The sequence below is a fragment of the Chiroxiphia lanceolata genome, chromosome 1, assembly GCF_009829145.1.
Source record: "Chiroxiphia lanceolata isolate bChiLan1 chromosome 1, bChiLan1.pri, whole genome shotgun sequence".
Taxonomy (NCBI): domain Eukaryota; kingdom Metazoa; phylum Chordata; class Aves; order Passeriformes; family Pipridae; genus Chiroxiphia; species Chiroxiphia lanceolata.
In genome coordinates this window covers 48,569,949-48,676,243 of record NC_045637.1, presented here as the reverse complement: position 1 = coordinate 48,676,243, position 106,295 = coordinate 48,569,949, and the positions used below count along the sequence as shown (strand labels likewise).

General features: G+C 43.1%; 1 protein-coding gene across 1 annotated transcript; it reads left to right on the top strand.

Annotated features, from left to right (window-relative positions):
* The first annotated feature begins 32,257 nt into the window (after window positions 1-32,257).
* CABLES1 (Cdk5 and Abl enzyme substrate 1) lies at window positions 32,258-105,611 on the top strand. The gene is given in 12 exon segments (XM_032680258.1): window positions 32,258-32,778; window positions 67,943-68,014; window positions 70,304-70,396; window positions 77,212-77,289; window positions 88,020-88,119; window positions 89,619-89,775; window positions 90,567-90,670; window positions 100,044-100,150; window positions 101,059-101,153; window positions 101,156-101,265; window positions 102,851-102,950; window positions 102,953-105,611. Coding segments are annotated over 12 exon segments (1,629 nt in total). The 3' UTR covers window positions 103,045-105,611.
* Window positions 105,612-106,295: the final 684 nt, after the last annotated feature.

Sequence of the window (106,295 nt, the reverse complement as noted above, 5' to 3'; positions counted from 1 at the left end):
GGGAGGCAGTGGTCCTTCATCCTGGAGACATGCCCTGCCCAGCGCAGCTGTGTTCTCAGCAGCATGGCCTCAATACTTGTGATTGCTGCTTGTTCTAGAACAGATGTATTAAGTCACATAATCTGACCAGTGGATGTTTAGGATTGTACGGAGACAGCGTTGATGGAAGTGTTCTAGGAGTCGCAGGTGGTGGTGGTAGATGACCCATGATTCGGATCCATATAAAAGAGTAGAGTAGACAGCACTATGGCTCTGTAAACACTGATCTTAGTACTTTTCTTCAGGTGTTTATCTCACCAAACTCTTTTATAAAGCCTTCTGAAGGCACTATATGCCTTTGCCAACCTGTTGTCTATCTCTCAGTCAATCTTACCGTCCAAGGAGATGAGGCTACCTAGGTAATTAAACTGCTGGACTGATTTGAGCTCTGATTGGCCAATGGTGATATAGGGAGGATGGAAGACTTCCTGAGGTGCAGGTTGATAGAGAACTTCTGTCTTCTTTAAGCTGACTTCCAGCCCAAAAAGCTCAGCAGCGTCTGGCAAAGCAGGATGTTAAACACTGCAGAGCTGCTTCTGTGTGGGTGACGAGGGCGGCGTCATCAGCATAAAGCAGCTCCCGGACAAGATGGTTTAAGGTCTTAGTGTGGGCCTTCAGTCGCCTTAGGTTGACCAGGCTTCCATCAGTATGATATAGGGCATAGGCCTAAAAAAAAAAAAAAAACTAAAAAAAAATGTGATCAATTTAACTGTAACACTAAGTAATGCAAAATCCTCTTAGGTTGAAATCACAAACCTTGCAGAAAGACAGAAGAAGATATAACAGTAGGCACTGTCCCCATCCTACCTGCTTAGTTGATATATTTGCTTTAGCCTTTCACAGGGGTATATCCTAAGGCATACCAAAGGCATAAAGCGAAATAACAATTAAAATCTTTGGTCATTCCCATATATTATAACACATGCTGACAATAAATGTTTACACGCTGTAGAAGTTCATTTCTTGGAGCAGGCAGTCAAAGAACCCTTGCCAAGGTAAGTCTAGTTTCCTGAAAAAACTTTGAACAAAATTAATGGGTGTTGCCAAAAAGTGGAATTCTTGCAGATATCTTGAAAATTGTTAAGACAACTGTTAAATGCTCTGAATAAATATTTATCCATAAAAAAGAAGTTTTTAACACGAAAAGAAGGGTAGGAGACTGCTTTCAACTAGGGTGAATCTTTACAAAGTAGAAGTTGTGTCCACGATAAGAAAAGTTGGAGGCACATTGTAACTCATCAAATGTAAAATTTGCTATGAAATAGGCTGTTTGAGAACATTTCTGAAAGAATTAATTATAAATCCTATTTTAAAGAACTATGAGAAAGAACAAACTTCACAGTAAGTTTGTAAAGTAAAAGATCAAACAATAATTAGAACAGTTAAAGGTAAGATGAGAAAAGTGGGATTTTTACAGCTGTGTTCGTTATGGAAGTGCGTAAGAACCTTCTTTTGTAGGGTGGGTGAGCAGAGCTGTTGTAAACTGAAATGGCAGAGAAAGTCAATGGCAGCCAGGACTGGAGCCCACTCCCATGGATTGGAAAGTGAGAGAAGAAACTACTAAATCCCTCACTGCAGCATGGAACCTGGCATTCATAGAATCATAGAATCATAGAATCAGACGGGTTGGAAAGGACCTCTGAGATCATCAAGTCCAACCCTTGATCCACTACCCCCACAGTTGCTAGACCATGGCACTAAGTGCCACGTCCAGCCTCATCTTAAAAACCTCCAGGGACAGAGAATCCACCACATCCCTGGGCAGCCCATTCCAATGCCTGATTACCTTCTCTGTAAAGAATTTCTTTCTAATGTCTAACCTAAACCTCCCCTGGTGCAGCTTAAGGCCATGCCCTCTTGTCCTACTGCTGATTGCCTGGGAGAAGAGACCAACCCCCACCTGCCTACAACCTCCTCTCAGGTAGTTGTAGAGAGCGATGAGGTCTCCCCTGAGCCTCCTCTTCTCAAGGCCAAACAACCCCAGCTCCCTCAGCCTCTCCTCATAGGACTTGTGTTCAAGTCCCTTCACCAGCCTTGTTGCTCTTCTCTGGACCTGTTCCAGCACCTCAATATCTTTCCTGAACTGAGGGGCCCAGAATTGGACACAGTACTCGAGGTGAGGCCTCACCAGTGCTGAGTACAGGGGCAGAATCACTTCCCTGGTCCTGTTGGCCACACTGTTCCTGATCCAGGCCAGGATGCCATTGGCCTTCTTGGCCACCTGGGCACACCAGAGCAGCTTTGGTGGTTAAGAAGAACAAAGTGACAATTCTGCCACCAGGCTTTAAAAAAGACTTGAAGGAGATCAGTGATACTGCAGCCTGAAGAGTTTTATAGAGTACTGGAAAATGGACTAATTGGTAAGAGTATAACAAACAAGATTTTCAGACCTATGGATAAGAATGATGTGAAAAGATGACACTTTTTAAAGGTGCCATTCTGATGGTCTTTTGGACTCTGAAGGTGTCAAAGCATGATTCATCTGACAGCTCACAGGAGAACTAAGTCATGGCACAAAATGAGGAGTTCTTTCCTAGATATTAACTGTTTAAAGGTACATAAATCATCACAGCAGGAGGAAATTACGGTGGGGTTCTGCTAGGTCCCATTTCATTCAGCCTTTTTATGTTTTGAGAAAGGGTGGAGGGCAAAGTAGAAAGTTGGTTAAATTATTCACTGTGCAAGTCGAACTGGGATATAGAAGAGGGGGGAATTTGCAGAGCAGAACCCCTTCACACACAAGAAGGACTGTGAGAGATGCCAATTAAGTCATGAAGTGTAGAAGCAGTAAACAGGAAGAGTTGCTTACCAAGGGGCAGCAGGTTTAGTTACAAGCAGAAAGGAGCAGATATTGTCTGTGAGGATATTACTACTCCACTAGAGGACAGTAAGGAACTGCTTTTGTGTTTCAAGCAGTGCAAGAGCTACCCTTTCCCTTTTAGTTAGCCAATTTTTTTAAGACTTCAGTTGCTTTTAAAATTGTAGATTTAAAAACTGTAGATCTCTTGACGAGCTCTTCTAATGACAGAAAAAGTGTTTCATCTTCACAAGTAAGAGATCACTTTAAAAAATGTCTAGAAACAAGAACAGAAGCAGACTGATTTCCCTTCCAAAAAGTAAGAGAAAATACTAAAGAAATATCAGTAGTCTCAGGAACGTTCGGGTACCAAAAAGATGAGTGAAATTTGTAAATTTTAGAAGTTCAGTTAAAGATTATTATATGCAGTCGCTTCTAATTACAGTTTAGCTGCTTTTTTAGCAAACTCTTGCAATAGCATGTCTTTAGCCCAGAGGAACTGAAGGAAAAAGGGAGCCAGTCAAGAAAGTCTGCTAAAAAAAAAACTTTAAATATTGTTACATTTATAATTAACATTGGCTGTCTCTATCCTCTTCATGGCATGGCAGCACATTGTGATTGCACTCAGCTGCGCTGTCAGAGGAGTGGACTGTGGTTTTGAGGTGGTTTTTTCCACATCTATAAGCACTGAAAAAGAAAGGAAATTTGGGATAAAAGCTGTAGCCTGAAGTAGGCCTGTCTCTTTAGAGGGGATTGGGACAATTGCCTGCTGTCGTACATGAAGCCAATATTCAGAATTTGAGAGAGTGGGAGAAATTTCTTCAGGTGTGAGTATGCAAAGGAGAATCTCTGAATAGCAGCACCTGTTGGGTCTGGATGCCTTTCCCCACCCACGACGTGGGGTGGCCCAGTTCTAGTTCCGTTTCCATCTGAAGAACCATTCCGACGTCTTGAAGGATGGGGAAAGGGAACTCCAGAGGTTTTCTCAGGGGTTTCTTCTGTCCCTGAGGCTGGAGGGGAGAGGTGCCCTCCCCTCCCCCCACGCACATGGTCCCATGGCAGGCACAGAGACAGCACACCGGCGTGGAGGGGAGGCAAGAGAGAGTTTATTGTTGGGGATGTTACATTTATAGGGTTTAGGAGGATTCACAGGGTAACCAATTAGAAGTCTCAAGGGGCTTAGAGGAACACCCAATCACAGGAAGGGGTTAACAAAGGCCAATGGGAAACACCTCAGGACACCTTCCCAGGACATTCCTGCATGGATAACATTACCGTGGGGGGTGTTGGGAAGAAGAAGCATGTGTTTGCAAAGACCACCAAAAGCCATTTTAAGACACATTTAAACAACAGATTTCCCATATAATGCAGATTTACTGCCACAGTTGGGTCATGCATCCATCATCTGGTAGAACAGCCCGGACAGCTGCAGATGTCTTCTAGGTTCCTCTTCTTGTCTGTGTCTTAGGATTCATGGTGCCTCTTCTCATTTTATGAGATAAGGGGAAAATTAGCGTAATTGATGCTAGGATTTGTGCCTCTTGTAGATATGTAGATAAATAATAATATGACATTAGCCATGATTGGAAGAGCTTGAAGACTTGACATTCATGTAGTAAGAACCCTCAAAGAAACAGTAATACCTAAGAACACATCCATTTGACATCAAAAACAATCATCACTGGAAGGGGCTGAAGTGGCTTCTGAAAGTCTGTTTTCCAAACTCGGATCAAGGTAATGCTCAGGGGTTCCAGCAGAGCTCCTTCTGGACTACTGGAGTACCGTGCATCCATTGCCCCTGGATTCCTAGTGATTATTAGCATATATTAAAACCTGTGATGTTCAGACACTGGTATGGGCCCAACAATTGTACAACTTTCAAGTCAGTGGCTTAGTGTCATTCCCAAAAACATAAAGATGGCAAGGTGATGGCTTTAGCACTTCCAGAGTGTTATCTGCGGGGTCTGCAAAGGGATCTCAGCCTGAGAAGCAAGCCTTTGTTTAAAAGCCATTTTGGGAGCTGCTTGGAGCACAGAAGTCATACAGATTGTTGGTAAAATGTCCACAGGCAAACTGCATTTCCCGCAGTGCCTTCGAGGCCAACTTGATCATTAGTTGCTTTTAATTAGTTGTGCTTTTGAACTTTGCCTTTCTCATGCAGAAAGGATGAATGCCTTGTCCCTAATGAAGCAGGAGGAAAACAATATCTGTTTGCTGATAATTAGAAACTCCTGTCAAAAGAAAAAGGAAAAACAATAGAAGAGGACAAAATCATAGGCAGGGGAAGAACAGAGGAGGGAGCAGAAGGGAGTGACAAGGTGCTTGTTGATGGTATCATCATGGTATGGGGTATCAGTGGACTCTTGTTTTTAGAAATAATAAACATTGGCCCCAATCCTCAGAGAAAGGGATTTGCTGTATTCGAATCAATCAGTTGTGAAAAATTTGGAAGGAGCTGATGATTCCTGTGTCTTTTGTGTCTTAGTGCAGAAAGACTGCTCGATCTGAACAGAGTTGGTCTTTGCTTTGTTCCTGCCCAGAGTGAGCATAAAATTTCCAGGAGTATTCTCTGTGTGCAAGTATGAACACCTAACTACCAAGGGAGGGAGTGAGACAGTGCAGAAATAAGCCCAAAATTTACCTCAATGGAAGGTGGACCATGCTTGCTTTAGGTCCATGTAGTTTCTTTGGATAAAAACAAATGTAAAGCATTTTCTTCAGAATTCCTCTTGCTTCTTTAGTCTGTGCTTTGCAGTCTGTGTTCCTGTCAGCACATGGAAAAACTATGTTCTGTAGATGATATAAACAGTGTTATCTTCTGTGAATTATTTTACAGGCTACAAAGTGATGGGTCAGCACAGGTTGGGTTGCTGTGTCTTAGGACAGGGATGTGTTATAGCAATACAAAATGCATTTTGATCATCAAGTTTGAATTTATGAGTCCTGTAAATATAGATAAATCTCCCCTCGATGGTCATATTGATAGGAGATTTTTTTCTGGGTTACAGTTGTCTTCCATCTCCCATTCTTTCGAAATCTGCTTGTCCTCTTCAGAATATTTTTAGGATGTGTGTGTGGCTAGACATTTGGCATCCTGGGCAGTGCTTGAGGTGCAAGCATCATCATAGCAGAGCCACATGGACATCCAGGTGGCTGGGAGGAATTACTGTATCATCTTCATTGTGAAGAGAGGCACTAGGAGCCTCCAGTCAAGGGCAGCGACACATGTCTCCCACACTTGGCAATGGTGGGAGATAACCCTGCCCAGCAGGAACTTTGAGAAGGACATTTGAAGACCGCTTGTCCTTGGGTGGCTTTTGTCTGCATTCCAGCTGCAGCCATGAACAAGGCTTATCAGTTTCATTTATAGCCAAGGCTCCTTTTTAGTCACTTATTAGAAAAATTAGTTGGAGCTTCAGGTCAACATGGGAGAAGGGTTTTTCATTACAGAGGGGAAAGCTGATTTAGGCTGAAAGCATGTATTTGTTAGGAAGGCATCTTCAAACCAAATCAGAACAGCACCATTTGGTACGTACTTTCTATGCCAGTAAGTGACTACACTTGGAACCAGCCAATGCACCAGCAAAGTTTTAAATACAATCTGATGACATACATGATATATTCAGACAAGAAAAGTGAGGAAAACATCCCCAGAAATAATGGTAGGAAAACTTCCCCATCTGCCTCTATTCCACCAATTTCTTCCACGAAGATTCCATGTGGTGATGACACATATTAATATATTTCAGCTACTGTACCAGAATAAATATAATATTAACCATAATTTGGAAATACAGAAGATCCCCTTTTTTCTCCCTTCTTATTTCTGAGTGGTTTACATTCTTACCTAGGATTTTAAACTTCAAAGTAGAGATCAGTTAGGTCTTTGGGTTTGGGTTTTTTTCATTTTCGATAGTCACCAACTTTAATAACTGTTTTGAATGAATTCGTTTTCACTTAATACCTTACCGGACATGGTTTCTACTTAGACAACAGTTTTGTGTGGAGAAGGCTTTAAGAAAAAAGCATAGTCATAGAAAGGACAAAACTTTCTTTACATGCCTGTACTCCAAAGCCAGTAGGAATAGACAGGAGACTGTGCTATGGATCGGATACACATGAAACAAGAAGCAGAAGAGAAAAAATTCAGATCCAGTCATCAGCTCAAATCCATGTGGTGATAAAAGCTGCTCAATTCCCTCCCAGTCAAAATTACCAACTTGATGAGTCTTTTTAGAGCAATTTTAAATAAAGTGAGAATAAAATAAGGCTAGATAAGAAAGAAATAACGATTTAGGGACCTTTAGGAATATGTTTCATGTGCTTTACTTGTGCCCTTGGGTAAATCAGTTGTGGGAAAAGATAAAGAGATTAAATACAGTCTTTGAAATTACATTCCTAATGACTCACCATTTCAGAGAGCTTGGGAATTTAAGCAGCAACTGAAAAGAAGCATAAAATGAGAAAAAAAGCTAACATTATCTTGGATAATGTGTATCAGATAATGAGTTGATACTCTTTTAATGTTGAACAGATGTCCTAGAAGAGGCAATTATTTTAATTCAAATTTTCTTTTACTTAAGCTAGTTTGCAAAAATACAGGTACTCTCTCACACAAATATAGGGATGAATATAATGAGAACCAAGACACTAATAGTTGCAAATCAGAAAAGCTAATTTCTTATTTCTATTACATGGAAATATCCAGCATCTTAAGTCACAGTAGTGTTCCACTTCGGAACAAAAAGGCAAAATTTTCCATGAAATTAAATCTAAAATAATTGGATTTGAAATATTAGACTTCTTGAAGTATTTCACTCTGTCCTAATGAAATTCAGTTTATATTATTACTGTCAAATTAATAGAGGCTGGCAAGAAACTCAAATTCATCATGACAACCCTCTCTGAAATCACTGTGCTCTTTATACGCATTTCTAAAATGTTTTGCTTGCTAGGTATCAACTGAATACTTTACAGGTTGTTTGCCTGCCAAGCACACTCTATTAATTGCTAATAAATCGTTAAATGCTTGGAAAATAATTCAGAGACACCAATGGGACTTTTGAAGTTTAATCCTAATACTTTGACACTTAAGCAAGGAAAAAAGGAAATGTAAAAAGTTACAAAGAGTATTTTTTTAGCCATACTTCCCTCTACTTCTCCTTTGGTCTATAATAGAGAAGCACATGAAATCATTGGAAATACGATTCTCTTTTTCTCAAGCCTGTGTTGAAAGAGTTAACTGGTGGTGAGGTCTGTCAAAAAACCCTTTTTATTGCTCAACCTCTGAATATTGAGTATTTTCTTAGTGATTACTCTTGAAAAGTATTATGCATTCCTGAGACAGGAACTGCATATATGTCTCATCTGCTCCATCTTCTACTTTAGTTAAAGGATAGCACTGAGCCAGGGGAGTCAGGTTAGTGGTGCTTACTGGTAAGCCCCTCCACAACTGCACTCATCAAGAGTTAGGCTCTTTGTTAAGGCTCTTCTCCACCCTAAGGATAAACAAAGGAGGCTTTTCTGAAATTTTTGTCAAGACATCAGGTGACCAAACTGTTCTACCATAGCATTATGGAAATATATGGAAATACCTGTCTTATTTTTAAGTCATTAAATGTGATCAATATTTTTTTTAAAAGACAGGTATGTGCTGTGGAGACTGGTGGTCTCCAGGCTGTGCCAGCTGTTTAAAAGTTACTGCATACATGATCTCCTCACAGAATAGGGTTCATTTATAAAGGCATTTATGTTAAAGCAAATGTGAGCTGCCACTGAAACAATTGTTTGAAAAGTATATTTCCCTTTGTGATGTAAACAAAATTCCCATTCAGTATAAATAAAAATAAATCTCATGGGATTTCTCAGAAGAAAACTTCTGCAGAATCTGTTTATCTCAGGACTGAACTGGGAAGGACATGAGAACAGGAACACTAAGACTTAAGGCATTTATAAATTACCCAGAGAGACTACAAATGATTATTCCAAATGGGTCTGTAAACTCGACATGACCTGATCTAGGGGCTCTCACCCATGTCCCCATAACTCGTGGCAGCTCTTTACACCCGGCAAAGACACCCACTAGCTGTAGTAAGCACTGAGTCATTCTCCTAGAGGGAACTGCCTTCCACATACAGTGATGAGACTCACAGGAGTCTCCCAAAAGCAAACATTTCTTCTGCTGCTCTAATTTGCTACCTAGAGGCAGCACCCCTCTTTAATCTGCTCAACTCTTCCATGTCCTAGATGTACATACCTTACCAGGAACAAAACTGATGCTTGCCTGCCAAGGGCCATCACCTGCATTCCTGGTGGTAAAATATTTTCCGTAGCACTTTCCCATCTCTCTCACAATTCTGGATTCAGGCTTTTGGTTCAGACTAACTTGAAAGGTTTTCAAAAGGGGATCTTGTTTCAAAGGGCAAGAGACTCAAGACACACTAAAACATGATGGAGTTCAGCAATTAGAAAGCTGTAATTTTCATCCCAGTGCAGAAAGCTCAGCTGTAGGTTGGGGCACTGGCAAAGGCAACCCATGTGTGGGGAGTTTTGTGTGAAATTACTCCATTTCCCCAGAGAAGCATGGTAAGGATTGCCCAAGACCATCTTGTCAGGTCCTGGCCTATTCTACATCCACTTTCAAAACACATATCTGTATTAACCTACTCTGGTGGCTTTCCTTGTACTATTATACAACTGGTGGCTGTTGAATCAGATATTTCAAATTGGCTTAGTGTATTTTAAATCTTAGTTGCCTCTTTTTCTGTATATTTTTACCACTCAGACAAAGGGCACTGCATCTTTTTAATAGATTTCAGCTACATACTAGCCAAGAATAAATCATGCAAGTGGGAAAATATCAGAAACGGAGCGTAGAAAAATAATGTGATTATGTGTGTGGCTGCTGTCTCTGCAGTTCTCAAGCAGCATATCTGCTCCTATGCACATCTCATTTTTTTGAAGGTAAAAGAAAGCTACAACATAAAAGACCTGATACTCCTTGGCCATGGTTGATGCCGAAAGGAAGAATTTTTCAAGGAGGATTTCCGAGCTGCCCACTCACTAACCTATTCAGCTTTTTTAAGGCTTTGGGATAATATAGACTCGTTTATTGCTCAGAAGTGGCCTGCATGTAACTTTATATCAAGGACGTTTGATGAATTTTCAACATGTGAAATTCCAGAGTTTTCCTGGCCTACTGACAGCCCTTCTGCACTCTTTCTCTTTTACTATTTATGTGTGTGCATTTAGGTATTTTGGTTGTGATTTCAGACCATTCCACTTTCCCAAATTCATTGCTGCATTGCTTTTGGGGTCATGGCCAAGCCCACAGTTGTTGTATCAACAAAGCTGCAGCCCCTAAAATCAAAAGATTGTATAAATTTATGCTTTTATTTAAGCAACGCTTTCAAAGTAACCTGAGACGGCAAAAAGTTTTCCATGTGTCAGACCTCGTGTTGTTATGTGACAAAAGGTTCACCACCCCCTAAGAGGAGCACAGAGGGAGGACAGCAGGTGGGGAGTCCCTATAACCTCACTGGGAACATAAGTCCCTCCCTGCCCTTTGCAGGGCTGTCCTGGGGGAACCTCAGCCCCACGGGCCAAGGGTGACATCCATCAGGGTGTCACCTCAGGAGAGGCTCTCCTGAGGGGTTTGGCACATTGTGAGATGCGGGGAACAGCACCTTGGGATGGAACAAACTTACAGGATGTTATGGGGAAGAATCAAAAGTGGCAAAAGGGAGGGATCATGGTAGTTTGGAGAATAACAAGTGGGGGAGAATTATGGGATATAAGAGACTAGTGCATGCTAACTGTGGCTGGTCACTATACTCATCTGGCTCGCCCTGCACCTCATTGCTGCCATCTGTCCTGTCTGCTCATTAAACTCTGTTTCCAACTATTTCCCTGGGTAGAGGGTCCCTACTGTTGCTGGCAGGCAAGTGAAGTAGGTGGCTTGGGAGCCAAGTATCAAAGCAGAGATAGCCCGGGCCAGATGTTTGTCTGTCCCTGCCTGTGAGACAGCTGGAGGTATTGGCTACTGGCAGGGGCATGGGTTCCAGACCAAGCGTGGGGGAGAGTGTGGGGTCTGGGGTTCACTCCGAGATCTGGCTAAGGGGTGTGCACAAAGGGAGATGAGAGCATCCAGGGACAGCCAGGTAGGCTGTGTGTCCATGACTGGTTGCTGGAGGGGTCCATAGCTCTGTGTGCGTGTGTGTGTGTGTGTGTGTGTTTATAAATACAAAGGAAGTTTGTGTGCCTGCAGCTGAGTGGGCTGGAGCCCTCGGGGTGGTCCTGTGCCCCCCAGGTGCCAGCAGCTACCAGACAGATTGGATATGTGAGGACAGTTACTGCCTACGTGGTGTGTATGTATGTATTTCCCACACATGGACCTTCACGCTGATCAGACACAGAGGACGGCAGGACTAAAACTGTGCTGCTTGTGCAAGTGCTCTGTTTTCTGGGTGTGCTGGTTTTGACTGGAATAGAGTTGATTTTTTCAATGTAGCTGGTGCGGGGCTGTGTTTTGGATTTATGTTGAGAACAGTGTTGATAACACAGGGATGTTTTTGTTATTCCTGAGCAGTGCTTACACAGTGTCAAGGCCTTTTGTGCTTCTCATTGCACCCTGCCAGCGAGGAGGCTGGGATTGCACAAGGAGCTGGGAGGGGTCAGCTGACCACAACTGACCAAGGGTATATTCCATACCATATGGCATCATGCTCAGCATATAGAGCTGGAGGAAGAAGAAGGAAGGTGGGGACATTCAGAATGATGCCATCTGCCTTCCCAAGTCACTGTTAGGTGTGATGGAGCCTAGTTTTCCTGGAGGTGATTGAACACCTGCTTGCCAGTGGGAAGTGGTGAATGAATTCTTTGTGGTGCTTTGGTCCTTTGTGACTTTTGCTTTTCCTATTAAACTGTCTTTATCTCAACCTATAAGTCTTCTCACTTTTAGCCTTCTGATTCTCTCCCCCATCACATCAGATAGGAGTGAGTGAGCATCTTAGCTGGCATCTGGGGTTAAACCACAACACTGGCTTGTGCTGTTTGGCCACATGTGTACAGGTTTTGTGTGTGTGCCAATTTGGAATTCATGCTAAACCTGGCTAAAGACTATTTTTACCTGCTGGGCTGCTGGAACCAGCAACCCCCAACCCCACATGTCTGGGGCTCTGCCCTGCTGAATGCAGTAGGAATGAATAAGTGACCTAAAGTCTGATATTAAATGAGTTTTAGACTATTTTAGACTATTGAGGTTTTTAAATGAAGGATTTTGTCTTATACAGGGAAGGCTTACAGACACAGGGTCCAGCCAGTCTCTGAGAGTGGCTGCTCAGGATCTATCTGTACAGGGGAAAGTAATTTCTGACTGCTGCACTGGCACCTCTAACTCAGCCCCTATGCAAAAATAAGAGAAATAAACTATGCAGGGAGAAACTTTGAGGTGCCACTAGTGCAGAGGCTGCAGTTTCTCCCATCAGATTTAACTAGTGCAAGGCCATTCCTCCTGGATGGCTGTGCTTGTGGGTTTCATTGTCTCATGCTGTGAGGGATTGCACAGCTTCCAGCACATACTCATAAGCTACATGACCTGGGGCTGCAGTTCCCTCCCGATATCCAGTTACTAGGAATTTTCCAGTAAGTAAGACACCATAAGAAGGTGTCAGTGATAAAAGCCAACCTGAGAAGAACCCTCTCAGTGTCTGAGCGCACTAATAAATCATTTAGCCCAGTACCTTCTAAATACCAACCCCAAAGCAGCAATATTTACATAAGTTTCTCCAGCTCATGCACAGATGGTCTCTCACCACTTACACTCTGAGAGACCTCTCAGCATGAGCAAGAAGTGCTCTGGATAGGGGACTGGCTCGGGCTATTCACAGGGACGATTTGCATGCTTAGCTTTGAGTACTGAACAGTGCAAAATAAAACAGAGAGTATTTCCTATGAGTCTGGGAAGTCTGACCTATTTCTAAACAAACATCTGTTTGCTCCAAGCATCAGAACCATAAGCAAGCACAGTAAAAACCTTCTTGTGAAAGCAGAGTGATGGAAAGCTTTCAAATCCTTTAAAATTCCTGAGAACCTTTAGAATTCCCAAGAACCTTTAAAATTCCCTTTTAAATTCCTGAGTCATGGTCAAGTGGAAACATCACCTCAGCACTTGCTAGGATGACTGGCTGTGACTCTGCTTGGAACAACTGACCGACTGCCCGACTGAGACAGCAAACTGCACAGATGCCTTGTGTCCTTCCACCAGGATAACAAAAGACACAGTGGAAGCAGGTCATCCTTATCCCCTTGTCTGTCTTTTGCTCCCAAGTGAGACAGTTTCACTTTGCAAGCATTGCTAAGTGTGAGTAGTTGGTCCACACTCTCCCTTTCCCATGCAAAGCGGGTTTTTTAAGAATCCAGTTTTAAGCCATGCATTGATACAAGGCATTTCTATTGCAGAAGACGCAAGCACGGCTGGGGCTCTGACATGATCCTGTGCTGGAGGCTTCAGCTGCAGCCCTAAGTTGAAAAAAAGGGGTAAAAAAAATAAAGAAAGGAGGCAATAAACATGTCAGTTCCAGAGAGCTGTTTTGGAAGTGTCCCTGGGGACAAGCTTGGGTTTACCTGGTGATGTTTGCAAGCTGGGCATACAACATCATTTGGCCTCCTCTTTTTCTCTGTATTGGCATCTCCCGTTATCTTCTGTCCAAGCTGTGCTCCTGCAGGTGCTTTGACAGGCAGAAAGCTCACTCGGTCAGAGTCCTATCTGTGACAGACATCTGTCCCCATCTGCATCACACTATACTGACATCCACCACCCATGGACTACAACAAAGCAGGAACATCCTCTGCCTCCAAAAGCTGTACCATCAGAAGTGTGGAGCGTGTCTCAACATGATGGTCCCTCAGCAGGGACTTAGCCTTCTTAGCCCCCACTGACATTTTCAGCTCCCAGATGGATGTGAGCTAGGATTTAATTCCACCCAACAGCCTCATGATAAGAAAAAGATTAAAACTTGGAGAGGCATACTAATTTAAAAGTCATAACACAGGAAAGGAGGATAATGCACCAGCTCCATGGAGTAAAGTACAGAAGCATTCCTAGCCCAGAAAAATACTCCAAGGGCCAATACCACTGTGTGACTTGCAAGACATCAGTCCTATTCTACAGCACTTTGCACACTTCGGACTTATCCTCCTTTTTTTCCAAGGCACCCCTTTCCCTGGCTTGTGCCTGTATCCCCAATCTCCTCTCTGAAGCAAGAGCATTTCTACCTTGCATGAACTCTCTTTCCTGGGACTGAGGGAAGGGAAAAGACCTATGGTCCCTCATGTCTCCCTATGCTTAGATATGCAGTTCCCTCTTCTTAGGTTAGTTCCTTGAGACAGCAGAGCAGCCGTGAATGTGGGGTCAGTGAATCACAGAAGACAGTGGAGGGAAGGGAGGAAGGTGCTGTTCAGCAGCAGATGGGCACATGTAGCTTCCAAGAAGACCAACATACGAGATAGTGCACAGGACCCCTGCTACCCCTTCTATCCCGCAGCCTCCTCCATTGGGTAAAGTTGCAATGCCCAGAAGAATTAGATCAGTGGGAAAATCAGAGTTAAAAATGCAGGCATACCAGCCCTAAACCACTGATTCTTTGTCCCAAAGTTGAACAGCACTGAAAACCTGACAGCATGTGGCAACAAGCATCCCCACTGTCACAATAAGAGTCCTTAAAGAAAAGAGAAGACACGGAGGAGCAGCTGGTTTTAGTAGTGGTGCAAAAAGTGCACATTTTGGTAATGGTGAGTGGGCTCAGAGAGGCACAATTGGCTTAACCCTCAGTTTAAAGGAGGCTGAAATGGGATTTCAAATTCAGGTCTGTAGGAGAAGGAGGACTGATTCATCATCTCACCAGTTCCATGCTGTGTGGGAAAGAAACTCCAAAGGGACTAAAGCAGCTGAGTGAGGGCACATGTCGTCTATGTGTGTGTGCCATCTATGCTTGAGCTGAAAAACTCTCTGTATTGAGTTTGCATGGCAAGGTTTTGGTAGTGAGGAGTCTTCAGGGGTGCAGAAGTTTCCCCTATGTCCAAGAGAGCCAATGTCAGCTGGCTCCAAGATGGACCTGCCACTGGCCAATGCTGAGCCCAACAGCGACCATGGTAGTACCTTAGGGATAACAAAGTTAAGAAGGGAGGAAAAGTTACTGTGCAAGAGTAATTGCAGCCAGAGAAGAGTGAGAATGTGAGAGAGCAACAACTCTGCAGACACCAAGGTCAGTGAAGAAGGAGAGGGAGGAGGTGCTTCAGGCGCCAGAGCAGAGATTCCCCTGCAGCTTGTGGTGCAGACCACAGTGAAGCAAGCTGTGCCCCTGCAGCCCATGGAGGCCCATGGTGGAGCAGAGATCCACCTGCAGCCCATGGAGGAACCCACACTGGAGCAGGGGGATGCTCAAAAGAGTCTGTGATGCCATACAGATCCTGAACGTAGCTCAGTTGGTTAGAACATGGTGCTACTTACGTCAAGGTTGTGGGTTTGATCCCCGTGTGGGCTATCCACTTAGGAGTTGGACTTGATGATCCTTGTGGGTGCCTTCCAACTCAGAATATTATGTGATTCTGTGGTAACCCCACATTGGAGCAGGCTCCTGGCAGGACTTATATCCCTGTGGAAAGAGGAACCCATCTGCTGGAGCTGTTTTGCTAGCATGACTTGTGATACCATGGGGGACCTGTGCTAGAGCAGTCTGTTTCTGAAGGACTGCATCCCCCTGGGAGGGACCTATGCTGGATCAGGGGAAGAGTGTGAGGAGTCCTCCCCCACAGGAGGAAGTAGCAGCACAGACAATGTGTGATGAACTGACTGCAGCCTCCTTTCTCCATCCCTCTGTGCCACCTGGGGGAAAGAGGGAGATAAATTGGGAGTGAAGTTAAGTCCAGAAAGAAGGGAGGGATGGGACAAAGGTGGTTTAAGATTTGGATTTTATTTCTCACTACACTACTCTGAATTGATTGATAATAAATTAAGTCAATTTCCTGAAATCAAGTCCGTTTTGCCTGTGACAGTAGTTGGTGAGTGATTTCTCCCTGTCCTTATCTCAACCCACAAGCTTTTCAATGTATTTTGTTATATTTTCTCACCCCTGTCCAGCTGAGGAAGGGAGTGATAGAGCATCTTTGGTGGGCACCAGGTGTTGAGCCAGGGTCAATCCCCCACAGCCTCTGCCCGTGCATGTCTTAAGAAAAGGAACAAGGACCTCTCTAACCTCCACATAATATTCAGTCTGCTTCCTCAGCAGGTAGACATTTCTGGAGCAGGGATTTCTAAAGCACATACCAGGGAAATGAACAGTGAAACATGCGGGTCAAAGTAAACAGTCAATACAGTGACCCAAATGCAAATTGGTCTGGCACAGCCTGTTCCACGTCAGTGCACTGAGCATCCATGCAGGCTGTGCGGACAGTCCTCCTCACTGAGAGCCAGATCCTGATGAATCTCCCCTTCCACCCATATTGCAATTTTAAATCTGAAAGGTAACTTCAGAGTTTAGTCCATGTGTTTAAAGATAGCTGTTGGAAGAGTAGCTCATCTAATAGGAGCAGAGGTCCACTAAACCACTGCTGTGACATAAAGAGTCTAGAAAAGACACGGGTAAAGTATAGCAAGCTTCCTGCAGCACAGCATTCCCGCAGTTTGGAGATTTCCTGCACCTGGAGGTTACATGTGGACCATCATCTGAATATACAGCTTACTCTCACTCTCCATGGAGGAGGGAGGCTTGTTTTCATGTGAAATAAGCAGGCACCCCAGTGGAAGTACTAATGAACAAAACATCTCCATGGGACTGCACCATCTTAAATGCCCTGACACCAAGATTTGGAGCATCCTGCCATCCTGACAAATGGTCCAGCTTGGAGCCAGCTAAAGCTACAAGTCAATAACAGCATCCCTGTGCTGGGCATTAAAGGAAATATTTCCATATTTTCTCTTCAGATTGTGTTGGGACTGCCTCTATCCTGTAGGGCTGCCTTAGCAATACTTGCTCACGGTAGGAAAAATCCAGATCTCAGGTGATGTCAAGTCCCTCCTAGGTCTTGCTTTAGATCTTGTCTCCCTCAGGCAGAGGAGATGAGCTGTAGGCTCAGCAGCAACTTGAAGCCAGGGAGGAGGAGCGGGCCAGCCAGCAGAAGCTCACAGTGTTACAATGACTTGTGATCCACCTGGAGGTCCCAGGAGGATCTCAGGAAGCATGATGTTCAGCCGTAGAGAGGTGCTTTTCTCCCTGCCGACTACAATGCCAGCTTGGGGCACTGCTGCTTTCCACCGGCTGAGCTAATGTTAAAAGCACAGACTGCTTCCTTGAAAAATCCTCAGGGAAAGCAATCTCCTGCCATTATGCTGAGGAGGAGGAGAAGGATGCAATCCCCAAAGAAGCTTTTGGGGATTCCTCCCCTCCTCGCAGGGGAGGAAATGGGCTTCCTACAGCCCTTCATCTGCTTGGTTTGGCACATGCATAGCTTCAGACACAGGCTTGGATGTAGAAAAGCTGAGATTTGGCTTTAATCATGTTTAAGAGAATATAACAAAAAGATGTGAGCATATTTGTTGGGGTATGAATACCTAATGGAGCAAATACCAACCAAAACTTAAACCACTGTAATTAATCACTGTGTAACAGAGACTTACGTTCATCATCAGGGTACTTTTAAAGTAGGGAGTTATCTGCATGTAAATCATGAGTATTTTTTAGAAAGAGAGTAAACCTAAAACAACTTGAGGAACACATTCTGGAAGTCAAATTTCTATTTATTTATAGACAACTAAAATGAAAATATTATGTCTATTTTCATGAGGCAGGCTTAGAAAAAGTCACAGAAAAGGCATTTGTGATGGAAATTTACTGTCCTCTCACTGGGACTGCTCAGACTGTGAGAAGACAAGGGGAGGAAAGGGATATATATGTGCATGTGTGTATATATACGTATATATTTATTGATCTATGTTTAGTGTGTGTTTATTTATATATATTTATATAGAGAAGTAAGAATCATAATAAGGAGAAACCAATATGAATATTTTAGTTAACATGAGAATAAGTAAAACTGTTTCTTAGGCTAGAAGGGAGCAACGTGTGCTCCACAAATGTGTACCTTCTTGGCAGGAGCTGGAGGCTTATGCACTAAAAGTTTTTGTGATGGCATGAATGAAAGACAAATAAATCAAGGCCCCAGTTCCCACCACCATAGTTACTAGCATATGTCCTGAAGACATGGAGAGCAACTGGGTATGGAGGACCATGAGCAGAGGCCCCATGAGAAGCCTTCAGGAAAGCTATATGCTCTATAAAAACCTTATACACTGCACTCTGTGTATGTGAAAAGTGATTATAAGGCCAGTTATAGTATTTGTCTCCTTTCCCTGTAGTAAAGAACATCCCTGAGAGAGAGAGCGAGAGAGCATCTTATTCAAACTCCTTTGTTCTGCTGCACCCTGTATTTCCCCAGCTTTGGCTGATCTGTCCCAACAAACACCAGCCCCGACCCCCTCTTCCCTCTCCATCTGCCCCAGGGGCTCAGTGCCTCTGTAAGGAAAGCCGCTGTTGCCTTGCATCCCAAAAAGTCAGCATGTCAAAACATCAGCTGGTGCTTTTTTACTTAAAAAGAGAGGCCCATCAGAGACTGGGTGGATTCTCGGTGCCCACGCATGTGCATGTACCCCGTGCCACCTGCCTGCGCGGAATGGCAGCGGGCAGCGAGGCAAACCTCACGTGCAGTGATGCTGGCTGACTTGTGGAGAACAAAACCCTCCACCAGCTCTTCCAGAAAAGAAAACAAAAGCCTTGAACAAACCATCCCCGGGCCATTTCAGCCAGCAACAAAGCTAACAAGCAAATCAAACAGAGAAATATCCCAGCAGACCTCAACTGGCTGAACAAACAAACGGAGAAACTCAGGTTCCAAAGAGCAGGGGAGCTGCATTATGAAACAAGATTTTTGATACAAAAGGAAGCTTACAGCTATCGCTGGTGATTAGGCACGGAAGAGAAAGGTCACTCTGGGCGTTAGACCACACTTCACACACACACAGAGGTTATTCAATCAATATTTGTCCTGGAATCACATGCGGCGGAAAAAATTTCAAGTGAATGGTCAGCAGAATTTAATGCTCGTATTCATTCATGTTGTGCTCTTGGATGAACATGTGTTTTTATATCTAGCACAACCTAAGCTTTAGAATCCAGTAGGTTTTTAATCAAAATACAGGAAAATCTTGGAATTAAACACTGCGTTTGTGTATGCCTTTCAATTACATTTTCAGCAGGATGGGGACCTATGATTTGAGAAAGGAATCTGTGGTAGGAGGGAGATTACTCGCATCTCCAAGTTCTGGACCTAATGGGAAAAATAAATCAGTTAAGGTTCCAGAAAGACAACAGAAAACTGGCCGTCCACAGAAATCTCCCCAAAGCAGAAGGGAGGGATTTATTCCTGCCATCACTGTTCTCTGGCCATGCTGCTGCGCTGACATTAGAGGTTTTATTTAGGGTCACAGCAGTAACAGCGGGAAGATATAATCCTCTGATGAACAGGCAGCTGTTACCCCCCACCATTGTAAAAACGATGATCTCAGGTTGAGGATATTGCTGCCTTGAATCATCATATTTTTTTATCCCCCTTCCCCGGTGAGTTTGCCACAACAGATTGTTTGCTTATATTCAGATCATAAGGCCATGGCTCTATTTTCTCCCCTCAACAAAAGTTAAAGGAAATTTGACCGTAGGTACTGCAACCACGGACTTTAGAATTTGGGTGCAAATAGTGATGATTAAAACACAAACGAAACGAAACAAAACCAGACAAAACTCAACCCTCTTGCCTAGTAACTTAATGACAAAATATGCGTGAGGCACAGAACAACATCCAGTTCACTTTAGGTTGTTATACACATGATGGGTGGCATTCAGATAACTATCGCAGGGGCAGGATGCCTCTCAGTCCTTAAGATTATATCTTTTTGTGAATAAAGTCGGATATTAGTGCTCTCTAGGATTGCATAGAGATTAATTTTAGTTGCATAGGGGATTGCCTGGGTGAGGAGAGTCCCATTCAACATCACAGAGAGTTATAGAACAAAGGTTGCTTCAAGGCAAAAGCTTTCAGGGAGAAGTTTATTTTAACAGTCTAGCTGGAAATTCACTGGAAAAACAGCTCTATCAGTCCTGGTCAGGAAGAGTGAGGGAACAGAACATGTTCCTCTGGCAGTCTGTCCTGAAGAAGAACCCGTGCTCCAGCACAAGACAAAGTGTTGCCATGTCCCACATCCAATGGATGTGCTGTCATCCTCACACAGATAATGGAAAAGAAAAATAAGCTTTAAGTTGGTCACACCATGTTAAAGATCACTTTGATGGACTTCAAACAGCCTACTGAAATCATCTGCTGTGCTTGAAGCGCCGCTCTGCTTCCAGAGGAGATGCTGCAGGAAGGCAGAGGGATGAGTGAGGAGCACTGCACAGGTCAGGTACCCCATTCATGAACATGGGAAAGGCACTTTGTTCACATGGCGGTGGAAAACCGGTCAACCCCATGCCAAGGGGGTTTGTCATAGCACCATCCCAATGCATTCACAGGAAAAATCAGTCCTATTTCTCTTGCAAACCATTTTCCTTCACCTGCACAACTCCTCCCCTTTGAAAACACTTATCCTCAGGGCAGTGCTTATGAACCACTTGCTGTTCTTTGGGGATATGAAACTCCCTATTCAAAGTGGGGCACTCTGGGACAAAACAGGGTTTATCCTGAAAATGGGCTGGCAGGTTTCACACGAGGACTTGCTCTTTCTAGGTTTCACCCCCACAAAGCTATTGCAATTATATTTCATAACACTTGTAAAGGAATATTCAAAGCAGAGAGGGAAAAGAAAGATCCCCCATGAATGTGATTTGCTACTTTCAGGGCTTTGGCTCTCAGTCTCTTTGGCACTGAGCACTACAGTGTCCTGTCTCACTGCCTGCTGTCCTCTGGCTCTGAACTGGGGCAAAACTGTACAGATTCAGGCACAATTAAAATGATGTTTCATAGGAGTCACTTTTAATGCTCTGTAATGTATTTCCTTAGAGAGCCACAGATTTGGACTAAAATTACTTGGCTTTAGAAATGTCCACTTCAAAAACAATTGCATACTGAATTTGAGCATTTGAAGTTCTGGGACAAATGACCCTACCTGCATTTGTCTTCCTCTTACCTTAATGGGCCATCATCCTCCTGCTTCTCCCTGCAGTCCAGGTATGCTTTGTACAGAGCAATAAAAACAACATATCCCTCACCTATCTTGTTCTCTTTGGCAAGGAAATACTAAAGACTCATGACCAGCAGATAGCTATTCAAACAAATTCATGACTTAGCAAGCCTACAAAGGATTAACACACCCATGTTTTCACTGTGTGGCTCTCCTGTGAGCTGTAAGTGTTGTTCTAAAGACAGAAACTGCAAATTGTTGTTTCCAAGGGCACAGCATACTTCATGGTGTAGTATTAGATATTATATTTGGTCCACCAAAATGCTGATAATGTATCAGCTAGTTTAACATTCCTGTACCTTATTAAGAACAAAAATAGGCAGAGGAGACAACACATCACTGCTGTTTAGAGCAGCATGAAATTTAAACCAGGTAATTTCTTGATATTAGAAAGAGGAATTTCAACAGTAATTGAAATTCTGCAATTTTTAAACATTTCTCTATAGCCTGTTCCTCTTCACTTCCTTTTCTCACAAACATGCTTTCTACCCCCAAAAATAAACAATTACTTGGGTGAAACTGTACAGGGAGGTGAGACCACATGACCCCTTTTGAGTTGCTAAGGTGGCCCAAAATACCAGTACCACACAAATCAGTGAAGGCAGCAGATCTCTCCTGAAATGTGCTTCAAGTTTCTCAACACCAAGTGTCAATCTTATCATATTGTGACCAAAACCTTTCCTTGGAGGTTTTTACTAGTGCCTTAAATGAAAAGGTTTCTTAGGTACCTTTAGGAGTTCTTCTTAGGGCTACCTCAACCCCATCTGCCCTAAGGCTGACAGGGGAAATGGCATTCACAAATGGTCCCCACGCCTTTAGCATGCTGATGGCTCACCCTGGCCACTCTCTGCACCTCAAGTGAGATGCAAGAGAATTTGTACTGATGTCAGAGCAGCAGTAAGGGAAACCAGCTCCTCACACGGCTTCCCCTCTTGGCTCTTCACCATCTTCGTTGCCCTCCTTTGGACACTCTCTAATAGCTTCATATGTTTCTTACATTGTGGTGCCCAGGACTGCACACAATATCCAAGGTACCAGTGCAGCGCAGGGCAGGACAATCGCCTCCCTCCACCAGCTGCTGATGCTTTGCCTGGTTTTTCCCCAGGACACAGCTGGCCCTCCTGGCTGCCAGGGCACTGCTGACTCATATTCAGCTTGCCATCGATCAGGAACCCCAGGTCCCTTTCTGTGTGCTGTTCTCCAGCCTCTTGTTCCCCACTCTGTATGTACATCCGGGGTTGCGCCATCCCAGGTGCAGAATCTGACACTTGTCTTTGTTAAACTTCATATGGTTGGTGATTGCCCAGTCCTCTGATTTGTCCAGGCCTCTCTGCAGGGCCTCCCTGCCTCTGAGGCAGTCAACAGCTCCTTCCCATTTAGTATCATCAGCAAACTTACTTAGTATTCCTCCAAGTTCTGCGTCCGAGTCGTTTACAAAGATATTGAAGAGAATTGTCCCTAAAATGGAGACCTGCAGAGCCCCACTAGTGACCAGTAACCCTACCCACTTTGTGCCCAACCCGTGAGGCAGTTGCTCACCCGCTGTGTGATGTGTTTATCATATTCAAGAGAGCTTTGGAGTTTTCTTCTGTAAGCATTGCTCCTGCTGCAAGTCAACATTAAGGCAACAAAAAACTCTTCAATATACAACACACGACTTTGTTCTTCAGAAGACATCTGCATTTAAGGCAAACATTAACATAAAGCCAGACTCCAGAATGCTCCCTCACACAGAATAGTGCTTTGATAAGTAGTACTTAGTAGTACTTTAATCAGTAGTCCCATTAAAGCCTATGGGATTACTCCTGCAGTATGGTGCTTTTCAAAAGGGGCAGCATCATCAGAGTGCAGCTCTGAGAAGTAACACTGTGGTTGCAAGGAGGATGTGAACAAGCTTTTAGTACCTGGGATGTCCTAATTAGTCCTAATGATGGTTTGACTGTAACTGATTGCATCTTGCCTCATTGGCAGAGCAGAAAAGAACTCTTTCAATTAGTTTTGAAAGTGAGTGAATTTAATCCGAATATTGCAGAATACTTGATATTTACAGAATATTTAGTTTTTTGCTAAACACCAAGTTTTTAGCCAGGACTCATTTGCTCTTGCTACAGAACCCTTTTGCTTTGAGGCAGCCTGTTCTCATAGGAACACAGTCACACTGGCATCATGGAGACCATTTCCAATATCAGCCAGTAGAATAATTCTGCTATGTATTCCTTCTGCTGCTCTAGTTGGAGAGTGTATATTATGTCCTGTTATATCTAGTTGGAATTACATCCCCACAGGGCAAAGTTAAATATACATACACATACATACACATATGTACACACACACGTTCCTACACAGATAGAGACCCAAAATCTCGTTAATTCTTTCTGGTGTGTATTTGACCTATTTCCTTCTTTTTTTTTTTTTTTTTCCCTGAGGGACTGGACCAAACACCAGCCATCTCCAAAGACGTAGCAGTAAAGTAGAACTAAACCACTCATTTTTACTTTGGAAGAAGGAATCGCCAGTCTGTCAAACATTTCAACAGAGACACTTGCAGATGCACCAAGTACGTAACAATTAGCATACTAGGAGAGCCGTACCCTCCTGCTACATGGCCATTTCTTTCAGTTTGCTTTCTGCCCCCTAAGAAAGTTTTATTTTGTCATAAGTTTTAGAATGGATCTGACATACTCTTTCCAGTTCTTATTTCTTCACAACTTAATGGATTTACCCTTTCCTTGGGGGTCAAGGAGGCTTGAATTTTAGTCTTTCAATATGAATGCCATTTCTCTTCCCTTATTTTCTTCTACACTTGAATGCTTCATTTATTTAACGGCCTCATTGATCTCAACAGGAAGATTATTACACCAAAGTGCTAGTCAGTTTGAGCAGAGACAGCAGAAGACTTTGGATTTGTCTTGCCAGGGGACTGCCTTTCTATTTATGTCATTTTCATTTGTGGCTCAAAAATCTTTCCTGCCAAAACATTCAGCGGAAAAATGTATCCTGTTTAGACCAATTTTTAGCAGCTTTAATTGCTATCAGATTATGTAAAACTTGCATGTGGCAAGTTGTGATTATTTGGGGTAGGGCTGAGCTGCTGTTTTCCCCTGCAGTGGGAGCAAGCCTTCCCCACCCCACAGGTAGACTGTCCTGGTAGACCCCAGTGAGGGATTTGGGCACCTGTGGTCATTTCTCTGCCGGTAAATTTGCCGTTCCTCAAGTGGGTAGCTGGACTCCCTCCTCTTGCAACGTGAAGGCAAGCAGGAGTATTTGGGAAGCGCAGGCAGTGGCCCTCCAAGAGCACCACAGTGGCAGCCCAGGGCCGCAGGGAGCAGTGAAAGACCTCCAGAGGGCTACGGTGGGAAGGCTGCGACTTGACCTAGCCATGATGAGAACACCGCCCAGGCACATGCCGGCATCGGAGGTGCACAGTCTTTGGCATCTCAGAGGTTCTGGAGGAGAGAAGCTGCCCATCATTCTCCTCCCACCCAGCCAGCAGCTGAGGCTGACCCCATATCACCCCACCACCAAGGTCACTGCTAATTCACGTTCCTTCTCAGGAGCCCAGTCACTTGTGCCAGCTTTTCTGGTCACCCTGGGACATAGGCAGAGCTGACCTGACTGAGTTTTATCATGTTGGAAATTTGCCAGTGATGTTCGGTGGTCACAGACCTCTCCCACTTTCCCACTGCTGTATATGAACTTGGGTTTATGTTAACTTGGCAAATATTTATCTGGGAGTATTGCTCAGGGGACGCAGGCAGGACCCATGCCCCATCCTGGGGGCAAAGTAAAGTGGTTGAAGCTCCCTTGAACTCCTGTGCAGGTGGCCCAAGGTGACAGGACACAGGGATGCAGGCACAAGTTTTATTTCCCCCTTACGGTTGCCGACCTTCCACACCAGCCTGCAACGAGCACTACTCACTGAGGATCTCCCTAGTTAAAATGGCTCTGAAACCTTCCCTGAAATTTTGGAGCAAACCAAGTGTAGTGCTTACAGGATATCATGTTGCACAGAGATCAGAAAATGCCATTTTGCTGAATGCAAAAACCCAGCTCCTGCCACCAGTTTTCCATTTACTTCCTTCGTCCGCCTTGGAGCCACACTCCCTGAATTTAATATTTTCAAGAGGAAAAAGTATCCTTTGAAAATTTTTTTTTCTTGGATATTAAACATTTCCAGTCAAGCTGAACTCGTAGGAGAGTCTCTGAAACACTCCACCAGCACGTCCCTCTGGGAACTTCAGATTCTATTTATTTAATGTTTTTACTCATTGAAGACTGTGTCTGAGTAGGTGTCAACAGCATTTACTTTCTCATCCAGCTCGCTGGTCTCACTGTCCTGTGAACTGCAGGGTTTTCTAACCCTCAACAGCCAGCAAACGGAAGGACTTGCCTACATGAATGTTCCAGAAACCTGCAGCCTGTTTTAAAATTATCCCGAGGCGATTAAAAATTAACAGACATTGTGACGAAGACAGATGTTCTTCCAGGCTTCCCTCTGAAATCTTAATGTCCAGTGGTTCTGTACTTGATTACAAACTGCCTCAAAATGGTAAAGAATAGGATAAATCATAGCTGTCATTTAATGAAAAACCTTAAACCAGCTCTTTTTAGCAACCAGTCATTCTGTTCTATTGCAGTTACAAGTTCCTTTTTATTTACACCACTGCCTAAAGAGATTTCCAGGTAGACAGGACATTTGCCGATTCCTCGTTTCAATAAAGATGACTCCATTTTGAACCTCACCCCTATATTAATTTATTATGACACTAAAAAAAAAAAACAACAAACAAACTCTGATTTCAAAGAAGAAAACTACAGCAAGACAAGGACAAACAGAGGCAGGAGTTGTTTTCTGTACAAGTGCCCACAGTTTTTGTTTTTTAAGGGAGGGAGGAGCTATGTGGCCCTGTTCCCATTTAATCACTCCAGTAAGAGCCAGCAACAGCCACATTCCAGTTGCAGTTCTGACATGGCCACCTTCCTTGTTTTGTCTACTTATCCTGCAAGCTCACTGAGGCATGCAAGACCATATTAGCAGCACCCAGTAAAATGTAGCTCCTGGTTTAGTAGGGGTCTTTAAGGGATCCAATAGTATACAGAGTGAAAAAAGTCAGCTGAAGTTGAATAAGGAACATTAAAAATTCAAGCATGCAAAAAAAGTGAGGAGGAACTTATGCTGGATGTGCAAGCCCTCAGCCCCCACACCGTGTGTATGCATTTGACCCGAGAACGGTATTTTTTCCTCCTGCAATTCCTCCCTCCTCCACTCTGCTTGTCTGGTCTGCACCCACAGTCCAGGAGCTGCCTCCCGCATGCCACAGAGCAGCTGGGAACATCCCTCTCAGTGATCCTGTAGGTCTGGGGACTCTACCCAGCCCATTCAGCAAAGGTGGAAGCCTGAAGTTTGCTCCCTGAAGGTGTATCCTCACTGTCAGTTTGAGCTGCTAGGCAGAAATAAGTCCCTAACTAGCATATGCAAGCTATGATTCAAAAGGCTTAAAACTGGACAAAGGTGGGTGGATTTTGACAAGAAGGGCACCCCCTCCTCCTTCCCCAGCCCCACTTCAGAGACAGAAGCCCATCTCCTGAATTCTTATCTCAGTGCAGGGTTGCTCAGGTATTTCAAAGGAGAGGCAACAAGAATTTCTAATGTGGGCGAGGTGATGTGTTTTTCTTGGTCTTGCCCTTGGAGCTCGCATATCCATTTTGACCAAAGTTTTCCAAGAAATCCTTGGCCTGAATCGGATCTTGCATGGATCTAGCAATGGAAAATGTTAAGTATTCTTAATAAAGGTACAATAAGTTGGAGTAATGATACAGAGGCCAGTTTTGACTTAACTAGACCACCCTAAATTCTTCAAGAGACAAACAACTATTAAATTGTCTCTACCACCCATATGTGCACTACTAGCTTACTGATGATCTCAGGAACCCTTCAATGCAAACACAAACACCACACATGCCGCACCTCTGGCAATCCAAAATAATTGGCAGGTTGGGTGCCCTGACCATCCACACCTCAGCTGATTTGCAGAGACACTGTTTCATCTTTACTGAGGGGCACCTGCTTCTGCAGGTCCTGCCCCGCAGTCACACACACTACTCCAGCCACGATGTTCGGTGGTCACAGACCTCTCCCACTTTCCCACTGCTGTATATGAACTTGGGTTTATGTTAACTTGGCAATGTTCACACCTGGCACTCTGAAACGATGCAAGCAAAGTTAGGTTCTTCGTAGAGAGGCAAGTGTGGATCTACACCTATCCAGGGAATGCTACTTTTCCGACAAGGTGACACTCTTCTTAGTGTCAAACTTTTACATTTCAAGGCTCATGAAAAATCGCCAATGGGAAGCACAAGTACTTAGCATTTCTGAGAATCTGTCTAAATTTACAACAGACTGAAGGTTTGGGCCTGGCACCGAAACAGGCCTTGCTATCCAGATGCAGTATTAGTCTTTTGTAAAGAATTTGTACTGTCTTTATCCAATTTCCATTCTTAACTATAGCTTTCAGTGAAATATGTTCAAACTCCCCCAACTCTTTTTCTGCCAGACACTCCTTCTAAGCAGGATTTTTAAATTCATATTCCAAATCTTTCTCCAATTTTACATCTGCTTTCCTCTTTTGAAGTGCAATTTTTTTCTGCAACAGAAATAAAAACAGTGTTTATACAGATTGCACATTTCTTGTTTCTCTGAAGTCTTGCACAGCAAAAGTAGAGTGCTCACAGGCTATGGGAACTCTGCATGACTGTGGGGACCTGATAGCGATATCCAAGACCACCAGTAATACTGAACTCTGTTCTCACCTACAGGAGCACAGAAGCATTATCTCCACCCTACATCTTTGCTGAGCTTTGCATAACAGTGTTCCCTGACTGATCATGACAGTCAGAAAACAAGCTTGCCAAAATTACAAGAAACAATTGCATTTACTTTTTCTTCCCCTAGCTGCCTCGGTCCTGCAGCTCTAATAAGTACCAGTGACAATAAGAAACCAAAAGCAGACATACATGTCACCAAAGCAGACATACACTGTGCTGAGGCCACTCAAGAACTAGCCTGGTGACTCACGCTGGTGACTCAGGACCAGTTATTCCCACAGAGTTAACTCTTGGTATAACACAAATCTCAACTCTTAACTCAAATACCGGGTGAAGTTTTCAATTCACCTGAAAAGATATTTTTAAGCTTGACTTGACAAGCCACTCAGGAGCCCAGCTTTAGCTCAAGGCCTGTGGCCTTTGGGGCTGGCTCTTCATGTCTTGCTGGCTGCATGCTTGCCTTGCAGCAGGACTGCCCTCACACTAGCTAAAGTAAACCCAAGACAACACAAGAATTCCACACTTGGGTTAACCTTCCTCTGAAGGCAGGTATGCAGAGGCATCACTTCTCCAATCCCATTCCTGAGACTGCTAAATTGCTGAGCTTTCATTTTCGTCCAAACTCCCTCCACCCTCTTCAATCTCCTTGAAGACAGCCTTTCCATCACCTGTGTTAACAGGTCCCCCCAAATTCCATGCTGCCTCTGAACACCCACAACTGACAAGCCTCTCTTGCAGCTCTTGGTGTACTGGGTGAAAAAGCCATCATGCTCTATCACTCCCATTACCACTTGTCATCCAACCGCTTACATAAGCCTGTGGCCTCTGAAATAAAAACATTTGCTTGCACTTGAGTAGAACTGGTTGGTTGGAAGAGAACCTGGGGAGAGAAATGATTGGAAAAACAGTCATAGAAGCAAACTTCCAGAATGTGGCATTTTCGTTTTCCTTTCAACTTTGCTATTTCCTTTAGTCAACCACCGCTTCCCCATCAAACAAAAAAGTTTCAACCAGCAAAGTCAATTTGTTTAACATTTCCACATATCTTCCAGCAGACAGGACTACCACAGCACATTGTAATCACCTATAGTTTTGCTAAGTACACATCAAGACAACATAATTAACTGGAAAAAAATTCACCCTATGTTGTGCACATTCATTTAAATTTGCTAATAAATGCATAAATAGGTTTCTAACATGCCAATTATCTTTGTACTGTGGTACTCCACTTATCAAAAATAGCTTCACTTTAGACTGAAAAAGTCTTCTTGTATGTGGCTTTCTCAAATGGGTTTATTCTCATGTGCAGTAGAAGGGATATTTTAGCTAACCTTCAGTGTGATTTTTGGAAAAGACAGTTTGTGCACATGCACAGTACTGCCAGAGGCAGTTAGACCATGGGCATCAGTTTGGGCCCATGGAAGTATTTAGGTTGGTGAGCACAGACAAACACCTGGCAAAGTGCCAAAGTGACCCCACCTGAGTGAGTCAGGCCAGGAAAGACCTACAATTTATTCCTACCAACCTAATTTTGATGTGACGAGGTTGATAGGCTCAACCATTCACATAAGCGTTCCCGATGTCAGAGACTGTAAAAAACAGTTTTGTGTGCCAAAAAATCAGGTGCCAAAAAGCATTTGGATGCACATGTGGACAAGGGAGGGGATAACATTTCCCTCTGGGACAGCTCTAGAGGAGCTCTAGAACAGAGGCTGTGGCTCCATTTAAAATAATGCTTCCAACAGAGAGTGATTTATCCCACCACAAGAGTAATTTTGTGAAGGAAGTGCACACTTCTGCACTCATAAAAATTGTCCCAAGTTAAACCAACCTCTGGAACCCCACCTGCCATTTTTGCGGTGGTTCTCTTTCCCAGACCTGTATTTTGTGAGCAGTTAAATCTATAAAACACACTCCAGCACTCAGTTGCCATATAAAGTTCTTGAGCTGCAGAGAAAAATACACACTGTTGCTGCTTCCCTTCAGAAATGCAAGAGGAAAAAATATCCCAGCGTATACCTTACGCGACTGTAACAAGGGAGGCCTGAGTTTCACGACCTATTTATTTACCTTCTGGAAGTAGTCCTGGGACCAGAGGAGAGCATTCAGTGAATGTACCAATTATCAGGCTACAAAGCTGTGACCTTTTTCAGTGGCCCAGCAGTCCTGCTCCAAAAAGTCATGAACTCTTTTAAAAGCGGTACTATCTTGAAAGGAGCATGAACTCATTCGTGCGACGTCAAGTGCATCGTTGCCCTGACATCTTGCCCTGACAGGTTGCCCCTGCAGGGTGAAGGCCTCTGGTCAGAAACAGGCGTTGCCTGCCCCATGCCTGAAATTCCTCAACCTTCCTCTCCAAAACAGAAGTTTGAAGGAACCACTTGGAAACCACAGGAAGAGCATCCTTCTAGCAGATGGGAAATATCAGTTGGGCTTTTCTCTGGGAAGGAGAGTTTAGTAATCTGACCTTCCCACTTCCCATCCAAATGATTCATCCTTGAAATGCCACAGGGACAGGTACAACAGCGCCTTCTATTAAGAAAGACAGCACCAGTGTAAACCTCAAGAGATCTGACTGGTGAGAATGTTCATCTCAAAACAGCAATTACCTCTCTAAGAAGGTGTGATCTGGAAAACGTTTCTTTCCTCCATCATTTCCCCTTCCCTTCCTCACTGCTTCCTGCTCAGGATGCTGCCCATCCAGTACCCTTACCACGCAAGTAGCACATCCCAGGGACTGGGCCTCTAAATTTGGGGGTTGTGGTACTTAGTGTCAGTAGAGACCGAAGGTTCAGAGATCAATCCAAACCACAGAGCTCAGTTCTAAAGTCTTTGAACGCTCAAAAGGTCAGTTTTGAGAAGAACACAAATCTGGGTCCATAGCTTCCTCCAACAATAGGATTAGGTTCTCCTTTCTGATCAATCTTTTTTTTTTTTTTTAAACATCAAAATAGCAAGGTTTTGATAAAATTGTAGAGGATATTGCCATATTTTGTGACAGTTTGGGATGGCTTTTAAATCATCTACCAACTGTAAATGGAATGTAATAAAAGTCACTGTAACGCTTTATGAAGAAAGGGCGTGCTGTTATCTTGCAACAACCATATGTTCTGCTGTTTTTATGTATCTGTTATCCAACCCTTACATAAGCCGTTGATGGAATTATCATCACAGGACAAGCACACTCCTAGCACGGTTGAGTTGATCAAAATAAAGTAATGAAGAAATGAAGCGTTTTGCTGAGGTGAGACTGGCCACTCACCTTCCCAAAGCCGCAGCTGCAGAAGGAGACAGCGTGCAGACCTGTAGTCAGCTGCACATCAGCCATCACTTTGGAGATGTCAGGGAAGACAAAGATTTGGGGCTTGGGCTATATAGGAGAAGGTAAAATAAATACCTGCGCTTTCCCTGGTGTAGGGGAGCGGGAAGGGTAGGGGAAGGGGCTGAGGGAAAGGTGGGGAGGGGGTCTGCTTTACTGGCTTAGGGAACCCGTGAGATGTTACTTGCACATGCAGAGGCACTCGCACGCCTCAGACTGCAGCAGGGGCAGCTCAGGCTTGCTGCACCGTGGGACGCGCAGTCGGCAGCCAAGAGCATCCCCCATCCCCGCCTCTCCTCCCTGCCGCCCGGGCACCTACGGCCAGCGCCTGCCCCGGGCACCAGCCCCTACCCGGGAAAACCAGCAGGCAGCGCCCGGGCCGCCTGTCACGGCACGGATGCATCCCAGTGCAGCTCCCGGTGCCGCGGGTGGGCCGGGCCGGGCCGAGCCGCAGCTCTGGGTCCTGTGCGGCCGGTGCGGGGCTCCGAGAGCCATGTGCCGTGTACTACGGGCACAGACTCCACCTTCCTCGGCTCCCGCCCGCCCCCACGCATCCAGGAAGGGAAAAAGAGGGGGAGGAGGAGGAGGAGGGAAGGGGGTGAAAGGGAATTAAAAAAAAAAAAAAAAAAAAAAAGAGAGAGAGAGGTTGAAAGGAGGGAGCTCGCCGAGACCCACCCTTCTCCCTCCTCCTCCTCCTCCTCCGGGCTGCTGGCCGGGCTTTTGTTTTCCTCCAGCGCCCCGTTTCCCACACGTGATTGCCGTGTTATTGCACAGGGCGCTCGGCGGTGCGGCTGCTGCACCTATAAATACGGAGCGGGCGGGCGGCGGGGGCCCGGGGCAGCGCGGCGCGGCCGGGCGGAGCGCACCCCCCGCCACCCCCATGCACCCCGCCGGCACCGCGGCGCCCCTGCCCCGCCGCCCGCCCGCCTGACGGGCCGGCAGCGAGAGGCAGCGCCCGGCCAGCGCCGAGGGGAGGGGGAGCCGGCCGACAATGGCGGCGGCCGCCACCGCCGCCAGCCCCGGCAGTCCCGCCGCCGGGCCCCTGCCGCCGGCGGAGCCCTGCCCCAGGAAAGCGCCGCAGCCGCCGCCGCAGCCGCCGCCGCCGGCGCGCAGCGACCCCCGACGCAGGCAGGCCGCGCTCTCCTTCCTCACCAGCATCTCCCTCGACGGGCGGCCCCCGCCGCCGGGCAACGACGGCCCCGCCGCCCGACCCCGCCAGGCGCCGCTGCTTCCGCCGCCGCCGCGGCTGGGCAGCCCCCCGGCGGCGCCCGCAGAGCCCCCGGAGGAGGAGGAAGACGAGGAGGAGGAGGAGGACGCCTTCGCCGCCGTGCAGGTGCCGCCCGCCGCCTTCCTGGGAGCCGCGGCGGCGGGCAGCCGCGGCCGCCTCAACTCCTTCACGGCGGGGGTGCTGCCGGCATCCTTCGGCCGCACCAGCCCCCAGGGCATCGCCGGCGGCAGCGGAGAGCTAGGACAGCCCGGCCCCGCCGCCGCCTTCGAGCTGCAGCGATCCCGGTAAGCCGCGCCGCGGGGATGAGGGATGCGCGGGATGCGAGGATGAGGGATGCGCGGGATGCGAGGATGAGGGATGCGCGGGATGCGGGGATGAGGGATGCGCGGGATGCGGGGATGAGGGATGCGCGGGATGCGGGGATGAGGGATGCGCGGGATGCGGGGATGAGGGATGCGCGGGATGCGGGGATGAGGGATGCGCGGGATGCGGGGATAAGGGATGCGCGGGATGGCGATGGGCTCGCCGCTCAGGAAGGACGGGCACGGCCGCCGGGGGAAGCCTTGGGGAGGGAGGCCCGATAGCCGCCGAGCGGGAGCCTCGCTCCGCGGAGCCGACGGAGCAGCGGCAGCGGCGGTGATCTGCGAGAGTGCAGGGAAGGGTCGGCGGAGGTGCCTGAGCCTCCCGGGTCGCACCAGCCGGTCAGTCAGTCGTTCCCGGCTGGGCGCAAGTGGTTGGAAGTTTCTCTCTTGCTCAGCAGTGCGGGCGTGAGGCTGCACAGCCACCGTGCCCCGCTGCAGCCCAGCCCAGCTGCGGAGCGGTTGTCACCGTGTTCTCATGGCTGGTGGCGGATTCAGCCCGCCGTGCTACCTGTCTTATAGGCAGCAGGCTGGGAACCAGCCCTGAGCCAAGTGCGCTGCAGTCAGGTCTGTAGCCCACCCGGGGAAAGGAAATCTTTGCGTCGACATCCACGGATTACGGTGCGAGCGCATGGTTTAAGCGGCGTCTCGCTACCACCCCTAATAAGCTCTATCTGCAAGCACTTCATGTTTCTCTGGCTTGTTTATTGCCGCTGGGTACTCTTTTGCCGTTTAATTTCGAAAGGAATAACCTCACCTGCTTGAAAAGCTGAGATTTTTGGCTAAGAAGGTGCAATCATGTAAAAATGTGCAAATGCATGTGGATTAATTGCTCCACGGCTACAAAATCACCTTCCTTCACTTCCTCAACAGCATACTCAGATATCAAAGACAGGGGAAGGGGGGGGGAGAAGCAGAGAAGAAGCTGGAGGAAATGACTGTGCTCCCTAAGCCCACATCGGTTGCCACTCCCACATTCCCCATTTGCCACACTCCCTTCTTGTTCCTCCCTTGGACAAATAGGTAAACTTTGAGTCACATGTTATTGCAAGGGTTTATAAGGGTAATTGAGCATAGATCGCTGTAGAAAAGTCCCTTTGAAAACTAACCAGCTTGGAGAAATTGGAGGTATTCCAGGAGAAAGTTGTCTTAGCTGCATGCCCCACTGTTGGTTGGGTTTTGCCCCTCCTGTTTGGATTTTATTGGTGGCTTTTCAGGTGCTGTGCTAGGGAGTCCCACATTCCCAAGTAAAATGCCTGATGGTGGGCTACCACCCTTCTTCTAGTCACATGTCTCTCAAAACATTTTCTGCAGTGACAACCCTCTAGTTGTGCTGTGGATCAACAGCACAGCAATGTGACACACACACGCTCGTGCATTTTAGTCTCTGACGTGGTTCTGCCCTCAACCTTGTGAGTGAAAAGTGATCTACAGACCATGATTTGGGGATTGATTTTCTGCTCTTGAACTTTTTACTTCTTGGTGATACTGCACGTGGCAGTACCCTCTTAGTGTTCAAGAGGCTGTATTCTGCCTGGCCTTCTAGTTAGTGAGTTTATTATTGATGCAGGATTCCTGCAGGTTACCTTTCTAGATTCCCAAGGATCGTCTTTGGTTTTTTGTGCTTGCAAGCTTTGATCCTGTGCTCAGCTCTAGGAGCGATCCTCAGATCTTAGCCCTTCCTCTTCAGGTCATTATTTTCCCTTACCCCTGTTTGCCTCTCTGAATGTTTTCTTCCACAAGTGATACTTACTTTTTTTTTTTTTTCTGTTACATGAGAACAAGTTGGAGTTTAAGAGGGAAAGGTAATTACTGTTCATGTTTACAGCCTAGAAGTCCAACATTTTACAAATTCAGCTGTGCTGCTCACATGCAAACAGACTGAATGGATAGCCCAAGTCCATGGCAAGGGAAATCACCTAAAGAAAGCTTGTCAGGATGCTCCTCCAGTCCTATAGCGGCCGTTGTTTGTGCTGTATATTTTATTGTGATGTAGGATATAAGGAAAGTGCTTGTTTTCTCATGCTCTTTTCTTTTCTTGAGAGCTAGATTCAGTTGTGGCGGAGACTTTGCATTATTCCACTGACAAGTGTGAGGCTCTCCATTGTAGCACTTGCTTACAGCTAACACTGGTGCAGGAGGGCTCTGGCTAATGTCCCTGCTTTTACTGGCAGTTGTGGCCCTGCATGTGTGCAGCCCAGGGCAGGCTTTTGCCTGCCTTCAATAGATTTCTTTCTGTTCTGGAAAAGGTATATATTTTTAAACATCGGGATGGACAGCTGCAGACCATGGAGGTTGTACGGAGTGTTAGCTCCTCATCATCTTAATGAAAAGATGTGGTAGAGGCTCCAGTTGCTGGGTTCACTCTTGGCTGCACAGAAGATAAATCACAGGCATGCACTGGGCTGGTGCAAGCCCAGGAACAGAGGGTTCGAGCAGACCTTCTGCTGCTCTCTTAATGGAGAGGAAGGAGCCAAATCCCCAGCACACTGCCAGCCCTTCTCAGGGTAACAAGGTGGAAGTCACAGCAACTGCCCAGAGACAAGTATCAGCTCACCTGAAGGATGATGTGGAGAGAAAAATCAGAAATTTTTTTTTTTGGTAGTTTGTTTGTGCACCTGCTGCCTTTCCTGATACCCTTCTGCTCTCCTTGCAGTGAGCTTGAAATTGAATATGTGGTTTGACAGACTAGTCCTCTATGTTGAGGCAGGTAGGTTACAATGTGAAACCTTTTTCTGTTACAGTATCAGGCAAGACAGGCTGCCTTATGTTGTTATTTTCATTTAGTTTTCAGAAACTATCGTGAACATATAATCAGAGTTTCCTGGCTTTTTTGTTTGTGTTAGCAGTTTGTATAATTGCATACTAGTTTATATTTAACAAGGTTATCATTAATGTGGTTTGGGTTTGTGCTCTATGTGTATTCATAAGAAACAAACCATACAAAAAAAGAACATGGAGCTTCTAGCTGCTCAGAGGCTAGAGTGTAATTATATGTAAATGGCAAAAAAAAGGTTTGTTCAGAAGTCAGCCTGTTGGTGCCAAAGGCTCCTGTCTTGTGCAGAAGGAGTTTGTTTTAGTTTGTGGTGAATGGGTGGATGAGGACATGAGGTTACTAGAAACTAGGGCCAGGTTCTGCCAGGGTTTCTTTCATGTCAAATTATGATTCTTCATAGCTTCATCTTAAATTAACAAGGGACTCTGTGAAGCAGGGTTTCAGCAACACCAGTTTAAAATCATTTCACATTCTCTGATGTGATGGTCCCAGGTACTTGTTTTTGTGTATGCCTAGAATTTTCTTCTTTGGGGAAAGTACTGCTGTTTCTGTATGTGAAGTTTCCTTTTCCAGCAGGCCAGGTGGTTAGAAACAAGCACATGCTTTTTTTGAGTTGTTTGTTTTGGTTTTGTCATTTTGGTTTTTGGTTGGGTTTTTTTTTCTGTTTTGCTAAGGAAGCAAATTGGTGATTGGATTTGGAGTCTAAACATTGCTTACAGTTGCATTGTCTGTGTCACTGTGTTAGGTTTGAATGCAAATGGGCAGGAGAATTCCTTCTGGGAGCAGCAGTTGCTGGGAGGGAAGGAGAGAATATCTGCTGAGTAATTGCTGGGGAGAGGTCCACTCAAAAGGACACTGAAGTTATCAGAGTCAAGTAGATTTTTCTTCAGAATTTATTGACTTACAATAAATCTCATTTCCTGAGTAATTCTAAAATAGTTTTATGATTAGTAAAGCTTGTGAAGATTCAATTTATTTCTACCTATTGGAAAAGACAGAGCTGCATATGGCCTCAGTGTTTATGTTCTGGAAATATGTAATGAAGGGGGATGCTGGAATAGTTCACTTGCCTGGTTTTTGTAGGGCTTGCAAAGTTCCATGAGTTGTTAGTGCTGGAGGAAACCTTCAGGAGTTGAATCCTACCATTTAGGATTTGTATTGGAGGACTGAGAGGTCAAAACTCTGTTCTCCATGGCCTTGGGCAGGCAAGCAGTGCAGTCTCAGACCACCACAGAAGATGCCTCCAAAATGAACACGCCAGAGACAAAAGAAAAGTCTCTCAGAAACAAGTGTCTTACAGGCAGAGTCCTGAAAGGGAAGCAGAACAAAGAGCTGGGGGCACCCTCCACGCCATGGGGTCATCCCAGTATCAGGAGTTGGTTTGTGAGCTACTGGAAGCACAGGATCTTTTGTGTGTGATGGACACTCTTCATTCACTGAACATAAAGCCCTTCAGGCAGCCTGAATTTCAGAATGATGTATACAAGCATAGCATGAAAACAGCGATTTAATGGTCCGAGAAGTGAATGAGAAGTGCACATACTGAACTAAGTCTTTTCATAGGTGTGTGACCCTGTGTACCACTGATAGCTGCTGCCTCTAAAGCAGGGGATGCTTATTTACTTCGGCTGTCGCTTCGGGAGGCTAAATGACCATCCTGTGCCAGCCTGAAGGGGAATGTTCAACAACAGGGTTAAGACTCAGGTAATAAGGGCTGTTCCAGTAGTAGCACACAGTGTACAAGTTCCTCCATGAGCCCTGTAAGGGGCACTGAGCACACCCACATCCTTTAGCATGAGCACACTGAGAGGCTGGATCTTCATGGTCACTTAGAGCTGTGCAGGAGCGGTCTCTGACTACTGGTGGGTTTTCTGAGCTGTGTGCGTGCTGAGCATGGCCAGCCCCATATTGCATGGACTGGCATCCACCACCATTGTCTCTGCCAGCCTTTTTGCTTGTTCAGGGCACAGCCTTGTGCCTCCCTCTGTTGCTTCCTTTGAAACTTGTGGAAATAGAGTCATCTTCTAGATATTAGCTGATGTTGACCGGTGGTTCAGAAGTCACTGGTGTATGATGAACAGCATAGATACATCGGCCTTGTTCCCTTACTACCCAGAGCTTTTAAAAACAGATCCCACAGAAATTTGCTCTGGCATATTTTAGGCTCTTATTGTATTATTTAGCAAGCATCTCTGTCAGATAAAAAGGTAATATTCATCAAACTAGGAAAAAAACCCCTTGCTGTCAATTCTGAACAGTAGAACAGTGGGACAGAACATGGTGTTCATGAGGACTAGGGAACTAATTAGACACCTTCACAGAGGGACAGATCCTACGAGGGAGCTGTGTCTGCCAAAACCTCAGGACTCTGCAGGTTTCAGAGTGAGACAGCATTGGAGCTGGATGGGTGAGAGGAGTCTGCCTGAGGGAGTGCACATTAACCCCTGTGAGAAAACCTGAGCTGATAACACATGAAAAGTCCTGTTTGTGTTGGCTGCATTTGCTGGCCACCAATTCAAACCTTGCTAGGTCCAACTCTGCTGTGGAAGTCCTGTGGTTTATATACCATGCTGGTGCTTGGCTGGTGTGCTGTGACCCCTCATTAGTTGTCGGGAGAGTCTTGATCTTTGCTCTTTTCTTTACTAGCAAAGCTCCTGTGCAGGCAGCCAGACTGGCCCTTTTCCTTAGGGGTCTGCTACACAGCTTTCCTCTTCATGATAATACTCTTGCAAGCAGCTTGAAATGCTGAAGATTGGTAGCAACCATGTGAGTCACCAGCTCTACAGACCATCACAAAAACGTAGTTTGATGGTAGATAGATAGGATAATGACAGATCATAGTTTGATGACAGCTTTTGGATAGGAAGTATGCTTTCATCTGTAGCTATTATGACTTCAAGAACTCTTCTGACAGAGGATAGAGCTTGGTTTGGCACAGTTCAAAACACCTAAAACACAAATATGAGTTTCCCAAGTGTGCTCCCTGAAAGGAAAAAAAAACAACCCAGCCCTCTAGTAGTTCTGTGGCTTCCTCATTTCAAAGAAGTAGATACCAGGTGGGCTGTATGGAGGCTCCATAGAGCAGTGAGTAAGATGGAAGGTCAAGATGAGAAGCAGGGCCAAATCTTTATTTTTTTTTTTTTAAAAATTCTCCCTCTGTTTTCAGTTACTTGTAGTCTCTCAGGCAAGTTTTCCACTACACGAACATGAAGACTCATCTTCATAATTTAACCTAAAAATGCAGAAGTTTGGCTTTATATGTTGGGACTTCAGTACACTGTAGGCACCAGCTTGTCCCATGAGAAGTGTGGGAAATTAGATTCTCTTTGCAAATAGGAAAAGCTGGTGTGTACAGAAATCTATATGCAAATATCCACAGAATTCACCCCTGAACATTTGCTAGTACCTCTGAGGATGTACAAATGACAAACTCTCTTTTCTGGACCCAGAATTGCTATGGACAACTGGGGGGCTCCCACCAGATACCAGGCTTAGCAACACAGCAGGTGCAGCAAGACACAGAGCTGGCTCTTTCATAACCCAACTGAAAAAAACCTTTACCAGTTTGCTGTGAGAAGTGTTCGTTCCAGAAAATGAAAATGACATAATTTGGCATATGGAGAGTATCTGTTTGCTGGCCTGTCATTTGCAAGTAACATGCTGAGAAATTTAAGGAATGGTATTTGTTTTCATAAGAAGGGCTTAGCAGAAGTTTGCTGCAAGGGTAGAGTAGAGAGCTCAACGGAGCATTTAGGAGAAGAAAACTTCACTTGTGGTTGGAGAAAACATGATGTGCCAGTGGGAGACTTTTAGGACGCTAAGCATTTGTTTTTCAGGCTGCAATATGCAGATTTAGAGGGGCACATATTTAAGGAACAGGAAGGTTCCTTTACAGGGGCTACTGTGTTGTGTTCGTAGCAACTGCTTTCCTGTCATCAATGCTAAATATCTTTTCTGTTCTCATTATGTATTTCAAAGCCAACACTGCTCTTAGAAGCTGCATTTCAGAGTGTTTGCCTAAGGAAGGTTTTCTATTGTGGAAAATTGACATAAGAATGAAAAGTGAAGCAGAGGCTATCTTCTTTTCTAGTAGAAGTGTGTTTTAAAAAAATAGCCTTTCCTCTCGTATATGAATATAAAGGACAAATACATCTTCTTAGCAAACAGTTGTGTTTCCCCTCTGTTGTTACAGATCAGGCTAACAATTTTGTGAAATTGAGGTTTGAGGAAAGATTCACTCACCACAACCAAAATGTGTTTTACCTTGTTTGTCTTGGATAGCAGAGGAAGGTATATCCTTTCTTACACAGGATCCTGCAAAGCCTGAACTGTATATTTAGATACATATAAAATTGCTCAGTTAAATCAAGCATCAGTGTATAAAGTTATGCTAATAAGTAAATTTTTGCAATATCAGAGATTTTACTGTATAGTATTGGTGGGATTAAAAAATAGAAAGCTAGATAAGTTTATCATAATTTTTCAGTCAACAATGCATTTTGGTGCTCTAGAGATAATCATATTACCAAGGTAAATATGATTAGGTTTTCAAATCCTCATGCTGTCAAGGCAAATCAGACATAGGCACATCAGTTTATGGGTAAAGGCATTTAAAAGAAGCATAAATTTTCTCCCAAATTAAAAAAAAAACACCTGATTTTGTGTAAAAGGAAAAATGTATCAGGGGACATGATGATGACTTCTTTCTGCTCCACATCATGTAGCTGGAACTTAGCTGCATGAAACAAACAGGGATGAAGCTCTTGAGTGTGATTTTTCTCTTTCTCTGGGCTTTGGGCAGGATGCTGAGCACCAAGAATTCAGCAGTGCCATTCAGTTTACAGCAGCCTGCTTGCAGTAAACTGGTTTTTTCCAACCGTCCATGTGCTGTCTGCTGTTTGTGGCTTCACCATGACCTTGCAGGTCATACCTGCAGATTTTTTTGTGTACATAAGGGACAGAGAAGTGATACTGGGATGTGGTGGTGATGCCAGTGCGGCCTCAACAGGTACCAACCACAGGTGCTGTTGCTGTCCTTGGAGTTGAGCTTGTGTCTTTTGCAGAGTGGGAAGGCTGGTGATGGGTTTCCCTCTATCTTCTGTCTTCTGTGGGGCATTGTTTCCTTTCGCATTGCAGGATTGAGGAAGAACCACTGCAGGTACAGGGTCAGTAATTCCCAGCAAGGAAAGTGGATGGGGGAACATGTGAGAGGCTCCAATATTCCCAACATCATTGTTTGTGGTGGATCTGCCGTGGGTGGAAGTGCAGGGTGAGGACTCAGCCCTCCAACAGGGTTGGATCACGCAAAGGTTAGTGTACCAGAAAGGGGAGAGAAGGAGGTGAGAGACCCGGAACTAAGCTGTCTCTCTTTTCGACAGGAGGTGTAGATGCTGGCATATTGGCACAGATTTTAATTCTGTTGCAATTAAAGGGTCAGATATTATTACCATTGCTTTTTACAGAAATAATTCACAGCACTGGGGCAGCCTGTTGCCCACTGCAGCTGCTAGCAGAGGAGTGGATTATATCCCCAGCCAGGTGGGTGCAAGCAGCACAGCTTTGCCAGTCTACTTCAGAGGGAGGCCTGCTGAGTTTGAAGTTTTTTGGGTTCATGATGCTGGAGGAGAGGAGAGCAGAGCCTCACTGCCCCAAGGAGATAGGATGTGTTTGGCACTCAGGGAGAACGGTTTTGTCACCTAGAGGAATGTCTGTTTTCATCCAGTACCTCCAGCATATGTAGAGATGGAGAAAGAGGAGCCAGGAGATGAATGTCACATAAGGCCCTTTGTATTCAGGCCTGCTTGGATCACATACATACTTTTGTGTATATGCAGATGCAGTCCATACCTACAGTTCAAGAAGCTGTCATTATTCCTTGTTGACACTGGCATGTGCTATGAACCTGCACTTCCCACCCCACAATACTCAGCCTGTCTGAAGGATGTAGCATAAAGCAGAAGCTAGATGTCAGCTGTGGTCTGAGATGTGTCTTGAAAATAACTTACTTTTTTTTAACTCACCAACTTTATTCCTTGTGTTTTGTCAGTCATAGGCAAAACTTTTATTTTCCTGTTGCTTCTGCACTTGTGTTAGTACCTACAGATCCAACAGGAAAGGAGATTTATTTCCTCATTTTTCAGTCAAGCTTGCAGTCATCTACACCCGGACAAATGCAAGATGACAGAAGGATTGCCCACGTGTCCATGGGGTGTGGTGGATGCACACAATGGGGAGTGGAGTCCTCGTTAGGTGACAGATAGCTACCTGAAAATGAAGACTCCCATCTTGATGGCTGGGGTGTGAGTACAGTTGAGCAGGCCTGGTAGTTACAAGCAAACTTCATAGTTCTCTGAATTTACTTAAATGAATTATATTATTTCCTAATGTAGGACATGGAGTTTTTTTGGATAATAGGAAGAGAGGAAAAACAGCTTTCAGATACTACAGTGCAAAGTACGGTTTAATCGCTGAAGTAGGTGAGTTGTGCAGGTGCTGCTTCATGTTATGTAAAAAGGTGAGGAAAGCTCTCTGTCTGCTATAAATACTCTTGGAAGCTTGGTCTGTAAAGCACAAGGGGTTATGTTTGTGTTTTTGAAAACGGAGTTCACATAACCTCCTGTCTTCAACGCATTGTGTATCTTAGGAACCTCCTTAATCTTATGAGGCTGTTTCTTTAAAGCAAAACTAGGTTTGATTTTTAATTGGTGATGTTCACTGCTTTGTAAAATCCCATCTTTTAGCATAGCCTAATTCAGAAGAAGTGGCAGCTCAGAGGTGGTTTCTTAAATAGGCAAAATTATTTACAGCAGAACACAAAGTGCCACTGTCAAGTACCTCCATCGTGACCTTTGAGATTTATTTGAAAAATCCATATTTTTCCGTGTGCATGACTCGCCTCAAGACAGAATGCTCTTCTATTTTAAAAGGCACTCCAGGTACTGCAGAACTCAAGAGCAGCCTTGCAAATAGCAAGTATCTGCACACATTTGTTTTAAGGAACAGACTTCATTGTACGAGGTTTTTTTGCTTCTGTTTGTTTTAAAGAAATTATTATAAATATTGGTTTCTTGTTTGTTAATTAGTTTCCTTATTGATGTAGGGCTATTCAAGTCAAAGGTAGTGCTAGGGTGTAACAGGGAGAAGAGTTTGAGCATTTAAAAATATGAAGTGCACATTGTATGAATTTGCCAGCACCCTTAAATAGGCACTTTCAAGGCAGTGTTTTCTGTTGCTATCCTTGTACTCTGTGGGAAGATTGAATGGATGATGTGAATGAAATGTGTATTTTCTCACAGTGTGTTTGCGAGCTTGCAGGCTCCCTTCTCCTGAGGACGTAGCCTTGCAGCAGGAGTGAGGATTTTTTTTTTACGGTGCAGTACCGATGCTGTGCTCAGTGCTGTATAAAATGCCATTACTCCTCCATATCCCTTAGGACCTAAGCCCCAAACCCATGACCTGTTTTGTGCAATAGGGCACTGAAGAAGGGTGTAGGTTGTAGCTGGAATTCACTCCGTTGAGGAGGATGGGGAGGGGAGCAAAGGGGCTGACTTGAAAAAGCTCTTGTGAGCCACTGCGTGTTTGCAAAGATCAGAAGCATCTAAAAACAAATGGGTTCTGAATTAATTGTAGGGTTGCTCAGGTAAAAATGAGAACAGGATTAGGCCTGTCTTTTCTATTTTAAGTGCAGAGGTAATATTTCCAACCTGTCAAGTGATTGCATATCTCACATATCTTACTGGATAAATGAATGTGATATCAAGAGCTGAGGGTGGCACGATCTTTTGTGTAACTGGCAGCTATCTTGCAGTTGTTGCAGTTCTCTGTTTTCTATGAATCTGCAGGAATATTTCAACATGGTCTTGTTTGAAGTGGGATTTTTTTCCTGTATGTGTCATTTACATATATTAGAAGAAATGCAACTTTTGAGAGGCTCTTGACCCTTGCATCCACTTTTCTAAGATGTTGGGTTATGGTGATGAAGACTTGACTTCACTTCCGCAGTGTTTGTTCTGAATTAGGTGTCTGTCTTGTGTTATTCCAGCAGAAGAGAGTGGAGCAGTAGAGCAATTCAAGCTGGGATTTTTGAAGGAGCCTCTGAAGCATGAATTTTGATGAACTCTATGAGCTTCTTTGAAAATCCCACTTTGAAAAGACAGCATTTGCTTTTTCTTTGTGAGTTTTTGCAGATTTTGCTTACCTCACTGTGCAGACCTGCTCCCATTTGTATGCTTATCCTCCCTGGTGTTTTTCTGGGGAGTGGATGGTGGTGTTGTGGACCGCAGTTGTGGTTCTGCTTTTACTGAAGTTAACAGCACACCTCTGGTTTAATTACTGGGTCAGACCTTCAGACCAGGTCTCACCTGGACCTGTGGACTGAACACTCAGCAGTAGTTGAAAGACAGGTGCTGTGCCCCTGCAGCGTGTCACCTGGTTTTCTGCTGTTGGAGGGGAAGCCTTCCTGCTCCAGGGCTGCTCCATGCTGCAGAGAGCAGCATGTTGTAAGCAGACATGGTCAGGAGACTTGCTTCAAAAGCATGCTTTTGAGCCAGCATCAAACACAGTGGAGTTATGCCTGCAGAGTCTCAGTTCCCTACTCTGGAATAAAGGGATTCATAGAAGTATAGCATAATTTAGGTTGGACAAGACCTCTAAGATCATCAAGTCCAACTGTTAACCCAGCACTGCCAAGTCCACTACTAAGCTGTGTCCCTAAGCACCACATCTACACACCTTTAACTCCAGGGAATGCCCCTTCAGGGAATTCATATTGAGCTAACTCAAATGTCTCACAGCCTTCCTTCACACTTGGGTTAGTACATATTTTGTTTGACCCTATGAATTCAGAAATTACTTTCCCCTAGTCATTTCCATTGGAAATTACTGACTTCCCTCTTGCCACTGGAGGTTTTAAAAAGATTTTGTAGGAAAAACATCTTTATTACTTGTTGAATCAGAGCACTGGGATCTGTTTTCTTTTTACTGGTCAGTTGCAGCCTTTCTAAGTTTTCGTTTTGTAATGTGGTAAATTCTACAAAAATGGATTTTTTTGTTATTCACATTAACAGACATCTTTCCGGTCTGTTTAGTGGAAAAGGTGAAACAGGAAAACCAAAATTTCAAAATTTTGTGTCACATGTTGATGGCAGTTTGTGATCTTGGTCAGCATAGAGGTCTAATGTCATACCCAGCATGGTTTTACCCTTGTCCTGGGCTGTTTTTAGACACGAACATGCAGTGACTGAGGAAGTAGTGGTTTCTGTTCGTGTAGTCTGGGGAGGAGAGTTCATTTGTTTAATCAAAGAGAGAAAAAAGCACCTCTTTTATACAAAGTATAGCTGATTTCACTTTCAGGGGAAGCAATAAGGCGAACTTTTGCCTGTGACTTCTATGTAACTAACTACCAAATGAGCTTTCATGTTGAATCCTTCCTGAGATTTGCCAGAGGGAACCACACCAAAGTTTTGCACAGAGCCGGAGGGTTGTGCTCTTCCTCTGCCCCCATTGTCTGCAGTTTCTCACCGTTGTGCTTCTTCCCTTTCCCAGCCCAACACAGACAGCTTTTGGCGAGCATATTTATTCATCTGTCTGCTCTGACCCATCCTAGCACAAAGCCATTCCCCTCTTTCCTCCATGTTAGACAAGCTCATTATTGTTCAGGTCTGAGGCGGCAAAGGATGACAGAAGCAAAACAGTACAAGTTTTGTATAATTTGGTTTTTATCTGCTGCTGTGGGGGCCATGGCCCTCGTATAGCGGCACTTTGTTCAGCCTTCTTCCTTTGCAGAGACTTGCAGGGAGGAGGGAAAATGCTGCGGGTGCCTGGGCACTTGGAGAGACAGCAACAGAAGTGCATTTTTGGTTCCTTTGCTGGACAGACTCTTAAGGTCCTGCTGCTTCTAAAGCAAAAATAAAGACATATAAATCTGCTGTTTTCCAAATAGCAGTTAGCAGATCCTGCCCAAGAGAGGAAATATTCACAGTTCTCATTGTCACTCTGGTAACTGAATGCTGCTATTTTAGCACTTGCATCCCGCATTTTACTTGTTGAATTTGTAGAGATAGTTTCCTGCTGTCGGGATCGAGTATATCCAAATTACCACTGATGGGAGCGCTACTCACTGCCCCAAGGTAGCGTCTGTGGGAGAACCTCAGCATTGCCTGCAAATCCCTGGTCTGCTCCCCTCCTCACCGCTGCTGCCTTCTGACACCTTCTTGATGTGGAAAGCTACACCACAGGCACATGGGTTACATGGCCATCCCTTTGCTTGCTGATACTGTCCTTGCAGTCTGTGAGGCTGTGCAGGGCCTGTTGGAGCGTGGCAGAGTGGCTGGAGCTGTCACTGTGAAGGCTTTTGATGTGCTTTACTTCAAACAATAGCTGTGTGTCTGCATTATATTTTCCTTATTATTACAATCAAGGATGTTTATTCTGTATTCATAGCTGTATTTATTCTTTATGAAGTGCAGGAATAAGTTTTTCCAGTTGCTAAAACACAGTTTTTCCTGTCTAGAACCGCAGCCATTTTACTCCCAAATTTGGGTTTTAATTTTTTTTTCTTTTTCTTAAAAAGCTTCAAAGCATGTATACTTACTATAGTTAGGTGCAAAGTTCATATATTAAAAAAGGGAAGGAATTGGGAAGGAGAAATACTCAGTCCTAGGACCTCTTTCTCTATACCCATTCTGTCTAATATGAATACAGAAATTCTTTTGTATGCAAACAAGTTCTAAAGCATGCTAAACAGTTTGTCTTCATTGTTATGTTTGTCTTCATATGTTCTTGTGTTGTTATAATGTCATCAGGATACTGTTGTCTATGTATTACTTACCCAGATACTACATTATATATAATTTGAAAGCTCTAAGTTACTAAAAATATGCTACAAAAGTGTATGCTTCATGAGCTCCTACTTAAAGCCAAAAGAGAGAGATTTACAGATGTAAATTTAAAGATGAGAAATTGTATTTTTTGGGGGAGGATGATTGCTTCTTTAATTGCCTGTCTGATATCCTCCTTGGAAGATAAATGTTTTTGATAGCAGCTTTATGGTCTGTACCCTCTTAGCTTAATATCTGTCATAAAATTATGTAGCTGTTATTGGTGCAGGTAAAATTGAGCTTGCATTCAACTCCCCGGGAGGGTGTTGTGAATGGGAAACTGTTGTGTATACATAATCCCATTAGTCAATATTGTTGTTCAAAATCCTTTTTTTTTCTCTCTCCTCTCACAACAAAGCTCTTAGGTCTGCGGTGAAGTGTTTTGTGACACATTTTTGAATGGGCCTTTTGCCCTGCTTTCAGTTCTTTAGTGCAAGAAGCTTTACCAGGAAACAAAAATTTCTTTCTTCTCTGTCTGTGTTTTTTCAGCTTGGGGCTGTGATGCTGAATATGCAGACAGACACAGGAGTCAGATGATCTAAGATGTGTGATATTATGAGGTTATCCATTTCACATGATTAGTATCTGTATTGGAGTTTCGGTCTGCATTTCATGTCTGTGGCATCTAAATATGCCTTGATCCTTTTAAAAAGATAGATTTTTGTGTGTTTTCACACCCCCACAAGGCTGTTATAAAGTAAAGCTTCCTTGCGTTATATTAGTTTGAAAGAAGTATTTCTAAATTAGATTTTATCATTGATAAAAGGCTGTATAAAAATAAAGTCTGATCCTGCAAACACTTGCAAATATGTTCAGTCTTACTTTCCCAGTAGTTTGCTGCCTTTGGCTCATAAAGACATTGCCTAACACAGTCAAAATGAGCAGTTTTGTAGTTTCATTTGAGCATGAGCCCCATCAGCTGAGGTTTCTGCAGAAGTGCATAATTAATCTTGCAGTTAGTGCCTTTGTTAAGATTGCTGAAGTGCGTGAGTTTTTACACAATCAGTTCAATTTATTGGTATAAGTGACTTTTTTACATCTATTAGTCTGGTATATTTTAAAATCTCAGAGAGAATGTGCTTTCAGTGGTCACCTTTGAGATGTTTTTGTAAATGAATGTATGCATTTAGTTCTTCTAATACTGAAAGCCGCATATTACCTTGGAGAGTACTGGACACAAAATCAGTGAAATCTGTGACAAAAAATTATTTTTATCCAAAGTGGTGGCAAAACTGAGCCTTTTTTCAAGGCATTTCATGCTTTATGTTCTCCTTCATATACTTTGTCTTCTAAGGAGGCATGATGAGCTGCTGTCAAAATTTTCTCCATCTGGTTTTCGGTTTTTTTTGTTGTCTGCCTGGTGCTGCTTATAGAGCAAAGGTTTTTCTGGCTGGAGGTGCCTCCAGGTGATTTGGGGCAATTAAAGGGGTTACTGGCCCCAAAGGAGAGGCTGGCTGAAGCAAATATGGTCACAATTCCAAGATTTTATTTCACAACCCGAAGTATCACCTTAAACTGAAATAGCTGCTGGTTTAAGCTAGCACACAGGTCTGCTTCTGCTCTCGTATTTATTACCTCATGTTTGGGTTTTTCAGCTTTCAGAAATACATGGCTTTTTTGATTGTATGGAGTTGGAGGGCCAGATCCATTTTATCTGTTTTCAGGGACTCAAACATATTTTCTTTTGTTTCTACATATGCACCTGCCTTCAGCAGAACTCAGTAATGATGTTTGAAAGGTAGCATATGCATGCACATCACACTCCTGGCTTGGGGAAATAGAAGAGCAAACAACAGATACTGTGAGCCATGGCATAGCATTTTTTAAGATTTTTAGTATGTGTTTTCATGACAGTTGAAAGCACTAGCAACCTTTCTCAATCACGTGATCTCCTCTTCATCTTTGTTGCTGAGGAAATTATTCCAGTATCGCCAGCTTCAAAGTCTTGCAATATATGATAGAGGCTTTTTAAGGTTCACGGGCTGTTGGGATGAGGTGGAGATGCTTAATCTAATCTCCTTGTATTCTGTCTTTTTTGACAAAGTTCCTAACTTTCAAGATCAAAAAAGGATTTAAAAAGATGTAGTCCTAAAGAGCTGCATTCCAGAAGGCAAAAATAAGACTCTTTAAGGATTCATAGAAATTCATGAATTTTTAATACGCTTTAACTTTGTGTTTGTTGTTTAAACAGGTAATACAGAGTCACAGGGCTCTCATGCCTTCTGCTTTCAGAGAATCAGCAGTGAGTACTGAGCTCAGCATATGCACATGCAGAGTCCTGGTGTATCCCATGAGGCTCTCTGAAAAATGCCGAATACCACCATGGAAGTACCTGTTGCCATGTTGCTTTTAGCATCTGCCGTGGTCCTGCTGGTCCTGGGAAGATGCAGCTTCTGAGGCAGATGTGGATACAGTGCAGCTGGGCTGGGGCAGCTCGGTCACCTTGGTACCTAAGCATGTCCCAGGAGCAGGACTGTGTGGAAAACAAGCTAACACACCCTGATGATCAGAAGTGTGCTTCCTGAGTTTAAAGGAGGAGTGTAGAGAAATGCAAGGGGAACCATACATCCTTCTGGCTGCTTAACTTTGTTCTCACATCTTCCACCCCTCCAGTAGTATTTGTGGTAAGGGTCTGGGTTTGTGGACCTCCTTTGTCCTCTTCTCCCAGAAACTTGTGATACTGAACTCAGTCAGGAGGGACTTCTGACTTTTTTTTAAATTATTATTACTTTTCTTTTTCAGCAAGGCAATTGCCTCCTCTTTCAAAATTGCCTTTCTTCAGTGGATGTGTCCTGGGGGCACCACTGCCTGTCTCAACAACACCAGCCAGCTGCTCTGGGGTGTGCTAAATCCCTGACAGGTGGTTAACCTGTCATGAGATGGGGTGTCATCTCCTGCTGGATTGAGACGTTCAAATCCAGCTCGGAGCTTTTTCAAAATTAGCTGGTTTGCAGGAGTACAGGTTTCGTAACAGTGTTTTATGGTCACACCGGCAGCAGTGCCTGCGAGTAGCTCATCACCGATTCTTGCTGAAACTCGTCCCAACAACAGCTGCTTGCTTGGGTTGTGATGGCTGTGGGGCTGACAGCTGCCCACAGCCCTGGCTCTGGGGTATGACGCCAACTGTTCAGTGTCTGATTAAAATCCCTGGGTTTGGTTGACTTAACAGTTTTTGACAATAACAGATTTCCTGACACTAGTAAAAGTACCTTGAAAACCAAGGAGTGGTACTGCAGAATTGTCACAGCACATAATGTTGGGATGGGACAGAGAGCTGCCCCTTGTACCTGTGAGCCTTATTTTTAAGAATTTCTCTCCAGTTGTTGCTCTAGTCTGTGAATTGAAATAAGGTTGTATCTCCTCCCAAATATTCATGAAATTAGGCAATTCCATGGCCAGCTTCCCAGTCGCTGAGTTATCGGCTGTAGTAGCTTGGGAGATTGGTATTACTGAATTTCCTTTCAGTTTCTGATTTTTTATGTATGTATGCTAAATCATTTGCTCATGCAGTCAGAGTTTAGAGTGAAAATCTTCAGCGATCCAGATAAATATTTTTAAAATTAAAGGCTTGGTTCTGTGAAAAGCTTAATGGGTATTTTGTTATGATCTAGAGTAGTTCACTGGGCTTCAAATGAGAATTAAAAATAAATGCTGGGAATGAAAGTTGTCCCTGCACAGGACTCTGCAGCCCAGGGAAAGATGCTGCTCCAGCTCTCCAGCAAATCTGACAGGGACAAAGTGGCAGGATTGCAAGAATAAAGAAGGGTAAGACTTTTTTGTCTATCTTTTTCCAAGGCAGAGGAAAAGAAAGTAGCTCCTGTTTTACTGTATATGTTATGGGGAGAGCAAAGCTTTCAGAGCTGGTTGGGAAGAGGAAGCAGATGTTTCCTTCCTCCTCTCACTTTACTCTTCACTTCCCTGTCCTTCTCCATTGCTGAGAGGATCTCAAAATTCTGTGAAGATTTGGGCTCAGGACGACTTGTTTTGTCTTGAGATTTGGATTGTGAAACTGGTTGGGGGATACAGCTTGTGATTTTCTTAGGTTTGCGTTAAGTGCAGAGCTAGGGGCAACATTCCTGAAGCCTGCCCTGGAGAGGCAGGCTGTTGTGGTGTCATCCTCATGTTGCCCTGGGAAACTACAATTACATTGACGTAAAAAAGTGTCTCTTGACTCTTCGTGTTTAAGAATAGGATAGATAATTTGGTGTTCCCTGTTTCAGGGAGTGGGTGCTCTGAGTTGCTCAGAAAATTGCGCTCCTTTGACATGAAGACTTGTGGTTTTGGAGTGTGCACACTGTGTGCGAATGAGATTAGGCAGGTTGCTCAAATGACCATCAGATAGGTCTCACTCTTTTTTCAAATGCTTGTGGCAAATAACTGGAAGAACTAAATTCAAAATGACTCTTCCTGAGACAGGTAGGACAGCTCAGGAAATACACTCCTAAAATCTTAGAATGATCTGGGTTGGAAGGGAACTTAAAGATCATTTTGTTCCAAGCCCTCTGCCATGGACAGGGACACCTCTCACTAGACGGGGTAGCTCAGAGCCCCTTCCAACCTGACCTTGAACACTTCCAGGGATGGGGCATCCACAGCTTCTCTAAGCAACCTGTTCCAGTGCCTCACCACCCTCACAGGGAAGAATTTCTTCCTAATATTGAACCTAAATCTACGGTCTTTCAGTTTAAATATGTTTTTATTTGTTTATCTTTCAGGATAAATATGTTAGTTTAGTGACGCTTTGTTATTGAATCACACTGTGGCCAGATGGGCAGGAGGAGGGAAACCTTGCCACCTCCAAATGTTTGGACTACTTTGCAAAATACTTTGAGATTAATTTTTTCCCCTTTTCTGTCCTCCCCTGGCTTGCCTGACAGCAGTGGCAGAATACCTCCTGCCCCTCCTTTGGTTACAGCCTGGAAGCAGCTGCTGAAAGAACTTCTAGAGAATAAAATTGAGGGGTAATAGAGGATAGAGAACAGCATGGCCACGCTTCATATGTTATCTGTGATGCCTAACAGCTTCTTTAATAGAAGTTATTTCTTCTCTGCTGTCCTAGTGTTAGCGAGGCACAATCCTACAAGAATGAAAAATTTGATAGGTGAATATTGATGAAATCTGTCATTAATTATTGCCAGAGCAGACTCTGGGAGAATTGGATTGCATTTTCAGTGGATTTAAATATAACTTTGCTTATGCAATCCTGTTAAACATTGTTCCAGTATGACACTGAGAAAGCTTATTATATTTGCTATATAAAGATTACGACTTTGGGGGAGATTAAAGTTTTAGCAGCAGTTGCCGTATTTCTTATGGTCACAACAGCAACCTGTTAAATGTGGAGCAGAGGGGGAAAGCTGTGGGTAAGCCAGATTTTCTGTCTGGAAGCACAACCTTTAAAGCTGTTAAGCCAAACCAGAGGAAACCCTGTGAACCTTTTTTTCAGGAACCAAAATTCTTCAGAAAGGTGACATGTTTAAACAGCAGAAAACAGGGTTTTTTTCCTGACTATGAGTCTTCTATGTCATATGCAGATGAATATATATGCTTGTGCATATATAAGAAGAAAAAGAATTCAAAGTGAAACATGGGCTTCAAGCAAATCAAAATGCTTTGTTCCCCATGAAATCAGAAATTTTTTGATTTTGCTCAGAACAATGGCAAAAATAAAAAAAAAAATGGCTTTTTGGTTTGTGTGTTTGGTTTTTTTTTTGTAATTGAGTCAAACCCCTGACCCAAATGACTACAGACCCCCAGGGCTGTAGTCCATGTTCCTGATGGCTGTAGCTGTGTGGCATTTGCAGCCCCTAGAACCATGTTGTGTTCCTTTGTCCTGCTCATTTCTGCATCAAAAATCTGAGCTTGGTGTAAGGGAAGGCAGGTCTGCTTTTGCTCACAGCTTTGGTGTGCTGGGGTATGTCCAAGGGGCTGATGTCCAGACACTGCTCTGCAATGTATTTTATTCACACCAACAGTGCTTGTTTCAACAAGTCATTTGCTGACCTGAGTTATAGCAATGTCTGCAGATCAATAGCTCTAATTAGACACTAGGCACCTGGTGTACCAGTGATTAAAAATAAGAAACATTATGACTAGTTATTGTACAACTTGGTTGAAACCACTGTATAATAATGGTACATTTGCCATCAGATTAGGTCATGAGGCAGCTTTACTGCAGCTTGGAAAATTAGGATCAAAAATAGTCCTCTGATTAAAACTTGAGCTTTTGAAAGCTCTTCAGAGAAGAAAGATCTGCAAATGCAGATGTATGGGAGAAATTAAGCAATCTGGATATGCATGATTGTTGAATTTAAAGAGAGTAATTGATGTAACCACTGTGCCAACTCATTTCTCTCAGGCACCCTGTTTTAACAAAACTACATGAACCATCAGAATGATATGGGAATAAGTTGCTTAAAATACAATCCATAATAGCTCAGTGTATTAATGTAGTGAACTTATGAGTTTCCGTGGTCATGCGGTTGTTCTGCTTGTACCAATGTCAGCCTGTAATAGCAGTTGTCTTGATTTAGATTTATGAATTTCTCCCACATTTAAAAAAATATTCATCACATATTTATCAGCAGTAAAATAATCTCTTTGAAACAACATTTGCTTTCTGATATCATCAGGGATTGGTCTCTTCCTCCTTTGCCCTTTCCTGCATCAGCATAATTCCCTCAACCTCAGGGCATCCTGCAAGTCCCTTATGTCCTGTCAGGCCATTTTTATACACCAGGAAAAAAAGAATGTTTCAGCTGATAAAAAGAAATTATTAGGTTCCAAATCCTGAATGTGATCAGTATTGGTCACAGGCCTGTTTGGAATCTGTATCTATTGAGCTTGAAGGAGTCCAGTCTATACTTGTTCCCTGTGACTGTTTTAGATGCCTGCTGGCTGGCTGAGTTGAAGGAGAGACCCGTAGCCGCGGTGGAGGAAGGCTTGGAGTCAGAGAACAGCTATGGGAGCAGTCTCCAGGGATGCAGGAACAGTTAGTCTGTTCCTGTGATTTGAGGATTGTTTTGGGCTGATCCCATCGAGGACAGCAAATCTTTTGCTCCCTCACAAAACCCAATAAAAGCTGATCACTAATCATTTGTGTGCTCGTTAGTGGGATCGATTCCCTTAATTGGCCAGCTGCAGGAGACCTTCTGCTGCTGTGATGCAGGGGATGGTAGATGGCTGAAGCAGCACGGTGCCTTTTGGTCACAGCGTAAGCTTATTAGTATAAATGAGGCTGTTTTAAACCAATTTGAAGCCACAGTTTGCAGGGGGTTTATTCAGGGGCTGACCTTTACTTCATTTAATCTCATTTTGATGTCAGGATGTTCTGTAGGTCTCTGAAGGCTAAGTTGTTGACAAGGGCAATTTCTCTGCACATGAAGCCTTCAGTTGTGGGCTATTCTGCATATAAAGCACCAGAGTTTGATAAGTCTTGATGGTGTTCACTTTTTAAAACATCATAGCTGTTTTAGACAAAATTCAGTATTGTGTTGATTGGCATCTGTTTAACTGATGTCTCTTTATACCTGGCCTAAGCTTGTTTTTGTGTATTAAAAGTGACGCTGGGTTGAAGTAGGTCTTGACTGTTGTCTCTGACGTGGACTTGATTTATGGTACCGATAAAGGATTATGATCACAGTGAATCCAGTTGCTACCTGCTCCCTCTGCAGCAGCTCCACTGGCCTGCACACCTACAAGTGTCTGTCTTGGAGATAAGCAAGGAGCAGAGAATCATGGGAGAACATAAAATCGACTAATGACACAACCAAGCAGTGTCCAATATGATGTGTACCCCATGCTCAAACGCCAAAGTCAGAGGTTAGCAAAAGCTTTGTACCTATTCAGAAAATTGCTGTGGGCTCAGCTGGAAAGCAACAGCAATGCTTCTGGCAATGAGCATGGTCCAGGTTAGCTGGGGCAGTCAAATTCCCTTGCCTGTTCATCAGTGTTCCCAGGCTGAAAGGCTGAAAGAAAGTGCTTCCTGATCAGCATGATAAATGAAATTTTACATGATAATTATGTTTACAGGAGGACAGATGTACTAATAACACGTTCCCTAAAGACTTCAAATGAGCTATAAAAGAATCAAATCTCTGCTGAAAATGCTGGCAGCAGTAGTATTAATTGTGTAAGTTACAGCTGATAATTGTCTTGTTTCATTTGAATGAGGCAGTCAGCTATTAATGCCTTGTGCTCTGTAGTACCAAAACAGCAGACTGCGCAAAATTTGTCAGTGTGGATAATACAGTTATATATTGGCAATGCATCCTAGTGGACATACTCTAGTGGCTAGGGAAGGGAAGAAGTGTTACAGTTAATTTCTAATGCTGTTTCATCTTTTCTATCAAAATACTTGCTTATGTGCCTTCAGGAAGAGAGCTGATTTTTCTTATCTACAAATTGTTTGATGTAAGACAATGCCTGCAGTAAAAATACAAGCTCTCTCTGTGGTTATTGAGGATTGAAATGGAGAATGACTAATTAGCTGTCTTGTTCCACTTATCTCTTCCATAGTGGTGATATGAATGAAAGTCTTACCCTTGTTTTTATGTGTATGAAAGATCCTACTGTTGTGCAGATCTGTTACAGAGCATGCATAAGTGTGCAAATGCATAGAGATATACATATGTATAATAGAAACATGACCTGAAAATCTGTTAGAAGTTATCAGGCCTAATTTTTAAAATAGCAGTAAAATGAATTTCAAATCAGTTATCATACTATGTATTGTACCACGTTTACAGTTAAATAAAGATCTTGTAGGTAACTAACCAAATTCAAAACCCTGCTGGTGCAAATTGAATTACTTTTTGTGACATCCTAATTCATTTGCATTCCCAAAGCGGGTTTCATTTCATCTGCAGTAAGTTGAGCTGCAGATAATATCCCAGAGGGGCATGGTTGTATCAGTCCTAACCTACATCCATGCTCTGGTTGATTAATCTGTAAATCCTTCAAAATTTCTCTCCCCTGCTATTACATCAAAGCATCCCCGAGTAAAAACACGTGAGCAGAATCCTAAAATGTGTTCCCTTAGCATGAGAAGGACTCTTTGTGTCTTTCATTAGGCAATACTTTGGGATTTTTTTATGGAGAAACAGGCGCTTGACTTTCTAAAGAGTGCAAGTTGTGTTCCTTGGTTAGCAAAAGAGAGCTGATGGTCTGGAAAAACTGCCTGGAGATGCTTTGTAAAAATTGTCCTTGGTTCCTTGCGACCTTTCATCAACTCAATTCATTGCTAATGAGCTGCAAATTCATTGCAATTTATTGCAGAGCTTTAAAATTGCCACTGAGTCAGATCACAAAGTGCCTTGTTTTATGTTATCAAGAAAAATCCTCCGGTTGAGGGAGGACTAAGCAGTAAACACAACTCTGAAAAAAAAGTCATGAGCTCTTTTGTCTCTGAAGGCTGCTGGTGGAAGTGCAGAGATTTTGAGAAGAGAAAGGAAGGGGGAGAGCAGAAAAAACAGAAAATCTTATGTCTGCATGGATTCTATCCTTATGCCTGTTCACCCTAGGGAAATGATAATGTGACTAATTTGTTCCACACAGATAGGCAGAGCCTTAAATATCAAATATATCAATTTCTGCATTGGCTTAGTGTTTTTTCTTTCTAAAGCTGTCTAAAAAGTGCATGTGTATAAAGAAATAAAACACCAACAAGGACAAAACCAAGAGTCTCAGCTAAAGAATAACTAAGTAATTTTTTGCATCTACATTCATGGCATTTGCCATCCAAAGGTCTGCCTAAGGTTGTACTTAACATGACAACAGTTGCAACACTACTCCTGTCAGACCCTGGAAATCATTCAGACTAAGGGTGCCACACCTTGGCTTTGAAAGAACCGACCACCACATCAGCTCAGGTTCCTGTGCCAGGTGTTTTTCAGGTCTGGTGCCATGATTTGCTCCTGTGCTTCCTGGACATTTGGTACGTCAGGCAGCTAGCTTTGACTGCTGGGGTGATTTGGAAATGTTGAATAATGCCTTAAACCCTTCTAAATGCTTTTCTAGTAAAGCTTTTGACAATCCATATTGACAAGGGAGATGTCCATGTCCATCATCAAATGGGGGATTATGGAAGGCATCCTGCCTCTGCTGAGATTCAGAAGCAGAGGAGGGAGATGCACTATCAAACTGCCTCTCCTGGGACTTTACTGGCATTTTTAGACTTTTTACCCCCACCTTCTATGTGTATAGGCACTTGAAGTAATGTATAGGTTATATAAACTCATCATAGGCAGCTTAACATTTGCATTGGTTATTTGTGATGGAAAGAGCTGGGTAACTCAGATCTCCCAGACTCCACGTAAGGTCAGGGTGTGAACCCATTCTCAGTTAATCATCTCTACCAGGAGATGAGTTGCAGCTATAAGTAGTTATTAGTTATTTTGCTTTAATGATTACTTTATCTATTTGTTTGCTTATATGCACTATAGATTAGATCAGGTTGAGGGCTCAATAGATGTTTGAAGTGGATCGCTGCGAATGTTAGTGGTAGGTCAGCCAACCTCTTCCCTTATTCATTGCGTAATATGAATGCAACATGTCTTTTGGGTGTGCTGGGGAGAGACTGAACATCTCAGGAGTCATCACTGGAGTTATTTGATACAGCAGTCAGTGTACTTTAAGAGGGCTGCCTGCTCTTGCATCTGCCTGAGCTTCTGCCTCTGGTTTTTCTGGCATGGCATGGCTGTACATGAAAACAGTGAACACAGCACTGACATGGGTGAACAAGGTAGGGGAACTTGGCAGGTACAGAAAAGTGAAATTTGAGTCTTGTGCTGCCTTCTAATAATGCTTATCTTGAAGCAGTCCCCTAAATTGCACTTTGTTGGCCAGATTTGTCACTATGAGGTGCTTTTTATTGCTCTGATAATATAAAGTATCAGTAGACTCAGTCTAGCAGAGTGCTCTGTCAGCTTTCCTCACTTTTAATGTGTTGATGGACCTGCTTTTAGAGTAAAATAGAATTAAATATTGCAGTTGGAAGGGACCTTCAAGAATATCCAGTCCAACAACCTGACCACTTCAAAGCTGACCCAAAGTTAAAACATATTGTTAAGGGCATTGTCCAAATTTCTCGATTGTTTTTTGTGGGTTTTTTTTTTTCCCCCCAAACTGATTGGAAACTAATATCTCATTACAGGGTGTTTGCTGGCCAGCAAACTAGATGGCACCCAGAAAAATTCAGTTCTCTAATAATTACATAATTTACTAAGCAGGAGATTGCTCAGATTACCAGAATAAATATTATTTCTGTACATCTGATAACTCAGCTCTGTGACAGTAGATGGGGAATATGAGAATATAAAAGGCCATAAATTTGTGGCAGAACAGCACATGTTCCCTGTGTGAGTGGAGATGGTGCCCTTGGAAGAGGCTGCTTTCAGCAGGGAGTAGGGAGATGCTTTCTGAGCCTTGGACTTCTGCTGATGGCCATGTTATGCTCTTGAGGGCATATATATCCCAGGAAAGGCAGTTCTCCAGACTACAGATGTAGGCTGCATTTGCCAAGTCAATGAAAATTTCATTGTGGTGACTGCTGGGTACTCTATTGTGAAAACAGATGGGGAGGCTTCTTGGCCAGCTCCTGTAAATATTGGACACTACTACACCCACCGTACCTTAACAGTGAGCAAATACAGCTAGACAACCAAAAGTTACCAGTATTATGAAGATTCCCACAATACTTGCTTACTGGGAGCTGGGGTAAGTGAGGATTCCTCGTGGAAATTCAGTCTCTTAAATGTCACCTTTTAAACCATGATTAATTTTTGTATGGGTACTTGTGATAAGTTGAACCATTGTGTTTGGTCTGTAGCTGGTCTTTTGCCCTGCAGAACTAAATATTTGCAATGGAGTAAACTGGTTTCTGAAAACATTTAACTTTTTAATAGAGATCTGTACCAGGGAAGAGCAACGGAATGTGCCAATTACCGTATACCACATTGAGCAAGGGACATCAATAGAAAGAGAAGAAAATTATCTAACCCTCTGCTACCACCTATAAACGCAGTGCCCAGTATCAGGAAGATGCTGTGCCCAGTCACAGTGGCAGGGACAGAGGGAAAGAGGAGGTAGTTTGCTTTTCCCAGAGCAATTATGCTGGGTGGCTTCAGGATCTGTCCTTAGTGAGAAGAGCAGGGAAGAATTGAGCTCTCCCCCTTCAAGTCCCAGGTCCGCAAGCTCACAGGTAGGTTGAAGTAGTTCTGCTGGACAGTAAGGATCTGCTATTACCCTAATAATGGATCTTGTGGTATTGTTTTTGAACTGTGTCCTAGTGTTACAAATACATTTTTTAATAAAGCATAAGCAAATGCAGTATTTTAAGCAAATATATATTTTTGTACTCAAATGTCTTTGGCATTAAAACTGACTGTGCATGAATTAACAGGCAAGAGGGCATTAATTCCTGTGAATGTAATAATATTTAAAATAATATTTAAATAATATTTAAAATTATGACACTGGACTGTCTCGCCTTATCACAGATGTCAGAAAGTTGGGATATCTAAGCTGTTCAGTGTGATAGCTGATTTCTGAATGCTATGAATTGACTTGTTGGTCGTTAGCAATGCAGGCTAGGGAAAGCAGGATATGTAATGACTCTTGGGTATGTAATGAGATGCTGGGAAAAATGCCTGATCCTAAGGGAATTTCTAGGAAATGTAGCCAGAACTAAATGCAAAGTAGGCACCAGTAAACACTCAGATTGCCACCACCTGTGCAGCATTCATATCTCATGCATGAAGTGCCCTATGCTAGCTGTCTCCTGTTTGCTTTGGTCTTTATGCCCTACTCACATAGGGGACTTTCCTTTCTTCAGCAGGCTAACTCTATCCAAACAATTCACAGTGTCTAGGATACATTTATTTAGCAGTGAGATTAAGTGTCTGTTCAGATCTCTACTAAGAATGTTAAGATACGGGATTGCAGAATATGTTTTCCCAGATAGCATGTGTGTATCTGGAACAAGACATGGAGATGATGTTGGGCTGTATTACAGTAAAAACACCACAAATGAAATAAAGGAAATCAAACACGGTAAGGCAGCAGTTTTAATTGCATGGTTATGTATGCAGGCTAGAATTGAAGTATTTTTTCAGGTGATTTAGTAGTGCATGTATGTATTTCCATGTGTTATGGTATCTCCTGCATATAGCCGTGACTTGCAAGCAAATTTCTTAGTTAATTCCAGAACTTTGTTCTGAAATAAAACATTTTGTGGTTTGATACTTTGAAGACTTGCACTCTTGCAGTGTGGTGTCCTCAAGTGCTTGGTTTAAATGTTGATTCTTCATTTCCTTGCGTTGTGATGTTTAAGGAGAAACATTGCTTGTGGACAGAACTCAATATTCATTGTTTTGCAATGCACAGAGTTTGTCAGACAGGAATGATACATGAAGAATCTGTTAGATTAATGTTGATGAGGCAAAGGCTATTATGGTGTGGGTTTTACTGTAGAAAATGGACATAGAAATTAACAAACTGTATGTTCTTTACAGTGCTATTGTATCTGCTTTGGCAAACATCCTTGTTTTCGTAAGGTCAGATGATTAATCTTGTCGTTTGCTTCTTTCATAGCTTTGCGTGTGTCTAATTAAGCTGGTGCCCACTGATGCCTTACCATGATAATGGTGAGGTTATGATGTAATGGTTGTTCTGAAAAGTATAGCTATGGCAGTGTTCTGGCATACTCAAAACAAATCACTGCACAGAAGCCTTCTGAAAGCTGTCATATTACTGCAGAGTCAGTAAAGGGAAGACAGTGACTCTGTAAATCATAGGTTAAAGATAATAGAGAATGTAGATTCTAGGTGCTTCAGGATCTGTGTGAGCTCTGCTATCTTTAAATGAATCTTACTGAATTGCAGCTGTAGCTCCTCATTATGGCTTGGGTAGAGCCAACAGTAGGAGGATTGGGTGCAGAGGCAGCTGCCTGCAGAGGGGAGATAAACTCATGGAATCATTTAGGTTGGGAAAGACCTTTAAGTTCATTGCGCCCAACTGTTAATCCAGTACTGCCAAGTCCGCCACTGAACCATGATGGCAGGTTTCAAACAAGATCTGTCTTTGGTGAATTGGGAATCCAGCTGGGGAAGGTGAAAATTAGATGTCCCCCAGAGTCAACAACATGTGGTGATAACTCTTCCATTCTACCTAGACTAAACCCTGTGTTTTTCCCTTCACTGGAGATTTCATATCAGTGCTTAATTTTGAATCGATTCCTTCCCAGAATCTTGTCTTCTAGGAAGACTAATTTTTAGTATATCAAGTTGAATTGTGCAAAAGTCCAAAAATCCAGTTCTACCATGCCTTTTTTTCTGCACACCTGCATATATACATTCACACTATATAAATGCTTTGTCAGTGAACATCTTGCTTCTCAGCAGTTCTAGTTAAAGTCCTTTGTCTCTTTGCAGTGCTGGTACTCCTGATTTTATATCTGATATAACCAGACCCAGGTGATCCCTCTGGGGCATTGGGACAGAGCTGTGCTAGAATTTTGTGCACTATTTGAAGGATCACATGTGCAAAGCTACATAATAATTTGTCAACAGAGCATTATGTTGCATTGGCAAACTGTGAAAGGTCAGCAGGATACCTCAGTATTGTTGTGTTTATTTTTCTTCACTGTTTCTTCCCTCTTTCTTCATTCTTACTTAATTCTTACTTAGATCCTACCTTCGGGATGACAATGAGATGTTACATGCAGACAGGTCAGCAGGCAGCAGTTTGAGTGCTGTATTTCAAAGCTTGGGTACTGTGGGAGGATGAGGCTTGGAGAATGAGTTGGATGGCAATACAGATGGAATAGTCAGTGCAAAAGAGACCCCTGGTTTAGGAGGAGTACGTAACATAGAGCCATGTTCATGTCATAGCTCTCCCTTCATCCCCTTGTTTTCTGTCCATCTTCCTGCTTACCCCCAAAAAGTTGATGGAGACCGAGGAGACATTTGGCAAGGCATTATTCTCCTAGTTATCACGCGATTTGACGGTCTCTCTCCTTGCAATACATCTCCCAAGAGAGCAGGTTGTTGAGAGTCCTGCTAGCTCAGGATTTCTGCGTCGGAGACTTTCCTTCACAGCCCGCTGTAGAAGGCTGTGATCTTAGGCCATATTGGCCATATCCTGTCTGCACATGGGTGACAGCTAAATGGAGGGCTCTTGGTATGTTCTCTGTGTATTTGGGTTGGGCTGCTGAATTAGCAAAATAACCCATTTTCGGTGTGTGCCAGATGCTTTCAACTCCCATTGTGGGCAGCCTTGACAATATGCTGCGCAGTGTGGAAGTTCTAAATGGAGTTTGATGTTCTTTGCAGAGAATTGCTCTGCTGCATAATTATGATAGCATACAATTAGAAACTGCTTTATATCATAAAGGGTAGCTCCTGCTTCCCTTAATAATTTTCAGTAGTCTCAGGGTTTGCTTTTCCTGTGTTTGTCTTCCTGTAATATTGGCAAAAGATAGGAAGAAAATGAGCTGGGACTTAAGAATCCCAGTACAAACTTCAGAGGGAGGGTGAGAGGTTACTCATTAGCAGATCTTTCATCTGGGTTCATGCTGGGTCATGAAGTCAGGGGTCAGGAAGTGAATGGGGATTCGTTCACAGCTGATGTCTTGTATAATATTTCAGAAGAGGGTATTAATTTCACAGCTTAGCCTGGGAGTTTGGGCAGAGGCATTCAGCTCCTCAGGAGTTGGAGAGAAGTGGCATTTTGGTTTCCCTGGGGTGATGCCCTGCGGGCATGGCCTGCATCTGGCAGCTCTGCTGATACCTGCTTCCTTGGCCTGGGGAGAGCAGCAGCTGCACTTGTGTTCATACCCAAATCCAACTCCAAAGGAGTTAGGGAAAAGAATAGTAAAATTACCTTATTCAAAACTCAGAGTAGCCTCAAAGATATGTTTGTAGCCATAATATTGTAATATATCTTTTTTTTTTTTAAGTATTTTTTTCATTTTAGCACATAGAAGCCTAATCTTAGATCTCATTTAATACTCTCCTTGTTTTCCTTTTACTGTTCAAGCCATTTTGGTGCTGGAGGGAGCAATATGAAGCCCAATATAAGAACAGCCCTGGGGTTGCTGTTCCTATAGAGGTAGGATCAGAGTGATGCTTTGCCTGGTTTGACCTATGGGAGCTTCAAAACAAGCTCAACAGAGCATGTTTTGGTAGCTCCCTAGGGAGTGCTTGCAAAGGACTAGGCTGGCTTTTGAGCAAGACCTCCTCTTTGAGTCTGGAGCTGGCACCTTTCAGAAGGTGGATGGATGGCAGGGGGAAACCCTTCAACACACACCTCTAGGCGGTCCCTGAGGTATCCTTATGGGTATCCTGATCTCATTCCCAATCACTGCAAGTTCTGTGATTACTTTCTTTCCACTCCCCTTGTGTACCTGTCTAGGGTAGTATGTGGTTCTTGCTCATTTTCCCTGGCCACCAGAAGGGAGAAGATGACCCAGTGGACATGTGAGCTGCCAACAGTCTTCAGCTGTTTTGTCCTCCCATGTTCTCCCATCAGTGTAAATGCAGCCAGCAGGTGTTCAGATGATGTGTCCCATCGTCACTGCATCTCTGAAGGGATGCATTTGTCCCAGACAAAGTGAAGAAGCTTGGCCTGCAGGGATGTATTTATTCTGGGAGCCAGCGGCACCCACATTACTGGCTTCATCTGTTGTAGGTTTGTAATCTTCGTAGAAGCAGGGGAGAAAATACACCCCCAACTTTCACAGAAATGAGGTGTATTTCCTCCTGATTTTGTAGCTGTGCTAGAAAGTCATTACACATGGATTTATTTTTCCTTATCTCTTGGATTATCATTGGCTTCCTTCCTTCCTGGATGAGTTTATCCAGTGTTCTGATTGCAGCTCCTTTTTTTTTATCACCTCCTGTCTATATGGCTTTAAGATTTTGTATGTTTAACATAATTGAGTTGAGTATTTTACAGCAATTGACAGTGAAGATAATTTTCCACTGATTGATGGGGTAGTTAGGGTGAATATTTTTGAAGTTTACTTGCTTTGGCTGTTGGCTGCTTTGGTTGCAGACCTGCTGTATTTTATTTGTCCTTGTAATTATTTTCTTTTTTTTTTCCCTTGTATTTTATTTCAGTTTTGCAACTGAGCCACATATTAATCTGGCTTTGGAGAGGGGAAATGAAGACCGCATTTTAGCTTTTAAGAAACTTCCACAGAGATTCAGACAGCTGGTCAAAGATAAATCCAGTATGCAAACAGGGTCATGAATATCTTAATTAAAAGGTAACTAAGAAACAGGCCCTGATTGTCTGGGGTCTTTTGATACAAAAGCCCAAGGTCAGCATCCACAGAGTGTGCCATTTAAAACACCAGGGCATCAAATATCTCCTTAGTTTCTTTCTTTGGACTGGACTTGGAATTTGATGGTAGGGTAGTTGTTATTTCTGGGCTCATGCACCGGGAACAACAGCAAGGAAACAGACAAAAACTATTTTAGATAGGTTTTTAAGGGAACATGATATTACATGGTTTTTAAACAAAAAAAAGGTCTGTGACCTTCATTGGGACCATCATTGTCCTACAAGGGCTGATCATTAGAATGAGGAGGTCATCATCTTTCCAGTGCTGAACTACTTTTTTCTGTGTGCATGAGGCTGGGGGGAGAGAGGTGTGAGTTTGGTATACCTGGAATGTGGTGATTAAACTAGGTGAAATTTTTTAAGGCTTTCCGTGAACTAGGAAAAAATTATTATTTTTATTGAAACATCTTTAATTTGGTTATTAAGAGCAATTGTATTTTAGTGTGCTAGTTGGCTGACACTCTACACAAGTTTTAAAGCATTTTATATTGGAATTGCATCTGTTTAAAGACTGCCCAAAGCCTGAATCCTGCATGAGTCGCGCTGTGCTATTTTGAATTGTTCTGCACATACTCTTCCTCAACAACAGGGGGATTTTCCCCTAGTTATTATTGAAATAGGACATTTTTTGATATAAAATAGGTGTTAACATAGCTTTACATCAGAATGATGTTGATATGTAATATAAAATAGTTTGGGGTTATTTCAGTGCAAGTGTCTACATATACCAGCTGCTATAGCATGTTAATCAATTTTTGAAAAGTAACCCTTTTAGAAGTTGTATAGACAAACCCTGGGTGCTTGCCTGAAGAAAGAAAGATGATTAATTTAAATATTAAACACCAGTTGAGATGATTAATTCTTAATGAAGTCAATGAAAAAATTATTTTCCTTGTATTCCCTGGAAGACCCTTTCAAAAGCTTTGCTTTCCAAAGCTTTCCAAACTTTTATTTTTCCTTTGTGTGTGGCACAGGATGTGACTTGGTTCACAGCAGGTAGCTTCGTTAGTTGGCATTTCTGGTATAATATCCAGCTGTGGAAAGCTTATAAAATATTGGTATTTAGGTCATCTTAATTAGGCCTTGGAGTAAAGATTTAAGATAAACTGGAATAATTGCACATACTTCATTGCGGCTGAGCTTCTTCAGTGAAAAGAGGGAGTGATTCCCAGACAGTATGAACTGATTTCAACAGAGTTGCTTCAAATCCTCCTCTTTGGTGCTTCTTTGACAGTACAGGGAGATGAACTGATTAAAACTAATAATTCTGGGGTAAGTTGAAAGATGTGGCAGTTTTCAGCTGTGTTGGGTGCTGGGCTGGATATCCTTGGTCTCACTGCTACCTATGCCAGTACAGGGAGGGGATTGGGCTGGTCAGTCCCCATTTATATCACTGCAGGCTTCTGTGTGACCCATCCTTCTTCACTGATTTGGGGGGGATTGTCTGCTTGCTTGCTTCCTTCCTTCCTGGATGAATTTATTTGAAGTTATGCTTGTGTTATGCACTAGTTGAGAGGGAGCTCAGGTATCAGTGCTCCTCTCCCAAGCTTGGGTGAACAAAGAACTTCCCCCCCTCCTTTGTGCAGACTCACTTGCCATGTTAGATACCCAAAATACTGCAAAATCACCACCAGTGAATATCAGTGTGAGGTCTTTTGTACCCGCAGGGGTGGTAGCGGTTTCCATCTGGGCTGTGTTGCATTTGAGGTCAGCAAGCAAAAATCAGGAGGCAGCATCCCTGGTACTGGGTTTGAGAAGTTAAGACCAGAAGCTGGACAAATCTTAACAGTCAGCAGGCAACTGGACGACCAACTGATGAAATACAGTTGTGTGTGTTTCTGCCAACCAGCACATCTGCCTTAACAACAGACGCAAATGTAGGATCTTCAAGTCATTGGCAACGAAATTGAGGATGGAGCATAACTTTGGGCGAGAAGAGGCTTGGAAGAGGGTTTTAGTGGCATCTGGAATATGCGTCTGGTGTTGTATAAGCGCCTGGCATCTCAGAGGCATCTAGAGAAAATACAGCGTGACTAATTTGATAAATTTAATAAGAAGAAGGTGGCAAGGTTGTACTGTTGTTTATCTCTCTTTGACTAACAACATGCCAAGTATGCTTTTGGCATTGTAACACCACAAGATGGGAGAGTGCCATTATTTAAGTGTGTTGTTAAGCTAATGACGTATAAAGAGATATTAAAAAGCCAACAGCTATCATCTGCTGCATCAGTAGTGCTGGTAGCTGAAACTTCCAACTTTTGCTTATGGATCAGTGAAACTGAAAATGGAGCAGGAGCTGCTCCTGCTCTGAAAATGGAGCAGGAGCTACTCCTGCTCTAAGTTTCTCCCTATAAGAGCATTCCTATGTCCTCTCTGACTGTTGATGGAGCCAAGGCAGTGCCCATAGGTTCAGGAGGCAAATGTTTGGTCTCTTCTTGCTTGTCTGTGAAATGCAGATTTTATTTTTTCTTAGCATTTTGAAGGTGTACCCTATCTTGCACCAGATCTCCTAAAATCCTAGTTTAGACAAAGCCTGAGGGGATTTAGGTTTGCATATTTTCCTAAGAGGATTAAGCTTCACACTTGGTTGATCTATAAATTGTTTGAGATTTTTTTTTTTTGTTATTTTCTACGTACACAAGAAGCCACATACACATTCAAATTGTCCTGAAATCTGTTGTCTAGGGCTTACTGATAGAAATCTAGTGTTTGAATTAATAGCAAACTGAATCAATCGCTGAACCTCAGGGTTATTTTGAACTGAAAAACATTTTGGTAATCAGATTTGCAGCACGGCTGCAGGAACAGTTGTAGCAGCACAACTGAAGGGGCAAGGGAATTGCAAGAAGGATTAGAAACTGCTTACACTGGCATCAGAGAAAACAATTTATTGTGAAAATACAGCCCAGGAATAAATTAATGAGCATGCTTCCAAGCATAGGAGTGCTCATAACGCTCTGGAAACTCTTTGCTTGCAGATCAAGGAAGTAAGGCAGCTCAGTGGGAATTGGGAAAAAAAATAACGGTAATCTATGAATATTTTTGTCATTTAAGTTCATACTCATTAAATCACTGGAGAGGTGCTCTATGCCTCAGCAGTAACCCCTGGGAGCGATGGGTGCTGGCAGCCCTCCTGCCAGCCAGGTGCTGGGGCACATTGCCCTGGCACTGCTGGCTCTTGCATCTGTTTAACGCCCACTGACGTTTTCGTGATTGCCAGCGTAACTTTTCATTATGTGTCTGCATGTGGGCTGTACCTTACACATTAATTTTTGGTATTTACAGTGTTTTTTGGAGGGCTGGGTGCAGTTCCTTGTTTTGTGCTGCTGTCAGGGCGTTTGGAGGTTGTGGAGCAGCAATTGCTACTAAAACCAGGCCTGTACTGGGGCTTCTTCCCTGCCTGCTAGAACAGTTGGAAAACTTGTAATGCTAGGATTTCCATACTTCAGTTCACTGAAGGTAGAGGAAGGATCTGACTCAGCCGTAGGAAAATGGTTTAAAACAGAACTAAACTCACCTGTGCTGCTCACAAGGATGGTCAGAGCTTTCTTCTAAACTGCTGGTTTGTGCTCAGTGCTGCCAGCACTGATGTCATCTTCCATCTCTCTTCAGGCACTCCTCACAGGAGTGATGAGATTAACATCACTGAGAAACAAGTGGCATTCATTTGGTAAAATGGGCAAGGGGCAAAGAGAAGTGGGGCAGTGCGAATGACAGGCAGTCTCCGTAGATCTACATCTGCATTATTTTATCAAAGCACTGTATTTGTAGCATTGCAAGCTGTACCACAGCACATGTGGAATGGTGTTAGGTGGGTATTAAACCCTTGAAGGAAGGGATAAGGAGCTGAGCAGGAGCTGTTGTGAAGTTTCAACTTCTGTTTTGCTGTAGAAGCTCGTTTGGAGTAAGTTTGCTTCTGATTGGAATCAAACAGATTGGAATGGAAGCAGAATGGAACAAAATTTATTAATATCCAGAGGTATGGCTTGGCTAGTGAAGGGTGGTTTGTGATCTTTACTAAATCTCTCTGAGACTCTCTGGGGACTTTCTCGTGCCCTCTAATCAGATGTTCTGTGTTCTGTTTTCTCTGCAGACGTCGGTTGATCTCCCAGCGATCTTCTCTGGAGACTCTGGAGGACATCGAGGAAAATGCCCCATTGCGGAGGTCATTTTATTTACTCTCTCTCTGGCTTCTTGTCTGTAAAGCACATGCATGGACAGATTTGCTGTTCCCTCCCCATGTTGAAAAGTAGCTGGATCTTCACATTAAGATGTTCTTCGTAGTGAGTAAAAGTGTTGAAACCTCTAATGCCCTGCAAGGTTGTAGGTGATATGAATTACACATTCCCTGGCTTTAGGTCATTAAACAAAAAGTCAATATTTAAGTGAAATGTCAGGAATTAAAATGTCAGATTTGATTAATAGAAAAGTGTAATTGTCACTAATATGAATGGCTAGCCCATAACACTTGGTACATTTAAAAAAGTAAGTACAGTTGGTTTACAGTAGGGAGTTTTTGAAGGCTGGTATTTTTAGTATTTTTATTTTTTATGAATTTTTACTGTGTGTTCTCTCGGCACATGCAATCTTATTTTGGTTACCAGCATTACTGTCTGCATGTTGGCTGGTAGGGTTGTGACTGCTACCCCACTAATAAATCTGCCCTCATCCTTGTTATATCAGCAGCTTCAGTGTGGTTTTGTTTCTGCATCTGGGAGACCACAGCTTACTTCTCTGGGGACTGCAGTAATTAGTCACTAGGCAATCCTCTAGGGTAATGCAAAATGGAGCAACTGCTTAACAGTTCAGAAACTGGCTGGTCAGTAATCCGACCAGTGCATGGAATCCTTCCAGGTCAGCTGTTCGTCAAGACAGCAGCCTAAGTTTGACTGACTCTTTATCTTAGGACCTGTAATTCAGCTGGTTTAAATTGGTGTTTAGCCTATAGCCTTGTTCATCCACATGCAGATTGGCTGTCTTTCCCTACCTCGAAGCAAAGACTTAATAGCAGAGGCTGTACCAATTGGCCTACTACCAAGGCTTGATTATTTTTACAAAGCTTACTGTTGCATGCTTACCAGCATGTTATGAAGCATTCTCGTAAGTGATTCAAACACGTATAATTGGCAAAAGATATAAACAAAGTATGGTTTGCCAGGCAGTATTTTTACTTGCTAATTTGCGGAATTGGTGGTAGAATGTCTCTCTTGCTGGTATTTTCCTGTGAAGTAGCTAACAAGACTAATTGCAACCAGAGGGTGAGGAAATCTCAAGGATTTTACTAACAGGAGGAAGGCAGAAAAGGCAAAGTGATGGGGTCCTCCCTTTCGGGGTGTGCCAGGGCAGTGTGGTGGTGGTTTGGTACAGCAACAAGGACTGGCAGTCCCTGGTGGCTTGGGACCAGTGGTCTGTGGTTTCAGTCCAACAAAAGGACCTTTCCGGCTTGAGAAGCTGCTGAACTCTGCCTATGCAGAGGAGAGGATGGAAAAATAGTTTAGGGAAGCTTAATGTGGAGGGGCTGTACTCATCCTGTGTGCCGGCAGAGGATGCTTGTCCTTTAGCTCCCGTGGAGGATGCAGCAGCCTCGGTCCAGCAGCCCTGGCTGTGCAGGGAGCACAGGAGTTGCGTTATCTGCAGTGCCTGCCCGTCCTGCCATGCCTTGCAACAAAACAACACTGAGATGAAACAGAGAAAGCTTTCACATGCGCTGTGGTTTCAGCTGATTAGAAAGAGGCAAGGGGGGGGGGGGAGGGAGGGGAGGATATTGCTGTTTGTCTCATCTCTCCTCCCTCTGGCAATTTCTTTCTGTAACTGCAATTTATAAAGTGCATTCAGATGTAAAATAGATTTAAGGCTTAATGTTTTCAAGATTGATTATTTTTTTTCCTGAGATAATTTATTTTCAGTTGTTTTGCATACTATCAGGGATATGAAAAGTAATATTTAGAGTTAAAAGCAAATAGGAATTATCCTTGACAATGGGAGATTTTAAACCTTTCTAAAATTAAAACAAGAAAGAACTTTCCTTAATGGCTCCTTTATCAATAGTTGAGGAGGTTACAAAAGCGTGGGTGTTGATGCGAGTGGAAAAATTGCATATTTACCAGGTTTTGGCTTAGTTTAATTTTTTCCTTCTGAAAGCTTGGGCTAAGCTGTCACGGCAGATTACAGGAAGTTTTACTTTGCTGAGGTTTTTTTATGATTTTTTTTTTGCGTGAAGGGAGGGGAATGGTGCCTTTTCTTATTATTATTTTAAATATTTTTTTTGTTTGAGCTGTCTAGTTTCCAGACTTATTGTCTTTATTGTTCTTGCTGATTCCTAACACAGGGTGACTTGAATCATTTGTCTCGTCTTTCCTTCCTGCTTTTGTGTAGACTTCTTGGCTGTACAGCAGGGAACTGAGTACTTCTATTTTTTTCTTTCTCCCCCCCCCGCAACTGATTTATTTTTCAGATGTCGGACACTCTCAGGATCACCCAGACCAAAGAACTTTAAGAAGGTTCATTTTATCAAGAACATGCGGCAACACGATACCAGAAATGGCAGGTACTGTGCATGCAAAGGCTGCTTCTGCAAGGCAATCCATGGGGCATGAGGGAAGGGGCAGGATCAGCATCCCTGTGCAAGAGCACAGCGTGCCATTGCCACTCACCACATACTGATGGCCTCTAACACAGTCTGTGAAGGTGCAGGCTGCAGTGCACACTCCTTCCTCGAGGGAAGTACATGTCAATGGAAGTGCTATAGCCCTTAAATCTTAAGACCTGTGTCTCCTTAATGCAAATAACCTGCATAAAAGGAAAATCTGTGGTGCTGTTGGAGTAAACTAGGCATAATCTGGTTGCATTTCTTTGAGAGTGTTGCCAGGTTCAAACTGTGAGAGGGGTACACAGATGGGCAAACCTGCCTGGACCGAGTTTAGCAGTGGTTCAATGCTACTTCAACTGCATCTATTAGTGGATACGTAGTGCCGGTTGGTAAATGCACAGCCAGGGATGATCATGGCAAGGTGACGTGTGGGATCCTGGTTTTCATGGCAGATGTAGGCAGAGAGTCTTCCAGGGGATGTGTGAGGGGTGCAGCTGTGACTGCAGCACACCCCGAGCTGGGACATGGACTTCCCAGGTTACAGCCACAGGCACCTGTGGGATCTGTACAGCAGGAATTGGCTGGGACTTCACTTACTGCAAAGGCCTGGTGTTCCCATCAGCAGAACTTTATTGCAGTATCATCCAGCTCAGAAGTAAAACTAGCTCCTCCCTGCTTGTAAAGAAAATACCTGCCCTCTCTAATTTTTCCAAAGACAGTTTCTCCATCTACCGCGTGATTTTTTTTCTTCGTGTTCTTCCCAATTTGAATAGGTTTGAACTGGGCTACCTGAAGAGGTTGCACGTAGGCTAAACTGGCCCATGGAGCGTTGACCCTTGTACATACCTGTTCTCATAAAACTGCCATGGCTGAGAACCACGTATGTTCTGGTGGACTGATTTGTGCATGTAGCCTTTTACTTCCATCAAATATGGCACCATGTCAGTAGAAACTCTGACACTGACACTGCATTGAACCACAGGTTTTATGAATTGAATTCTGGTAGGTGTTACTTGGCTCAAGAAAAATTTTCTTCACTTTTATTCTCACACATACAGTTAAATGCAGTACAAGGCAGTAATCAACATAAATGTTGCAGAAGGTGACCCTGAGAGATTTTAGAAACAGCTTTTGTATCAGACACACACAGAGCTATTGACTCGACTGTTGTCTGAGTAGCAGCTGATTATTGTCTTTACAACAAACACGTGTGGAATCAAACGCTGAAAAGCAGACCTCTAATTTTAGTCCGCTTTGTGCATAAGTAGATGTATGCTCTTGGAATTTCTTACAGCAAAAAATACTTCTAAGGCATTACACAAATTGCACAGAGAACGAGTAATTTCTGAGCTGTGTGTATAAAATCTGTGCATAAATTTGATAGAAATACTATCTGCAAAAGAATGAATAAATATTTGATTAGTAAACTGTTTTCTCCGTGTTTTGTAAAAAAAGTATTTGTAGCATATATGCAACCTTTAATCTTAATTCACAGATCAGTCATTATGCCTGACAATAAAACTGAGTATTTTTCTTGTTAAGAAAACAGTGAGGAAGCTTCTGTTATTCAACTGACTTCTTATCTTTATCAGCAGACACAGTTTTCTAGAATATTTCCACAGTTGTAATAAAGATCTCTTTATGTAGAATGCAGATACAGATACAAGAGACAGTTTTGGAAATAGCTTTCATCCTATGGTTGTAGAACCACAACGATATTAGCTAAAAATATAATATAAAGTTAACACTTTGTGTCACTTCTATGTCTAGCAGTAAGCAAGATGAGCCCAGACTCTGTTTTTCTAAGGGGTCTGGATGCAGTTGCAGTCACTGAAGTTAGTAGGCATTCTGGATGAAAAGGACCTCTAGAAATTCAGGTGGATCTGCTTTATGTGTTCATTGTAAAATGAAACACAAACAGTGTTTCTGAGTACCTTAAGACCTTTAAAGCTGTGTCCTCCCCAGTTTCCTGTGACACCGAGAAGCCCAAGTATTGCAATGGATAGAAAACCCTACTGAGGCTCCTTTCCATGCCTGAAACCTTGTCCCAGGGGCCTCATGCATGGTTGTGCAGGACACAGGTGCTGAGCTAGGCTGAAGTCAGGCTCTTTGACTGGCCCTTCTGTCACAGCATGTCAGCCTTTCACTTAACTTGAGGAACCCAGCTTTGAAAACATCTACACTGAATATATTTTTGGGCGGTGAATTTGGTGACTGGGCTTTAAAATAGCTAGCATGTAATTGTTTCACTGGCTTGTGACTGTGAGTGTCACAGCAAAGAAAACAGCAGTGTGGGTGATAGCTCAGGCCTCCTCTCTCTATTAACTGCCCTTACTTGTGGCTCTCAACCTGTAAAGTGATGTGTCCTTTTCCTGCGGCACTGAGAGCTCTTCCCCTCTCAGCCTTGTGGATGACACATGTGGAGTGACGATGCTCTGAGTCCAGCCTTTGTCAGTCCAGCAGCAAGGCAGGATTAGCTGTGGTTGAAATAAGAGTTCAGTTATTTAGCACAGAGAAAAAACACCTATACTCAGAACAGAGCTTATCAGCTAGTCCTTGTAAAGCTTCCTGTTGATACTCTGTGCACCGGTTAAACCGGTTTCTTTGGATTTGTAGTACGTGGCTTATTAAAGGAGGTAGAAAATTAGGTTTCCTAGACTGTATTATCAAAGCAATCTTGTAAAATAGCACAAAATAAACTTTCCCATGCAAAGACAAAGACAAGTCAACCATAACATACAAACAGGTAGTCACCAGCATATGGTTTTACCCACTTCACTCAGCAGGTTTATTGGTGATATCCTCCATAAGCCCTGAAACAGAAGATTAGCAAAAACAAGCCACGTAAACAGCAACCTGAGCAAGCTGAACTAACAGTTAATAGTGAAAATGGGACAAGAACATTTCTACAGTTATCGTATAAAGTAAATATAAAAAGCAGTAAAACAATGTTCCTCTCCCACCCCCATGCTATTACTTTCTCAGTTATTTTGTTAGTGTACACATCTAAATAAAGGCCAAGCACCATCGTGAAAGATCTCTTTTGCTGCCCTTTTAGTTGTGGAAATGCAACACATGCAGTCCAAGAGGCTGACTATTTGCAGCATCCTCACAGTTCATAATTCCCCTCAGCCACCTTCTAATAGCACTTGAATTTGTGAGGCTCCAAAATGAGAGCTGCTACCCAGACAGCATCTGTGATTTGTGTGTTTGCCTTTGTGTGCTGGGCAGCAGGGCCCTGGCTGTCAAATATCAACCAACCAGGAATGAGACAAGAGGCTACAGTATTCCACATGTGATTGGTGTATACAGTTTATATCACATAGCCTGATCACAGCCTTTTGGTGCAACACAATGAAACCTAGACAGACACTGAAGAAAGCAGACGTTATTCTTCCAGTCAAGCAAAGCATTGATTCTGTTGAGAACTTTGTGCTCAGTAAGTTTTTTTTATAGCATACACCTCATAAAGAAGTTGGAAGATTAGCTTTTACAGTCTTAGACCTTTGCACATTGTCAGAACTCTCTTGCAAAATAATGGTTACTCTGAACCCTAGTAATCAGTACAACTTTTCGGTGAAATGTGAGAATTAGAGACTGAAAAGCTTTTCATGAAGTGATTTTAAACATGTCTAAGTGGGACAATTGGAATCAAGGCACATAAACCCACTCTCAACCTGCTTTTGATGTCAGAGAGAGCTCATTCAGAGCTGCACAGGATCGTAGATGCCCTTTGTTGAAGAGCTGAAAAATGCTTTTCTCCCATAAGCAATAATTCGGTTTTCTTGAACAGCAATGGCTTCCACCATACCTTCTTGTCCAAAGCAAACTTTGTGACAAGTTTCTGGACTTTCTGCTCAGTAAACCTTTGCAGGCCTTCAGAATTTTTTTTGTTACCATGCATGTCATCTGACCTCTACATAAAATGCTGGTTTATCCCTCCATGATGAGCATCTGACCACTGCCTTCCCTGCTTTCCTTCCAGTCCAGCTCCTAAGGCTGTTTTGCATCAACCTCCTCCAGCAGCTCTGTTTTTGTGGCATCTTGGCAGTGGAGGCCGTGGGCTCCTCTCACACTCTGTGTGGGAGATCTTTGTGTAAAGAAGGTCCACCGGTTTATGGAAAGAGAGGCAATGCTTGGGTCCCAAGGGAAAAAAATCTGAAAAAAATACAGGCTGGGCTGGTGCTTTTTATTTCCTTTCTTGTCTGATTCCTTCTGATACACACAGTTCTGTGGTAACTTCCTACTGTTGTCTTTGCTTGTGGACATGGAAGCACCAGTTTGTTTTTCTTTAAGTATTAGGAGTTGAGTGGTATTTTTAGGGAGGTGTAGGGCGTTGGTGGAAGAGCTGTATTTCCAGAAGCAACCAGAGGGAGGGGGGTAATATGCTTAGTGGGTACTGTGGTTTTCCGAATTCAGAGATGCTTTCTGATGTCAGCCTCGAAATCTGTGCCAAGTTTCATACATCAGCAAACAAGGCTTCCAGTGAACAAGCAAGCTGTTGTGAGTAGCAACCATTCAGCAATAAGCAGTGGCAAGCACAAAATTAATCATATGTCAGGGCTTTCTTGCTTGTGGATTGCCGTTCTCAAATATGAAAAATTATTCCCCCCTGCTCTTTAACTTACTGCTGCACCATGAGACCGTCTTACAGAATCTGAGATATTTACCATAGGTAAGCAGTATTGCAGCATTCAGACAACAATGAAATCATACTTCATCTGCTGTAGGAGAGATTCCTGAACATGTGTGCATGTTTATTATTAAAAACCCTCCTTTATTATAGGGTAAATCCCCCTTTGCTTTTAAACATACCTCTGAGAGAGAAAATAGGATTGCTGTAACAGAATGATCCAAGAGAAGGAAAATCGATCATTCTGCATTTTTCCAAGCATTATGTGCAGTGGCTCTCTTGGGGAGCTAAACCTTTTCCAAGAACTATGACTAAGCTGGTCACTTAAGGAAGCAGTGTTTTAATAACAGCTGGTATGGGATTTATAGGTGGTTATGCTGGTTTTCAGATAGTAAAGAACAAAATATCTTCCTAGGGTTTCTTGTCCAGCTTTGGCCAGTGCAGGACAAAGGATGAAAAATTCAGGTGAAATCCTCACATACAGATCTGTGGGACACAAGGTGAGAAAAATCAGTGTTGGAGAGCAGAGCAAGGAAGTACAATAGCCCTGACAACCAACGTAACAGTAGGTCATAGCATTTTGACCACAAGTGGAGATTTTTGGAAAGGTAAAACAGCAGTAAATTCTAACGCTAATCAGGTCAGAAAATAGCACAAATTGCCATCACTTAGAGGAATTTGTCGTGGTGCAGCCTGTTGGCCAACTTTAGAGGGAAGAGGGGTCAGTACAATTGTACAATTCTTAGCATCCTGAAGGTAATAAGGAAAGAGGGTATATTTATAAACAATTGGTTATTTATTGGCATTTTATATCTTACATCTTCATCAAGCTTCTCTTGGCTTCTTGCCAATCTGCATCTCCCAAAAGTATAGTAATGTAGCTACTGACAGTCCGTGCTGTTTTATGGAAAGTAGGTCTTCACCTCAAGGTGGTTTTGATGTTGCTTACTGATATGTCAGAGCTTGATGGCTAAAGCCAATAGTGTGACTGTGTAACAGATAGGTTCCTCCAAGCTATTTGATTTAAAGAAAATGAACTCTATCAGAGCTGAAACCAGGACAGTATCACACAGTGACTTTGCAGATGTTGCAGAGATTTGGAGACTGGTTAAAAATACAAGGCCTTTGCTCTAAGAGTGTCCTGGATTCTGAGATAAGCTCTCTGCAGGCAGATAATGTATGCTTTCATATAAACAAATCTTGAGCTAACTCCCTAAGGAATTCCTGAGGAATAAAGGCAAGCCATGTTTACAGGAGGAGGAATTCAGCACTGACAGTGACTGAGACAGACGTTGGGCTGCAGGAGAGATGGCAGGGTACTGTGGGATCAGTCATGCCTGAGTATCAATGCAACATCATAACCAAGAAGGCTAATTAATTATTGAGCACAGAGGCTGGCGGGTCATCAGGGCTAGACACTGATCTTAAAGGTAAGACTGGAAGATGTGCCACTGCTGAGGTCAGTGATAATTCCCAGAGACCAAAAGAGGGTGATGGGGAAAACCAGAAGACTCAAGGAGGAGCCTTGAAAACAGTGAAAGGATCTGAAAGCTTATGACAAGAGCAGACTTAGCCTGATTCGTGGATGAAGTCTATTTCAGGAACAAGAAGCTGAAAATCAAGGGAGTCCTTTCTTTAGCAGAGAAAGGTCACAACCAGCAGCCAGAAATTCTTTGTCCAATAAATGCAGACTCCAAGTCAGCCACAGAATTGTGGTGTGTATCACCAGTAGTTGTTGGTGTGTATTACTTGGGATGCTGCTGGATTTGTCTGTTTAGTTTCAGCCATCGTAGTGAGTTGTCAGAATGGTCCCACGCCTTTCTGGGTGGACTCCTTTCACTAGAAAAGCATCTCTCCTGGATTCCAAGTAATGTATTCAAGGTAGTTTTCCTAGAAAGCCTACAGAATGGATGGGTCTGCACTGCTTGTTTACAGCTTATTTGCTATGGCACAGGCTTCAGCACTTCTGTAAAGACACCATAGCATGACTCCTGTGAGATAAAAAAGAGGAGGGAGGAATCATTCGTTATGGAAGTTTATGATTATGAATTCCTCAGTGGTTACATCTATTGCTTTGCTTATTGTGGTGGGATTTTTAAATTTTAGTCTTTGATTTCTTTTATTTTCTTTTATATTTTAGAATAGTCCTTATCAGCAGCAGAAGATCCTTCTGTAGCATATTTTCAGTGCTGCCATATCGAGACTGTACCCAAGTCGGGTATGTATATTTATACATGTACTGCATAGTCTTTCTGGGCCTGCATGTGGACCTGATAACAGACGACAGCATGATGGAGGATAATGCTTTTAGATATCTGTTCTGAGAAGAGATAAATGCACTTAGGTGTGTTTGCCTTGTGGAACATTACCAGGTTAAAACTACTGCTTTCAGTCCCCAGTTTATTTATATGTGTTGTGGTATCTGGGATTATTAAGCTAGAGAAAACTACCCTCCTGAAATTGATGTTCTTGAAAAATGCACTGTTTTTATTGTTTCTTCTGACTTCACTCATCTTTGACAAAACAAATACTCTAGACAGCACAACTTCAATAAGTCATCTTAGCTTTCTCATTCTCCCATGCAAACATGGTGCTACTGTATCTGTATTTCCAGAACTATGAAGAAACATTTGGATTTAAACAGAATACCTTTTTGTTGTACTTTTAGCCATGGGTCAGATCATTCAGTCAGTGAAAACAGATTATTTTGGACATAATACTGTACAGTTTCATAGCTGGTATAAACAATGTCCGTGCAACTGCCTTGCATCCCTTGACATGCTGAGACACTATACCTCTGATAGAAAAGTTTCTTCAGAATGAAGTAGTTCTCCAAAGACTGAGAAAGCTTTTCACTCTTCCGCTGAAACTACAGAAGTGGAAGAAACTGGATTTGGCTGGAGGATGTTGCCTGACAGGCTCTGACAACCAGCTGGATGCCTTCAGAGGTGCAGTGCAAGGCTGAGAAAGGCTGTGCTGGTGGACAGCAGTTCAGTGCCCCCGGGGCAGGAGAACGAAGTGTGTCTACCATGGCCACGTTCCAGAGAGCCGAGAAGTCCTTGTAGTTGGGGTTGACTCAGTGACTGCAGGGCACAAAATTTGTGGAAAATAATCAGCTGATATACTGAGGTGGGTTTGAAAGACCCAAAAATCATCTAGAATCAAATTTATCCAATGTATAAAACCTGAATTTGGCTCATACTTTTCAGCCATCTATTTAGTTCTGGAGAAAGATTTGTCACAAGCTACTTGTGCATCAGTAATTCAAAGCAAAGGGAGATTATTTTTAATGCACAAAGGAAGGAAGTACCTTTGTAGGGGGGTTGACTTGGCCTGCTGTCTCTTACAGTAAATTTTTTCCCTTAATTAAATTGTGATGACACATCAGGCAAATTCTTGACAGACTGACAGATTTGCTCATTGTTCTTGAGTATACTGTCATTCATTTATGATCATTGCCCCGTGGAAATTGCCTCTTTATTGAAAACTGAATATATTTTGAAATGCTTATGACTGGTTATACCTTCTAAATTATAGCAGTAATGAGGCCAGCTGCAAAACTAAATATTATTTCAGCATGTCATGTCTTATACCATGCTTGCGCAGCAAGAAGGGCATGGGCTGAGAAGGTAGCAAGTGCCAGTACACAACAATCCAGCCTTGTTTCCTTTGCTAAAAAGCCGAGATTTTAAAAAAAAAGCCCTCTGTCTTTCTTCCAGAGCATCAGAGGAAGAGAGAAACAATTCAGTGGCACCTCCTTCCAGGAACAGCTGGAGCAAAGAACAGATGAGGCAGTATAGCATAAACTGTAGCCACTCTGTTCAGGCTGCACAGTGCTTGCTTACTTCATTGCACATTTTGGATGTGGAGGAGGAGGAGGGAGAGACATCGGATGCTCTTTTGAAGTACTGTAGTGACAGCATCCTTTAGCTTTGCTTTCTCTGAATCTTTGGATTGCTGATGTCTGTCCCTGGGCCAGATGTCCCAACTGGTTTATATTCTGCAAACGTTACTGAATAGTTAACAAAAAGAAACAGATAATTACAGGGAACCATGGGCACATCTGAAATTTGACTGGAGAAATCGTGGCAGGAGTGGGACAGTAGGATGGATGAGCAGGCAGGAAGAACTGTTCCATGTGAGAGGAGCACAGAGTGGAGCTGCTGCTGCTTCTCCACCTCTGCTCTGACTCACAGGCACTACGGCCAGTGAGGAAATCAGCAGGCACAGCTGTGTTTTGTGGAGGCTGCCAGCTCCTGTTGCACTGTAGTCAGTGCAGAAGAGCTGTACTCTATCAATGCTGGCAGATAACTGCAGGAGCAGATCCATTATAAAAACCTGTGTGAAAAACAATTCCTGAAGTCACAGCTAAACTCTATGTACTTGCCCAGGGTGGATGGGGCAGCATCACCCCTCACCAATGAGGTGCAAGCAGTGTACTCTAGACTGTGTCCCTCACTTGCCCACCCTCCATGCAGAGGTCAAACTACAACAGCAAGAACCCTTCTCAAATCTCCAAACCATGTTTTTAAGTGGTTGTACTAATACAAATGGAGGTCTGGGGATTGCAGGGAGGAGAGCCATAGAAGTATACACAGGAGGATGAAGTTTGAGGTGTCTCTTGGAATACATTTCCCAAATCTGCCTCCCCAGCACCTGGGCAGCTGCCAGCTCACTGGAGTGAAGCTGACAGGAGGCTTTTGAAGGGAGTTGTACTCGGAGCAGCGTAGAGACTGCTGCTGCTGAATGACAGGTTTTTCTCCCTGAAGTTTCAGAAGGCCAATCTGATGGTACTTGCTGAGGCTGAGAAGGAAGGACACCATGTGCCGGGGGAATTACTTTCTTTAGTCTTCTCTGTTATAATGAAGAGAAGTAAAATGTATAAAGCAGAGACTGCTATGGGGAGACAAAAAAGTCATGTACAGATCTAATAACTAGAATTTTCTGTCCTCAAAATTTTGTCCCTATCTTGAGTCTGATGGAAACCTAATGTTTTAGCTTCAAGTGCTTTTATACAAGGGAAAGGGGGAGAACCAAAACTAAATTGATAGAGGTTTTGAGATGGATTATCTCCTGCTGGAGTCACTGAGAGGCAAGTACTTTTGTTGATCTGGGACATAAATTCTCTCCAGATCTGACGACATTAAGATTGTCAGCATCTTTGCTAGTGACATGAATGCAGGCACAGTTTTACCTGTTTTCATGGCCAAGAGTAGGGGAATGGAGTGGACCAGAGCTTGCTTTTCTAGACCAGCAGAGTAGCTGTGAGAGCAGACATAGCCAGGTGAAAGCAATGTAAGGAAAGCTACACTGCAAGTCAGGAGCTGAAGGAGGTGCTGAGCATCTTGCCTGCTGGCATCCCTTGGTCCCCAGCATCTCTTGGTGTTACATCCCAAAGTCATCAAACCCTACACAGGGTTTAGTGGCTAAGAGGAGTGATGTAATGATGCAGGTTGTCCTGCACCTGTGAGAGCACTTGTAACAGTGTTATTACCTCTGTTCTTAAATTAAGAAACATGCACAGAGAAATTATCATTATAGGCTGATCTGCAGAGGCAGGTAGCACCTACAGGATCCAGCAACACAGAAAACGTTGTCTGAATGTTTGGCTTTGATGATGTCTTTATGACATACAAAGCCACTGTGTGATGCACAGGTTAGAAGCAAGGCAGTTCCAGTGCTAATGCTCATACTGCAGGTTTGGTTTGTGCTGTTGCTATTCCTTTTTTCAATGTATTGGAAACCTTCATGGCTAAAGGGTATTCATGATATGAATTTTTATGCTGAACAAAAATCTTGGTAACCTGTGCAGCAAGCATGCTGTTACCACACAGAGATTTTTGCAGTAATGTTTACAAACAAAACACGTGCATGAGGAGATGCAGCAGTGACTACTGAACATGTTTTTACCATTGTGGAGAGATACTTGTGCTTTAAAAAAATTGTTTCTCCTCTCCTTTTTCGCCATTCACCGATGTTATACAATGGATCATGTTGACACCCCAATATTCTTTAGTAATACTTGCAAATTTGAAGAATCATATGTAATGTTATGCTAATACTATTCTTCAAGTTCTTCTTTCTTCTTTAAATATAATATTGCAGAAGATGAAAGAGCTACTTTATGAACGGTATTGAAACCAGATTTCTGGCTCAGCATCCACTTCATATCTTCCTTGCTGCAGATGAGAATTAACCCCCATCTAGTTCTGCAGATGGGCAGAAAATTGGAGGTAGTGACCTCCCATTTTTATCAGAGGTACACCTTGTGCATCCCCTGAACTGCTGTGGCACACACCTCCTTTGTCAGAGGTTGGTTGTCACAGTGGAAGCTCACAGCAAGTGGAGTTGAGCCTTAATACTGTTCCTCTTCCAGGACAGGGGAAGATGCCTCAGGTGAACAGCAAGTAGCTGCCCCATCATCACACACACACTGAGCACAGGCATATATACACCCGCATGCTGACCTGCTCGGGGCCCTCAGAGGGGATTTGTGTCACGGCAAACCAAAGAGTGAAGCTGTTTGCCGATGGATTAAACAAGACTTGAAGGAATTATTCATTTTGAAATGGGCTCCAGATGGTTTGAGGTGAATTGGATTTCAGCCCTTTGAGACAGGAGCTGGGGATCAGACACAGCAGATATTAGCCTTTTAGCCATTAGGCAGGTCATGCTCCGGGCACTCAAGTCCCTAAAGAGGAACTGTTACGACCAGACTCTCCAGGAAGGTGTCTGCAGGTTTCTGCCCACCCCACTCACCAACATGGTCTGTGCAAGGGCACTCACACAAGGACGCTCACACAAGGACTCACCATGTGACCCCAGACAGAATGGAGAAGGACCAGGTTCAGCTTTGCCTCCAGGTAGCTACCCTGGAAAAGACATATATCCTGGGCAGGGAAGAAGGCAACCCATTCTCCATTACTTGCCTCATCTTGAAGCTTCTCTAGGCACCATTTCTTCATCAACTTCCAAGGAGATGGTACAAGTCTGGCAATTCTCACAGATGTTGTCAGAATTGCTCCCTGTGGCCTGCAGGACATGGTGGCCTGCAAAAATGCTCTGCATATGAGAGAACAGTCCAATTCTCATTAGTATTTTAAGGTGCCTAAACAATTTCAAAAAAAAAAAAAAGGTGATAGAAATGTCACTATCACTGTCAGAGGTGTTTTATCAAGGAGGAAGAAGGTACCGAGTTGTCTTTCCCCCCCAAGAATGTCAATGGCAAAAGCATTCACAGGTTGAAATCGTACCTATTCTGATGATATTTTTTGTGATGTAAGAACATTTTAAGAGCTTCCACGTTCCTGTGAAGTCCTGTCCAGAAGAAGAATCTGGAGGACCTGGGGGGGAGGAGGAGAGCTGGTGGTGTCACCCAAATGCAACATTGCAGCATGGTTAGTCTTACATTGAACTCTCAGCTGCCAGGCTCGCAGTGACTGATGGCAGGGCTGGAGGTGGTGAGCTACAGGACAGAAAACTCAGAGCATCAGGTAGTGCACATCCTTATAAAAATGGCCAATGCACCTCATCTTTTATTCTTCATGGCACTGAATTCTTTAAGGAGTTAGAAACGTATCTGCAGCAGGCATAGCTGCTGAATATTGCTGCCTTGACAAAAATATAGGTATTCTATCTGACAAAACTTGCCTCCAGCTATGGGAAATAATGCAGTATGAGTAATCAGATGGATTGAAGCCCAGGAAGCAGACCATTCTTCTGAAGGAAAGTAGCAAGTCGTTAGATAGAAAGAATTTGTATCCTTCTCAAAAATGCTACTAACTAGCTTCATCCAGTTTCTAAATATAAGTCACTGCTGAATTTAACTTTGAATTTAACTGAGTGCTGGCCAGAACAATAATGAGTTCAATGATGCCAGGAGTGAGAGGTTTTCAATACTGTCACTTCAGATAACATCTAACCACAATGATCAGTTATTTCATAGACCTGGCATTTCCAACAGCCTTCTTTACCTAAACTGTGCAACCTTTGTTCATCTTTAGTGTTAAACTGGGTACGAAAGTCGTATGCAAAATGAGGCAAAAAAAAGAAACATTTAGGTGAGGTTGTCTTGCACCCCTGACACACCCCTGCCATCAGCTATTTGGCAGGTCAGTGAGTGTGGGAAACAGGGCAATATTTACAGGAGAAATCAGAGCATCTAAATTGCCATATGGATAGTAGCAATAAGCAGACAGCAGACAGACATACTCTGTTATGTCCTTCAGATTTGTTACCAAGTTCCTTGCCGTTCTTCCCCAACAGATTTTGTATGTGAGGCAGTTTTGATTAAGTCATCTTTAGTTCTTTTCCTGAGCATTTATCATTCTTTAGTCCTATCATTCTTTTAGCCTTCTCACGAATTGAACAAAAAAAGAAAACCAAGCATGTATTAGCTTTACAGAAAGACACAGATATCTGAGGGCTTTTTTCCCTCAATGGGACATTTCAAAACTAATCATCTCATGTATGAATTTTATAGAGCCACCATTGCTCATTCTTTTGAATTGCCCTGTTCCCTTTAATTGAAGTTAATCAATGAATCTTCCTAATACTTTTACTCTGTGTTGGGCAAAACATCATGAAAAGAGGTGTGCTGACATCTAAATATCTTTGGAGAGAGAAAAAGGAAACTGGCCCATTATGGCCATCTTTCCAGGAACTTTTCTACACCCCCACCCTCTAAATTGCAGCTGGAGTTGTTCTGGCAACACTAATGGCATTAGGCTCTGAAAGCTCTTGATCAGTTATAGCAGGCAGTTTCAGGCAGTGGGAAATCTGCTGCTGGTTAGACTGGCAGTGCATCTTTTCCAGAGCTGTCATTTCCCTTGTCCCTGTGACAGATGAGAACAGTATCTTTTCTTGGTGTCTCCTGAACTGCTTTTGCTTTTAGAATAAATATTAAGAGTCAGGAATCACTAAACATAAAATATAGGTACAGAAGGCTGACATCTCTAAATAACAATTATCAGATTCCTTTTTTCAGTAAGCAGAAGGCTTTTTCATGTATCTAGAAATCTATTTAATATTTCATGGACTCCTAAATTATTCACAGGTTAGAGTGCTCAACTGTTACTGTCATTTAAAGAGCAAGTGCCCAGCAGGAGTCTTGCATGAGACTTTGTAGATCACGTCAAAGCATAACATTTGGTTCATAAAAGAAATGTTATACTTCCAAAGGTAACAGCATCCAATTTATATTCTGTTAATCCTAGCCTGGCTAGTAAAAGACCTGATGAGATTTCTTGTTTTGATCCTTATCTATTTGCTCAGTAAAACTTTTCACCATCCGACAACAAATCTGGGATCCCAAGTCACCTGGTGTTCTTCCAAGAAAATCTTTGAACTCTGTTAGAGTGAGAAACTTTTTGTTTTTTCCTTTTTAAGGAAAGTACCCAGTCTGACCACTTATGAGACTCTCCGTCAGTCACACTACCAAGTCCAGAGACTTTAATTGCTGGGACTGAAGCCCCTTCACAACGGGCAGCTCCAGTGAGCTGACAGGTGTCCCACTTCACTCCCTAAACTCACCACATGCACACTCAGTCAGACCACAATTCCCTACCGGTTCAACCCCAGATTTCCCTTAGCAGAGCCTGAGATGTCTCATTCCATAAAGCCATTTACTCATGGCTCAGTAACACAGAAACAGCTCAAGCTGGTGCCACCGAGGAGCACCCTCAACAAAGGAACCTCAGAGTCTCCCTGAGCAAAAGTCTCGCTCTACCTCCTCTTCAGCTCCTTCCCCCTTCTCTGTGTCCATCCACCTCGCTGTCTTCATCTCCTTTGTTATCCAAAAGGTCAGCAATTCCTGGCTCCTGCTGTGTCTCCCAATGTCCACTCACCTACCTGGCATCACCCATCTTCATGCCCTTTGTTGTCACAAAGGTTGGCTGTTCATGGCCTCTTGTCTTGGGCTCCCACCTCGAGTCAGTCTGCATTTCAATCTGCATCTCAGTCTCAGCTACCTGGACCAGATGTATTCCTCAACATTCTGCAGTCCTGAATAACTAAAATAATATGCTTAATTTCAAGTGTAATTTATAACACTGCTCAGCTTTCTGGAAATGGTATGCATGAATAGAATATCTAGAGCTTGACATTGATGTAAATCAGAGTAACTCCCTAAACTTTGACAGCAACTGGGATCTAGTTTTTTGCCTCCTAAAGAAATGTTATCCCCAATCCTCTCATTTCCTCAAGCTTTCCCTGCTCAAATAAAGTGAAGGTAGTAAAAGTTCCCATGATTTATTTTTGCTTTTCTGTGTCTGCTTGAATCCCTTGAAAAGTTTGTTAAAAAGCACTTTTGGAAATAAAACAGGAAAATCAAAACTGAGGAAGAGGAGGAAGGAAGTTTTCTTCCCTTTAAAATCTCTTTGGCAAGGACCATCTTTCCTACTATACATTTTCTAAGCACCGTTTACTACTGTATTTTGGTTTGTGCAATTCCTCAGTCCCATCAGTAATCTAAATAACTTAAACACAGTGAAAGCTTGACTGGTTTTTATACGAAGTGCCTGTCTTCCATATGCTCCTCCCTTTCGGGGCCCCTCGGCTGGGTGCCATGCGAGTGCATGTGTCCTGAAGAACTTGGTGGCGGTGTCTGGCCACACTGGTGTGGTGGTTGTACCCAAACAACCATCCCAACTCATCCCTAGGCACGACTTGCCATTTGGAGAGGGCTAAGTGAAGTCATCCCCCAGGTCTTTCCTAGCTGTTGCTCTTGGGATTTTGGGGGTGTGGGGAGGAAGAAGTTGTGCTGGAGCTCTACCCAACAGCAGGGTGGCAACCCTGGGGCTTGCTCTCCCAGCAAGAGCTTTGCTGAGGGGTCCGTGAACTCTTTTGTCTTTAATAGGAGGGAGAAAAAAATCAAGGCCTGTCCTGCAAAAACTTGGCTAGCTTGCTGTTGATCACATGATAGGGAACTCAAAAAGGATACAGTAAAATAGCATAGGAATTCCATATTAGATGTTCACCGAGGTCTTTTATGAGTGAGAGGAGGATGTGTATAAGTCAGGATGAGCCTTTCCATTTTTGTGCTCATAAGAAACTGCACATTGTTTGGTGCTGATTTTCCTCAGGACAGGAAGTTTAATTCTCTGTTTTATGGACACATTTCTCTCCAAAGAGTAATATTTTATTACTCCATTTTATAACACAAGCAATCATATACTACCTAGAAATATAGAGCATATGTGGAGGAGGGGAAGACTCCAAGTAACCTTTGCAAAACACCTAGAATGAGGGAGAATGACTGCAATGTTGTTCACAAGATCCTGAGAGTCTTCTTTAGAAACATCAGAAGTATACAGAAACGGAGGCATTAGTGTCCATCTATCTTCAGCTGATGTCGAGGAATGATCCCCATGTGTGCTCGCACATGTCAGCTGACCCTGCTCCTTGCTTCCAGAGCACTGATTTCTTTTCAGTCCCCAGAACTGCTCTTTAATTTTTAAAGCTGTTGTGCTGACTCTTCAAAGGTTGATGGATTTCCATTTGATGAATTACAAAGTTATCTATAATTGCATGGAAAAATTTCTCTGTGACTTGTTTTCAAACTTGTAACAGCATTATTTCTTGCTCTGTGTCTGTAAGGTCTTGAATGGAAGGAAACTAAACTGTCCTGCTTTCAGGTTATTCAGATACTTGTTTTCATTTTTGGGTTCAGGGGCTTCTTCAGGTTGTGCATTTGTTTCACAGATAACACCTGCTGAAATGGTTACTATTTGGCATTTATCTCTATGAGAAATAGTTCTCTTAAGCACTTTCTGAGCAAGAACAGAGAGGCTAATACTGTGACTCTCACAGAGGGTTATTTTTATATAATTATTTGTCCAGCCCCTCAGTAACATGATATCAGGAAACGAGAATGATAATATGACACTAAGCTAAGTGAACTCTAATGAAGAAACTGTGTTGGGATACAGTCTTTTCCTTTGTTCCTGAAGCATGTTTTCCAGCACACAGACGTGTTGGATTTTTCCAGCAGTAGGGTATGTGATTTACTGGGGACTCAGGATTGCCATGTTTCAGAGAAATAAAATGTGTGGTAGGTTGGAAAGACAAGGAAAGACAGTGTGTAGAGACACAGCAGGAGATAGCCCAGCCCTGCAACTGGATGAAGAGCCTGCAGGATTTCTCCCTGCCTCAGCTCTCCGGCACAGATTTTTAAGCACGTAGTTGGACCTCAGCGGAAATCAGCCAGGAAAATATTGCAAGATAAATAGTCTGGAGTTGTACGCAGCTGCCATTTGTGGAGCACAAATTTGCTCAGTCTTTTTTACCTCAGCTCGCATTTTAATCATGAGACTAAAGCATGGGATACAGCCTGCTTGTCTCAGGCATCTCATTTATGTTCAAGTGTAAGATGCTGGGTGGGTTCGTCCCTTTAAAGTAGATCCCCAAGTTTCCATCCCAGGGTGATGGAAAAGCGGGTTTCTCCTGACAGCCTCCACCAGGAGGGTTTTGGGCACTCTCCTGTGCTTGGAGGAGCAGGAATCCCTCCCGGAGGCTTTCATAGAGGCTTTCACAGGAAATTACCTTTGTCTCATGTAGGGGAGCAAGGTATGTGGTCTGGGAGCATCTGTCTGCTGGATACATGGCAGTTAAATGTTCAGTTAAATGTTCAAGCTGGATTGTTGTATCTCACTGGAAGTGTTTATGACTTCCAGTTCCTTCCCAGTGACAGGTTCTGTCAGAGGTGCCTAATGATGGGGAACCTTGCTCTGCACCCTAAGTGGGGTATGAGCTGCAACCTGGAACAAAGTGGGGGTTTTCTCTATAATATGTTTTAGACAACACGAGTGTGTTTATAGGAAAAGTTGTCTGGTCTGTGCTTTGCGTTGGCATGTTTGGATTAATGCTGCACCTTATTTCAGCACTGGGTAGTGGAAGGTGAACCAGGCGTGTGTATTAAGAGGTATTTCTGCTCTTGTTTCTGTTTCCCAGGGATATGAAGCTGGATGGTGGACGCCAGTGCCATTCTACTGGAGTGTGTCTGAAAGAGATAATTGGTCTTGAAGGTGTGGAGCTTGGAGCAGATGGGAAGGTGAGGATGTTTCAGTTCCTACTCCCTTTAATTTTATGTTATAAGGGAAAAAATGGCTTAACTAATAATGAGCAGAAATATAAACTATAACTAGCAGTGTAACACAGTAGTTAAAGTGCAGTATGTGCAACTGTAAATAAGCTTAGCAAAAATTCATGAGGACTGCCCAAACTGTCAATGCAAACAACTCTGCATCCTTGAAGAAATTTGCCTCTGGCAACATCTAAATCTCCAAAGCATTACTGAATTACACAGCCTTCCCCTGGCTCTAGCAGGAGGTATCACTGCAAAGTATATTGTCAGGAGTTTGAAAATAATTTCTGGTAAGAGTTGTAAACTGTAATTCTGTTTGCTTTCAATTGTATTTAATAAAATTTTGCTTAACAATATGTTTTTCCAAAGAGCAGGAAAATAGTAGCACAAATCTGATGAGTCTTTCAAAATCCAAGAGTTCATTCACTTGCATAGAATAAGCAATTATGAATCTTTAGGGGAGTGATCCATTTTAAAGAAATATGTAGTGGAGAGACAGTTTTAATCATAAAAGAAAACATTTCTTACTGAAAGCCTGATTTACTTTCTACAGTTCAGTTTACCCAGTCTGCTGTCATATATGCATTTAAAGGTCCTAGGTCAATGCTGCTACACATGGTGTGCTCACCTAACCAGGTGTCAGGCCAGACCACAGGCTGTAAATTCTTGAGGGCAATCTGTCTGCTTATAAATAAATGAAAGCTCACGTTTTATTTGATACCTGTTCTGACCTCCTCATAAACCAGTCTAGAGTCTGAGACTCATTTTTTTTTCTTCAATACAATGTTATTTTTGGAAAATAAGCGGACAAGAAGCAAGGCATAGCCTATTCCTGGCCAAGGGTACAAGCAGAGAATCAGTGCACTCTAAAAATAATTTTGTCACAAGTCACTCATTCACACTTAGTCCATGTTTGGGGGTAGTAAATGATCTCCTACAACCATTACTGTGAACTAGAGCTCACTTGTTACACCAATAAGATTCTACTAGATGAAGTCCTAAAGAAGAAAAATAGCAGAGAAAGTGCTTAAGTTAACAACCTTCAAGTGGTCTGCTTCTGGCAGCTGTGTGCTGAGGGACCCGTATAGATGATGATAGTTAGTAAAGAAGCTGCTGAAATCTGCTACAGAGAAGGCCCACTGAAAAAAACCTGACCAAATTGACATATTTTTAAATCTGACCCTTGAGTAGGATTTTGTAAATCCAGTGTATTAGAGCTTGTGTGTGTGTGTTTGTTTTGCTGAAGAATTAATGCCTTTGCAAAAGCATTTTTTTGCATGGATAAACTGACTGCACTGAAGCAAATGTAGGTGACTGGTGTTTATTCATCTGTGCCTAACTACTAAATCCAGAAAATCCTCCATTAATTTGGCTTCTCTTTCTTCCAATTGGAATGCACCGAAGGCATCCCACTGCAGCCGAGCTGGGCTGAAAGTAATTATCTGTCCGTTCTGACTTTTTTTTAGACGGTTTCTTATACACAGTTCCTATTTCCCACCAATGCTCTGGGAACTCGGAGAAACACGATAGATTCCACCTCATCTTTCTCCCAATTTCGCAATGCAAGCCATCGTAGCCTTTCTTTGGCAAGAGCTAACAGCACCCAGGGGAGCATTGATGCAGGTAACTTCTCAAGAAGCTTGTTTTAATATCTGTGGGTACTCTGATGATAGGCAGTTATTGTGAAGGATGGGCATGTGTCTTAGTACCAGTTTTAGCTTAAATTAAGCAAAATATAGTCTCGTGTTGTGGGTGGAACACAGTTCATTCCGTATGTGTTTAGCAAAGCTTGCTTATGGGTGATGGAAAGTTAAGTAAACAAGCGTGTTGGTCGTATTGACAGCCCCTGATGGCACTCAGTGTGCCTCCTCCTGTCATCACTGTCGTTTGTTCCTCCTGCATCAGGCTTATTGTTACCTTCCTTTGCTATGGAAAATTTACAGTGGCAACACAGTAGTCATAAGCTGAAGGTGTAAATTCCACTCGTGACCTTTATTAGGCTGGAATGGGTTGTGTTTACAAAACTGGACACAAAACATAAGCCAAAGCACTATATGCTTAAGATATTTTGGCATGATAAATGAAACAAATCAAGACATTTGCATAAACAGATGAAAACTTGTTGCCAGGAATAAAAGTCATGATGGAGCTTCATATAATTTTGCAGTTCTCTAAGGCCTAAGTTCACATTTACCAGGTAATTCAAAAGCTGCACGCCCTCTACATCTTTGCAAATTACATTAGCATAGAAATACTTAGAGTTTTCAGGATTTAGAGCAATTTTTCATCTCTGTCAAAAATCTTGAACAAAGACAGTATTGTGCAATATCTGTAAACTTGTTTACCACTTCTGTTAAGTCTAGAGATTTCTTGATGTAATGAATTCCTTTCTTATGTTTACTGTTGTTTTATAGGTAGTGACCTGGGAGACTTTGTTGAATATGACCCAAACCTTTTAGATGATCCCCAATGGCCATGTGGCAAACATAAGCGGGTTTTAATATTTCCTTCCTATATGGTAAGTGATCTAGTGTAGCACAGATAAATTTTGGTAACAAAACTTTGAAGGTTGAGGTTGCATTTGGCTGTATTTTAAGAAGATTATTATTATTTTTAATCTAGTAATAGCAGCTGTTTGGAATGCTTTGTTCTAAATGACAGTTACTTACCAGGACATGTTAAAACAAACTCGTGGAGGTATTACAAAAGTAAACGCTTTTATTACCACTGTATTTCATAAACGCTTTAGATGAAAGGCTTGTTCAAACAATGCGTTCATTCTCTCACATTCAGAGGAACATTTATACTTCCTCGAATTGGCTTCTATTACAAAATAGGAGGATGCCCATTGGGGTTTCTCTGAAGTCATGAAGCTGCGCTGTGTTTTGATGCTTATCATTCACTCCTCCGAACAGCTTTTTTTTCCCAGGTATTAATTTCACCATGGGATAGTCCTTCCTTTAATTCCAGCAATTACGAGTAGAACCTGTATATTTCTCACTATATTCAAACCCTTAACAATACAGGCACATAACTGTTTCTTGCTCTGTGCTCTAACTCAGTGTTTTCTGTGGTGAGACACTTCTGTAGCCTTTTCTTGGTTGCACCACACCTGTAGACTTCGGTGTGCTATTTTGGCAGGACTGCTGCAAGATGCAGTGTAGTCATACACATGTGGCCATGTATCTGTCTGGATTATCCAGAGTAGTAGTAGGCAGTAGAGAAAAGATTCTTGTTTTTTTCCCTGAAGCACTGACCTAGTACTCTTATCTACATACAAATTTGGTTTGAAACACCGACATCTAAAGTGTTGTCCATGTTCTTGCTTAACTTGGAGCAGAAGATATTATTTAAAAAACTACTAATGTATGTAAAGATACAGTCTTTCTATGTTCTCATCTGCCCTCCACCCTGGGGGTAATTTTGCTCTTGAGTGCTCCTTCTTCAAAATGAATTTTAAGTGTTTCATGTAGATTGAAGATTATCACTGTGCTAGCAGGAGTGTTCAGCCTGTTGTACACAGAGGCTTAATTGAGCTCCAAGGTTGTGTTTATGCTAGATTTTCAAATGGGAAGTCCAGAATGTCCTCTGCTTACTTTCAGCCAGTTTTCCTTTAAGGGTTGGCAAGTTATTTTTTGCCTGGCAGCCCACAAAGTGACAACCTTTTATGGCAGCTACATCTGTGTGGGAAAATATTTGTCAGGTTTTGATATGGTTACTGTCATACACAGGGAACTGTCTACCCTCAAAGAGAAAGACATTGTTAGCCAACATCCAAAGTGAACATAGCTCTAGCAGTCATGGTTGTGTTTCTGACCTTCCTCAAGCTGCTAATGTGCACCAGGCAGTATGAGTCCTGTAGGATCACCTGGGATCTTTGATCCCTTTTCAACTTGGTGTCGTGATGGAGGTGGTTGGGTGAGTCAAAATAGGGCAGCCAGGATAGCATCCTGCAGGGGAGGTCTCCGCCCAGAAGTGGTTGTTCAATACCCTTCTTCTCCATTTGCTGGTTGACTACAGCATTTTGAGGTCTATATTTGTATTTTTATTGCAAAATGGAGGTGACAGGGAATTGTCATTGTGACAGAGGTATGATTAAATACTTTAAAGGTGAAAAATGGACTTCAAGGGCAATTGTTAAAATCAATGTCATCATTTCTCTAGAATATATGTGCATTGACAGAGATCTCCCTGCTTTTTCTTTTTCTCTTGGTGTTAATTACTGCTGTGTCTGGAAAAATGTCTTATTTGACATTCTGGGGAGGGGGCGTTGCCTGAATTTGCCTTCCAGACATCACTTCTTCAGCACTGCCTGAGGGCCGGTGCACTCCCATCTCCCTCTCTGAAGGCAGGCACTAATCTAAAAAAGGGCTGAAGGACATTAAGTGAGGTGTTTCTTTTGTTAGTGGGAATCACAGGAATGTACCAAGAGCTCTCTTGTTCTAGGATTTCACCTACCTGTGGTTAAAGCAGCGTAGCTGTGATGCCACATAGGAGCTTTGCAAGAAGATAAAAAGTGGGTAGTTGTTCCTCAGTGTTGACCTGAAAGATTTCCCTAGCAGCTGGTGTTTTCTTCAGCCAAAAAAAGGGAGAAAAGGTAGTGCAGGAGTGTCCTGGGAGCTTGCAGGTAAATAGGATTTTTCAACTCAGGTAAGGAGGACTTGTGCATAGAGCTGGCGAATATAAGGCCATATTGGCTACGTAGGAGACTTTACTCACATCCATTTTAGACTTTCCTGACTCAACTGGCATTCCCTCCCCCTGCAGTTCACATCAGTGTTAGCAGCAATTTCAAGTCATTTTCTTCCCCAAATATAAAAATCGGCGTATGCTGCAATTAAAGCAAATTGCAGTCTGGGGCCATCGAGAAGCCTGTGGTTTTTTCCTGACCATGCACAGCCATTGTGGTAGTGACAGACCTCAGCCAAATGACCACAGAGCTGTAGAGCTGCTGAAAAGAGACCGAGAGCAGCCGCTGGTCCCGAGCGGAACACAGCTATAATTACTGCCTCTCTCAAGGCCCAGAGCAGCTGAGGGCGTCTCTGATGTCAGCACCCAACATTTTGTTGTGTGTGGAGAGCTGCAGCTTGTAATTAAAGTTTTGTTACTTGGCCAGGATTTAGCATTAATGCATGACAGCTGCAAGCTTGTAGATACTCCCCTCACCCCTCCTTATGGATGTCAGAGCAATTAATGGGGGGAAGGTGTGCGAGAGGAGTGGATGCTGGGCTGCAGCACTGACTGCGGGATAGAGCTACGTGCACTGATACTACTCCCCTGAGCCTGGCTCGTGCTTTGCAGGCCAGGATTTCTCCACTGGGAAAGCTCTGTTGAGGTTTGTGTGAATGCTGCATCAGTAAACACTGCAGGCTTTATCCTGAGGCATAAGATGGACAAAATGTGTGGTCCGGTGTGGATTTTACTCAGAAATTTGTGCAACTGGCATTCGATGTGCTCCATTTTTGTGGAGCCCGAGTTTATCATCACTGATATTGACTTTATAGTCTTTTAATTTGAATTAGTCCTGACTTGCAGATGAGCTTTAACTGCAAGTCCTCAGCTGTTTTAAAGGAGGAGCTGAGCTTTCTCCTTGAAGACAGCTGTGGGGAAGAAGAAGTGCTTACAGTTTGGTCTTTTTTTTTTTTTTTTTTGTAGTGAAATTCCTGGCTAGAAAATGTATACACTTCCCTGTTGCACTTCTAAAAGTATTACCCACAAATTGCCTGTCAGGGGACAATTCTAAAAGTATTCTTCATTTCCCAACACAAACTCTACAGCTTCTATTAATTGTATTAGTTGTATTTAAACTCTGGTGTTCACTGGAGATATTATTTAATTTTGTGTTGTCTTTGTAGGAGAGTCTGTAATGTCTACCACAATATAAATAGTAAGAGGTAGAAAAAATTTCACTGGGGGGGGGGAGGGAAGCATCATGTCCCGGTTAACAGATGTCTTCCTGGCTGATACTGCTAAAACAGGAATTCTTTCAGATCCTTAAATCTCTCTAGAATAGGAACTTTATCTACCAGACAGAGCAGTAATTTCTTTCCTAGAATATCATGTTGACTAGGAAACGTACAGAATGATCAATGTCTCCCTAGTCTCCCTGCATTCTTTCCAGCAGAAACTCCTCCTGTGCAGAAGTAGAAAACTCACTGTCAACAGCCATGAGGCTGACTCTGCAGTCCTGCTTTTGTTGGTAACACAGAAACACAGAAGCATGTCAACTGGCCACTGTGCACTGCAAAACTTGCAGCAAAAGAAGAAAAGCCCAGATGAGTTGTACCTTGACTTTGAGTGATCCTTCTGTAATAACATCCCTGAAATATCCATCTATCTGTGCCCATGGGATAGATGTGGAACTAGGTTTGCATAGTGAACTATAATGTCAGTATATTGTTTTAATTATATAAAAATAAATTGACATCTCTACACCACTAATAAAAAAAGCATGTCACAGAAATCTGCAGTGCTGTCTGTCAGTCTGCATTTGCTAGGTACTGCACTAGCATCAAGCACAGCCGGGCTGCGTTATTAAATATTAGTCCTCCAGTGTGATTTTAAAATTAGAACTGCTTGCTGTCCTGGCCATTTGGTGTAACAAAAGCCCTGCATGATGACATAATGCATTTGGTCTCTCACTCCCCCATTCTGTCTTTCACGAGGAGCATCAAGGTCAGGAGGACTCCACTACTCTACCAATGTCCTTTGGTGCTGTCACCCTATTCTTCGAGCCACTTCCGTAGCTGTAAATTAAGTATCTCCAGACTGCTTTTTTATCAGCTGCTGACCTTGTACCCAAAAGTCTCAGGGAGCAGAGTATTGCAGTGGTGGTAGATAATAATATTTAAACCCTGTGCTCTATGCATTTGATGCTGTATTTGTCTGAGACTCCAATAAACAACTATTTTGTAACAATGACACACTGTATTAATTGAGAGTAATTCCAGTGTGTTAACAGTATAAAATAAACTGGCATCCTTTCATGTACTTAATTTCAAAGAGGCAGTTTTGAGATTATTTGCTTTGTGAAATTTGAAATCTTTCAGTTTAAGATCCTTGAATGTTAATAACTTTCTAACAACAGAAACATCTTATTTTAGTCTATCTTTTAATATAATAAGCAGTCTGTCCCATTTTCCATCACAGTTTTAAGCCGCTGCTCTATGAGGATTTCCCATATTTATGCATCTTCAGCAATAAGTATATGAATTAGGTTACTGGCAGTTAATAGGTACGTAGCTGGTCATCTATGGTGTTCGTTAAGGTAGCCAGGCATTGCACAGTCATTGACTTCTTTTCACTTCTTGTTTGGCTGAGAAGTTACCACTGACCTACCAAAAGTCTGTTTCAGGTATCAGTCTTCTGTCTGGTCCTAGTAAAGTAGATTTATCAGAGGTACACAGTTCCAACAGCTGAAGAGAGCCTGTCATATATCTTTCATTTTATTCACCTATTTTATTCTGGTTTTATCCTTCTTAAGCAGGAGGTAGAAGCATCCAAGGCTAGATCATCTTTTACTGGTTGTGTGCCAAAGTAGGATTTATTTTCAACAATATTTCATCCTGCCAGTCTTTCCAGCCATTTCAGGCATCCTCTCTCCTCTCATATTTATGAAACTATATATACAGCTTTCCTATGAGAAAGCAGCTGCTTGAAAACGCTTGTGAATAACACACAAGCTGAGCTCCAAGTTCAGAACTGCCAGCCATGCAAAAAGCGTGCAGAGTACAGACTTGGGCTGAAGCGTTCATCATGCTGTCCAGGCATCTGTCAGCTACCATATATCAAGGTTTTCATTAGTCTTGTGCAGTTTCCATCACCAAACTAAAATATACATACAGAGATTTGTATACAGAGAACGTGAACAGAGCCCACGAAGGAATATTGCTGAATACTGAAGTGTGTTTCGTGCAAATAAGCTGTGAGAAACAAGACAGGCGGTTGTGGATGACAGAAGTTAGAAACATTGGAGATTACAGTATGGGAGAGACAGTTTGGTAGTTCCCAGTGCCTTGCTCTTGTGTCTGACAGCTCTGAGAGTATGGAGTGCTTGCCTGGTAGGGAATAATATTATGTATAAGAAAGTATGTTTGGATTAAAAAAAAAAAAAAAGCTGTGCTCCTTTTAGGGAACTATTTGCAAACCCTTCACAAAATTTGGAGCATCAGTGTTGAACAGTGCTCCAACAGGCAATACCAGACTTGTCCTGGACAGACAGTCATGTATTCTCCTCCACCTGGGACCTTTGTTTAGGCAGGCAACTCAAGTGCAACAACATCGCGTAAAACAGAAAAGAGAAGTGTAAATGCTGAGCAGAGAGAAGGCAGAGAAGGATAACATTGGGTCTAAGCCCTCCCTTGTCAGATCCCAGCTGGTTTTTGTGGGTCACTGGGCCATCCCAGAGGTTTCCTCTGCTCCATTCTTCATGGGCAAGGGCAGCAGCAAGGGGTTGCTGCTCAGTGCCAAGCAATTTGCGGGATGCATGAGGTGCCCTGGGCTGGAGCCCAATTGGGGATTGGGATTTCTCTGTAGACTTGTGAGTGCTGTGCCCCAGCCAGAGCGTGAATAGCAAGAGGGGTGCTCAGGTTCCTGGTCAGAAACAGTTTTAGGAGGTAACTGATTTGATCACTGAACAGATGCTGATTCAGCATTGCTTTTAAATTACCTGCCCTGGTAGGCAGGGTCCCGCATGCATAGGATGCATTTCTATAGGCACCAGCTGGGCAAGCAGCAACCCATTATTGCTCAAAGTCCAGCTTCTGCAGCAGCTACGAAGGAAAAAAAATCAAAGGGGGAAAAAAAAACTTGCACAAACTTTTCTTGAGAATAAGGGCAGTTAGCTGAGTTCTCCAGCATGGCATTGACAAGACGAGACAGTCGCCTTAGAGCCAGTGTGTTCAAACATGTTGCCATTATCCTGTTACATGAATCAAAACCAGCACACACCAGCTTTCATCTGGATTTCATTATTGTGATTTATGTCGTAGAGACTGTTGTCTTGCAGGAAGCAGCAGTATTCAGAGTTGGAGGGGGGAGATTCTTATCAACAGGACAAAACTGGCAAATCTCTGTGTTTAAAAATAGCTGTACTTCTTTACCATTTTCAGTTTTAAGCTGTCTGCTTAGTCTCCAGCGTCTGAGTGCTTTGCTTTAAATGAAAATTTTCAAAAGAGCTTTTCTCCTTCTAAAGAGAATTTAGCTGAATTCTGGCAAATCTCCCACAGACTAGAGAAGTCCCAGGTAAAACAAGTTGGTGCCTGCAGAGCAGCCACAGGGAAAGGTACACCCCAGGGGGCTGCTGCTGCTGCTGTGGGGCTCACTCCTCCCCCTCTGCACAATTGCCCCCAGAGCTGGGGTAACCCTGGCACCTACTTGTTAGAAGTGAAAGCAACTGAAACTTGCTGTCTGGCATAACTTCTGTGCAGCCTGTCAGCTGAGCCTGGAGGATGGACAGGCCCTCCGTCCACTGCTGTGCCCTTTCTGCTGAGAGGTGGTTTTTGTCATGCAGGTGAGGTTCCTGTGTGTTGCATTCTCCTTCTGGGCAAGAGAAGAAGATAATCTGGAGAGAGCCAAAGACAAGTCTTCCAGAAAAACACATGATCACTTTGAGGGAGATAATTAAGATGAAACTACAGAGCTCAGGAGCTCCGTGGTAATGAAGAACAAACAATGGGCATTTAGGTTTGTAGTGAAGCATGAAATAAGCTGTCAGGTAGCTTTGCACAGTAACACTGAGCTCACTGTTTCTAGGATTGCCTGAGACAACCAAAAGTTGTCTGGTAGTAACTGAAATCATCTTTGGATTTAATAGTGTGTAACCTCTATGTGCTTAGTTTCTCTTGACTGTAAGCAAGAGCAGCATGGGCTGATGTTTCTGTACCTCGAGTAGCAGATGGCACCAGTCTGAATTATATGTGGCTTGTTTCAGTGCCCTCTTATAGCAGTACCAAGAGGAACCCTCTTAACACATAAAATTCCCAGCATATCTGTACATCAGAAGCACCCAGCTTCCTGATGATCCTTTGACAACAATGCTGAGGAGTAGGCAGGCAGGCAGTGATGTTCCAGGGAAAGAAAGAAAAGGAGGAGTTGGTAAGGTCTTAATTCTTCTGCTTCAGAGGGCTGAGCCCTGCCAGGTGAGATGAAGCACATGAGAAGCTCTCTGCAGTGAAGGGCCATGGTGCGTGCATACATCCTTCCAGCCTCAGCAGGATTAAAACCGGGCAGGCCCACATTTTCCATTGAAGTCTTTCCTACCGATCCCAGGAGGGACAAAGTTTTCCTCCCTGTCTTTTCCTCTGTTTTTTTCAGGTGTGGTAGCAAATTGCCTGCCTGAGCATCAAGGCTGCATATGAATTTCTAACCTCAATGGCACTTCCCTGTCTGTCCAGACATGCGCTCAAGTTCATCCATACACATGCAGAGCAGCAGGGGTGGCTGAACATGTGGCTTTCTCCTATTTTATGATGTCCTATAAGGGGCAGCTTTCCTTAATAGCGCTGAATTTCCTTAATAAATTATTCCCTTACTGAGCAAAATTTGGACTAGTGCTTAACACCTCAGTGTGTTGGAGGGGGCTCACACAAGCATTTATACTTAAAACAAGTTTAGGGGACTGTTGTGTGTGATGTGCCCAGGAGAATTATCTGGCAGGACCTAGTGGGGAGCAATTTATCTGACAGATGAAGCTTCTCTCACTGCAAATCAGCAGAATGGCCCACATTTTAAAACGTGTATATGAACATACAACCCCATGACAAGAAGTTGATTTTTTCCTATTGCACTGTGTTTACCTCAGATACTGCTGTGTGCTATTCAGGGGAAACACATGCTCTGCTTTCTTATAAATTCCTATAATTATCCATTATTTCAGTACCACAGCTCCTAAATAAAGTGCAGGAAAAGTTAGGTATGTTTTACTCCCCTTCATGCTTATTTTGGAACTGGAGAACAACATGACTGGATAAAAGGAATTGTCTGCTTTCTGTCTAGAGCTGTGGCACTCTCCTCCCCCGGCCCTTCCATATACTATGGGTAAAGTATATTAATATTTATGAAAAAAAATGAAAACGTATACAGTCAGTCTGTTTGGCTGATTTAGATTCCCATGAAGATATGTTACAGCAAAGCTCCATGTTCTATAAAGGCATAACATGCAGCAAGAGTTTTGCATGCCTCTTTCCACCTCTTGTTGTTACTGAGGGAACAACAGAAGCGTTGGGCACCATAGATGAGGGCACTGGCATTGCAGTATTGGTCTGGAGAACCCTCTGCAACATGGGGATATTCCTTAGGTTGTAACAAAAAGGAATAGGAAGCTCAAAAGAAATAGGTTGTACACTTTGAATGTTGTCCTAACTCTTTTGCCCACTGTCTAATTAATGACAGCATTACTGTCTTGCACTCCACTGAAGTGACCTTAGCCATGTGGGCTAATTACCTATTTTATCACAAATGTATGCTATGGCAGCCAAGAATTTTCATCAGCATTTTCTTTGAAGAATCAATTTGAGAGAAACATAATATGTCTCAGAACCTCAGGGAGATGTGCACACCAAATCTGGTCATCAGAACAGTTATTGTGATGATTCTTTTTTTGTTTTTCAAGACTTTTCAGGTAGGTTTCCTCCACCCACATTTATCTTAAACTCACTCTTAGTAATACTTCAAGGACGCTAACGAGGTGTATGTTGTTCAAGAATTGTGCTGAAGGTCACTTGTTTTGATGGAGCAGTCACAAATTGTTGCCTTAATTCAGACCTTATTTTCCCATCTCCTGAAAGCATCGGGACTGACTAGCACTTGTTTGGTATTCCTTGCTTCTGGGAACTGAGTGATCTTGTTTTTTACAAACTGAAAGAGTAATTTTCTTTTGACATGTATTACAGACCACAGTCATAGACTACGTGAAGCCATCAGATCTCAAGAAGGACATGAATGAGACGTTTAAGGAGAAGTTCCCTCACATCAAGCTAACCCTCAGTAAAATAAGAAGGTACGTTGCAAAGCTCGATAAGGCTGCAACGTGACGCAGCTGTCTCACATTTCAGTGCAATTCCTGCTGTACATGAGGGGAAGCAGAGCACTGATAGATCTTCCAGGAGCAGTGACCAGCAGAGGTGCAGAGTAAGTCAGATGATTGCTTTGGTCAGTGGGCTGAGTAAACAGGATAGAGGAATGTACAAACATGCACCAGTCAGGTGTCAAATGCGAAATCTAAGGGATGAAGATGAGAGCTGGGCATGCACTATATTAAAATACCCAGATAAATAACACAACAGAGTCTCTAAGCTTATGGCACTTAGCTTAAAAGAGACTGAGGAAAGAGAAATGCTGACTTTTATGCCTTGTGGAGAAAGCTTGGTCAGAAGCAAAACGAGTGGACAGCTTCACAGCAAAGTTGTAATATTTCATCTGTTTCCAGTGTAGCAGGGTAGGCATACTGCTCCACTGAAGTAAATGATAATTTCCTTTGACCCTAGTGGCCAGAAGGAAACTGAGCCATGTTGCTCTGTAAACAGACAATGCTGCAGTACATGGAAAGACTGGCAGTTTGTATTTGACCAATATTTATAACCAGCAGCAAAGCTGCATATAGAGCACCAGTAATAAAGCTGTTGTTACTAAACAAATTGTATGCAGCATAAGACCTCTGATGAAATATTGTAACTAAAAATGTCAAAGCTTTTCAGTTACTTTTCTAGTGGAGGGGAAGGGTGAGATGGTGAGATCAAAATGTGCCATGAAATGAGCCCAGAAAACAGAGATAAAGATATCTGCCCAGTGAATTATTATTATTTTCCCCTCCATTTGACTAAGCAGGAATCTCTGAAAAGATGACGGGGTGAAATGAGAATGCTTTAAAACTCAGTTCACATCATACTTGTCTGGTCTCTTACTCAGCTTGAAGAGAGAAATGCGCAAGCTTGCTCAAGAAGAATGTGGTTTTGAAGAGCCCACAGTGGCCATGGCCTTTGTCTACTTTGAGAAGCTCGCTCTCAAGGGAAGCTGAACAAGCAGAATAGAAAGCTTTGTGCTGGAGCTTGTGTTCTTTTAGCAGCTAAAATTGGCAGTGACCTCAGAAAACATGAAGTCAAGCATCTTATAGATGTACGTATCCATAGGTTTCCAATGTTCCTTCTACATGAAGTGCCAAGTGTGGTCTATGCAAGCCTGCTTGCCAGTGGACTTGCTGTCCTTTAGGTTTCCAGATGTACGGCCAGCCTAAATGTACTTTTTGTTACATGTTTTGTGGCAGTAGTAGTGATCATTGTCACTGCAGAGGCATGGGAAGCTTGTTTGATGTGATAGGAGGGCCCTGGTGTCAGATTCTGTGAGGTCTGAGAGGTATCTGACCACTGTTCTGTCAATAGAAAGTCAAAAGGTGAACCCTCAGGAAATTAATTTTGCTTTTAATTATGTTTTCAAGAGTGTCAATAAGGACTCTCCTTTGAGAGGTAAATGCAGATACTAATTCAGATGGTGTTTAGTAGACAGCTGTATTTCTTTCATCACGTTCAGCTTTTGGGCAAAAAAACATAAAGAGGTGTTCCCACTGGGACACCTCATTCCAGCTGCTTTTTGTGCAGTAAGGTGGGGTTTTTTGTAGAGTAGGTCTTCCACCTACTCTATATGAAAGAGTTAACATGGGGGGAGTGTTATTCCATAATCCTTTGGAAGCACTGAGATACTGATCTGATTTAGTGCTATAGAAGTTAGGCAGGTAGCTGGGTATGTGCCATAACCAGCTCACTTAATGGAAGATACATGAGAACTTGGATGAGGGACAGAGCTGGACTCGTGCCATTCTCCCACAGTCACAGAGCTGGGTCAACAATCAGCTTGTAAGAAAGTCCTCTGAATACCACCAAAAAACCCCAAGCCAGTGGGAGTTGGAAGATCTGGCTTCTCTTGCTATCCTGAAACATTGGTCCATCCATAAGACACGCTGAGCTTCTGAGTAGGCTCAGTGGGACAGAGAAGTAGCAAGCCACAGAGATCATAAGAAGAGGATGAGGGGTGGGAAATATCCCTGAATAGCTAGTTGCCTACTTGTAGCATCCAAATCCAGCAAATACAGCAGAGCAGATGGGAGGTTTAGTACATTACAGCAGAAAACCCACTATAAAACCCATCTCATCCCCCTTGAGGATAGTAGTTTCTATTACTCACTGTTCTTATGGTTGTTGCAGATGACACCTCCTGCCTCTGAGGTATTAAGATCAAGTGTATTTAATTGTGGCTAAAAATAATGTCCCCAGTAGGGTGTTGTAGCACAGTCTAATGTTGAAAAGGAAATTGGTGATTTCAAGCAACGCAGGAAATTTGTGGACAGTTACAAGATGCATGCCTTCCATTACACAAGTGATTTCGATGTTTGCATGAAGCCAGGAGTTTCCTGTTCCTGCAGTGGTAATCACTGTGATCATTAGAAGACGTATCTTCTGGAAGTGGAATGAGTGAAATGACAAACGTGTCAGAAATAGCATGGCTGGCTGAGCTTTGTGAGTTCACCTTCACAGTAAGGAATCAGTACATCCAGTTCACCCTGCTCGGAGTTGCTAAACCTAGAGCTATGCGAGTCGATCAGGACAGAAGTTTAATGACAGCAGCATGCATGTTTTGAAAAGCACTAGAAAGGCAAATCCTCATTCATTTTGTTTAATTTATTTTTTTCTCTCGGCTGTGGTTGCAGAAACTGGAAGAGAAGTTCCGGCTGAACAGGCGAGAGCTGATCGCCTTCGAATTCCCAGTGCTGGTGGCCTTGGAGTTTGCTCTCCACCTTCCTGAGCACGAGTGATGCCTCACTACAGACGCTTGGTGCAGACTCCTAGCACTGGCTGCCCTGCGGGGAAGGGGCTACCGACTGTTCCAGCTTGGCTCTCCTGAGCCACAGTTACTACTGGAAATGCAAAATCAGACTCCTTACAGTTCACTCTCTCTCTCCCCCCAAAACAGTTTTTCCGGCAACATATAGGAAACACTGCATCAACATAAGACTCTCAGCTTTGACAAATTTACGTATCGTTGCTTTCTCAAAGCAAGTGAAGACTGAGCTGTTGGTAAATGGTTCACATGCTGAAACTGAGTGGTGACTGACCCTACCTGTAGGAACTACAGCTATAAAAGTAGGCAAAATTTAGAAGGGCAGCCTCCATGCATCACACAAACCCTGGAAGCCCACTGAGTGCATTCTCATAGCGCTTTTCTACAGACCTGCTGCAAATTCCAGGAGGACTTCTTGAAGTGAAAAAGCTTTTAGAAGATATCTTCACTGTGTCAAAAAGATGTGCCAATCTATTTTTGTATCAGCAATTGAAAGTGCACTTTTTTCCTGTGGGGTGTTTGTGTGTGTATCTGTGTGTGTGTGCGTGTGCGACACCAAACTGATCTCAGTCCAGGTGGTTGGCTTAGCTGTTTCCAAGTGTATCAGTTACTGATGGTGAAGATCAAGGTGACCTTACACATTTACTTCTTGAAAAACATAACTACTGGAAAAGTGGTAAATGGGATCGTTTTTGGACACTTGGTTTTTTTATTCTCTGATCTTTCCAATATTGTACCTTTGAAAGCATTACACTACTACTACTACTGCGAGAGAAGGATCAGCAACTGACCTTAAGTTTTCAGTCGTGTTTGTGGTAAAGATGGAAGCATTAGTATAAGATTTCCATGTCATGTTTTTTAAAAATATCTTGTGTTAAGCCACATGCATATTTTTAACCTTCGCACTTTTCCCACTGTGGAGATGGTTAGACTTGCACTCTGTAGTGTTGTATTTCTGTGCTCTATGTTAGAGTGCGTAATAAGCACATTTATTGTGCTCTATCTTAAAACAGTGTTTTATTAAAAAAAAAAAAAAAGAGTAGGGCTCAGCAGTATAACAGGTGTCTTAAGGCTCCAACAGCAGGGGCATCAGCCGTTAGAGTTTTGGGTTTTTAATTAGAATTGACTGTGCAAAACTTAAAATCTGTGCCCATTAAAGTTAGAGATACAGTTCCTTTAGACATTTCAGTACTGGAGTTTTACAGTAAAACTTCTTGCAGCTTCCCTGGTTCTGACTGGACACTTGAGGGCTTCATCCGAGCTCCTGATGCTACATACACACTAAGCTAGTGCCATGCTTACAGACATTGTTCAATTGCTGTTATCATGTGGGATTACACCCCTCTCCAATCTTCTCCTGTGCTGGTTCACTTAACAAGCCTTGCCCTAACATGCCCCACATGGATCCACTAAAATCAAATTATTACATTTGTGGTAATTATATAAAATAATGATCTCAACTGTGAGATTTTAGCTGAAGCCTTACCTCTCTTAGTTTGAGAGTGCTTGCTCAGAGTACAGAAAGGGCTTGTGAGAAGAACGTAGACAAGTGGGACATACCAGAAGATGTAAACACACTAATGCTTACTTTCTTTTGCTCTTACTTAAATCAGTTTTATTATTTCCTTCAGTTAGGCCAGGACACATCCAGTTTCTTTACCAACTTTGATTCCTTTAAATCCTATTATTAAAAAAAAGCCTGTATGTGATTGCTGTACAGGATCTGGAAAGGTTGCACATGTCAGGACAAATGGGAATTTGTTTGATGCTGTTGCTCTCCCCCCATTTTATAGGGGAGAGTGACTATGCTAGCTTACAGTTATTATTAATACTTATCTGATTACTGATATAGATACATTCCAACAGGATTGGGGAGGATGGGGTAAAGAGAAAAGTGTGCACTTAAACCTTCCCAGTGTAATGCCCCGTGTCGCTGCAACCCGCGCATCACTTGGCCAGCTGCAAAGTGAGGGGAGGGGGGCCCTTGACAGCACTCTTACTTCCTCCTCCTCCTTCTCCTGGCCCCCACACAGCCAAGGAACAGAGGAGCCAAGAGCCTGGAGCATGCCTGGAGCCTACACAGCTGTCCTGCCAGTTTATTCAGACCAAAAAGGCAGTGTAGTGTTGACCTACGAGCCAAAACAGTCTGTGGGTCTGCTAGGAGGGCTTCCATCCTTGGCTGTATCCCCTTCTACTGAAATTGTATGTATATATGTTCAAGATTTGTTTCTGATCGCAGAGATCTGTTTCTAATAGCGACTACTCAAAGTTAAGCAGAAGCTTTACCTTTCTGTAAAGGCTTCTACCTTTTGCTTTTGAGTCTCATTTTTTTCTTATATTGCTTTATAGCATTGCAGGGAAAAAGAAAATTGTGATTGCAAGATGCAGACTAAAGAATGACAGTCTTACAGTAGTCTTTAGAGACGCTATTGAATCATGCTGTCACATCTTTTGTCTTCTGTGCTGCTACCCAACCCTGATCTACAGTTTACACAGATTTCTGAGAGGAAATCTGATTGCTGGAGACTTTCTGCTTTTCATTATTGTTATTGTTGTTTTGGGGGTGGAAAAGTGTTTCAGAGTGATGTTCAGTTACAGTTTGAATGTGGAATAAACACTTAAGATGGTGATGATGTTGCACTGTTCACTTAGGAACGTATATAAAGCCATATGATGCTAGATCTCAGAGCACAAAGCTTGGTCAGTAAAATTATGATTAGGACAATGGGCAGGATTTGCCCCCTGTTTCTCCCCAACCCTGGGAAAATTCAGGCTGAAGTGGTAGAGAAAATCTGTACCAAACAAAAAATGTGTTGATTGTTTTCCTTTGTCTTACATGGCAACAAGTGTTGATTTACAAATGATTTTAGGTTCAACCTTAAATAGTTCGGGAAAATAATCCATTCCATATCACTTGTTCTGTTTTGAAATTATATACCGTACACTCTACCATGCAGAGTTTATTCATTTTCTAAAAAAAATAAATAAAAGTTTTAAAAAAACTTGAAAAGCTCATACTTTTTCCACCAGTATGTAAAATTATTCCATCTCTCATCTGTATGTGTACAGGGTTTTGATTTTGTCTTCCTCTGGGACACAGAGCTGCTTATTAGTGAGCCAGTAGTGGGATTGCCCAACAGCCCTCGCCGTCTCCTGGCATTCAGCTCCCTGCAGAGCCCTCAGGATCTTTCCTCCAGGCAGATCTTAACCTTCATTGTTTTGGGTTTGTTGGGATTTTAAGCCCTACTTTTTGATACCAGCCTCTCCTCCTGGAGTTGTCAGGACCAGCTTCTCTGAGTCCAAACTGTCAGTAT